This window comes from Thunnus thynnus, chromosome 15 (genome assembly GCF_963924715.1).
Source record: "Thunnus thynnus chromosome 15, fThuThy2.1, whole genome shotgun sequence".
NCBI classification, from domain to species: Eukaryota; Metazoa; Chordata; class Actinopteri; order Scombriformes; family Scombridae; genus Thunnus; species Thunnus thynnus.
Window position 1 is genome coordinate 13,409,608 of NC_089531.1, and position 112,842 is coordinate 13,522,449.

Genomic DNA, 112,842 nt, shown 5'->3' on the forward strand with positions numbered 1-112,842 from the left:
GCTGCATAAGTCCTTCTCTACTGCTAGGAGTTGGCAGACCACTATACCAACATCTGTGATTTATTCATGTTGATATGATTACAAACAGGGAGGGGACATAATTGTAAATGTCAATCATTAAGAGATCTTTCAGTCTCAACAACCAGGATGGAACACAGGATACAACAAACACACATTTTATGACCATCTGATTTTGATATATAGCCCCAACACCAATATGCTGTGCATCAAGACCTAAACACAATAGCTCTCTTTAGCCTCAAATTGCCTATAAGTGGCAGGTTTTGAAGAATGATGGCAGTGTACACAAATTATACAAAAAATATTCCTCTGAAGAAGAGTCTCAGATGGATATATTGATAGTTGCTTGTAATTATTGTCAAATACTGTTTATATACAGTAAATCTCATACATTAATGGAAAATCCTGCAAATATATTGGAGAGTTGCTTGTAATTACTGTCAAATAATGTCTATATAAAGTGATGATTATTAAAATTATGTTTTTGTAAGCTATCATTACATAAATGCATCATTACCAGGAATTTACTGTAAATAGATTGGATAATCACATACAATAAAAGCCTAAAGCTCTCAAGATACCATTAATGGACATTAAAGGAGGGTCATTTGAATGTAATTGTACTTTTGTAATTGTACTCTTTTTGTGTTTTATATTCAGAAATCTGTACTTTGATGAGGCATTCTTAAGGATAAATTGGATAATCCTAGGAATTTACAAAAGAATACTGCATAAAAACAAGCCTTTATTTAAATTAGGTCATTTTAAGGTATTTCTGTAATTTTTTCATTATTTGTGCAGATTTATACTTTTAAACATTTTTTATAACAGTTGAACTGTAAAAATGCAGACAATGTCTATAGTAAATATCTGTATATATATATTTTTAATTCTCTGTAGAATAACTAAAGGTTTTTTTACTGTTATTTGACAGTAACTGTTTGGCAACTTTTGCTGCCAGACTTTTTACCATTTTTTTTTACATTTCTTTATTTTTATTTATTTATTTTTTTTAAATTTGGTTTACATTAAATGTAAAGTTTTGCTGTAAAAAAAACAGAAAGTTGTTAATTTTACATTCAGTAATAGGATGTGTATTTTTTGTATTTTTACATAGAATTCAATGTAATTTAACATTCAAGACCATTAAGTAATTGAATAATCTTGTTTAAAAATCTATAATTTTCCATTATATGAATTTACAGATTACAGCCTTTATCTTACAGTTAAAATCTTTAATAAAAATAATTTACTGTGTTTTATGGCATTTACACTTAATGTAGAAAAAACAACAATTGTAAAATAATGCAGTAAATTTCTGTGAAATAACTTTTTTTTTTTTTTTTTTACAGTGTACGCACATTTTTATTTGGCTATTTATTTCACAGGGACAATTAAAAGCCTAATGTTGATCAATTTCATTATGTGAATTGTGCATGATATTTTTACAAAGCGTGTCTCATCATTTTGTTGTAGCTAGTTGACACTAACCCTAACCCTAAACCCTATTTTTCAGTGACATGTTTGGTAATTTGGGACACAGTTTCATCTCCTCTTTTCAACCCTAACGACATATTTCAAAAGAATATTTTAAACTGATTTCTTCTACATTGAGAGAAAGTTAACCACCTGTTTTAATGTATGCCAGTTATGATAAAAAATACTGAGTGTAACAAATGACATACAGCAGGTACTGGCTATTATTATAGGCCTACTACTATTATATACTTTACCATTATTTTAGTCGCTGCTGACCTGGAGGCTTCGCGTCCTGCATGACTGCGCAACTTGACCCACAGCCGTACCGTTGCTCCGGGACCCGTCTGAGTTTACAGAGGTAGGGGAGGGCACTTCCACCACAGGGAGGAGGAGGAGGGGGAGGAGGAGAGAGGTGAGTGGACGCAGTTATGCCAACAAGCCGATTACTGAAGGCTACCGAGCCTTGTCTGGCAATTTGCGTCCGTCTTCTCATGGTCAAACGGGAGGCGGACACATGCGTCTGAAGCCGAGGGACATCCATGACAGGGAAGTCGTTTTTTAATGGACGGTGAAACTTTTTCTGGATTCATGTTGTGAGAACTGTAAGGGGAAAGTCTTTGTTTCTATTGTAAGACTTGCAATGTGTAGCCTATGTGTTATTCAGTAGAAAGCTTAACTTCTCTAGCTGCTGTTGTATCTCCTGATGATGTTTTGTCTTATATTTTTATATCTAAGTACCTACATGTTATTTTAAAGTCTGTCTAAATTAATTTAAGGATATATATTTGATGTAAAGTAATAGTAGAATCAGACAATAAATGAGAAATGGTATCTGCTGTAAACTTTATTAGTAAGTGAGTTTTACAGTCAGGCCCCAACAAGCTAAATCAAATAGACAATATAGAGCTCTCCTCTTAGCTCAGTCTAAAATGCAAAGTGTAAAAATGACCAGCCCCTCCAGGAGTATGGACGACCAGACAAGCAGCGAGACCCCAGCCCTCAAACCAGAGATACCCAGGTACCGCAGCTGGAGCAGCCTCCGCTTCTCGAGATGGAGAAGTGGTTCCCAGAGGGCGAGCCCCCCCAGCTCCCCTTCCCCGAAAGGAGAGAAGAAGGCCGATGTGACCAAGACACTCTTCTCTCTGGTCAAGACTCACAATGACGACTACACAGCTGACCCCGATGGCCTACTGGACATCCACGGGGATGGCGAAGAAGGTGGCGATGAGACCCCACAGCGTCAGCGGTCCACCTTCTTCCACTTGCGGTTTGGCTCCATGCTGCAGCCCGGGGTCAACAAGTTCTCCCTGCGCATGTTTGGCAGTCATAAAGGCGTTGCCGCTGAGCAGGCCAGGGTCAAATCCTTTGGAGTATGGATCATCCACCCCTACAGTGACTTCAGGTAATGATGAGGTTGGATTAATATCACTTTCTTCTTAATTTCAGTGTGTGGAAAGGTTTAAGCTTATTTATTTCTAATGCAGATGAAGAGAGGACAGTAGTCAGCAACCTTTTCTCAACAAAAGATTCCCCACTTCCAGATCCCTTGAAAGCAGCCAGTTTTTATTCCACAAAAGTGCCAGTGACAGCGCTCAGATCCGATTTTTCCAAGGGCAGACTGCAGAACAGAAGCTGATGTCATGGCTCCTTGCACATGATAAGGAGATGAAGGGATTTGATTAGTGATACAGTATATAGGACAAGATCCTCTGGATTAATGATACCACTGGCGACTCCCTCTCTCTCTCTCTTGTTTATGAGGAGGGAGAACCACATTGATCTTGATCATTAAAGAGATGCAATTTGTTCCATTTGAAAACCATCCAATAATTTCTTGCTCTAGTTTGGCCTCACTGTTTGGAGGATTTGCCAGATCGTTCAGCTTTGTTGCAGTGATGCTCGAGCAATCTGTCTATGCGGTCAGTAATAATAGCTGCCATCGAATTTAAACAATTTTTAAACATCCGGCCTATGCCAGACAGAGAGGATAAATCCATGCACAGGGATTATTGCCCATAAGAATCCGTATAATTCCAATCTTGCTCTATTATGCAATAATACACAGACAGCTGAGGGGGGATTACTGCAGGCCTGCTCTCCTTAAACCTTATGCTCCAACTTCCCTTTAAAATGGATGAGTTTGAGCAGCACATTTTTTCTGCTCAGCATTTCTGTTAAAGGGTTGAGGTCAAACACATGGTTGAATTTACTAAAACAACCAAATTTGTTAAACTCAGAGTCTAATTAATCTTTTTTTTTTTTTTACAATATTTTTAATGTATTTTTGGCTTTTATTCAGAGGTGGACAACAGAAAAGTGACAGGAAATGAGGGTAGAGAAAGGGGGAATAACAAAGACTGGTGTACAAAAAAATTGGGTGGTTGACAAAACAATGTCAACTCAAGAGCCACTTATTCCCTGCCATGTGGTCTTTGTCAAAAGATGGAGTAGATGTTCAAACTTTCCATTATTCTGATCACTTTTAGGGGGAAAAGGGTAACCGACAGGAAAAAATGACAGGTAGTTGTTGACCTTAAAGGACAGGTTTACAATTTTCTGTCTGTCTCAAAAGAATAGTCAGGAGCCCAAATGAACATTTACAGAGGTTTTGCTTGAGGTAATCATTCCTCCTGTTCATACTGACCATTAGATTAACCCTTCCTAACATGCTTTAAATGTAAGTGATGGGAGACAAAATCTACAGTCCTCGTTTTGTGCAAAAATGTGTTCAAAAGTTTATCAGAAGGTAATATGAGGCTTCAGATGTCCAAAATAGTCCAATCAAGTGGATATCTTCCGATTTTCTATATTTTTCTTGTTGTCAACTAATCTCATGTGCAGAGCCAAACCAACAATGAACCCAGTCTACTTACTTACAAGTATTGAGTGTGGATCCAAAGCCTGATATATCATCTCCATTGTGCTGTAGACCTCCGTTGTTGTCCAAAAATGATTAAAAACACACTAGTGAGCCGCACTGCTGCACAGGATGAAATGTTCCTTCATCACAAAGAGTTTGGGCATGTTAGTTTGTTTAGAAACAGCTCCAAAGAGTAATATTAATCACATTTTCAGTCTATGGAGAGTATTTCATGTAAGGCAGACGCTAATGTGCATGCATGGGAATGTGTTTCATTTACAGTGGTTATAACTCATCCTATGTATCACAACCTCTTGATTTGTACTGAAGTTATTTTACAATGTACAATTTAGTACAAGGTTTTGCATACACACACAACACTTAACTAAGTAGATCAATTCATTGTTGGTTTTGCTCTGCACATGAGATTTGTTGACAATATGAAAATATAGAAAGTTGCCAGCCATATCCTTTAAAGTCTCTTACCCACCTGTCCTTTAACAGCAAATATGTCGTATATCTGTCAAAACCTGAATTAAGTTTATTTGAATGTCAGACTTTGAGCACCAGTTCTTAGTTATTTATGACTTTTGTTGCTTTAAAAAGGTAAAAAGAGCGATAAAAAGCCAAACTTAAGTGCTGAAATTACTAATCAATTAACAGCTTAGTGATTAATAGGAAATTCATTGGCAAAAATTATAACAATTAAGTATTTTAAAAAGTTTTTTAAGCAAAACTTAAATTAGTTCCAGTGTCTTAAATGTGAGTAATTTCTGTTTTTCTTAGTTTTATATTATAGTAAATTGAACATTTTTTAGTATTGAACTGTTGGTCGGACAAAGACGTCACTTTTTACCATTTTCTGACTTTTTACCGACCAAACAATCAATTAATTGAAAAAATAAATCAAAATAATTGTTGATAGTCAATAGCTGATTCAACAATGCATTAAAATTCAACATAAACCGCTATCAGTGTCCAACCCTACTCCTGTTCCACTCCTGTGTTATTAATAGCTCGTCTAAAAGGTTTTGATAGAGCAGAAATATATCTGCTTCCCTCTCTCTCACACACACATGTGCATGCTTCACGTCAACAGCTTTAATGCTGTCTAGAGTCTTTGGCGGCGTTATTAGCAGCAAGGAACCACTAATCTGCTGCAACATGAGAGGAGATGATAAGTAGTCATGTAAACCAGACTGTAAACACAGAAGACACGGACAAAAGAGATTGATGGGGGGATAAACATGAATGAGAATGAGGAACTAATCTATCGGTTCCTGTGTCTCTGATCCGACCGGCTAAAGAAGAAGCAGGAGGAGGTCGTTTTCTTACATGTGGGGTTCGAATTGCCATCACTGAACTGCAATTGTAATGAAAAATATTCTGTTTCTGTGCCTCTGTAATGAAAGAGAGGCTGAGAACAGGAGAGAGACCTGATGTGATTGACACTTGATGGAAACAGTCTGTAAGGAAACCCAAAACCTTGTCCCCGCGGCGTATTACGCGACACTGGAGACCTACAGGTAAATTGGTGTATGTATGACATGGAGCAGGACAGTGATGAGTGCAGCGATGTACAGCACAGACGTCTGCACTTCAACACTCTGAAGCAGCAGAGGGCATATCGCAGGCCAGACGTTTCTAGTGATAGTGATGTGTTCTTCTTCTCTGCTTTGTCTTCCTGATAGTAAAGTGGGAGCCTCATAAGGCAAACGCCATACATGTTTAATGAAAGGGGTTCCTCCTGTGACAGGAGCTGTGACAAGAGTAAGGGTCACTCTGAAATGGGTCATTCACCATTCTCCTGATTGGATGACCTCACTTGACTTTAGTAACTGTTTCATAATCTGTCACTTTAATTCAAATCATGCAACTTTCAGAAGTAGACTGACTCATTCATTATGTAAATACATTTTGAACATCTCGATGCACTGATGCACATGAATCACTTTACTTGTGCTCACACTTTCATCTTTGGGTTTAACAACTTGACACTTTTACGCAAATAGTCAAGTCAAGTCAAGATTTATTTAAAGTGCATTATCACACACAAGTGTCTGAACACACTTTACAAAAAGAAAAAGAAAAACAGTGATAACAAAAGCAGGACTAGAAACAATACAAATCAAAATAGATATGAAATAAAGACATTGAGAACAATATGAATAAAACCTACTGGATGCCAAGAGTTAAAAACAAACCAAGAGGAAGGTTACAAGACATTGTAGGAAGAGGAATCAGGTGAGTTTGAAGTCTGGCCTTAAAGGTTTCCAGAGAGAGATTTAAAAGAGCATAAGAAGGGACCACGATGTGAAAATGCTCTGAAACAAGATGATTTTTTTTGTGAATTCTGGAAACAGGCTCATGTTATTTGTATATACACTCACCAGCCACTTCATGACGTACATCTTTGCAATCTAATACAATCCAACACAACAACTGATCCTATACAACATTTATGAAGCTTCTACATTTTCAGTTTTTGTTGACATTTGTCAGAAAGGTGATAATTCTACTCTATGTTTTATTATTGAGGTCGTAGTGGGTGATACTGGTGCACTGGAGTGCATTATATTGAATGATGTTCCTAATATTTTGTCCACTCCATTTACATGCATTAGGGGGGCAAAATATTAGGAACACTTTGACCTTAATAATAAACATAAAGTAGAATTATCACCTTTCTGACAATGTCAACAAAAACTGAAAATGTATAAGCTTTGTAAAAATAAAATTTATGGCAGAGCTGTTGTATTGGATTACATTAGATTGTATAAGTGTACCGTAACCCAAGTGGCCAGTGAGTGTATATGCACATGTATAAACCAAGAGCAGGTATGAACTAGTAAGAAGACACGTTTGCATTACTGTCTGTAAGTTTATTACCTATTTGCTAAGCACACATGTGTAAACATAATCTTCACAATCCACAAACATGCAGACAGTCATTCATTTTTATACTCAGCTTTATGTCAGCCTGTATCTTTTTGTACAGGAAAATTATAATGAATGTACACTTTTGGAGAACTGCACAATTAATCACTGTGCATCAAATACCATCAGTTATCAACTGTCCAGACACACACGCTCCACCTCCTTTATGTACAATAAGAACTAGAGTCAACTCAGTGTCTCACTTCTTGTTTTAAGCAGCTTCATTACTACGCTGACTGTGAACATATTAAGCACTAAAACAAGGGGCAAAAACCTCAACTTGTTAGTTCAGCTGTCAACAGGACTCATATTACTTTATTAATAGGGAGCAAAAAGTTAATTTTTAATGTGCACTTCATACTGCTCAGTGTTCAGAGTTTGTTCACTCTGATCTGTAACCTCCATTTTATATCCTGTCCAGTGATTTCTAGACACTGGGTGTGGAGATATGCAGTTGCATCTCTGTGTAGCAAAAATGGGAAAATGTTTTAGGTTACGTTGCGCAAGTTTAAATTTGCAGAGCTTCAACCTTTGCCGTGACTTTAAAGCCAATCTACTCTTGTTCTGTGCAGGTTTTACTGGGACATTGTGATGCTGCTGTTGATGATGAGTAATCTGGTTATTTTGCCCTGGGGAATCACCTTCTTTGAGGACCAGAACACCACGCCGTGGATCACCTTTAACGTCATGTCTGACACTCTCTTCCTCATGGACCTGGTTTTCAACTTCCGCACGGGCATCCCGGGAGAGGACAGCCACATCATCCTCGACCCCAAAGAGATCCGCATGCATTACCTCCGCTCCTGGTTCCTGGTGGACTTCATCTCATCCATACCTGTTGACTACATCTTTCTTGTTGTCGACCTGGAGTCGCTGCACGACTCGACGGATGTCTACCGTACAGCCCGCGCCCTCCGCATTGTTCGCTTCACCAAGATCCTCAGTTTGCTGCGCCTCCTCCGACTGTCTCGTCTCATACGTTACATTCACCAGTGGGAAGAGGTAAAGGATGAGGACATGTGCTTATAGACAGGATGAGAGAAAAAGAAAGACTTTTTTTTTTAAATTTCCAGTTCTACATTGTTTTTTCTTTACTTTCTCTTTGTCAGATTTTCCATATGACTTATGACCTGGCCAGTGCTGTGGTGCGTATAGTCAACTTGATTGGCATGATGCTGCTGTTGTGCCACTGGGACGGCTGCCTGACCTTCATGGTTCCCATGCTGCAGGACTTTCCTCCAGACTGCTGGGTATCCAAAAATAATATGGTGGTAAGTACAGGTCATCAGTAAATTCTCAAACCTTATAATCAAACCTGGAAATGTATTAAATTTATTTTATGGGTCTTTAATTTTCTTCCTAGGAGGTTTTCTGGAAAGAACTATAATTTGGTACAAATTAAAGGGAAAATAGTTTTTTCTTGAAAGAATGGATCCACTTAAACCCGAGTTAATATTTATTGATTATGTCTTCATAGTTGGAAGTTTTCATATATGTTGAATTGTTCACTTGCCTGTAGACACATTTTACATTTATGCACAGACCAAAAGACTGTCCAGATTATATTAACAATTAATTTGAATTAATTAAAGGAATAGTTTGACATTTTTTGGGAAATGCATTTATTTGCTTTCTTGCTGAGAGTTATGAGATGTGAAGATTGTCATGTACGTGCAGAAAACATGAAGCTACTTCCAGCAGCCGCTTTGCTTAACTTCAGCTGTGTCCAAAGGTAACAAAGTCCATGTAGCAGCACCTCTTAAGTTCACTAAATAACACATTATATCTTATTTGTTTAAACCATACAAAAGCAGAAGTGTAAAAAAAACAACTTGTGGTTTTGAAGGGGTGTATGTGCCAGACTATTTCTTTGCCAGGTGAAGTGACTTCCTGTAATCCTCTTTGGACAAAGCTGTGCATGAATACAAGCACTAAATGGCATGAAGAACACAGAAAAGGCTTTCAAGGCGTTTAAAGCTTCCTCAGGCAACCATATTCAGTCTTTGTGCTACACTTGACGAACCGTAAAGATATAAGTGGTATTGATCTATATTCTAATTCTCATCTAATTGAACATATTATTATAGTTTATTTTCTCTCTAATTAGTACCAAGTTATATAATCCATTCCAGGAAACATCTAGGCAATCATGAGGAAATGACGGACCCATAATATAAAACATAACCGAAAACCTCATTTATGATGCATTCATTTGGCATTTCTTAGCCAATTTTGATTGTAGTCATGTAAAGCACATATTGTGTCCTCTCTTATCTCCCTTTCCTTTTTACTCTGTCGTTCCCAGAATGCTACATGGCACTTACAGTACTCCTACGCCCTGTTTATGGCCATGAGTCACATGCTGTGTATCGGATACGGTGCCCACCCTCCAGAGGGATTGACCGACGTCTGGCTCACCATGATCAGTATGGTTGTGGGGGCCACCTGCTACGCCATGTTCCTCGGTCATGCAACTACCCTGGTCCAGTCCTTAGATGCCTCACATCGGCAGTATCAGGAGAAGGTAATCATCTCTACTCTGACTTAAAAACATTTTGACCTGCAGCTGCAGTTGTTTTGTGGACAATATGTCTCCGGAGCCTCACGTGGACGCTAATGTGATTCAAGCTTTGAGGTTTAATATCACTCCCATGTTTTATATCACAGGCTTGCTTACTTGCTCATACTCTATTTGTGAAAAATGTGCCAAATGTCTGGAGAATATTTGTATTATCTAATGGATTTTGTGCCCCTCACTGTGACCCTTTGCAGGATTTTCACAAGAGAAAGCAGAATGGATGACAGACAAACGGCGAAAGCTTTGTTTTGGATCACTGTTTGCTAATGCCCATTACAAATTAGTTTTTGTAATCCACTTAAAAAGGCCTGTCAAGCAAATAGAATGAATGTGTAATTATTGTACTTAGGAATAATAATAGTTTCTGCAAACACATGGTAGAAAATGTGACTAAATGTCACATCTGACATCAATCCTGTAGAAATTCTATTGTATCCTCATGAAAGTCAAATCACCATGTGGTTTGTACAAATGTTTTTTTTAGTATAAGCAAGTGGAGCAGTACATGTCGTTTCATAAACTGCCGGCGGATGTAAGACAGAGGATCCATGATTATTACGAGCAGCGATTCCAGGGCAAGATGTTCGATGAAGACAGCATCCTCGGAGAGCTCAGTGATCCACTCAAGGAGGTGAGTTTTTTTCATCAACTTCCTGTTTTTTACTTCCTGATTTCTCTCTTATATTGACACATGCCTAAACAGATACAAATGTGGGCCTTGATGATAAGGTTTAAATCAATATAGGGCTGCAACTAATGATTATTTTCATTATGGATTCATCATTGATAAATTGTTTAGTTTATGAAATGCCAGAAAAGAGTGAAAAAATGTCTGTCCCAGGTTCCCACAGTCCAAGGTGACACCTTAAAATGTCTTGTTTTGTCCAACCACTCATCTAAGAACTTAATATATTCAGTTTACAATCATATAAAACAGAGAGAAGTAGCAAATCCATATATTGGAGAGGCTGTAAGTTGTATATATACATTTTTTTTGCAACATTTGCTTGAAAATGGCTAAAACAATTTTCAAAATAGTTGCTAATTATTTTTTATTGTTTCGACTAATCGATTAATCTTATTGTTTCAGCTCTAAAGTCAATATCACAATATTAATAGGATTTTTTTTTTCCAATATTTTGATATATTACGATGTGAAAAATTTATGTTCAATGAAACAAAACCAAAAGCCCAGAAAACACAATAAAGACAGGTCTGATTCCTTGCTGTACATAGTTACATAAACAAAAGGTAATCTACACAAAAGTATTTTCTTATGTTCAACTGAAAGCAGCCTGAATAAACTCTTATAACAATTCCTTTAAGTAAACACATATTCCCATTAACACACCAGCGACAAAGGCACAACCGTCTCTGAATAGTTTGTGTGTGGGGGAGGGAAACGTGATTGTCAGCACAGGACTGAGGTTTCTGAACCAGGAGTCTCTTAAACTCAGATAGACAGAGAAGGGGAGATGGCCAAGGAAGCAGAGGTGGGGGGAATGAGGTAATTGCAGAGATGGCAGGGTCTGGAGAAAAGTCTGAGGGCATCTGGTGGACTGCTTGAGAATGGCAGGTCTGAGGGGCAGGAAAAAGCAGCTACAAAACTCCTCACAGATGGCAAACAAGAACTTAAATAACCAATTTTCTTGGCTTATAATTTGCTGAGAAGTTTTAATTTTAACAACAGAATACAAGTCACTAAATGCACATTCACAAGTCTCTGCCAGTCCATATTAATTAGTAAATTGTATTCATTTCTGCAGTAAAGACAGAACTATCTCAGTGTCACCTTGACTGTTTCTGAATGTCTTCTCTCTTCTCTTTTTCCCCACCAGGAGATCGTCAGCTATAACTGCCGCGGACTAGTAGCCAACATGCCGCTGTTTGCCAACACCGACCCTCATTTTGTGACAGTGATCCTGACCAAGCTGCGTTTTGAAGTCTTCCAACCTGGAGACTTGATTATAAGAGAAGGAACGTTGGGTCGTAAAATGTACTTCATCCAGCATGGTTCTGTCACCATCCTACCACGTGGCAGTAAGGAGATTAAGCTCAGCGACGGAGCATATTTTGGGGGTAAGTAGTTTGTCTCTCTCTCTCTTCAACTTTGAAAAACAGTTTCCCATCAAATCTATATGAGACCCTGTGGTTCACTTTGCAGTTCTTAGTGTCCTAGATTTACTGCTCATCTGTTTATCAGTTTATTATCCACACTACATTGTATGTAGGGCTGCAACAAATGATTATTTTCATTATCGAATCATCTGCCAATAATTTTCACAAATAATAGATTAATAATATAAAATATATGTGATATAAAATATCACAAAGTAGAGAAAATTTCCGAAAGCCCAAAATGATGTCTTTAAACTGCTTGTTTTTTTCAACTAAAAGTCTCAAACCCAAAGATATTCAGTTTAGTTTGGTCGAAGATTAATAATACAAGTGAATTTTTGTCATTTTTTGGTTAAAAAAATAACTGAAATATTTAAAAATAGTTGCCAAATATTTTTATGTAGATCGATGAATCAAGAGATTGTTTTAGCTCATTGGTAATAGTCACATTGCAATACAGTAAACTGTATTTTTTTCTACACACCTTCACACATGAGGCATTTTAAAACATAGTCATGGAGTTTAGCCTGGATTGATGAGTCAACTGTATTGACTACTTATCAAGCTAATTATTGCTATTGTGCTGTTTTCTTTCAAATTGGGCTATTTAAGTTACAGTCGGCATATAATATCTGATGAAATTCTCCTTTTTTTGGGTTATACTGACTCCCTCTTTCCTTGGTTCAGAGATCTGCCTGCTAACCCAAGGACGACGCACAGCCAGCGTGACGGCTGAGACCTACTGTCGCCTTTACTCTCTGAGTGTTGACAGTTTCAACGAGGTCCTGGAGGAGCACCCTCTGATGAGGAGGGCCTTTGAGAGCGTGGCTGTGGACCGACTGGGCAGGGTCGCACGCCGACCCAGTTATCAGCCTCCCTCAGCTGAATGACTTCCACAGTACCTTCAGAAAGACGCTCCTGCCAGGAAGGTGGAGGACATTTGTCATGTTTTGACTGAACTCGACAACATAACAAAGAAACCATCAATATAAATGTTACTGATTGCTGCTGATTATAGTGCTCAGTGATGAATAACCAGACAAAGACCCTCAATTCTATTTAATTACACATTTTTTGCTGCACTTGGTTTAAAATATTGTACCTTCACTCAACTTTATTTTCTTACTTGAATCTTAATAAGCTATATATTTTTCTGGTGGATCTTTTTACACTTTTCATGTTAAATCCGTTGTGTAATTTACGATCTGTATGAACATCAATAAGAAAATAATCACTATTTTCTTGTTTTTTGAGCAACTGACATTTTGGAGGTACATGTGCTTTTTAACCAGAGCAACACCAGCTTTTCCAAATGTAAACACTGCTATCTTTATGACTTGTTTTTCAGTGGCTTGTGCGCTTTCTGAGACTGCAGTTTAATTGTCCGTGTCGTCAGCTCTACAGGATATTGGAAGCACCACAGAGGCACCAGCTGGATGATATATTATAAAGCTTTATGTAGCTCTGATTCAAATGATCCCTCAGATCTGTAGGTTGCATCAAGTCAGAGTTTAATACCAGTGTTATCAGAGGATAAGCTGCAGTGATGTAATAACCCCCAACTCTACAGAGAAAGGTTGTCCAGTTATACATCACTGGTTAAATTGCCACATTTCATTGTAGTCACATTTAGAGTTGTATAATAGAGATAAATAAAATAAATAAACTCACCAATTAAAGAGGTAATCTGAACCTTTGCATCTCAACAATTTAGTATCCCATAATATCAGGTGTTTTTTTTTCCGCACATGAATATAAGTTACTCTCTTTCCTTTTTAAATGCACCTTTTAATTTTCTGCTTCAAATATAGCTGCTTTTGGCTTTAAAAAAAATCAATTTATGAAAACAAACCTTCAATTAGGAGATACAAGTTTGCTGCTGATTTATAATGTAGACAACAAAAACAAAACAAAAACAAAACAACTGCTTCTTGTTGGCTAATAAAACATCATGCATTGTAATTTGTCAAAGTAAGAAAAGCACAGGTGCATCAAATAACATTAATTATGTTTCCAGTGTCCCAGGAAGCCATGTCAGTAAAGAGACAAATGGGATGCAGAGCTCATTGATGTTATTAATTAAACCTGTGCTTTTCCAGTGAGTATGTCAAAATCTGTTGTGAAAAAAAGCCTGTTATAAGAGGGGAGGCCTTAGTCTCTGCTATTTATTTTCTGCTTTAGAATAAGATTTAACACTAAAAGGTTAATAGCTGAATTACACTATAAGAACAAATACTGATATTGATAAGATGTGGAAGAATCTGAATCTATTGGTTACGTTTTGTTATTGTATGTGTGTTGCTAGTATGTATATTATATCGGCCCGTCTCTCTACAGATACTGATTTATATTCACATGCGTCAGTGTACTTTTTAAAAATTTGATGCACAGAAAAGAATCCATCATTTTTAAGAAAATCTCTGTTAACAATTAGCACAATAAGAATTCAATAATGACATGAACAATGCTTATATCCTCTCTGTATCATTACTGATGATGATGATGATGATGATGATGATGTCATGTAAATATAAATATTTCTACCCTCTAAACATTACAAAAATATAAAATATTTATTTTTGCCTATACTGTTGGTTTCAAATATGTTATTTATAACTGCTTATAAGCACACACACGACAGAAATACTAGAAATATAGATTTTTTTTTACTTAGAAGAGATAGTATCACAGTATAAAAATACTAAACTCCTCCACTCAAAATTATACTTATGCAAATGTGCAGAAGTATTCTCAGCAAAATGTTATGTTATATTATATATGAATTATTATTGTGTCTTATTTATTTATTATTTGTTTGATCATTTTACTAACAGATCATTATTGGAGCATTAACATATCAACAATTATATTAGAATTTTAATATTGAAACTGGTTGAGGTGGCGCTAATTGTAACTATTGTATAACAAGTTGAAGAATATAACTATATCATATTTTATCATGTATTTTGGATATAAAGTGTTATTTCTCGTTTTTTAATACTTGTATTTTTAATTTTTATATGGACACAGAACAGATGGGATCTGGAACAATACAGCACAATCAACAAAAGAAAAAAGCACAGTTACAGTTCATAATGCACTTTAAAGGGTTCAGACAGAAAAAAAGAAAACATGTTAAAAGTATATCCGAATAGAGATGATTACATTGGTAAGAGGGACGGTAGTGGGAGGGATCAGGTCCCTCTGGAGCCATAAAAATCTTCCTCTTCATGTTATGTTATGTTAAGTTACGTATAATTGCAGAGAGGGCGGTTCATTGTCAGCATGTTGTGCAACCAAAACTTTAAAAGCCTCCAGCTCACTGCAGTTGTGTTGTTGATGACTATTTCCGCCAGTGTGGTCGCCAGCTTCCGGTCTGTATTTCATAAACTCGGGACATAGCGAAGGTAAGGTCCGCTAACCTGTACTAAACCGTAAAATCCGTAAATTCGTGCTGGAAATGTTTTGAATCCGATAAGAGCTACTAGCTGACATGTCGTCACTTTAACACTTACATGCTTAGATGTGAATTAGCTTCTTCTGTGTTGACATTACAAGGTTAACCGCCAGCTAACTTAGCTTTGCTAGGCTAGCTTTAGCTTTAGCTATGTGAGCATGGAGGTCAGTGCGTACTACTTATAATCACACCCAAGCAATGCAAAAATAATCCAGATTTGTTCGTTGTTAATGGGTTTCTTCACGAGCATGTTCATCTTTAGTCCAACAGCTGGACGGAAAGGATTATAAAAGGCTCGCCGTCTCGTGTGTTAGCTAACTCTGACATAACATCACAGAAGAAGTTACACAAGGTGTCGGTCATCTCTAAATCAGTGTCAAATAACGTTTTGATCAATTTTCATCGCCGTTAACAGAACAGTTAGTTAGACAGTTAGTGTAGTTTGTGTCAGTTATCTTTATTGTGCTTAAATAAAATATATTTGCTGTTTTTTTCTGAAACAGAATCAGTATAACTGCTTTTGTTTTGATGCTTCTTGATGGGATAAAAAAAACTGTTTTGCAGTTATAACCAATAAGTTAACTTAAAGGTTGATTCATTTATTAAAACACTTAAAGGATAAGGTCACAGTTTTTTCATGTTTGTCTTAAAACAACAGTCAGGAGCCCAAATGACCAGTGAAATAAGTTCTTCTTGCCATAATCATTCCTCCTGTTCGTACTAGCCATTAGAAAGTCCCTTCATAATGCACTTATAATGTGAGAGATGGTGGACAAAATCCAAAGTCCTCCTTCTGTGCAAAAATGTAATTAAAAGTTTATACAAAGCTAATATGAAGCTTCAGCTGTCAAAATTTGTCCAATCAATCTTTCAACGGTACAGTCTTTTTAGGGCCAAAGTCCCTCTCTTTGTTACTATTCTGCCACTGCAGCTCAACAGGGAAACACTATCTGAGGAAACACAAAGAGGGAATTTGATGCTATAAAGACTGTAAATGTGGCAGATATCCACTTGATATGATTAACTCCTACTTAAGTTTACTGAAGTTTCACATAAACTTTTAAATTAATGTTTGCACAAAATGACTGTGTGGCCACACTGTGGATTTTGGCCCCCCAACAATTACATTAAAAGCACATTTGAAGGGGATCTTTTAACAGCCAGTATGAACAGGAGGAATGATTACAGCGAGGAAAACCGCTTTCAGTGTCCATATGGACACTTGACTGTTTTAAGACAGACTTGAAAAATTGTGCACCTATCCTTCAATGTATTCTTGACAGATGATAGAGACAGAAAAAAACATGTTAAAGTAGTCAGATGACCTTTTTCCCACCTGTTTAGTTATGGATCATGACTTGTTAAGGTTATGTAAGGAGGTACAAAGAAATCAAGTTTGAGCTGACATTTTCAGCTAGCACTCTTTAGCACTTCAAATATCTTTCAGAGAGGTATTTAGGTGTTGTTTTTTTTTCTATATTAGTGCTGATACCATACATGAGTTTTGGTACTAGTATAAGAATTATACTTTTTTCTGTACCTCATTTGAGAAATATGAATACAAAACACTCTTTTCATGTAATTAAAAAAGCTAAACCTCTCCAAGAACAGCACAACAAAACTAAAATTTTAGTCTAAAATTTGCAAAAATTAGATTTTTTTTAAACTACTTTAAACTATCTGATCAAAGAATAAGTCGGACCAAGAATCTCCATGCCAGGTGTCAGTACTTAACAATTTTTCAACAGTACCCAGCCCTAATTTCTATCAAGAAATTCAGTAATTTCACTGTATTTTTAATTTGGACAATACAAGATATTAAAAAATAATCCCACACCACAATATGATCACAATGTTAGATATAGTTTTGTTTACCTGTGTCATCTCAACGTGTTTTACTGTTCAGTGTTTCCAAATTTAAATGTGATTTGCGTGCATTTCTCGTTAAACTAAAGTAACCCAAACTAACCTGTGCATGCTCCTGTCAGCATTTGATTTGTCATGTTCCTCTATGCAGGAAGGATGCTGTCCCTGTCTCGAGCTGTAGTGAGCGGGGTGGTGCGCGCCCCAGCTGCAGTCACTCAAGGTGGCGTGACTGCTATCACCCGATTCAACAGCACAGCACAGGTACATAGTGTATATTCTGTTAAAACTAAAATAAATCAATTAAATGGTAAAAGTTGTGTTGACATTTTATCTCTTATTTTTCCAGAGTCCTCCTAAGAAAACAACATACGGGCCTCTGGCAGATGAGGACAGAATTTTCACAAACCTTTATGGTCGTCATGAGTGGAGGTAAAGACACTGATATATTTTAATGTGCTCTATAACATCTAAAGCATAATATCTATATGGCTTTAATTGATAACCTTGCATGATACAAGCTGTAAAAGAAAAGGAAAGTAAAGGCTGAGAAAAGCCGGAACTGATAAGAATTAATAGTTATATAAAAATCCAAACACAAAACACAGTCTTCTTCACTAACTCATGATTGTGCTTCAGGCTGAAGGGTGCAATGAAGCGTGGAGACTGGTACAAGACTAAGGAGATCCTTCTTAAAGGAGTCGACTGGATCCTCAATGAGATAAAGGTCTCTGGCCTGCGTGGGAGAGGTGGAGCTGGTTTCCCAACTGGCATGAAGTGGAGCTTCATGAACAAGCCCAGTGACGGCAGGTCAGTGAGGAGTCATTCTGCTAGATTTTTATCAGCCTTTTTGACCTGTTGGAATTTCTGTATTTTCCCAAATTAACTGTAGATTTTTTTAACAGATAACTGCTGGGAAATGATGAATCCAAACTGAAAAGCTATTATGGCAATAACTGACAATTATTGTCAAAGTCAGAGTGTTGATTATTTATTCAAAACACACCAAATCTTACAACTGGCAAAGCTGTAACAGTTAGATGTTTGGTATTTGTACTTGTTATGGTGAATCAATATTGGCCAACTTGCTTGATATGTAATCAATATAAATCAATCCAAATGACAACAGGCACTCTGTGCAGAAAAGATCGAACTTACAGTTACTTCACCTTTTTCTGAAGTTAGTTTTTTTTTATCAACTGCATCCCTACCAGCCACTAAGAATTCAATTTATCATTTCTTGTTGGCACTTCAGGGCAGAAACTTGACTTGTGCTGCTTTAAAACAAGCCAACAGTCAATTAATTTCATTTTAGCAGGATTTATTTGAATTCATTTGGCAGTTAAACCAGCAAATAGTTATTGCTTTTGATCTTCTGAAGTCAAATATTAATATTGGCAAATCAAGATTCAGACTGAAAAGTAAAATTGTTGGACTCACTCGCTGCTATGGCTGCAGTGTGAAAACAAATTACATTTCCTCTACTCAATTTAACCCTGTTCTATTTCCTCCCTTTAGGCCAAAGTATCTGGTGGTGAATGCAGATGAGGGAGAGCCCGGCACCTGTAAGGACAGGGAGATCATGAGGAACGACCCCCACAAGCTGGTGGAGGGCTGCCTGGTCGCCGGGAGGGCCATGGGGGCGCGTGCTGCCTACATCTATATCAGAGGAGAGTTCTACAACGAGTCATCCAACCTGCAGGTGAAAACAGACTAAACTTTTTAGTTAGTAGGAGTCTAAAACAGTGGTTCCCGACTGGTTTAGCCTCTGGGTCCATTCCACCAATCAGTTGATTCAAACCCACCACCTTCCTGTTGAGAGGAGACAGTGTTAACCTCGACTGCACCCTCACAAAATGAAAACTAAAATAACTTAAGTACAACTGAGGTTTAATGCTCAGTAGATGAACAAGAGAGTGCAACTAGGGATTAAAACGAACATTTAAAAGACATTGCAAACATGCAACAGTTACAGCGAATTTAGTCCTATTCAACACTATATTTACACTACTAGGAAAACTATTATTACAGCACAGTGTGTAAACAGGCCTAACACAAAGAGGGCAATACAATAGCTACATAATGCTGAAAACGATAAGGAGGAGAAAAGTTTTCAAGCTACATTTCAAGCCAGGCCAGTAAAATGCATAAATGTTTTTTTTCTTCTTTTTTGTGTTCAAAAATGTTTTATGTAAAACCGAGCTAAATATATTTTGTCAGTTTGGTCAATCTGTTGTGGCGCGAACTTCCTCTCTGTCTTTAGAAAGGCTGCTACAGATATTGACATGCAAGGCGAGGATCACATGACGCTATAAGTCGACATCGATAGGTCACCTTACTTTGTTAAGTTGCATGTTGCACTAACTAGGAAGCGGTAAATGGTTCCTCAAAATGAAAGTGTTGTTCCTTCACTACATTCGTGACATTTTAATTTTTTTTTTTTTTTTTTTTACAAAGTTGACCAAAATGCTTGTGACCTACCAGCCGGAAACCACTGGTCTAAAATAATCAAATAAAATATTACAGTGCCATTTTGGGAAAAAAAGGCAGAAATATTTAAACTCACTAGAAATCACTATACACACACCATAAAATGACTAAATACAGGCATAAGCCGAAGTGCAGAGCGGTCACTGGAGGGATACCCTATAGAGAAAATTGGATTGAATCATTACTTTGTGTAGTTTGTTTGAGTGTGTTGCTTATAAAATTGTTTTTTTTCTCTTTACATGATATACTCAAAACATGACCGAACACCTCATATTTTAATTTTTAATTGAAAACCCCTATTTTTCTCTCATGTGTCTGTCATAGTACTTCCTGTGTAAGCATCATACTTTTACTCTCTGTGTTTAGGTGGCTATCAATGAAGCCTACGCTGCTGGGCTCATTGGAAAGAACGCCTGTGGCTCCGGTTATGACTTTGATGTGTTTGTGATGCGTGGCGCTGGAGCGTACATCTGCGGAGAGGAGACCGCTCTTATCGAGTCCCTGGAGGGAAAGCAGGGGAAGCCCCGCCTGAAGCCCCCATTTCCTGCTGACGTGGGTGGGTTTCAGTGCATCGAATGGTTCACAAATGTGAGCACTTCATGTGGATAAAACATGGAAAAAAAAAAATGTTGATCCTATTTGTCATTAACCTGTATTCCCTACTGCATCGTCACACTGGCCACGTTTTCTTCAACCTGCTAGTAACTGTGATCTGAACACAGTAGACTTCTGCTTGTCACTTTCCAAAAGTAATTCTGAAATGTCTGCATCACTCCTGCTGCTTTCTCAAAGGTGTTTTCGGTTGCCCGACTACTGTTGCCAATGTGGAGACTGTATCCGTGGCGCCCACCATCTGTCGCCGCGGAGGCTCGTGGTTTCTGGGCTTCGGCAGAGAGAGGAACTCTGGCACAAAGCTCTTCAATATCTCTGGCCACGTTAACCACCCCTGCACCGTAGAAGAGGAGATGTCTGTCCCTCTGAAAGACCTCATCGAGAGGCACGCAGGTACATGTGACACAGAAATGTGTGTCATTCTGTAATTAGCCTACTTGAATCAGATTAATTAAATTGTTTAAAATTAGGAAGAGAACATTTTTGAGTTAATAACACCTTAGGTCATTTGGTATATTTCCAATTTGAGTACAGTTCCTTCTCTTGTGGTTTAATAAAACTGTGGGCTTCCCCCTGTAAATAATTTAGGTAATATGGTGGAAAGGGACGACCTAAAGACTTCTATTCATAATTCGTTCATACATGTGTTTTCCTATGCCAAGGAGGTCATAAACTGAAAAGATAAAGACATCTTAATGTAATCATAATCTAAGTGAATGCATAGTTGTCGTTTTTTTAATTAAATGATCATCTGTGTGGCAGGTGGAGTGCGTGGTGGTTGGGATAACCTGCTGGCTGTGATCCCCGGTGGTTCCTCAACACCCCTCATTCCCAAGAGCGTGTGTGAAGATGTGCTGATGGACTTTGACGGCCTCATCCAGGCTCAGACCGGTCTGGGCACAGCCGCTCTTATTGTCATGGACAAATCCGTAAGTTTGTCTGTTCACGCCGTCTCTTATCGTTCATAAAACAACACTATCCAGCATCCGTTACATTGATGGATGCATTGCTTTTGCAGACTGACATTATCAGAGCTATCGCCCGCCTGATTGAGTTTTACAAACACGAGAGCTGCGGCCAGTGCACACCTTGCAGAGAAGGTAAGTGCTTTTTCAGTGTTTTCCTCTAATTTCATGCACCAGTGGCACCAACCGGTTCCACACATTGGATTTCAGTTGTGGTTGCAGTACAGTTTGCAGGCCTAAAAAAAAAAAATCTCCCTTTTCCTCTGTTTGTGCAGGAGTGGACTGGATGAACAACATGATGTGGCGTTTTGTGCGAGGTGACGCACGGTCATCGGAGATCGACATGATTTGGGAGCTCAGTAAGCAGATCGAGGGACACACTATCTGTGCCCTGGGAGACGGTGCTGCATGGCCTGTACAGGTAAACACATGCCAACAGGGTCATTGAAATAATTAAAGGGAAATGACTGTCAGAGATGCACTTTGACAGTTTGTTACGTATAAATCTAAATTTGGTGAAATGGTAATTTTGCAGGCTGTAGTTTGTGGTGCTCTTAAATACTTACTGGCATACTGTTTGTACTACAAACTGTGGTTCTCTAACTTTAATTCAAGCAGGAATAACAAACTATTCCCCTCTGCTCTCTTCCCTCTGTTCTCTCAGGGACTGATCAGGCACTTCAGGCCTGTGATGGAAAGCCGAATTGGTGAATACCAGCAGCAGAAGCAGGCCAGGGCTTAAACAGTTCCATCATCTCCATGGACTTACTCTTCTGCCTCATTTGTCCTTAACCCTTGTGTCTTCACAAATTATTTAAAAAGATAATGTGCCGTCTTATCACCTCATCATTAAGTTTTGCCTTGATGTATCTGCCTTGTCTGAACTCACCAATAAAGTTCTATGAACCTTAAAGTCCTCTTCCACTCAAAAGTGTGTTTTGCTTATAATCACCTCAGTTGGATGGTTGAGCTCATTGTGCAGATTGATGTGTGTACCAAAATCTGAGTTTAAAGTGTGCACCTACTGTGAGGATTGTGACCTGGTCCAGTATTCAACACAGTATTTGTGATATAGAAACTTGCACATACACTGAGAATGGACTTCCCAGTGAGGTAGGAAATATCTTGTGTCCAGCAGTTTTTGAAAGCTTTTTTAGATTCTTAATGAGGGATAAAAAGTAGATTTTAGTAAGAGTGGGATTTTAAGGGGATAATTGAATTTTTCTTTTGTGGAAAAACAGTTAGACACATTATTATTCAAAGACTATTTCATAAACATCTTAAAACACATTTGGAGGGGATCTTTAAATTAGCTTTTACTTTTATTTTGTTGTTTATACGATGGTGGTATTATGGTTATTACATTTTAAGTAGTGTTTTTATGCTTAGAATGAATGTAGAAAAGCCAACACCTAACAATCATATTATTGTTCATATTTATATTAAATGGAAAGTTTAAGTTCCACCGAGTTATCGTTAATATTTAGAGCTTTTATGATAGAAACACTGCAAGCTAAGATGCCACTGTACAAACAATACAATGAACGGTACTGTCCAGACAAAGGGACAAAACAGCGTTGTTCTGTAATCTCGCGTGATCGGCGCGATACTTTCCCGTGTCACGTGATGTGGGCAGAAACGCTCTCCGCGACTTCACCTTAGTGGACGATTCAAACGGTAAGAAACTGATGTATTTTTGAATTGTTTACAAAGACTCAAGTCAAAATTAATCGTAAATCCCTCCACCGACGCTGCCTTGAAGTGCACAAGTACCTAGCGAAACGAAACACAAGGCAACACATATTGTAATATTTTAACATAGACGCGTTGCTTTTAGTTGTAGCGATGCATGTCGACCACTGTCTGTTGCCTCCATCCTTCTGTTAGCTAGGCCTAGCGTTAGCTGTTTTGTCTTTATTTAGTAATTAGTCTGCCCGAAGTATTCAAAACTCCCCCCTATCCCAGGACTTGCATGTATTTTTTGCAGTCTCACTTAGCTTTCAATCAGCCCGATCTCCTACATTAATTAATTTATCTGAGACATCCTGATGCCTCGTAGGCGGGTCAATTTAACGCTAGCACCTCTGCAGCTGTGTAGCTGTGTCTGCTTTAAGGACGGGGGTTAAAATAAAAAAAGATTTGTGTGCATTCATCAGCCTTGTGTTCCTATGTTGCAGCTCCATGTGTGTGGTGGTGTGTGTGTGAAAGCATCAGCATGGAAATGTTGAAGATAGAGAAAGTCGTTGTTGGGAGTGATATGATGTCCACTGCAGCAGAGATCAAGTCTGAGCCCGTCATCACCCCCGTGCAGTCCTGTAAGCACCTAGCTAACATTTATATGCAAAGTTCAGACATGATATGCTGTAATTCTAACAGTCTCATTTTATCACAGAAGACATGATGCGTGCAGTTATATCAATCTACTATTATATTGTATCTTGTTGTATCATCACAAAACTTGCCATCTCTTTGTGATGCAGATCAGCATGAGAGTCTACAGTGTTTTCAATGCTTCATCACCTTCTGTAACTCCAAAGCCAAGGAGAGGCACATGAGGAAGAGTCATCGGGAGCAGTACAAACAGCAGCTGCAGCAGGTAAAATAAATAAGACTACAAAAAAATGCCATGCAGGTTTTATAGTAAAACAAACTCGCCGATGCATCATGCATTTAATATCTGTGAACAGTGAATTAAAACTGCAGCGTTATAATATCTGGATTAGAGGCTGCTAAATGCTGCATTTGTGTGTATAATATTGATATTTGAGTCAGTCAAACCAAATCAGATATGTATTTGCCAGTATTTATTATTAACGTATAACATAAACATTCACCAAGATATGTACTGTGTGGGACATTTTTTACGATGGAAACACTTTTTAGTGTTCTCTGTTGAATAAATTATGTAACACTAATTTTAAATCACCTCAAAAAAATCTGGCATTTCTGTACTGCAATTTCTTCTGATTATTGGTTGGCATAAATGCAGGTACCACTATTTCTGTGATAAGTTGGGGTACAACTGATACTTTGATTTTGATATAACACTAAAGAAATCTGCCTGAATTTTAACTAATCGTTTATACAAAATAAGAATTGCATGAGGCATTCATTCATTGTCAAGAATATGTAATGTTAGGAATCTATCAATACTACAAATCTTATTCATTAATATTGTTTATTGGTATCTATATGTATGTATCAACCTGTATTGGCTGTGTTTGTTTGAGTCTTTTTGTAAATAAATTAATATAATTTAGGGATGGAAATGGAAATGCTTGTACTTAGGAGTAATTTGGTAGCTAAGAAAAATAACCTTTTAATGTGAGATTTTCACCTTTCACAAAAATGTGTGTATAAAGTCTTGCCTTGGGATTTCATTAATTTTAAACACTGTTTTTGCTCATAATACTGCAGACTGATACACTCTTCACATGCTACAAGTGTGACAAGTGCTTCTCCTCCTCTGAGGAGCTCAGCCAGCACCAGGCCTCCCACAGCACAGAGGAGAAGCCCTTCTGCTGCCCTTATTGCCAGCAAAGCTTCTTTACTTTCACTGAGGTAAGAACACAGCAGGTAGCGTACTTTTCTTGGAAACTGATAAAATGATTGTTTCTTGTCCGTGCTGATTGTTCCATCTTTTGCAGTTGACAAAACACAGACGACATCAATGCATAGAGCGACGGTGTCCCTGTAGAGACTGCGGTGCCTTGTTCCCCAGTCCTTCGCGACTTCGCAACCATCGTATCGCAGTGCACCCCCAGCGCCCGATAGTGGCTGAAGACATCAACACCTACCAATGTTGCAAATGTAGTAGTGGTTTCCAGACGGAAGAAGAGCTCTTGCAGCACCAGGAGAAATTTGCTAATAGTCAAAACTGTGACGTTAAGCCGCCAGCCAAAAAACGTGGCCGTAAACCCAAGAACGCAGCTGAGATAGGGATGGTTAACAGCAAGAAGATCAAACAAGAAGAAGCAGAAGAGGAATTTAAAGGATACAGTGATTCTCTGACAGAGGGATACACCCCCAATGAGGCTCAACCGGAGCTCAAGATCCCTTGTCCTGAAGCAAATTGTGACCTCATATTCCCTTCTGTTGCTTCCCTGCGGGTACACAAGAAGGAGAAACATGGGTCTACCTTGCCCCCTCAGAAGGCTCATGCATGCACAGAATGTGATGAAAGCTACGCTCGGCCTGACCAGCTCAAAGCACACATGGCCAGAGCTCACCGCCCTGGATACACCTGCCCTACCTGTGGAAAGAGCTTTGTGCGAGAAAGCGCCTTAAAGGTCCACCAGAATACCCACACTGAGGGAGAGGAGGTGGCAGAAAAAAGATAATATATGTGGAAAAGCCTGCATCTTCATCCTACATCATCCAGTTAAATGATTCTCAGACTTATATTCTGCTTAGTGTGGGAAAAAGATTTTTATGTGAATAATTTAGGGTGAGAGTTTTTGTAAGCAAGGTTATGCCACACAGTATGGAGGTTGTTTTTGGAACACTGTCTTTAAAATTGCTCTTAGAAAGACATCTTACACTTGTGAATAAAACTCTGTAACAGTCTGTACATATTTATGGCCACTATGAGCTCATGTCACAAAGCCCTTTTGCTGTCCATATTACCTCTATTGTACTGGAAATGTTTTATATTCATTGTAGAATAACTAGCTAATTCTCCTGCACGTGGGGGAATGTTTTATATTTAACTGTTGCATTTTATTTTCAGGAAAATAAAAGTGACAATTATGAGGAGAAAAACATAATGAAATCCAAAATCAGATAAATGGGCCAATGTATAGGATTCTGAACTATGGGACTTCAATGATGTAATCTCGGGGTCTAATTTTTCTCTTTTCAAAAATAAATAATTGTTGCATTAAACAGTACTTACATTTCTGTGGTTTTTGTCAGTCACTTTGTGTGTGAATGGATGATTGAGAGGCAAACTGTAAAGCACTTTATCTGCTAATGCGGTGCAGCCCATTAACCAGTACAGCCAGTAGTAGGTGGAGTAGAGACAATTTTCAGTTTGTTTTAACCTTACTGGAAAATTTTAAGTGTTTTCAGAAGTGCAATTAAAACGTTTAATTGTGTATATACTTTTGCTTTCATATAATCATTTTCCAGTGTAACCAGTATTAGGTGGAGTAGAGACAATTTTCAGTTTCTGTATTAACCTTACAAGAAGATTTTAAGAGTTTTCAGAAGTACAATTAGAACATTTAATTGTGTATATACTTTTGTTTTCATGTAATCTTGGAGAGTTTTAACATGTATGGAAGCAAATGAATAGCTGCTATTGCTTGAAAACCTAAAAATAAAATTAATACGTAATGTTTAAATACCATAAGCTTGAAATATTTTTCTCCGAAAACCATATATCTGAATTTATGGGGTTTTGGATTGTTATCATTAGATACGTACAGTACAGGTACGTTTCTAAAAGGTCATTTCACCGATGTACTTAATTTAAGTGTTTTTTAGGGTACATAAATTCAGATAGGAAAATGTCCAATAAAATTAAATTATATATATTTATTCAGTTGCATAAATGTAGGTACCAAAGATAAACAATTAGGGCTTATCTTCATTATTGATTAATCTGTTGATTATTTTCTTGATTAATTGATTAGTTGTTCAGTCTATAAAAAATGGTGAGATGACGTCCTCAAATGACTTTTGGGTACACCAACAGTCCACAACTCAAAGATACTTGGTTTATTGGTAATTAATGTGTCTGAATAATTGATACTTTATATGGTCGTGCCTTGTGTATATTTCTGAAGATTGTTGTCTCATTATTTTGTGTAAATTGTAGGTACACTGAGAGCCATTAAACCGGAGTCAAATTCCTTGTATGCGTAAACATACTTGGCCAATAAAGATGACTCTGATCATAGAAACGAGAAAATATTGCCATTTGAGAAGCTGGAACCAGAGAATTTGGATTTTTTTCTTCTTAAAGAATGACTCCAATTGATTAATCGATAATCAAAATAATTGGCAACTAATCGATTAATCTGCAAATCGTAGCAGTCCTATAAACATTCAAGGTCGAAGTAATTCGCTTACAAGACGTACATAGGCGAAGTCGTCCTGGGCGGCAGAAGTTCGTTTTCCCATGGTGCACCTGTCTTTCCTTTCTATCTCGCGCCTTTGCCTCGAAGGTCCATCTTGCTTCTGTCGTCGTTACCGTCACGGTCTGCCCGCGCGCCGTCGGTGTTGTTGTTGCAGTAAATAATGGCGGCATCGGGAGGCGGATTATCATCTCACGCTACCGTCGCCAGAGCTCGCTTCCCGGGCCGGCCGTGCACGGCTCGCAGCAGGCTGCGGTCGGAGAAACGTACCAGACGCGGAAGGCTGGGCTCTGACGACGGGGAGCTGGCTGCTGGAGGGCCGAGGCCCGTAAACATCGGCCTAGCGTTGAGTGAGGATCCGTCCCTGCTGCGTCTGCTCGGGGTGACGGAGAAGCACAGGCGGCAGCGAGATGCGGGCTTCGACTCCAGCGACAGCGAGGAGGTGAATAAACGAACCACATCATGTCAGCAAGATGGTTAACAAAAACATAACTAGACACTTAAATCCAGTTTGTTGACATTTTAAAGAGATTTGTTTGCATCTAACAAATAGTATTTAAGCTAACGTTAGCGCTAACTTAGCTTGTAAACTGACCCAAAATAGGCATTGTGGCTAGCCGCCTGCCTGCAGCTTTTGCCTCCGATTTCTTCATGGATGAATACTTTCAGTCTGATTGCCTCTGCAGACATTGTTGGTAGTTAAATATCTGTTATGAAATATCACCATATCAACGTTGTTAAGACACAGCAAGACCAGTGTCTGTCCAGCTGAGTTTGTTTGCATGAAAAAAGACGTTACGCGGAAAACTTTGGCGGTATGATAACAGTCGTGGGTGCGTTTTGTTTTTGTGGAAACCATGAAGATGTATGTCTGCTCATTCATTCCCCGACACATTCTGGTGAATGGAAGTTCCCCTTCTTGTGCGGATAGCAACACATATAATCGTGTCGTCGTTAAAACGTCGCGTTTTGCCAACTTTAGTATCTCACTCTCCACGTTGGAGCTGTCAGCTGACTGCTCCGGTGTTTTGAACGTCATCTTAACATGGGATGCAACGGGAAGGGAAACGTTACCCAGACGTTATAATCAGAAAGCTGAATTTTTGCAGCATATAATGAAAAATCAGGCTCAGTTTCTGTCTTGAACCTCATTTGCATAGTCTATGTGTCAAAACGTGAATCACTGTCTACATGTACGTTTGTTTCCCTTTTTTTAAGGCTGAGCTTTTTCGACTTTTTAATTGGACTTTGCTCGATAGATCTAATTCAAAGACAGGTCACGCTTCCCTTGACGATAATGCTTTGCAGCCAAATTTCTTTAGGCAAATTCAAACTGCCTGCACAGGCGTTTGACACAAATAATATACAATTGTTTAGTTTCATTCAGTCTGCAGTTATGATTTGTGGTTTTGCTTGTAATCAAGTCTTGTTAAATGTCACATATGAGGGGGTTTTCTATGCTCTGATGATTAAATCTTCAGTATGAGAGATGTTGGCTAGTTATAATAACACATCACTTTTACAGTTTGTTGTTCAACATTGTTTGAAGCCAAGAAATGCAGTCAAAAAATCAAGGTGTTTAAAATAGTCTGTGTACTGTGGAATTAAACACCTCACGTTACGAGTGATTGCTATTAGAGCTGCAACGATAAGTTGATAAATTGATTACTTGCCAACTATTAAATTAATTGGGAACTATTTTGATAATCATTTTGAGTAATTTTTTAAAGAAAATCTTCTGATTCCAGCTTCTCAAATGTGAATAATTTCTGGTTTCTTTTGTCTTCTATGACAGTAAACAGAATATCTTTAGATTGTGGACTGTTGTGGACATTTTCTGACATCTTATGGGCCAAGCAACTAATCGAGTAATAGAAGAAATAATCATTTTGTTGCAGCACTAATTGCTATTCCATAAGATGAGGATGCTCTGGCCTGAACACAGCTCGCGACAGTTTCTGGTCACTACTGAAATAATTCATAATGAGACATGGGTATTACCCTATAAGTGGAAAGCACCCATATCTCCCACATGCACATGCTCATATTTTAATAATTTCTTCATATAAGTCGTAAGCGTGTTTAATATCATTTACTTCTTAGGTGGTCCCATGGTAACCCAGGTCAGACAGGATGGTGATTATTATAATGCCAAATTGGATCTAATCACATTATTTAATCTCCAGAGCAGGGGCTTTAGTGTGACATCAGTCAGACCTCACTGATGCAATCCCTTTAGAGTGGACTGTAACTGAGTCACATGGCTCATGCTAAAGCTTGTTGTGGGTACTCGGACTGGAGTGCCACACATCAGGTAGTGCCACGCACTCACCTGCTCTGCAGTGCCGCAGAATAGATTTCATTAAAAGAGTTTCATCGCTGTTAAATTTGTGGAGTTGTTATTTTGGACGTAAAGATGGATGTGAGTCATTAGAAATCAGGTTGAAGTGTGCTTTTGATCCACTGTAGTGTGCAGTGTTTGCATCTGAGAAAGGTGCTTGAATTGAAGGGTGCTGGAAGCTGATTGTGTTTCAGAGGTTCCACTTAAACTTTGGCTGTAGTGGAGTTTGAATGATACTTGGTGACATTAAAAATTCACTAGTTTAGAGGAGAATTAGGCTTAATGCACTGTTGTTTTTTTTATTTCATGAAAGCTTAAGTGCTACACCCCTGGCTGATTACAGAGAAAATATTGTAATATATTTGACTAGAAATTAGACACACGCGACAGGATTCACAGGTTAGAAAATCTGCTGAGTTATTTCTTGTAGTTAACGCACAGATTGAAACCAAAATCTGATTCATTTGTTGCCGCTCCTCAGCAGTCTACTGATGCAACACTGGAGTAAGAGTGGAGGGCTGTGGTGGTGCCGACCCATAGTTTCAGTCGGGGCGATACCTCATAATTCAATGTTAAATTTCTCAGAATGAGTTGGATTATTTTTTGAGTCATGAGGAGTAATAATGCTAGCAGTAACTTGTGTGAAGTTTAAGATAAACTGCATAGACATCTGCTGTGCTTCAGTGTGTAACTATGAAGAAGGTGACAGCTTTGTGGCAGTGACACTCACAGCTCACTCAGCATATAATTGTTTCATTGTCTTCATTGTACTTTCACACCTGGAGCCATATTCATAAAGTTCATCAGTGCTGCAAACTGCATTTTTCTAGTTTCCAAGTGGTAGATTGTTTGGATCTGTTGGTGGAATTTAATGGATTCTTATTTAATACTTACCTGGCATCTAAATGCATTTTTAAAGTATCGTATTTTCCCAAAACACTGACATGACGAGGGCCATTACCTGCAGCAGGTGTGAGTAGGTGCTCTGGATACTTGTAACCCCTCACCGACGTAGGAGCTAGTTTTATAGTTAAAATCCTGTGTGTATCACTCTAAAAAATTTGCTTGTTGATGTTAAAACGCCTCACAGCACATCTACGTAAGAGGCTTTTTCAATCCCACTTGCATCTAATGGAACAGCTACAATTATTATCTGTTTTAATCAATACAGAAGTCAACAAAGGTCATGTAATAGCTCATGTTTGCCTTACACTATATGTGCAAAGTCTTAATTTTCTTCTGTTTTAAACGCATAACTACAGTGAGTGTGTATTGGGCTTTAACTAATGATTATTTTCATTATCGATTAATCTGCAGATTATTTTTTTGATATTTGGATTAATCATTTTGTGTATAAATTGTCAGAAAATATTGAAAAATGTCACATTTTCCTTGGTGATGACCTCAAATGTTTTGTTTTGTACAACCAACAGTCCAAAACCCAAAGGTATTCAGTTTACACTAATATAAAATAAAGAAAAGCAGCAAATCTTTACATTGGAGGAGCTTGAACCAAATTACTTTTGGCATTTTTACTTAAGAAATTTGACTTAAATGATTAATGGATTATCGAAATAGTTGCCTGTTAATTTCCGGTGATTGATTCATCAACTTATCATTGCAGCTCTTGTCCATTATAATCACTAAAAGGTTGTACTTTCTGTGTTTTCTCCAGGAAGAAGATTTCACTGGATTTGGGACCACAACAGTTCGTCCACAGAAATCTGCTACTAAGTCGTCGTCACTCAGCCAAGCAAAGCCTCCCCGAGCTTCAGAACATTCTCCAGCAGCAAAACCTCTCATTGGAAAAATTATACCCAAGACCCCAAAACCTGCTCTAATTGGGAAAATTGTACCAAGGGTCCCTAAAGAAGGCCAAGGTGTCAAAGAGAGCCAGGTAAAAGACAAAGAAATACCCAAGGTGGTCATTAAACTGCATGGCAAGCATGTTCCTCTCCCTGCAAATGCCTCAGGTAGACAGAGCAGTACAGACTCAGGCAGCACGCAAAACCAAACAGCCGCTACCTCAGCTAGGGGCACAAAGCAAGATAAGCTGGTGAGCACCCTGACTGCACTCAAGGGCAAAGAAAAAGCTTCCAAGGTCAAAGAACAAGGTGAGGTGTCAGAGGACTCAGAGACAGACCAAGCCCAGCCGCAGAGGTCTGTGAAACCGATGAAGGGTTTTCGACTCGGGCAAACCAGACGCACATCTCCAGCTGTCACACTGTCGTTCACATCGTTTCACAGGCGGCAGAGGAAGAGGATGGGGAAGGACATGGGTGCCTCTCCTGAGGTCGGAGCTGAGGCCGGTGCACAGAGCGGACATGAGGCAGCGATGCCCCTCGAGTGTAAAGCCACAGATTCCTCTGAGAAAAGAACACCCAAAAAATATCAACGCAAATCTTTGTTCGGGCACAGGCGAAAGACACCAAAAACTGTTCCGCTCATTAAAAGTCCTAAAATCGTTCGTAATCGCACTAGGCGTGTTTACTACACGTATGTACCAGAAACCATTCCAGCCACACGGACGCAGGACAGGAATGAGCAGCATCCGCACGGTGAGAATATCGCTCCATCTGAAGGAGAGCCAAGCTCGTTTTCTGAACAAGTCCAACAGAGCTCCAACAACTCCTCCACCCCTGTAATGAGCGCTCGGTCCTCTCGCGTCATCAAAGCCCCTAAGAGGTTCCTGGATGAGGAAATGATTCCCTTCCCAAAGGGTCCTCTGTCAACGTGGCTGAAGAGTCAACAGAGAGAGGACGAAAAACAGAGCGCATCATTTCATGAGTCAGGTTATGACGGCAACTCGTTACAGTCTGACAGCGACTCTGTTTCTATGGCTGACAGCCCATCTGCTCTGAGGTTCACATCGCAGCCCAGTCCGGGCACGAGCCACCTAGATATCTACAAGAACCTCAAGAAGCTGACCTTGAAACTGGCAGAGAAAAAGAGAGGCCAGTTTGACACTCAGGGGGATTATATGCATCTCGGGGATGGTTTGACCTCTCATGTCAGGAAGAGGCGGAGGTCAAAGCTCGTGATGGAGGAGATGGACTCCCCTGGTGTTGTGAGGAAACTAGCCGTGGTGGTGAACGCTGATGTGGAAGCACCATCGCATCTACCGCTAGGAGATACAGGCAAGAAAAGTAAGAATAATGTCTCCTTTTTCTGTAAATATTTGACTTTCTTGCTACTTAATTGTAACTGTGTTTTTATAAATGTCTGTTGTTGATTGGTCAGTAACATTTGCTTCTTTTTAGGGCTTCCATAAACAGTTATTTTCATTATAACTGCCTTATAGTTTTCAATTAATTGATTGGTGGTTTTGTCTATAAAATGTCAGAAAATAGTGAAAAATGCCCTTTATAGTTTGGCACAGCCCAAGTTGACATCTTCACATGTCTTGTTTTGTCTGACCAGCAAACCAAAACTCAAAGACATTCAGTTTAACATCACAGAAGACAAAGAAAATCATTTAAAAAAACTCACATTTGAGAAGCTGGAAGCAGTTTTGGTATTTTTGCTTTAAAAATGGCTAAAACAATTTTCTGTTGATCATCAAATTAATGACTAATTGTTGCAGCTGTACTTCTTTCATAAACACTCCTCTAAAAGTAGGGTTTTCACATCAGCAGAGACTTAATTTATGTAATTTTTAAGACGTTTTATCTTTTTTGTTTAGACAGAATCAGAAAGACATACTTGGGAATACCACAAATCTCAAGGGCTGATTAAAATGAAAGACATTTCTAACTAGGCGCCAAGAGCACTATGAAAAAATTTGAATATCTTGGAAGTTGCAAAGAGATGACCAAAATGAAGTGATTGCTTCACTGTATGGTTCTTATTGGTGTTTTCAGTAGAAACTCCTTCAATTACGAAGCATTTTGTTGTTCGTCGTCTAACTAAAGTTGTTTGATTCATGCTGTCCGGCACATGAAGCAGGAAGCACGGCTGGGGATGTCCGAGAGGCGTTAGAGGTCAGTGGTCCCAGTCATCGAATTGGTCTCAGTGGAGCTAATAAGAGGATGCTCCACCTGCTGAAGAAAGCCAAAGTTCAGCTCATCAAGATCGATCAGCAGAAACAGCTCAAGTTGTCACAGGTAATCAGTCCATGATGCATTGAAAAACCAAGTTACATGCACATTTGATTATTTCATAGTGTTTAAACTAGAAAAAAACAACTCCAAATATGAAAGAAATGTTCCTGAGCCTGATAAATATGAATGCACATTGTAAATAGTTAAGTTGCTATAATTTCACGCATGTATTTCTCCTTGTGGAAAAATAATCCTTAAATAGGGGACCAGTTTGTCTCCTGTTCTGTTTCTGTTTCCTGCCAAAACGTCCCAATTCATAGCTGGAATCAGCCAAAATCATCAACATCTTGTAAACAAATTATTCTGTGGCAAACCTGAGATTTTAAAATGTCTGGCAACTCTGAAAAGGCGACATGACAACACTTGTATTTTTTCTAACGTACTGTATATTGTAACTAACTTTGCTAATTACCTCAGAAGGCATAATGACATCATTATAAAGTAGCATCTCTTATATACAACCTTGGTTTTTTTTTTCTGTGTCTGGATCAATAGTTGGGCTCCAGAGAATCTCATGTGGCAGCAAGTGGAAGGAGGAGGAGGAGGAGAGTTGGCATATCTCCCAAAGATATTAGCCCTCAGGTAATGCTCTGAACTTGTAAATTTTGATTTTTTTTTTTTGTGTTTGTGTGTACATCTGTGTCGCATCTGTTTACTACATTTGTTATAATCATCTCTGGTTTGGTACTTACCTCAGTTACTCATAACAGGCTTGGGAGGAGTTCCTCTGTAACAGCCAGGTTACCTGTTTGTTTATGTGTTTGTTTGCACAGTATTTATGGGGGTTTATGTACAGGGGTGGAGTCATAAGAGTCCATTATAAACACACAAAGCAGTTAGAGGAAGTTACACTGCACTTTAGACTTTAACATGGTAACTGTCTGATACCGATATCATAATTAGAGACTAGATTTCACCCTAATTTTTAATTTATATCCAAATGTTTCGGTGTTTCCGTGTGCAGGAGCAGCCGCTGGGCGGTCCAAGGATCAAGCACGTCTGTCGGGCAGCAGCAGTAGCGTTGGGGCAGCCCCGTGCCATGGTGCCAGACGATATTCCTAGACTCAGCGCGCTGCCTCTTCACGAGCGAGAGGGCATCACCTTTTCCCCTGCAGCAGAAGGTAGAGTCCCTCTGCATGTGTTGTTTTTAAGCAGTAATGCATAAAATAACTCCCCTTTGCTTTACTTAGACCAGGGTAGGCCCCTAAATGTATTAATCACATTGCACAGTTCATGTACAAAGATTTGACTGACTTTTTACATTTTAAACAAGTGTAAGTCAACTTTAAGGCAGTTTTCAGTCAGAATTGAATCCAGTATTTTCCACTTTGTACAACAACCCATATAATTATTGTATAATTGTACTACCATTTCTATTTCATGGTAATTTGCTTGTAAGCTAAATTTAGCTTGCATATGTGTTTGGAAAAGTCAACTGTGTGTTTGTTCTCCTTGTGGATCAACAAAGTAAGACAAATACAAGGAGGAAGGCAGCGGAGTCACGTTTGTGATGACGTGAAGGATACAAACGGAGCCTGCTAACAGATGTGCTTTATGAAACGTATTCAGTGTGCAACAGGTTCCGTGTCTCCCTGCTTATCATGTGATATGAACACAATGACTTACAACACAAAGGAGGGACTCTAACTAAAGCACAAAGAGGACTGAATCGCTGTACTTGCCAGCTGTTGCTTATATATTGTTTGAGTTACTGTGACCAGGATAACCACATCATTCACTCAGTTATTGTCAAGAAAAATAGATCCACTTGGGTTTCTCACCGTGCTCTGGTAGGTTAATTATCTTTCAAGTATTACAGCAGCCTGTTGTTATCCAAAATGTTTCATTAGTGTTGCCCGGACTTAAAAATTTCTGCTTGGCAAGAAGAGCTCTGCTAATTTATTATAATGAAAATACTCACCAGCTAAAATATTTTTTAGAGACTTGCATAGTTAAGCTTCTGCAAACAAACAACCTTTTAAATAAAAGAATCTATGTAGTAAACAAGCACCTTTTTTTTTTTATTAGCTTTGGGCAAAATGAATCAGTTCCTCAGCTGCTGAGCAAAAAAAAGACTGCTTTGTTAGCTCAATGTAGTTGTAACTAAAATATTTGCCAGCAAAATATCTTTTGTCACACACAGATTAGCCACTGCTGTTGGAAAGCTTTACCCAACACTGGTCGAGTGAGCATCACTCAGTATGAGGTGAGGAAGTACTGTTTGACAAATAGACTCACTGCGCTGAAGTTCATCACATCTAGGGAAAACTTGACACAAAGTTATACCATTATTTTAATAATTTAAAATTATGACAAGTAATTTTTTGAAGTATTGGCTCAAGTAGCCAGTCGTTTTGTGCCAGCTGGCATTAAAATACTTCCACTGGAGGACTCGGGAGGTTGTCATTAAATTTCAAATCTATTTCTAGTCGTTTCTAATCCAAAATAAAATAAAAAACAGGTTTTGTAAGGGAGTTTCCACCAGCAATGGATTTGTCACAGATTCATCATGTGTTCGTCCAGTCACCCAACTCTCTCCAAGAATGACTCATAGATTTTCAACACTTCAGGCAGCAATTAGTAACCTGTAACTGTAGAAACCAGGCTTGCTTTTTTTTTTTTTTTTTGGAGACGAGAGCGGTAAAAATCAAGCATACGAGCGCCTCCAATCAATGTTGCCTCAGTTAGATCTGTGACGTCTCCAGCAGTGATTCTAAAAAGTTCTGGCATCCAGAGATGTCGCCCGCACATCACATGTACTTAATATTGTTTGATAATGTTTGTTGTGGCTTTTTTTTTTTTTTTTTACCCATCTTTTCTGCTCTGTGATTACAGACATCGCAGACGATGACGACGACATCGCCGATCAGGGCAGGGCTCAGTGGGTTGCCTCTCAGGAACACATCCAGCGGAGGAGGAGAGGCAGGAGGAAGGGCCACAGGTTCAGAAAAAGGAGCGTACTGAGTCAATACGCAGCCGGGGGTGTTCGGTCCCGGCGCTGTGGACGGTGCAAAGGCTGTTTGATAGAGGAGGACTGCGCAAAGTGTGTCAACTGCCTGGATAAACCCAAGTTCGGGGGGCCCAACACCAAGAGACAGTGTTGCATGTAAGTTAAACCAAACATAATTCAGGTTATTGTTTATTCGGAGACAGGCTGGTTGACAGGCTCATTAGCATTTCAAGCACACAACTGGTGAGTGTTTGACACGTTTTTAGGAAATGTTTGAAAGGCAACATCGACAATTCTTGCTAATTTGTGCAGATGGCCCACAAGAGGAGCTTTCAGTATAACTAAATCAACTTCTCAAATAAATATGAAATCTTAATTTTGTCCTACTTTGTCAGTGAATGTTTACTTTGGCTGTGCTGATATCTGACAAGTGAAGAAATGTCTCAACATTTATTTGCTTTCTTGTCGAGAGTTGGACAAAAAGATTGATGCTACTCTCGGTAGTCGTATGAGTACTACTCACTATACGGTAAATATGAAGCTACAGCCGAGCAGAACAAATCGTTTAGCTTGTGTGTTTGGAAGGAAGTACTGGCATAATTTACACTCTAGACTGATAAAACGAGTTTAGAGCGCTAAAGTGCTTGAGTAAGTGCTGTTTAATTTCTAGATTTAGCTCTTTTTTTTTTGTACGTGAAACATGAAAACACTTTTCATTTCTTTCCAGTAAAACATATCAATCAAAAACAATCCAGTTAATAAAGGCAAGTTGACTCTTACAGTTCAACACATTCATAGATGGGTACATGCGCAGTTAAACAAGAGCATGTCTTAAAAAACATTTTTCTCTTCTTCTGCCATCAGATACAAGAAGTGTGATCGGATTGAAAAGGCAAAGATTCAGCGCATTGTCCGACCGTTGAAAGGTATGTTACCAATTTCATTTGCAGTAATTAATATCTCCGGGTTAACAGGAACAAATTCAATTCATCAGCAACATTCATAATTAAACACAAAGCTCCTTTTTCTCAGTCCAGGCGAGGCGGTTCTCTGCCTCCGCGTCAAGCGGTGACAATGCAGACTGGGGGATTGGAGGGTCGGGCGAGGGATCGTCCTCCATGACGCCAAGAGTCAGGAAACAGTCCCTGCGCAACATCACACCACGCTCCTACAGCAGCCTGCTGAAGTCTGAATCTGAAGATGAAGAAGAATCGGAAGAGGAGAAGACTGATAAACCCACAGTCAAGCCAAATCTAGCTGCAGTTAGCAACCAAGGTAACCGAGGCTCTTTTTTTGTTTTGTTTTTGTGACTCAAACGTCTCAGTTTGTCTTGTCACCGTATTTCTTTCCCAGATAGATTGATTGATTTGAAGGTGACTTGAAGCTAACAGGTGTTCATTTCAGAGTGTTGTTGCTCGTTTGTAGAAGAATTCGACCTACATGAAGGGTTTCCCATAAAATCTCTCTTCAAACACCAAAGATAAAACTCACAAAAGGGAAATATCACAAAATGCCTCAACCAGCTGTAGTTTCAGGAGTTTTAATTTGCGATATGAGACCTATGATGCATGTCATTTAAAGGATAGCTTCACAGTTTTTCAAGTGTCTTAAAACAGTCAAGGACCTGTATGAACACTGAAATAGGTTTTCTTCGCTGTAATCATTCCTCGAAAAATTGTGAACCCGTCCTTTAACGCTCCCTGACAACACCAACGAGGTGTTAGATGACATGATGTTTTATAATTGAGTGATAAAGTCTTATTTTACCTACACTACACTCATCTGTGATTGGTACACCGTGTAACTGACAAACACCTTCTCTAAAATGTAACCAGGTGACATAATAAACATAAGTCTGCTCAAACCTATTCAGTAAATCACCTCAGACACTGTATAATAATTTAATTTTTAAGAAGAAAAGGCATCATTGAAAATGTAAAAAGAGCCCAGTGTCATGAATCTTTTATACAAAAAAAGGCAGTGTTCTCTTTGAAACCCTTCAGTAGATTTCAGAACTGTTGTCTTAGATTTATTTTTGTTCATTTGGAGATCTTCCTACTCAAGATGGTGGATCAGTGCCAGATGACCCTCCCCCAGAGGCGGTGAAACATCGTCGGCCGTTCTCCAGAGGAGCTGGGAGCAGACCCCGAGCTTACAAGGTAATGACATAATGAAGATTTTAGCTCTCGCCTCTCAGTGTATGACCTAATAAAGCCTGGGTGGAATTGTATATTTGGAAAATGGTTATTGCTTATCGGTAGTCTGCTTATTCTCCACATCAGTGATTTTAATTCGAAAAAAAATATACAATAAGCTGTGTTTAATTAATGTGTATCTTAAACAAAAAAATCAGTTTAACTTTAAAGTAATTGTCAGTTTGAGACAACAAACAGCAATAATTATTTCCAAATCATACTTTTCCCAGGTCTGCATCATCTTAACATCTTTTGTAAAATTAAGCCTAATCTTCTGTCTCTGTTTTTAAGTTTCTTCTTCACATTAATCACCTTGCATGTACTTAAACTGTTTCTATAAATTATAGATAAATTAAGATGCGTCCATGGATAAAATGCAGCATGTTTTTTTTTTTTTTTTCATGTGAGTGTGTAGGAGCACAATACCTCTTCAGTTTTCTGTCTTCTTTGGTGTTTTCACGCTTTTGCCTAACTTGTTTTGTGGTCATGAGAACTCTGGCTCAGGTTTTGAAATGTAAACTGTAACTTCATATTTTAACTGGAAGGGAAAACTGAGGACGTGTTATAATTTTACATTTATCTTCCTGGAGTCTCTGCTGGTTTTCAACCTCATGATGATGACAAGACTACAGGAAGTCACTGCACCCGACCAAAACAATTGTTTCAGCATATAACTCTCCATAAAACCCCAATTTGTCATTTTTTTCATCCCGTTTGTCTACAGATTTCATCTAACATCTAAAAAAGCAAATTTAACACAAAATTTTGAACTGGTCCTTCAAATTAGTAACAATCACTGACAAAGTAAAAGATTAACTAGTGATTCTGTGTTCAGTTTTATTCAGAAGAAAAGGCAGCATCCGCTTTAACACCACTGATTTTTTTTTTTCATTTTAATGTTGAGAAGCTGTTTGTTGTGTTATTACTTGACCTTCGATGCAAGCATCATTGTTGGCTGTGACTCTTTGCTTCTGCTTATTCTCACTGGCATGTACATTTGACCTCTTAAAACACAATCTAATCAAGCAAACTTGTGAATTTGGAGCAGTTTGCTTGATCACTATGAAAGTCTTGACATATTTTTCTGTAGGTGCTCATTCACATTATTTTTTGCTTATTTATTTCACCTTGGATTCTGCAATGCTTCAATCATCAGACGTTCTCACATTGACATTTTTTCGTTTGGTAGACGCTTTTGTCCAAAGCGACATACAAATGAGGTACAATGCAAGCAGATCAAGGAGAAGGCTTCGAGATTAAATACCTCGACATTCAGTTCTACGTCTACAGGTGCCATAAGGTTGCAGGTAGTAACACATAAGTGCCTGGTAAATGATTTTTTTTTTCTTCAGCTAGAAAATATTAGATGAGTAAATACTTGAGCAGTGTTTGAAGATAAAAAGGGATTCTGCTGACTGAATCGAGTTTGGTAACTCGCTCCCTACAGAGTTTAAGTAGTCAAGGATAAATGAGAGACAACCACTGCCTGTACAAGGAAGTGAGCAACGTACCCAGACCGGATTGTTCAGATGTTATGAAATGCGAAGAGACACGGCCGAGTGATAGATGTATTATGCTCGGTGGAAGTTATTTGGTCATCAATCATAAATGCCCAGATGTCTTGCAGAGATTATTGGAGAGTGCAAGGCGGAGTTGAGCTGGGTGCTAACATTGTGCTGAACAGAGGGACTGGATGGGATCACCGGGAGTTCAGTTTTTTTGAGAGACTGAGTTGAAAGTTGCTTTCCACCATCAGTTTTGAGATATTATTGAGGCAAGCTAAGAGTTGGGCTTCCTAATTATCCCTGTAAGACTAAGAAAAGTAAATATCTCCATATTTAATAGGGCTGTAGTCTCCTGGTCGATTAGTTAGTCGATATGCTCTCATCCGACCAAATTCAATTTCTTAAGGAGAGAAGTGCTACATTAGTAGCCTTCCAGGATTAATCCATTATTTCCTGCGGCGGGAGGGACAGACTAACAAATTACCTGTATATTAAAAACACCCCCGTTGTTTTCACAACTTCGAACTCGCCCAGCCTAATGGAGACTGCTGGGTCTAACTGTACTCAATGTTTACTGAGCGTTAACTGAACGTACTGACTGTTTACTGAATCAGTGTTTTTCCTGTAATTATAACGAGAACCCCCGCCAGGCCAAAAAAATATGTTTTAAAGCCAAAAATAGAACCAAATATCCATTTAATCGGAAATCAATAGCGTTTGGGAGCCTCTGTGCAGCGCTGTTCCGATATCTGAGTCAACCTCTGTGTCGTTGCCTGGGAAACTCTTGGTAGCGTAGCTCTGTTAAGGAATACGGCATTTCGTAATATGTTTCCGTAGCGAGTGGGGAAAGAGTGATGGGCAGGAAAGTGACGGTGGATGCGAGCGGAGCAGAGGAAAAGGTTAGAAGAAAGTTGTCAGTCCGGCAGTAAATGTACAGACTACAGTGTGTCAGTTAATAAATGCTACAGCTTCTCAAGACCAAGAAAAGTCACGTCTGTTATCCCCCCCCAAGCAACTAATCGATTAGTTGAAGGTTATGTGTGGTTTCAGTCGACCAAGATTTTCTTCGGTTGACTACAGCCCTAATATTTATGTGTAGACACCGCTTCCAAGTGTTGAATTGATCTTCATCTGTTTGTTGGTAGTGCTGGTTTTCTCAAGTTGTCACGCAGACATGCATACACCGGGGGAAAAAAAGGTTTGGGTAACAGGCAAAAATGGCAGAGGTTACAGTGGAAGCACGTGCCACAACCGCTAACCTCAACAACTACGTCAGTGCAGTTTGCTTGATGACCCGACATGTACATCTGTATATGTTAAACCTTTCCGTTCTCGGCATCGTCAGCTTTTGCCTTGATTGCATTCAGATGTATTTCTAGCTGTAGATTTTTCCACAGCAACCGCTACAGTGTAACGGTGCCTCAAGGATGAGAGCTCAGCAGAATGTAAACAGACATGGTTGTGGACAATATACAGTGGAGACCTGCAGTTAAGGAAACGTATACAACATGTTTACATCTATTTGGAGTACATGCTTGTACATAAGTACGCATGCAACTTAGAAAATGCACAAATGTACACACCAAGCGCATGAATACAATTTAAACACAAAAGCTCTGTCAGTGTTTTCATGAGATTTTCACTCCTATGTGGGAGCTGCTCACTCTAAGGAGACTCACAGAGGGAGATTTAAGATTTTTGCCAGTTTCCTAAATTAAACACGTCAGTTTAATCCAAACAAAGACAGAGAAGTCACTGATAACATTACAACGCAGGCTTCTAAAACATATAGCAGGAACTTGCTGCTTACTGCACAAGTATGGATGAAGCTCTCTTATCAAAGTAGCAAATTGAGCGAACAACGCTATGCATCATATTATGAACTCTTTTAGGCACATAAGATATCAGGTGCAACATCTTTTCACACAGTGTCGACCTCATAGTTGCATTTCCAGTTGCCAATTTGCAATTATGGTGACATGTTTATCCATAATTAATGAGAATTCCTTCCACCTTTATCAGCTTTGTTTAATGAAACATGACAAGTTATTTGTTAGTGTTCATAATCAGTTGACAGCAGTTGGATTTCCAAATAAGTGTTTTCAACACAATGATAAAATGGTTACTTAGTTTTGTTTTCATGATTATCCAGCAGCTTTGAGTGCTTGGCTAGTGTGTACATTTCTACCTAAGTGCACCTCTTTGTGTGTCTCTACTGCTACTGAATGCATTCTCTAAATTCTCCTTTACTTCCTCTTATTTCTTATTCTTGGCTAACACATTATTCTCAAAGTCATAGCACTTCTCCTGTTTTCAATCACTTTGGCTGCTGCCGGTCGCCTCCTCTGCATGTCGCTAGTATCAGTGTAGCTTTGGAAACTGTTCTGCTGGTTGGCTTAGGCAGTCCCCTCCTCCACAGGAACAGGAGAACACGGAAGAGACGGAGCCCAGAGAAACTTTCCCTGAATCCAGCCCAACCAGGAGCCCAATGCCGAAGCTGCAGCAGCAGCTACAAATAAAATTACACCGTCTGCCTGATTTTATCCTGCAGTCTGCTCTGTTGTTGCCACAGCAGTCGCCCCAGTGCCTGGATCAATGCGATGCAAAGACGCATCCAAAATTGTCCCAGCCTGTAACACAGCTCGCTATTTCACATTCAGCACATCCCATAACACAATCTCCTCCAGAATTGTCCCTGCCTGTAACGCAACCCGCTTCTCCACTTTCACCACATCCCATAACAGACTCTCCACAGAAATCCCTGCTGTTACGTCTGCACCGTTTGCCGCAGTCTCTGGTGCAGTCAGACTTGCATTTGTACAAATGTGTATCATCATCATCATCATCTCGACAACATCCACAGTCCATACCGCACTCAGCTCTGACTGAGTCAAAGTCGTGTTGTCAGGGACGATCAGTGTCTGAGGTGCAGCACCCAGACGTTTTGACTGAGAGAGCTGACAAAGAAAAAACTGTACACGGAGTGGAGCAAGAGCTCTGTCAGACTGTCGATCCAGACACAGAGTTACAGGAGAACACACACGACAAGCAGGAGGATGAACGAAGGGATCAGCCTGAAGAGAAGGAAGACACCTCTGTAGAAAAGACAGTGCTGCAACACTGTCCAACAACTGACCCACACTGTGTCCTTCGTTCCCAGAGTCCTGCAGAGTGTGCGTCAGTGAACACCCTGACGGGGTTAACTAACGGATTTCCCCAAAAGGGCCTGTTGCAGAACAAGCACAAGATCCGCGTGGATTTCAAGGTGAGTTTTTGTACTATTGTTTTGTGGCATTTTTTATTTTACTACTCTCTAATGCATATGAAATGAATCACATTTTGCTTTTGAGCACTAGCATTACATTTACAACTTAACATTCTGCCTAAAATGGAAAAAAAATGTTTGGAGGGAGAATGTTTGTGTTCATAAGATTCCCTGTACAGCTCTAAAATAAGAGATTATTTGATGGGACACTGGAGTAACATCTGGGGCTTTGATTCACATTTGGCTCTCTTTACTGGAAGTAAAAGCATTTGGTACTGGAAAGAATTTGGTTAATAGGGAAACCTTTTTGCAAGCTTGAAAACATTAACTACATCTTTTGGTGCTATATAAATTCTCTTTATCCTGGTGTTACCTGTCTGGAAATCATTACGAAGTTTCGTGGTTCTGTAAGTTTACTTCAAGTTAGTCAGAGCTGCAACTAATGATTATTTTCATCATAGATGAGTCTGCTGATTGTTTTCTCGATTCATTGTTTAGTCTATAAAATGTTAATAGAAACTGTGAAAAAATGACATTCACAATTTCTCAGATGCCACAGCGATGTTTTTAATTTGCTAGTTTAGTTTGACAAACAGTCCAAAAGCTAAAGATTTTAAATTTATTGTCACATAAGACAAAGAAAAGCAGCAATTTCTCACATTTGAGAAGCTGAAACCAGAGAATATTTGGCCTTTTTGCTTAAAAAATGACTGAAACGATAATTCGATTATCAAAAACATCTATCAGCTCTAAAGTTGGTGAGCTCATGCATCCCCATCTAGCAGAGAAGACACGCTGATCACTGTTTTGCCTTGTGTCTACCAGGAGGACTGTGCCGTCCAGAATGTATGGCTGATGGGCGGCCTCAGCGTCCTTACGTCTGTCCCCACCACACCACAACCGGTCTGTCTGCTCTGCGCCAGTAAAGGACGACACGAGGTAAATCAGCCTCCATGTTCTGTGAAATGATATGTGGTTAAGTTAATATCTCCAGGCCTCATTCTGTGTTTAGTTTTGTGACTAAACTGATCTTCTACTGTCTCCCACCTCCCTCTAGATGATCTACTGCCAGATTTGCTGCGAGCCTTTCCACAGTTTCTGCCTCTCACCTGAGGAGCGCCCCAAGGAGGAGAACAAGGAGAACTGGTGCTGCAGGCGCTGCAAATTCTGTCACGTGTGCGGCCGTAGAAGCAAGAACACGAAGGTGTGCAACAACATTACAGAACATTTGGATCTGCGTCAAACAGTTAAAGGAGTCATATTTTTACAAGTCTTCCCATATTTTATTTTAAATACCAGTGATCCACTTGGAACAATTTTTATTTACAAAGTCATGCTAACTTCTAACATCCTCGCCACTGTCTCCAGATTCAGGTTGGGTACATTTAAAAATGAATTTTAGACATTTGGGGTCGACGTCTGTCCATCTTTTGGGCAGATTACATCAATAAATTACTCTTATTGGCTTTTTACTCAGAAGGCTTTTATTGCACTTATAGTAACACAAATGGTTATTGATTTCTGAATGAATGGATATAGAGGAAACACTAGAAATTGTCTCTGTGGGATATGAACATTTTCTTTTCCATTTTGTTTTGATACACAGATGTCAAATATTGCTTTTCATCCTCATATCTATTTTAAAAACTACATGAAGTTCTGAATCTGTTAAGCTAAAATTTCATTTTTCCTTGTGTCTGAAGATATTGTGCATGAGATATTAGGATCATATTTCCTTTATTTAGATTTTTTTATTATCATATTTCCAAATTTGAGAGATTGAGGTCCTACTCAGATATTTAACTCATTCATTATTCGATAAATAATACACCCCTCTGTTTTTTTTCCTAGCCTGTGTTGCAGTGCATGAGATGCCAAACCGCCTACCATCCTTCCTGCCTGGGACCAACATACCCTAAGCCTATGAACTGCAGCGTGCCCTGGGTAAGTGCTTTAATGAGCCGTCCCAGCATCTTAATAGAAACATTAATAGAAAGACCCTGAAATGCCATGAAATGTGAAAATATTGTTTTTTTTATCTGTTGAACCCTCATAAAAGGAGTAGCATTGCAAGTGAATCTTCTTTGGGATTCATATATTGCGGTTCATATTGTGTAGGTGTGCATGACATGCATTCGGTGCAAAAGCTGCGGTGTAACTCCTGGAAAGAGCTGGGACATGGCCTGGAACCACGAGCAGGATCTCTGTCCTGACTGCACTTCTCTCCACAAGAAAGGTTAGAGCTCTGAGAGACAAACAAGTCCCACAGAATATTTTTTGTTGTCCAGAAGAATGACCTGGACAAGCTTCAAAGTGTTTGACAAGAGGGATCGATCATGTGACTAATATTTTATCTGTATATCACTCAGGTAATTTCTGCACCGTCTGCCACAAGTGCTACGATGAGGGCAACCAACACACGCAGATGATTCACTGTTCAGAGTGTAGCCACTGGGTTCATTACCAATGTGAAGGACTTTCAGGTAAATAACACTCTTGTATTCATAAATGAGATTTCAAAGTGATCCGGTGTTTTCATTCCAACCAGACACATAAACTCTCGCTCAGATTTGCACCTGGTTTAGTGTTTGGTTAGATCAAGACTGTTGACCATCTCAAGCTACACTATATGGAAGCATATTATGATGAGTGGGTCGAGGAAATGAGTCAGATCTGTTTTCTTATTTCATGAAAAGATTGCAACATAAGAGCAAATTATAAAACTTAAGTGTGTTTTTATCTAATTTTTTAAAACTGTGTAAAGTGTCTTTGTGCATATTTTTAAAAGGCCTGCTACAAATAAAATGTATTATTATTTTAACTACATCTTTACTACTTAAAGAGCAGATTATCCCTTTCTGATGCACATTGCTCAACATGATTATATCCTCTAAAACGTATCTGATTCAGCTTTTTCTTCTTTTTTTTTCTGTGTCATTGCAGAGGAGCTGTTTGGGCTACTGTCAAGCCAACCAGAAGAAGTTGTTTTCACCTGCTCACCCTGCAACGAGCACCAGCCTGAACTCGGCAGCTTGAGAGAAGAGCTGCAGAGCAGGCTGATGGACGGTCTGGAGGAGGTGCTCACTGACCTCCTCTCCTCCAACATCACCCAGTACCTCGTCCTCTGTAAAGCGGTGAGTTACGGACTGTGACGGATAATTTAACTTTTGCAGAGAAACACACACTTTTATCATCTAAGTTTCTATTTTTTTGTCAAAATTACTATAATATCTTCAGATGTACTGTAAGTTGTTTTTTTCATCTCTACCTGATCGCTGCATCTTTTTTTAAACTGTCGTATTTGTGTTTCAGTGTCAGGAAACAAACAAGACAGAACTTGTCAGAGAACAGCACCCGGTGTGTGATCTACAGGCCATGGACAAGAAGTTGAAAGGAGGTGGTTACACCTCAATAGTGAGTGTTCTTCTTTATAATCTGTAGCATTTGGTACTTAAACTGTTAATCCTGCAGCACAGGATTATATAGATCTTCCTGTTTTTAATCCTCTGTGTGTGCGTGTAGAAAAGCACAGCCAGTGGTAAATGTAAGACAGCAACTAAATGTCCTCACATTCAGCTGAGAGAAAAGAAATAAACACTTCACTATCTAGTTATTTTTTTAAAAACCTTTTTTTTCCTCTCTCTTCTCGCCCACTCAGAAAGCTTTCCATGCTGATGTCGTCTTTGTGATGAAGAAGTGGGTGAAGGAGGAGGATTTTCTCCCTGAGGATGAGAGGCTGACCAGTCAGGCCAGGGAACACTATGTCAAAGTAAGCTTCCCTCCCCTCCCAGTGTCCCACGCTTTTAGTTTATTTTTAGAGACCCACTTTTCATTGATTCCCGCCTTTTCTGTTTTCATGATCACTTGGTTTGGGAGTGGAGCTGAGTCAGAAGATAAACAGACTATAAAAAGTCTATTTGTTGAGGAAATACGCCTAAGCTGAATTCTCATTTTGGTTTTTTTTCCCTGACAGCTGATGGAGCAGGTTTTCAGTTGGTTTCCTGGACACCGTCTAAAAAAGTGGAGCTCGTTCTCTGAAGAATTCCCAAGGTAAATTTAACCCTGGACTAGAGCTGCAACTATTAGTCGATTTAGAAAATTAATCGCCAACTATTTTTATAGTCAATTAATCATTTTGAGTCATTTTTTTAAGAGAAATGCCAAACTTTTCTAGTTTCTGTTTCTTAAATGTTAATATTTTCTGGTTTCTTTAACCCTCTATCATAGTAAACTGAATATTGTGGGCATTTGGTTCAGGAAACGAGGATCATCATTTTTCGCATTTTCTGACAACAACCAATTGATTAATCAGTAATTAAAATAATTGTTAGTTGAAGCCCTACCCTGCACCAGCAGTTCATTTTAGTGCAACAACACCATCACCAAGTACAGTAAACTGCATCATTTCCCTTGTATAAATGCATTAATCCTCCACTATGTACAGTATATGTGGCAATTATATTAGTGTTAACGCTAGAGAACTGCAATTTGAATCATTTATAGAGAATAAAAGTGTCACCCAGGACATCTCTGGCCCTCCCCTCTGTTTGACTGTGCCTATACTTCTTTCTTCAGTGGCATGCTCCCTGAAGCTGTCCTTCCACCATCTAAGGAGCACAGCTATGCACAGTGGCTGAAGAGGACATACCAGCTCAAGGAGTCCAGGGGCCCACAAGCGGGGAAAACTGACTCTCTGTTATCTTCAGTCGCTACTCTCCAGTCTGGTGCATCACACAGCCTCCCTCTCCATTCGCATGGTATGGAAACTATTGTAGCCTGTTCTCTATCATGTGTGCTGAGGAATGTGATCGTAGTCGCAACAGTTGGACCCAGAAATACGGTTCATTTCTAAGCAGGGAAACGTCACATCCTCACAATTTTGTATAAGATTCGATCTCTCATGTTTAAAATCTGTATCTGTGCCTTTTATCTCCCTCACAGGTGTAACGAGTGATCTGGAAACCACCAAGACTGAGGATGCGAGGCAGTGTGCACTGTGCCAACAATGTGGAGACTCAGCTCCTAGTGTTAGTTCAACTGCCTTAATGTGTTCTCACTGCATTTCAGATTAAAAGTCAAATACTTGAATACAGAAACAGAATGAATTATGTCTGCAGACGCTACAACTGTTCTCATGTTCTAGTTTGACTAAATGTTTTCTTATAATATAAAAATGCCTTCAATCAACTGCCCATTAACTGAATAATTGTTTGGTGTTTTTTTTTATCTCGATAGGATGCAGGACGGCTGTTGTACTTGGGACAGAATGAATGGGCTCATGTTAACTGCTGCCTTTGGTCTGCAGAGGTTTATGAAGAGAATAGTGCTCTTCTGCAAGTGCACAGTGCAGTCTCAAGGGGGCGCCACCTGGTAAGGAAAGCAGTGAAGTCATTATTATGAAGCAGATAGTAGAGATAGTAATCACGTTAAGTTGATCTACATTATAATTTGTTACAGCTGGAAGTGTTGTAGGATGTCAAACAAGGATTACGATATAAATCAAAGTTAATTAATATGACTGTTTTTTGTCCTTCATTCTCCAGCGTTGTGATCGTTGTGGGCAGTCTGGAGCCACTGTGGGCTGCTGTCTTGCCACCTGCCAGAGTAATTTCCACTTCATGTGTGCTCGAGCCCAAAACTGCGTGTTCCAGCAGGACAGGAAGATGTACTGCTACAAGCACAGGGACCTTGTTAGTGCAAAGGTGTGGACACAGTTTTCCCTCTAGCTTCTCTTTACTTTTGAGTTTAATTATGGTTATAAATTATAGTTCAGAGGTAAATTAATTTCTCATTCAGTTTCCACATGGATTTCTCACACCTGCTGGTTTTTCTGTGTAGTGTTAATTTATGCTTTACTGAACCCTTTCAGATGGTGTCTGGGAAAGGGTTTGAAGTCCCTCGGCGGGTATACGTGGACTTCGAAGGGATCAATCTCAGGAGAAAGTTCCTCACAGGCCTTGAGCCAGAATCCATAAACATGACCATTGGTAAGAATATCTGGGAGCTACTTGACTCTGTAATGCAGGTTATGTGTCGTCATGAGGAGATGAAATATCTGCTTTATATCAGACTCTACCCAGTGTGCTGAAACCCACAATCTGTCCTTACTTTTCCAGGCTCCCTGCAGATTCAGAAACTTGGAGTGTTAACAGAACTCTCGTCAAATGGGAGGATGTTATATCCTGTTGGATATCAGTAAGTGAATGTTTACTGGCTGCACCAGTCATGGAGATAATTACCATCTGTCATGTTTTCTCTTTTTTTATTGTACGTAAGTCTTATGTTCTACTTGTTTAAAATTGTCATTCAGGTTTATTTGTCGAATTTAAAATAAAATACTTTAAAATACATTGACATCGCCTTCCCTTTATTATCTAGATGTTCTCGTTTGTACTGGAGCACAGTGGATCCCCGCAGGCGCTGTAAGTATACCTGTAAGGTGACAGAAGCGAGCACACCTCTCCCTGGTGAGGAACAAGATCCAAGGTGGGACCAAGAAGAGAATCACACCATAGTCCACAGTCCCAACCACCACAGAGGTGAGCAAGCAGTTACATGTCACTCTTTTTTATATGTCTCTCTGACTGTTGTTCACTTATTTAAGCATTCAGAAATGTTAATAACTTTATATTTTACACATTTTCTTCTTTGCCAGATGTGGAGTCCCCAGAATGTTTAAGTGCTTCATCCAGCCCAGTTAAGTCCACTACCCCGTCACCCAACTCTAAACAGCACAATATACCTGGTTCCAAAAGTCCTGGTGGCTACACACAGACCAGGAGACCAGCAGGAGGATCCTCTCGACCTCTACCATCACCAGGTAAATAGTTTAATGTGTCGCATCTTAGCATATTCTTGAACCTGAGAAATTGTTGCCTTTGTCTCACTCTTTGTTATGTGATGCTTTTTAGGGTCCACCCTTCCCAAATCACGTCACATTCTCACATTGCGGGACCTGGAGGACACCCGTCGGCCTCGGAGGCTGTCATCAAGGAGCCGCCGCAGCTCCTCCCCGACTGACAGCGACCCATCTGTATCAATGACGCTCCGCTCTGGTGGTACCATCCACTCCAGGTGCGCTCTGTTCAGTTCCCCTCCAAGATCGTCAAACTTGGGATCAGCCTCGCCTCCTCTGTCACGGCAAAACTCAGCATCACCAGTCTGGAGCTCCCCACCTAGATCTAACTCCAGCATCTCTGCAGGGCTTTCACCTCGACAAGGAGCCATCACTCACTCCCCTAGAGGGAGGCAAAACTTTAAAATAACCACTCCATTCTCTGCTGAGGTTCCCCAAGACTTCCTAGCATCATCTGAGGCAGAAGATGCAGCAGTGGCCACGACCAATGGGATCTCACTAGCACCTGATAACCTTGAGGAGGAAGTAGCCCACTTGATGTCCCAGGAACTGCCCTACACCGTGTTTGACACTGACACGGAGGTAGCAGTGGCCTCCATGCTGAATGCCAAGCTTGAGTTTGATGAGACATTGCTCACTGAGAATGTGGTACTTCACTGCGGAGCACAGGGTGGGCGGGGGGAGGTGGAAGGTGTAGTGCAAGATGTGGAAATGCAGGAGGATATTCAGGAGAAAGACTCTGAAGGTGAAGACTCTAGCCATTATTTTAAATTTTCACGTACGGTGGTCTGTGAGGCAGCTAGCAGCTCAGACACCTCAGCTCTGCCGTCAGCACAGTCAATCTCACAGTTAGACGGGGCGGACGGCGGGTCAGAGAGTGATGAAAGCGAGGAGATTGATGATGAGGCACAAGAAACAGAAAGTGAAGAGTCTATAATTCATACCAACCATAATACACCTACTAAACAGCTGACAGTTGCTCTAAAGAGGCTGGAATCTATTTACACTGTGCCAAAGTCAACAGTTGAACAAGGTACAATTGAGGAAGAGTTTCAGGAAAATTCATCGCCATCTGCTGTTTTTGAAGCCTTTGACTCAAACAATGACATGTCACTTCAAGAAGAAGAGGTTCTGATGAGCTCTGAAATGCCAACATCTCAAAACGAGGTGTTTTTGGATTCGTCTACAGGACATTTTGTTTCTGCTGAAGATGGCGCTTTAGTGTACCCGAATAACAAAAAAGTCGAAGATAAAGAGGACACTTGTTCATCAGCTGACTCAGTAGAAGGTTATAAAGATGACTTGAATGACCCGGACTACTCTCCAGAACCTAAAACCAAAAAATCTCCCACAGCGCAGATGAAAACCATCGTTATGAAGCAAAAACGTCCCGCATCGAACCTCAAACGTGTGTCGCCTAAACCGTGTCTTCAACAGCAGCACAAACTCAAATTGTTGTTGCCAGCACGAACGACAGAGACTGTAAATAATGCGTCTGTTTCCGCTGCTGCTTCCACTTTTTGTGCAATTCCACACACAGCCACCTCCCCCCTTGTGATCAATGGTTTGAACGCTGTACCTGTTCAACCTGCCGCCGCACGGGGCAAACCCATCGCCATCCGCTTGGACAGTTCGAGACTTGGAAGTCAGCAGCAGGTGGTGGTTCAGAGTCAGGCCGCAGCCGCTAACACAGCCCCGCCCCCAGCTCCTGCCCATCAGGTTCTGCTGGTCAACCGTCAAGGTCAGATCCTGATCAAAGACCCGGTATCAAACACTTATCAGTCACTCAGTACAGATTCACCTACCTACAATAAAATAAGCCAGATTGCCAAGATTCTCCACAGTGGTAACGCCTTACAGCGCTCCGTCCCTCGTGTGATAGTAAGGCCTCGCACCAGCGACTCGGCCACAAACGTCCCTTCTGCTGGTAACCACACGGCAACATCCGAGAGAAAAATCATTGTCAGAGTGGTGCCTGTGAAACGCAGCGGCACTCCCACTTCCTCAACTACTGTCAATGTGCAGAGTGTTCCTGAAGCAACTTTTTCCAACATTGAAGAAACCACGGCTCAAGCTATCATCGACAGAGCAATGGCTACCCACCGCGATGCACCAAAGACGAAACCCAACATCCTCAGTAGCGCCCGACAGCCAAAGGCCAGACATCGAAGATCATCCCTACTTCAGGACAAGGAAAGCCCAGATCAGTCAACAGTCGCACATTCAGAGTCCCCCAGTGGTGTCCTCAGTGTGCCGGTCGGCAGCCTGCAGCCAACATCTGCTTCATCACGCTCGCAGGTGCGCGTCAAGAGAGTGTCGTCAGTCTCTGAAAGGCCATCCAGGAAGAAATCCAAGATGGACTTCTTGAGGGATCCCTCGAGTGAGCTGGATGAAGTTAATGATTCCAGGTATTCAATTATTTGAGTCTTATTCCAAAAAAAAGATTTTTTTCCTCCCACAATGGTTTACAAGAAATTATACAACTACACAAACTAGCAAAGGTGCAGGTGTACATGGCCTAAAAATAACTGCAATTCCTATGTAGGTTACTACCTGGGATTAACCATTTTGAGAGCTACTAATGATTATTCTCGTTATTGGTTTGGCTGTAATATGATAAACTACACTTACGTTTTTGAATTTTCTCCAGGACATTACTTTTATCTTTCGTACTGTCTTGCATAATTTTAAACCTTAACAAAACATAAAAAGTTCACCTGTCCATTGTCATCGCTAACATTCTTGGTACGTTTACTCAGCCAGTCTATCTATTGGTGTGTGTAATGTTGCAGACTTTCTCGTCTAGCTGCACATCTCATGTATTTTTAAGATGTGCACCAACCCAGCAAACAGACTGAGGAGTAAGTACTGCTAGAGAGGCAGGGGAGTCCTGTAAACCACTGCACTGCAATACCAACAAAGCCCGAAGAGGAAGGAAGGGTGTTTTAATATTGATGTGTTAATATATAAACTTTGGCAATCCTTATGATTTTAACAGCAGCAGCACTTTAGTTTGTAAGGCATATTTTGTCTCTGGCATCAGTTTAAGTCACCAAAATGTTTACAGTGTCTTGTTTTCTTCCTACAGATCGAGTGGTGTGAGAATTAAAGCTCCAACAATGAAGGATGTTCTTGATCTTGACCAGGAGAAAATGTCTGAGCCTGAGCCAGAGCTGCTGAGGATTACTGCTCCACCACCTCCTGCACACTCCAGGTTAGCTCATCTTAACTCTTATTTATGTGCCTTATTATTATGTCAAAAAGTAGCATGGTGGAGTATGGTTACTAGTGCATTTTTAAAAACATAAAACCATTTATCTCCAATTTTGATGATTTAAAATTTTCAGATTTAGGATTACATGTTCCTTAATTGGTCTAGAAGATTCTGCTACTTCTTAAGCCAAATAAACTATTTAAAAACTCATTGGATTACCTGAAAAATGCATTTTCACAAAACTAAAAATAAGACGTTTTTTCCAAGCTCATGAAAAGTTGATGTTTTGGACATGCATGGTGTTCACAGGAGACACAGAATAGAGATAAAGAAAATTCATATGATCTCTTAAAGAAGACAAATCTGAGTTTATATGTAGTGGTATTGTTAGTACCTGCCAGTAACTGAAAATGTACCATTCTCAATTTGGACATGTCTAAAATAAAAACGTATTTTACCTCCGAGGTGCTGTAGCACTCACATTAATATTTATGTATATGTATTTGTTCTTCCTTCCTGCTCAGGCATTCTCAGGCGGAGTCTCCACCCTCATGCCCACAAACCAACAGTTACATTCAAGGTAAAACACACATGTGGGTCAGTGCTCGCCATGGAGACCTCTCTGAATGGGGCCCATATTCAGGTTTGTCACTGAACAGAAAACTCTTATTTTTTCACATTTTCTTCTCATCAAATCTGTCATTATAAAAAATTTACAAAAGCTTCTCAGAGACTGTTATTTAAACCATTTGTACTGTTTGTTTTGTTTTTTTTAGACGACATCTTAATTTTGCTTGTCAAATTCTACATTATTATATAGTTGTTTAATTAAAGATAAGTGCACTTGGTATACACAATTTTTCAGTAAAAACTACTTAAATTCTACAGGTTTTAGCTCAGACGATGATATGCATGTACCAAGACACAAGAAGAGGACGTACATGAACCAGCCTCACCTGCGCTTTGAAATCACCAGCGACGACGGCTTCAGTGTCAAGGCTAACAGTATAGAGGGTAGGAGCCGCTATTTCACTTGTTTGCATTATGCTACTAACATTACTGTTTTACAGACATTTATTTGTCCAAAAATGACTTATATGAAGAGTTAACGTTAAAACACTGACTATATATTTACAAATTAATAATCCTTTATTATTCTATCATGTGCTCTGAACATGTTAAACATGCTGAGTCTGAGGTGCTTTTTGTGTTTAAGTCACTCTTTGGGACTCTGTATTTCTTAGTGAAAACACAACAATCAAGAAGATCAACTAAATGTTTAAAATTGTGGAGCTCTCTCACCGTGCCTGTCTCTTTCCTCCCCTCAGTTGCTTGGCGTGCAGTGATCGAAGGTGTCCTCGAGGCTCGGGCGGGCTTCCATCTGAAGCAGCTGCCTCTTGGTGGGATGAGGGGCCCGCGGGTGCTCGGTGTCGTCCATGACGCTGTCATCTTCCTGCTGGAGCAGCTGCAGGGTGCTGCGAACTGCAAGCGCCACCGCTTCCGCTTCCACCGCTGTGACGACATTGAGGAAGAACTTCCCCTCAACCCAAGCGGCTGCGCTCGTAGTGAAGTCTATTCACGGTACAGTCGCGTTAATTTTGATTACAACTCTTACGGTTTTTAAAAACCTTTAAGCATCAATGAAATAGAATTTAAATTAATTGTATTTTTTTCCCTCTAATTAGGAAAGCAACTTTTGATATGTTCAACTTCCTGGCATCACAGCACAGAGATCTTCCGGATATCGTAGGCCCCTTTGATGAAGAGGAGGATGAATTCCCACTGAAATCTTCCAGGTTAGGGCATTAAAGTATTTTAACCCCCTGCACACCACACAATACATTGATCTAAGGTTTCTAAAAGGAAATAATTTAGCAGATGTCAAGTCCATGCTAACATTATCTTTTCTTTTGTCTAACTCTAACAGGCGAGCCACCAGCAGCGAGCTTCCCATGGCGATGAGATTCAGACACTTGGAGAAAATCTCCAAAGAAGCAGTAGGCGTTTACAGGTAATGGAAAACAAAAAATATATAGAAGTGAGATGTTTTATTAACTTTTTTACACTCATAAATTTACCCATTTCCTGTTCTGTAATCCTCTTAGATCTCAAATTCATGGGCGAGGCCTTTTCTGCAAGAGGAACATCGACGCCGGGGAAATGGTGATCGAGTACGCCGGCACTGTCATTCGCGCCGTCCTGACTGATAAGCGGGAGAAATATTATGACAGCAAAGTTAGTAAACATAATATACATTACTGTTCTCAGAAGTCATCATCATGACAGCCAGAAAGTCTACCTCATTATTTAACATTTTCATTCCTGTTGAAAGCCTTCTTCAGCTGTTTCTGGTCGCCTTTGAGCTTATCTGTTAAAATGTGAATAACTGTATATTCTTTTTCCTTTCATTTTATATTTATCTAAAATCTAATTTGAAGCTTGACATGCCAGTTTGTTTCTAAAGAAGTTTGGAAGGAGGAAAAAAGGGCAAATATACAAAAAAAAAAAAAAGAAACTGACCTAACAGTGATTCGGCTCGTTTCTGGCAAAAAACAAACCAACACAAGTTGTAGTTGAGCTACTGAATGTGCTTGAAATGTGAAAGCAGTGACTCACCGTGTTGTTCAAATCTTCTCCGTCAGGGCATCGGATGCTACATGTTCCGCATCGACGACTTCGACGTGGTGGACGCGACCATGCAAGGCAACGCGGCCCGTTTCATCAACCACTCTTGCGAGCCCAACTGCTACTCCCGCGTCATCAACGTGGACGGCCGCAAGCACATCGTCATCTTCGCCCTGAGGAAGATCTACCGCGGCGAGGAGCTGACCTATGACTACAAGTTCCCCATCGAGGACGAGAACAGCAAGCTGCACTGCAACTGCGGGACGAGACGCTGCCGTCGCTTCCTGAATTAATTCCTCGCGCACACACCACCACTACCGATAGCCATCGTGTTCGACGCACTTGAATTCAGGAGTTGAATGAAATTATAAAGGCGACCGCTGCGTGTGTGTGTGTGTGTGTTTTTGTGGTTGCTGACACATACAGACCTGATCTACTGAAAGTTTGTTGGAATCATAATTTATTGACTGGTCGAGGGCAGCGTGCATTTTGTTTTCATTTCTGTCCTCTGAACTGCTGTTAACAGTCACAGAAACCAGATTAGAGCCATAAGTCAAATCTCGGGATGAAGACTATTTATGTTATTTCAGACTGCTGGATTGTTGCTCTGTTACCGAGTGCGGTTTAATTAACGAAACTGCACCTTTTTTTTTTTTTTTTTTTGGATTTGTGTACTGTTTTAAGACATCTCATATACCACCACACACACTTTTGGTTTTTAAAGCCTCTGCTGGAACTGGGACTACACAACAATTACCAGCTTCAAATGGTGCAAACTAAAATAAGCAGATTGCAGTAATTACTTATTATTATTATTATTCTGCTGGTGACAGAGTGTCTTTGTAAATAAAAGGTCCCAGAGAAGGACGAGGAGAATTTGTTCAGCACCTTACTTTGACACAAACCTTCTCTGTATGCAGCAAACAGGACAAATTTTATATATCGGCACAAATTAAACACTCAAGACGCCTCTTGTACATTGTAGTGCAGCTACATTTTAACACCACTGGATACCACAGGTTTTTGTGAGCAGGGATTCTGATATTTTCCTGTTCTTACTTTTTATAAAGGTGCTGGTGACATTTACCCCAAGAGGTAGTTTTAATATAGTCACCCAAAACCTTTTCCCTCCCTCTCCCCCCCCACACACATTCAGTCAGTTTTTATTTCTAAACGGCAGAGATGCTGTGAACTAAACGCTTTTATCTGGCAATTACAGTCTGTTGTTTGTTTATTTGTGTATGTTTGTGTGTTTAAAGGTCTATAAGGGAGAGTTCCTTGTTGCAGAGTTCACAGTGAATATAGTGATGATGCTCTGCACAGTCCCTTATAAGCCTTTTTTTTCTTTTTTGCATTTTTTTGTATATTTGAACAATAAATGTATATTCAAGAAGCTGATGGAAATAAATGTGTTTGAGCTTTTAACTTTCTATTTGTAAGTGAAGGCTGAGTAACAGAACTGAAGCTGATCCTAAGTTAATTTTTTCTTGCAGTTGTTTTGCACCCTCTTCCGCCTCTTGTTTTTTTTTTTGTTTTGTTTTGTTTTGTTTTTGTCTCACAGGTGTACTACCTCAAGGCATTATGAAGCAAGATTTAATTTAATTACACAACACATTTGGTGAAAAGCTGTTTTCTCATTTTCTTGTTCAATCATATAAAAAGTGCAAATCATTACATCTTGATGGTCAAATGAATAACACCAATACTCTGACATATTATGCCTGCAATTATTTCATAAGAATAGGTAGCCACTGTTTTTTTTTTTTTCTTTGTTGTTTTGTGTGTTTTGTGCTCAGTTGCTCCTGTGTGCAACCACACCCTCGTAACGGACGTAGATACGATCCTAGTGTTTAGGTTATGGTTTGACTTGGTCTCAACTCAAGTCCTGAATGCCGTTGATGTATGTTTTGGGCTGTTTTTTTTTTTTGTTTTTTTAGGATTATTGAATTTGACATGCTAAAGCTTTGTTACTTTATCGGCTCACAATGGATCTGTGCCTGTATATAGTTGTATAAAGAATTTCTAAACCTGTTAAATATTTTTTTACCTACCTTTTTTTTTTTTTTTTTAATTTATGTTCCAATAAAAATTTGACATGTTCCAAATTTCCTTTCCTTTTTTTTTCTCAATCAATATGTTTAGCATTCAGTAAATATTACAGTAAATTAAATAAATGAAAATATCACTTGTGCTTCTTAAGTGAATGTCCATGCAGTACATTATAAATATGTAAAATTTGTGATGACGGAAGGTCTGGTCAGCCTGGTTGTCTAAGGAGGGTTATCTTAAGTTACTGTAGGTTGGTCATTCTGATGCTACACATATAGATCAATTATCAATTAGATAGATCAAAATATAAACATAAAACAAAAATTGGAACCATACGTCCATTGTTTTTTTGGTGTACTATATGATATCATTGCCCTTCAGGAGATAAAAACATTCTGGACATTATTTGATATATCTTTACAGATGTGTGCTCGTATTTGTTCTGCATTTTTGGAACAGTCTTATCAGGTTTTCTATGGATTTCTGTTAAACCTGTTCCTGCAGCCTGCTGAGTTGAGACCAGCGACACCTGCAAACTGCTATCAGATATATCCACAGTTAAAATAACGTTTCTGTATTGCTGAACAAATATTCACACTGTTGAAAACGTGACATCCGTCTCATGAGTCTAAAACTGGTCTTCCTCACTGAAGATGTTGACGTTTATGTTCCTAATTTGCATCTGCACATATATAGGCTGCGCTGGATTAAAATTACATAACTGCCGTTGCATAACAGTCAAATCAGGAACAGTGTTCAATCAGGAGTGCCCTAGGGCGTTTTATCCCTTTATTTTCTATACCACTCAAGGTCATGCTGTTGCCTTCAGCCATGTGGCTCTTTCCCAGAACAGAGTATCACCTTTTATCTTACTGACCTTGAGAAACTCTGGAACGTAAAGGGCAGGATGGATATATATAAGGAGTTACAGTCTGGGTTTTCTCTGACATTCAGATGAGCATCATCATGAAGGCTCTGGTATTCCTGGCTTTGCTTGGAGCAGCATGTAAGAGATAAACCAAATCTTGTCATATATAGTAATTTTAATTCGACCATAACCATACAGTTTTAAAAACATATCAGCTGCTACAGCCACCTACATATTGTGTGTATATTTTCCTTCAAGGCAAAGATTAAGTATTTCTAGGTTTTCCATATTGCATACCATCCCTTATATACCGTTGCAGTTGCTGCAGCCAAGGATGATAAGATTGTCGGAGGGTATGAGTGTCCCAGGCACTCTGTTCCCTACCAGGTGTCTCTGAACGCTGGCTACCACTTCTGCGGAGGCTCCCTCATCTCCAGCCTGTGGGTGGTGTCTGCCGCTCACTGCTATAAGTCGTAAGTACAGGAAGGAACATTTTGAATGGCCGCTTTATAGTCAAACCTCTCATTACAGCCACCTTCATATCCTCTGCAAATTGTGTTGGGATTGGAATTATATATATATATATATATATATATATATATATATATATATATATTTTGGCCCTCTGGCCTCACTATGTGTGTAGGAGTACAGCTATGCAACGAGATAAACAGATTTCCAATAAAGGTTGAAGTAGTTGGCCTTTAAGTCTTTACTGGAAGCAGTTGTGAAACAGAGGAAACGGTCTTGGATATAACAAAAAATTCAACTGAGGTGATTGCATTCAGAAAATGGTGAGATACCATAAACAAGTTAGACCAAAGGTAATGTTAAAATGACTTCACACAGAAAGGACACTACTGTAGATTCAAAAAAGTACGGAGAAAAAAGTATCACCAATGAGAGGCCACCATTTGGTCCCCATAGAAAGTACAACACAGTAATTAATCTAGTAAACACACAGAGTCCTCTAGAGTATAAGCAAGAAGGTTAAATGAATAAATTTGCAGTAAATTCACAGTGGTAGCAACACATTAGCCTCAGACGACTAGTATAATTTAAAAACTAAATTACAAGTCACAAAAACAATCACAAAATAGCTGTAATTATAAGAGGGCAACAAGGACATTTTTGGAGTCGATAATGTTTGTCAGTGTAACATGTCATGTGCAACTGCTATAGGGGGACTGTTGTGGTTTCTACTGTGGTAGCAACAGAATATTTGACTGAAACCAACTGCTGGTTGCTGAATAACTGACTGAAACATGAGTGTAAACATACATTTTTAGAATTTGAGGAATTAAACTAAAACAGAAAAGGCAGCTTAAAATCCCTAAACTGCTGCTTTTGGCCACTTATCTCTCAATAGTACCCAACAAGGGCTGCCACTAATTATTTTCATTATCAATTAATCTGGAGATTGTTCTATAAAATGCCAGAAAATTACGATTACGGTTGTTTCCCAAAGCCCAAGACGTCCTAAAATGTCTTGTTTTTATCCAGAACACAAACATTCTACTATCAACTAAGACTAAATAAAACAGAAAATGTTCATATTTAAGAAGCTGAAGGGAGAGAACTTTTGCATTTATTCTTTAAAAAATTACTCAAAGTTATTAATCGATTATCGAAATAGTTGTTGATTAATTTTTCTGTTGTTCAACTAATCAATTAATCGCAGCTCCAGAAATTACACAACCTTTCTATTACAAATAAAAAAAATATTCACAATAAATAAAACGCACCCTTGATAAATTTAATAAACTTACAGTTAAATGTTTGCTGATGTTGACTACTAGATTGCTTTAATCTTCTCACTTGTGGCCACATGTTGCAGGCTTACTTTAAATAAATATGATAATTTTGTAGAAATATCATATCATCATATCATACAAACAGATAGTTGAATTCAACATTTTTAAGAAAGCAGTGTTTTTAAATTAACTTTCTTACCATGACCAGTCGTATCCAGGTCCGTCTTGGTGAGCACAACATCGCTGTGAATGAAGGCACCGAGCAGTGGATTGACTCTGCCAAGCTGATCAAGCACCCGCAGTACAACAGCTACAACCTGGACAACGACATCATGCTGATCAAGCTGAGCCGCCCCGCCGCCCTCAACAGCTACGTCCAGACTGTGTCCCTGCCCTCTCGCTGCCCTGTGGCCGACGAGAACTGCCTGGTGTCCGGATGGGGCAACACGTTTGCCAACGGCAGTAAGTTGAGCCCGAAAGCTGAGAGGAAGAAAGAGAGGAGAGAGTTATAATGGTCTCAAATTTTCTACAAGTTCAGAAACTTTACTGAAAAAAGAAATCCAGCTTCATTTGGTGGAACAGCCTAACCCCACACTGTGGATGTGAATGAGTCTTGGGCATATTTTCTATGATTTTATGTATTTTTCATACATAATTCATTCATTCATTCGTTTGAAAGGGATCTTTTAACAGCCAGTATGCACAGGAGGAATTATTACAACCTCTTTCAGTGTTCATATCAGCAACTGACTGTTGTTTTAAGACACACTTGAAAAATTATGAACCTATTCTTTAAGTCTAATTACATGTATTGCATGAGACCAAAAGAGGGATCAAGATCCAGACAGTCAGCATGACCTCTTCTGCCTTGGTCTACCAACAATTAAATATTTAGTAATTTACACAACAAGCAAACTGCAGGACATTGTTTGAAATGTTTAGCTCTTCTTTCAGTGACTCAGGCATAGTTGCAACAAGTATTAGAGTCTTTATAATGTGTGAATTGAAATGTCAAAATACATTAAACATACAAAACATAAAGTATACAAAATTCCCTTAAAACAAGTACACACTCGACACAGGAGAAACGCAGTTTTTATTTTATACAAGACAAGAGATCCACTGATATTTAACAAATACTCCAAGAAAGGATGGTATTGTTTTAGTCTCAAGCTTTCAGTTTTACTTCAAAACCATCATCAGGAGCAGTTTGGTGTCAGGAAACAACAGCATATATCAGCATCCAAAGCTCTAAACATCATGTAAACAACTTAAGTTCCTTAGAAGCTTTTAGGAAGGTTTATATCTACTGATGAAAAAAGTTTAAGTTTTTTTATTGTATATAGTATATTTCAAGCACGCACCATATGGATTTGCAGCTCCAGATTGCTTAGATTATTTCAGAGTAGAAAGAGATTTATTGTATTATTGATTAATATGTTATTTTATAGATTAATCATTTAATTGTTAATCCATAAAATACCAGAAAATTGTTAAAAAAAAAAAAGCCCCTCATAACTTTCAAGGACCCCATGTGACATCCTTATATTGCTTGTTTCGTTTGACCAATAGTCCAAAACCCAACTGTATTCAATTTATAGTGACATAAAAACAGAGAAAACAGCAACTTCGTACATTGGAGAAACTGGAATGTGCAAACATTTGCAATTTTGCTTGATAAATAACTTAAACTATTAATTTATTAACCGTCAATGGACTAATAATCCATTAATCAAGTCATCACTACATTACTCATTTAACACTGATGCTCATCAGCTGAACACAGCATGTATTTAAGTTCAATGTTATACTGTTTCCTCCTTGCTCCTCAGACAACTACCCCGACAGGCTGCAGTGTCTGAGGCAGCCCATCATCGACGACAGAATCTGCAGGAACGCCTACCCCCACCTCTTCACCGACAACATGGTTTGCTCCGGATTCATGCACGGAGGAGCCAGCAGCTGCCAAGTGAGTTGGACTGAACCACTGTGAATACACAGGGAGTCAGGTGGTGCATGAGTGTGCATCTTGTCCCAGCAGTATACAGACTGTCTGACTCAGTGATATCCAGCAAACATCAAGTATACTTGCTTCTTAAACGCCCTCTGAACATGGTTTTCTGCTTTACACCTCACTTGATTGAAATTTAGTCTATACAGGTTAGAAAAAGAGGTCTGGTAAAACTAAAACTGGGAGAGTGCTAAAAGAGCAAATCATACATCGATATAAAATAGTAATAATTTTATTTCTCTTAGTAACAAACTAAGAATAAACTGATTAATCAATAATCACCTAAGAATGCCATGATATATTAATTATAAGCATGCTATGCTCATGTGATCACTAAGTAAACTACCTGTATAGAAAATATTTGTCTAAATAGTGGTTTTATAATGCCACATAGGTGGTTTTAGTATGATCATATTTCTGAGAAGGATATACCACCCAATTCTACTCATAAAACGCAAAAAATTTGTCAACCTTCAGAGATTTTGCCTCACTATTTACAGCTGATGGTAGCGATCACAGTAACATCTTTGGGTGTATCAAGAAGTCATTTTGGGCAATGTTACAAATCCACGAGCAGGACTTTATGCTCTATGGCAGTTTTAGATTTGAGATTGTAAATCTATGCGCACCTACAGGATGAAGGTATGATATTTAATTCACTGGATTAAACAAAAATCTATCTAGTAATTTTTATCTATAAAAGGTTTCTCATTTTTTCCCCCCCAAAAAATGTAATATAAAATAATACATTAATATTGTGGTACATCATGAAATAAACATTTTATCTATATAAACCCCTCCTATTTTTGTGCGTAGGCGTTTTTCACATTTTAACATGTTAGAATAGAGAAAGCACAGATGTAAATAATACAATTATTGATGGCTGAGGTCCATTTAGCTGCTTCACATTGAGGATCTTGGTATTGTTCATGCTGACTCATTGTCAAACTTACATATCTTACTGGGAGACTTGAATAAAACAGAGCTTTTCCCACTGTGACAAGTCAAATGTTTGCTGTGATAAAGCCTATTAACAAGCTAATGCTAAGATCTTTTTTCCCTCATTAATATAAAAAATTGGAGGAAGGAGCTCCAAAATCTAATCAGATAATTTGTTCTGTAGGGGGAATACATGAATCTATATTTATATTTTGAGTGACTGTCTCACTGTGATCATAAAATGTAAAATATACTGACTCTGACCACTGTTGTTCCTCCTCTGTCTGTGTGTGCAGGGAGACTCTGGTGGTCCTCTGGTGTGTAATGGTCAGCTGCAGGGAGTGGTGTCCTGGGGTTATGACTGCGCCATGAAAGGACACCCCAGCGTCTATGCCCGAGTGTGCCGCTACAACAGCTGGATCAGTGCTGTCATGCGCAACAACTAAATACACACACACACAGCTGTCACACATACATCCAAGTGCGAGCAGACATTACGCCACCATACTCGGACACTCAGAGTTTATTTGGGACAACCTTTGTATTATTGTTCATCACTCATATACATCTCATAAATAACATCTCTATGCAATAATCTGCAAGCAACAAACAGTTGGATAAATGAATGAAATCATACTTAAGCATCCAAATGCATTTTTTTCTGTATTAAGGTTCACAGTTGTTGGCAAAACAATATTAACATGCTGTTAATTGATATTACTGCTTAGTGTTTCTGTGTCTGGTGTATCACTCAGTGTTTTTCCCATCTTAAGGCCACTGCTGTCTTGAAATTCACGACGAATTACAAGCAAAAGGCAAATCTAAAATGGCAAAACATCTATGTATAGTATTGAATTTGTACTTACTGTTGTACACATGCATCTCTATGAAATGCCCTTTGCACTGGGGTTACTGTGGGCACTGGAGTGATATGGGAGACAAGCAAACTCGAGTAAATAAGCAGTAAGGCATAACTGCATTTGACTTGTCTGGATTCTTTGCATGCATTCCTCAGATGGCGCTTTGTAAACTTCGCTGTTTCTTGTTTGCTGAGGCAACCTAAACAGAGAGATAGAGAGACAGAGACGGAGAAAACAGAGGTTAAAGTCGTACAGTAATGGGAAACAGGGAAGCAGTCAGACTCAGAGAATTTAGGGAAAATACAGTAAATGCAAATATTACAGTATAGATTTAGTTTTAATCATTGTCTTTATGGTAATAACTGACACGAGATGGATCAAACCATTCAGTGAAACTTTGATGCATTTTGATGATTTGAAATTGATTCATCATTAAATAAAATGACTCAGAATAACTGTGTACTGATTTGCAGGAGATAAATAGGACCAAACCATGCCAGGAAAATGCCAGCATGCAAGCATCTACATTTATTAACTAATTTAATTTTAGTTTTTTAATATATACATATATTTGTCATCCCTCTTTATGTAAACATTTGATAAGGTAGAGGATATAAAAAAACAGTGTCAGTACAGAGGTTAGAGAGGGAGCTGCAAATCACTCTTCTAATCAATGTGTGCATACTTTCCTTTTTATTTCAAATATGTCATTTCATTAAAAAAAATGGAAAAAGTCTGTTTGGTTAAGTCTATTTACAGTCTGTAATGTAATGTCACTGCACTGCTAGCTCTTTGTCTTTTTCAATCAAGTAATGTTGTCCTCCAGACTAAAAAGCATCTGCGACCTATTGCTTTGTACTCATGCCCATAAAGCACTTCTTGAATATGGGAGGAAGCGTCTTTAAAGCTAAAACAGGGTGTTAAGTTCCTCTTAAAAGTGACACTATATAAATTTTTAAAGATGAAATAACACACTCATGTTTTTAGAAATAAAAGGTTGTAGTCATAAGCAATAAAACACAACCATGCCCAGTTCAATACACTCTGGAATAGTCGCCTTAAATAGTCTGGCATGACCAATAATTTACTGACAGACATTTTTAGTTCATTTAGCTTACAGTGGCTGAAGTTAGCAAACCTGAGATAGATATTGCTGCATAACAGAAATTGCTGAGTCATTTCACTGACTTTATGAATCCTGCAGCACTACGTTATCCCATCAATATCACTTGTGGCTATGAGGATCAGTTTAATATTAATATCAGCTAACACATATGCACTGTAGCTAATGGTATCAATAACCCACCTGACCAGCAATCCTATCCAGGTCTCTCTGGCCCTGAGGGGTAAGTCTGCGTCCGCTGTAAGTACATTAAAACATAAAACATTGATTACTTATTCAAATCAGGGCAACACAGTCTCAATATCAGCATCCCCCCTCCCTCTCCCTCATACCCATTGGGGTCCTTCTCCACCATCTTGAGGCCCTCCAGAGCTTGGAGGACCTTTCTTGCCACATTCCTAGACCCAACGCTGAAGTGGGCCGGGCAAACGCCATTCCTCTGACGGCCTCCGTAGATCTTGATCATAGAGCCAACGCCCACCCCTCCTCGCAGGTACAGGTGACGGGCTGTGGACGCTGGTGGAGACGTACAAACAGTATATATGTTGCAATATGTCCTTTAATCAAACATCAGAAATGTTCTTGACTTGCTCACCCAACAGACATGAAATCACACATTCCAACTTATCAAATGTTTGACAACCCCTCGCCACCCGCCACAGCCTCTTATACTATTGTGTGGTTTCCATGCCTGAGTAGATAACATACAGCAGCTGAGAGGACTGCGTGCAAATGCGTCCATTGTATATGTTATGGCAGGTTGGGAAAACCTCATAGAGATTACACAACTGTTTGTGTATGATCGTATATCACACTGCTTGTTAAAATAAGGTCCAGAGAGCACCAGGAGTCCTTGAGATAATACAGGGGTCTCCAGGAAAATGTGTTTCACTCATATTTTCATTTGTGCAATTTAGTATAAAATCACATGTAACAACAAAATCCTCACCTGGGATTTTTGGGACCAAATTTTAAAAAAGTGGTCCAGTCTAATTGTCATCAAAATGGGGGTCTTTGACACAGAAATGTTCGGGATACCCACTTGTAGTGCACTAATACAATATAGTTTTGGCATGAAGGAAATGATAAAATGTTTCATTTCACTAAGCTGGGGTGGTAGCAATTATTTTAATTGCTGACTATTTGAATAAATATTTGTTTTGATTAATCAACTAATTGTTTAGGGGGAAAAAAGTAAAAAAAAATAAGGCCAGATGTCCAAGATGTTGTCCTCCAGTTGCTTATTTTATCTGAGCACCAGTTAAAGTAAAAAAGAAAACTGAAGGGAAACAGTTTGAGAGAGTAAAAAATATGCAAATCCTTACAATAGAGAAGCCAGAATCTAACATGTTTATCATTTGCTTAATTATTTTTAGTGATTTATCAACTGTTAAAATTGTTGTAAATTTATGTTCTGCCGACTGTAATAGATTAATTATTGTTTCAATAATATGGGAAACATTTCCAGTATGACCCACCTGCTCTGGTGTAAAACCAGTTGTCGTCGCAGGGAGCCAGCTCCTTGTGCCTGGCAAGCTTCACGGTGTCAACCCATTCTGGGACTTTCAGTTTGCCAGACCTGAAAAATCAATTATCAGTTGATGTGATGAATCAACTGACTAGACTGTTTCCTAAAACAACATATGGCACGGGGAAATTGGATTTATTCAAAACATATGTGTTACGTAATATGTATTTATTAATGTATTTAAATAAGGCAGTTTGAGTGCCGATGTCTGTTGAAATGGTTGAAACCAACATGTGACAATACATGGAGAGGCGTCCTCATATGAATAAGTACAGACAATGTAAATAATGATCATGAAATTGTGAAATAATCCAATATTTTAGAAAATATGCTGATTACCCTTAAATACACAATATCAATGTTTTTGCAGGTCATTTTTTTTATTTCATTCCAGCCAGCAGTTTTTATTTCATAATAAGTAATAAAATAAAAATAAATGTGCCCTCTTTCCAAAGTCTGTTTTTATTTAAAAATGCCGTTCTTCTCAATGTGACTCTCTGTTAAAGAATAGATACATTTGATTGTATTTAATTTTACAATTATTTATTTCATAATATCTTGTTTGTTCATTGATTTAATTTTGGGTTTCCATATCTACATGTTGAATTCAGTGACCCTCTTGAACATTATGGTCATTTTTACAGTCTCTTATAACTAACTTGTAACTTTCTGTGATAAAATTCTTAATTTACTGCGCAAACAACTGTTTCACAATTTTGGCGCAATGTTAACAGAGCCAGAATGAGTGAACATTCAGACAAAATACATTTGTTTGTATGTATTCATAAAATTATTTATTTCATAATGCCTTATTTATTCATTAATTGTGAAAAACATGAACTCAAGACAATCATGTTGTTGAGTTTTATATGGCATTACAGTATTAGTGTGGCACTAAAAAGACTGTAACGTTGAAAGATATCTACTCGATTTGACTCATTTGGGTGGCTGAGGCGTCATATCAGCTTCAAATAAACTTTTAAATACATTTTTGCACAAAAGGAAGACTGTAGAGTTTGCATTGTAAGTGCATTATGAAGGGATCCTCTTCACAGGGCTGCAACTAAAGTTTATTTTCATTACCAATTAATCTGTCGATTATTTTCTCGATTGCTTGTTCTATAAAATGTAAGAAAATGGTGAAAAATGTCAATCACCATTTCCCAATTTCCTTTTGTCCAACAGTCCACAACCCAAAGATATTCTGTTTACTGTCATAAAGGACTAAAGAAACCAGAAAATATTCACATTTGAGAAACTCAAATCAGAGAATTTTGACTTTTTTTTTTTAATGATTCAAAATGATGAATGGATTATCAAAATAGTTGGTAATTAATTTAACAGATGGCAGCTACTCCTTTAATTGATTAATCATTGCAGCTCTAAATGATGATGGCAAAAAAAAAACCATTTCATTGTTCATTTGGGTGTCTGCTTGTTGTTTTAAGACAGTCTTGAAATATTGTGAATTGTTAAAGCTGTGGTTCTCAAACTTTTTCACATCAAGGACCCCTAAACTGACAAACTAGAGCACGAAACTCCATCTAATACAATTCTTGCTTTTAGATGTTTTATTACAGAAAGTGTATGAAACCCATGACCAAAATAGTCACACATTATGTCACTGTGTTACATATAGATGGAATTATAGAAATATATAATCATATATATGAAAATAAATGACTCCCCTTTTTGCTGGTGACCCCTAGGAGGCCCCTCAGTGACCCCACTTTGAGAACCACCACTGCTTTAAAGTCTCTCAGGTCTGCTTAAAAACATGGAATTCCCCTTCACCTTATTATAAATGAGGAAAATAAAGACCTTCAGCTTCAACTAAATAAAAATACATTGTATTTTCTCACTGTTATTTACATGCGCCATCATGGTGTGTGATTGACAGGTGGATATCAGCCAGTCATGCAGTATGTAGGCTGTTCTTTTTTCTTTTCTTTTTTTTTTTAAGCCTAACTTACTTTTTGAGGAAAGCTGACAGCGCCCTGACAAAGTCCTGTTCGTTGACATCTTTCACCGTGACACTGGGCATCTGAAAAGCGAGTTGAAGTCAAAGGTGAGCTTAAAAAAAATCACAATTAAAAGCGTCTTTAATTAGAGCCAGAGATGCACCGCGCGCCGCAGCCGTTAGAACTCTATGCTAACGTTAGCTACTAACCCAGCTAGCTACACTAACTGACAGCAGTTGAGTTGTAACGGCTCTGGCAGTTACCCGTACACACAGCCCCTTATATTATCCATTAATAATAAATATATTATATGTCATATACCTTTGCAAAAGCCGGCAGCCAGGCGCTTTGGGATGGAGTTTGTTTGGTCCCAGTGGCTAATGCGGAGAAGCAGCAGAGGCAAGGATGCTGAGCAGGGAGGGAGGGAAGGAGACTGCCCTCATTTGGGAAGGATGATACTGTAGCCTGAATTAACCTCGCCAGCTTGAAATTCCTGCTTAACTCAGCCCTTAAACTAAAGTGACTCAAACGTTAACGGTAATATTCCTATTTTCTAATTAACCATGCGGTTTATCTGCCTCACATATGTGTCAAATTGATGTTTAAAGTGTGATTTTTTTTTTTTTCACTTTGGATGCTGAGTGTTAGCGATACCCGCTGAAACCCACCAGAGGGTAGTGTTGTTGTGGTTAGTTTTTTTCATATCTCTGGCCCCATTTCTCTGTTTTATCAGACTCAAAAGGCTTTTCAAGAAGTGTGGTGCAGTCAGCAGCAGACGAGGAGAAAGAAGACAAACAGTGGAGATTTGGTAACGTTAACCCTTTAGTAGTTTATTGTTTTTTGTTGTTTTCTTTTAACCCGGCAGGCAGCATTAACTGTCTGAGTCAACATGTTGCTTTGATTTGCAGAATAGAGATTTGCACACTGGGTTTATAAAAATGTGCTTATTTATAGCTTAAAAGAAATTCAGAGATGAATGTACATTATGATAGAACTCAGATCACACTTTTCATAAAATGTAATCGCTTTCTTTCATCATCATGTGGTGACTGTTTGCTGCAGTGGCAACGTAACCTCACTTATAATATGCCATCTAACATTCAGGCTGGTGTCCAGGCCTGTGTTTTGCCAAGGTGACTGCTGCCCTTGGACGACAAAGCAATACGCAGCGAGTATCAGTATTTTATTAATAAAGGCTTTCATTCCTGGCATTAAGAGAGACTACAGAAAAAGCTTCCTAGCCAAGGTGACAAGGTATTCAGAACATTTCTACAAAGATTTTAACCTGCCGTGACCCTCCTTGCCTTTCCTCTGTCTTCACATCTGTTTAAGTAATGGAATGTAAAAAAACAATTACGCTTGAATTATCCCACAGTTTCATTTATACCACATCCTCTGCTTACCTGTCACAAAGTCTGCTGGCAACCTTTAAACCAAATTGAAATTCAACACAACCACAAAATGTGTGCACTAGCAGTAAATATAAAAACCTCTCAGGTTTACTGTATCTATGTTAGTGACTCTGCTTTAAAGGCACTAAAGCAACTGTCTGACATGCCATGCAGGTTAAATCCTACAAGAGCTGCAACTAATGGTTTGGGTTTTTTTTTACTGTTGTTTAGTCTGTAGATTATCAGTCATTTGCAGTATATAATGTAAAAAATAATATCAAATGTCAATTACAAGTTTAAGAGATCAAGGAATGAATAATTCTGATGTATAGCAAATAGACTCCCAAAGTATATATTTAATAGCGATGTGAAAAACAGAAAACAAGCATTTTTAAAGATGTGACCAACAAATGTTGAGTATTTTAACCAGATTAACTGACTGAAGTGATTCATTTTCAGAAATACATTTTTAATTTTCTGTTAATGTCCTGATGAATGGATGAGCAAATTTCTTTTAGCATTAAAAAATGATCTAAAAATATAAACTGAGCCAAATCCAATGTGTGTATATCTTAACTGCATGCTAGGTAAAACAAAACGGACAGGAAGATGCTTTGAGAGCTGATGCAATTACAGTATTGGTAGCTGATTAATTGATTAGTAAATCACCAAAAAATTAACTTGTGAGAACTTTGATAATTGATTCATTATATTGGTCATTTATCAAGTAAAAGTACCAAACATTTCCTAGTTACAGCTTCTCAAATGGGAGGAGTTGCTGCTTTGTAGCTCCATTTTGAATCCCATTTGATTTTTGATTGTTAAGACTATAAAGGCATTTTGTAACATGTGATGGGATTTTATCATAATTTTGACATTTTTTTTGACTGAATGATGAATTAAAAAAATAATTAAACTAATAATTTCTTGCAGAACTATTTACATTGTAACTTGTCTCCAAAGCATTGCTTAATTTTCACTTGTTTAGTTATGAGTAGCAGTAGTAGTTTTACATTATAAAATGCTGAAAATATAGTGAATCCCTGTAGTTTTAATTATTTCTTCCCCTTGCCCCCAAAAAGTCATGTATTTCTTTTCTTGTATGTCGGCTAACATCATATGCGGATTACCACCAGTGTGTGAAACATTGCATCTAAAGCCAAGGTAGATGAATGTGTGTTTACAAATGTGCAGACATGTTCATACGCACACACACACACACACACACACACACACAGAGCAGCCCTGTGCTCTCTCTGTCAGCCCGTCTAAGCTTCTTCCCCTCCCCCCCTCTCAACATCTCTCTCCCCTTTTTTGTCCCCCTCGCCCTCTCCTTTTCCCTCCCGCTCGCTCTCTCTCCTGCCTGTTAGCACTATTTCGAGAGAGAGAGAGAGAGGCAGAGACACACAGATGCGCAGTTAGAGAGAGAGAGAGGGAGAGAGAGGGGAGGGGAAAGCAGACAGGATTTAGAGTTCAAGTGCACGTGCAGAAAATAGGCTGAATAGAGGAGAGACGGAGCAGAAAGGAAACCAGGAAAAGGAACGGCAGGGGCGGGAGACAAAGCACACAGTAGCTCTTTCTCTTCTTCTTTCTTCCTCTCTATTTTCTCCTCACAGAAAGAGAAGGTATTAGCCTTGGTCTGAAGGGGTGAAAAAATGAAAAGCACAAAATTCGAATACCGTGAGTGTAAAAAAAAAAAAAAAAAAAAAAAAAAATGTATTCCTATTCCTGCCCCCTCCTCTTTCCTCTCCCCACCGACACACTCCTCCTCTATCCCTCCCTCTTGGATATTTCCCCAGTCTCTCTCTCTCTCTCTCTCTCTCTCTCTCTCTCTCTCTCTTTCTCTCTCTTTCTCTCTGGCTCTCCTTTCTCTCCCCTCCCACCTCTTCACATACACACATGCACACACCCCGGACTCCTTCCCACTCCTTCCCCTCACGCGCGCTTACTATCCACTTTCACTGGAGACCGACCGCAACGAGCTCGGTTTTTTACCTTCTTTTTCTTTTGCTGCCATTCTTTGCCTTTTGGTTATTCCCTCATATACGGAGGCAACACCACACAGACGCTTCACCCCTACTATGCGTGGCGCCCCTGAAAAACGCAGGCCGTGGATTGTCCCTGCGTTAGACTGCATGCCACAAACCTCTTGTCCTTTTCCTGTAAACAGTTTTTTTTTCCTATTCTTCTGCAGTTTTTTTAAACAATTTGAACTCCTGTTAAGAAACCCTTTTTTTAAAAAAATCTGTATTCTGAAGTGGGAGCTGAGGGTGAAGAAAAGGAAAAAGAGTGTCCGATGAATGGACAGATGAAGGGGACAGAGGAAAAGAATGAGGGGAAAATGGAGAGCATGGTCTGCGGGAGAAAGCGAGAAAGACAGAGAAAGAGAGAGAGAGAGAGAGAGGTAGGAGAAAGAGTACCGGCACTGGCAAGAAAAAACGGGAGGGGGAAGAGAGAAGAAGGGGGACCAGTAGGGGATAGACTTAGGAAGGAGGGACGGCTGGATAGGAATTGGCAAAATCGCGGGAAAAAGGAGAAAAAACAAAACTCCAGAATCGCAAGAAACTGGACTTCTCTCCAAACTCACGCTCGCACTCTCTGGTCGCCTTTGATTTTTGTTTTTTGACATGATTTTTCATCACTTCTCCGGCCACCCTCTCATTCATCTGTGAGTATACTGTATGTACATGTCCTTTTTGCTTTTCCATACATGCATCCTCCCTTTCGTTTTTTTTTTTCTTCTTTTAAGCATTCTCCTCTCCCCCGCCTTGCCTTCATATCGCCCACTTGATTTTTCAACTCTCCTCTTTTTTTTTTTTTTTCTTGTTTGAAAAATGTGTTCCCTAGGTTGCTAATCCCCCCATCCTGTTCATCTATCCCATCTCGCGCTCCACCTCTCTCTCTCTCTCTCTCTCTCTTTCACTGTCTTTCTCTCTTTTCTCCTTCGGCTCCTCTTTATCATGGGTTATCTCTGTTCTCTTTGCCTCTCCTTGAAGGATTACCTCTGCTCACATTTAGATGAGGGCTTTAGAAAGGGATCACTGAGCGCACCCAGTTTTAGGGGGCCCATACATGGGAGGCTAGCACATGAAGGAGGCAGGGTGTGTGCATTTGTGTGTATCTGTATCTGTCTGTATTAGTCATGTGTATCTGTGAGTCTGTGCATGTGTGTGTGTGTGTGTGTGTGTGTTAGTATGTTGGGGTGTGTGATTTAGAGTTAGCCGGCAGTGGCGGCTGGTCACTCCTGCTTACGCATGCGTGGATTTGCACAATCACGTTTCATATTCAAGGAATGATTGTGCGACGTTGTTAGTTATAAAACGCGCAGAAATGAACGGCGAGTCGTTAAAATGAGGTGAAAAAGAGAGGTGAAAATGCTGTAAGTACTGCAGGGTTTCTTCTTCTTCTCCATTTTTTTTTTTACTCCTCCCATGCTTCAACCCCCTTTTTCTATCCCATCTTCCATCCGTTCATCCGGGTATCCCCAATCTATCTGTCGGTCCGCCCGTAAAGACAAAAACCTACAGTCCAAGATGTGGTTCGGTATCAACAAAAGATGAGGGTGGATTTATTCCAGGGCCTAAGCTAAGTAACAAACTGGAGTCAGTTTCAACAAGTTTTCTCCTTTTTATAACCTACGCATTTGGTCAAGATTACTTTTTTTTGATGGGGTGAAGTTACAGGTACTGTAAAGATGGAGGCTTTTGTACAAATGATTGCGTAAATGTTGCATATCTGTGATGTCGACAGTAGTGGATAATAATGCGTTATTGTACTGTAAGTACAGTAGGAATAACGCTGGGCAGCAGGCGGAGGCATAGGATACATAACACAAGTCTGCTATCGTCCATTTGTGGTCTATCCGCTTTAGCCTCCATGGAATATACCTTTTTCTCCCGCAGTATCAGCCTCAGATATCTCCTGGCATCTCTTTCCTTTCCCTTTTTTCCTTCTCCTGTGTTTTATATATGCCTACTCTGTTTTTTTATTTACATATCCTCCTGTTATCTCTGCCCACATTTTCTCTATCACTCGCCACAGTTTGTTATCTGTATCCAAGATTGCTCACTGGTATCGTTTCGAGGAGAGCGCATATATATGTGTGTTTTCCTCTGCTGTCGACAATTTTTATTGGTGTACAAGTGTGTGTTACTTGAAACGATAAGCCCTGAAACACCTTTTTGATTGTTTGCGCTAGTTTCTGGCATCTGCCCGGTTTTAAATCTGTTCTTTATGAATGGAGCGAGGTTATTTAAGTTATACGAGGACACGCTTGTCAAAAAAAAAGTTTTGATTAAAAAGGGGGCACCTCTGAGGACATTTAAAAAAAAATACATACTGTAGATATGGTTAAAAAAGAGAACCTAATTGTATAGTCAAGGCCGTTAGATAACAGTTACTGGCCTAGTTTTCTAATAACGTGCAGTGTCGAAATGTGTGCTGAATTCATTTACATTCAGTCATTTGATAATACACAATGATATGACATTTATGGGCAGACAGCATCACTGCATTCTGTGATAAGCCAAGGGGGGAGGACGCTTTTGTTTAGTGGCGTCGCGGGCTCGACCTTTCTGTGACCTCCACTGTAGCTTTCAAGAAAATGAAGGGGAAATTCTTTCATGTCAAAATTTTGCGGGAATCCATCGTCTGGGATTTTCAGCTAAAGACACAAGAAGGTTAAAGAGAGATAATACCCCACCCCCCCCTCCCCTCCCAGAGCTCTCAACTTGCTCTTATTTGTTTTCAAATTTGACTTTTACTCTACCAAACCTGCCTAGCACATTTGATTCCACTCCTGAGGGGATTTGATGGTAATGCCAGTGTAGTGGGACCCCCAGGTTATGAAATATTACTCAGACAGACCTGGTGTTATGTAATCTTACATAACTGAGGCGGCAGCTCAGCAGGCTCGTGATCAGGGGCTCTGGAGGAGAAGCTATATGGGTCTGCTTATGGTATGAACTCACTGGCAGGGTCAACACACTCCTGAATACCTGGCCCTTAAAGGGGAAGAGGCCCTGGTTGCTTAAAGATACTGCAGTATCCACACATATGGACTTGAGTGCCTGACACCTAAAGTCTGAGGAAGTAGAACAACGTCACCTATAGCAGAAACAGTTTGCTGCAGGCTGTTTGTGTCTTTAGTAATTTTATGTACATTTCTGTGTAATTAGGCAAAACTAATCTAATCCTATTTAAGCTACAGACTAACTCTTATGTCCTAAATTAACTTCACTCATCTCTGATTCAATTCAAACTCGAATCTAATTATTGGTTTGCATCAGAAGTGTACACCCTTTTAAGATTAGTCTATCCAAAACTTGCTTATATCTTCACACAATATGTTACAAATATTAAAGGCACTACAGTCCAGCGCCATTCCCATGATTCTCCACCAGCTCCAGTTCTTCTGTGAATCTCGTGTGTTTCTCATTCATAATTGATGACATTCAACCGCAGCATACATTAATGGATCGAACAGACCTCAGGAATTCCCATGCAAGTTGCCATTGTGTATAGCAGGTTTGAATTTGTGCTGCTGAATTTGTGTTTCCCTAGCTGGAAACTGACAAACCGACTAGTGCTCGTACTGGAGCCAAACAGCCCTGGTGTGAAATACGGATAGGACAATGAAACGACTGGAAGACTCAGAAGTGCTGCATTTAGGGATTTAGGTTGAAAAAGATCTTAAAGTAACAATAGAAACAATTTTATATGTATACTGTCTGATATTGTTATATGTATATCACCATTTTCACTCATTTAATTGAAGTAATCACAAGGTTGAATATACAGTAAAGGTACTGTGAATTAAAGTGAAGAAGAAGGCTGGATCCAGGCTAGCTTAACAGACAAAAATCATGTTTCTAATGATAAAACAAATAATGTAGTATATATTTTTCTGTTTTCCAGATTCAGCCTTTGAGACAACCACAGCTTTTTCATTGAAGACAGGATTTTTTATCAGGTAAGAATATATTTTCAGTACATTTCTTTTATTTAAAAAGAATCCAGAATAAGCAGCGTATCCTGCACCTTTCTTTTTGTCCCAAAAGATTTAGCCTACGTATAGTTTTATGTAAAATCGAGTGCTTTACTGACCAGATTTTTTGCTTAATGGCACTCAGCAGTCAGGAACACTTGGTCAGCCATTTTAGTCTGTGGCCCGATCGAAACGTCGATGCACCATCAGAATAATTGAGTTACTCTTCCCTGAGTCATTCTGTCGTGATTAACCTCACAGATATGTGCTAACTGTGGGCCGACGTGAAAGCAGCAAGCAGACAATCTTTCATTTTGCTAGCACGCCCGTTTGAGTCAGTTTGCTGTAACACTGTTGGCTGTGACTTATCTTAGTAAGCAACAAGTGGAAGGGTCATCTGTTGGTCACGTCCCGATTATCAGATGTTGTTGAAAAGTGAGAGAGTTTGGGTATAAAGAGCGGCCTGTGGTCTAGCCTTGAAGCTAGCTTTGGAGATGCCTCACATTACATTTTCGTCTTTGTGCTGATGTCACCCCCATGCCCCCGGTCCAGCAGCAGGAGAATAAGAGCTACATTCTGCCTCCGTGACACAATAGAGCCCTTCTTGCCCTGATATTCTCACAATGTGTTTTTGCAGGGCCCTGTGCACACACATGCACACACATTCTTCCCTGGCGGCACAGACCGTTGATTCAGAGCTGGTGGAGCTGCGTACTTCACCTGATATTTCAATTCTTGTAGAAGGTGTTTGCTCAGAGATTTGTAGCAGTTTGCTCCCACTTTCAAGAAGCATGTTACAAATAAGCTGCGGTTCCTTTATTTCCAGATTCATTCGCAAGCAGACACTCAAAATCGGATATGTTAATGCTTTCTCTATAGTAATATCAGCAGCATGTGTGCACGTCTGATAGTTGAGCTGATATTTTTCATTGGTGTAGCACGCTCAGTGACGGAGAAGCCATGTAAGCCACTGCAGTACAGTATGGTGGTGTGGCATGGGTTAACGTCTGAGGACCGGAGGAATGTGTCCGGGTCGACGGGGAGAATTCCTCAGTCCTGCGCGACTAGGTCACTGCACTGACAAGAGTCTGCCACCTATTTTAGCATGCGCACTGCCGCCCTGCGCCTCCGTCTCATTGCTCTCCTCTATCTCTCTCTCTAATGCTCTCTGCCTGTCTTTCTCTCTCTCTCTCACCCCTCTTTTTCCTCGTGTCTGGCTCCAAGTCTATCTTTCTTTCTCTCCTTCCTCTCTCTCTCTCTCTCTCTCTCTCTCTCGTTTTCCACCATTTCATCTTTTGTTCTTCCTGCTCGCTCTTTGTCTGTCTCTGTCTCTCTCTTGTGTCTCTTTTAGTTAATCTGTCTGTCTGTCTTTCAGTCACGCCGTCTATTTTGCTGTCCTACTTTGCCTCGTGCTTTTCTCACTGTTCGTTCTGTCTTTTATTTGTCCCCGTGCACTTTCTGTTCCTGTTTTTCTTCTTCAAATATTCATGCCTTTAGGTATTTATACTCTAAACGTCATTATTCTGTCGTTGTCTGGTTTATCCGTTCTGCAACCCTTCACCTTCCTCTCTTTTTTTTTTTTGTGTCAAGTCTGTCTTGCTCTTTTTCTGTGGCACATTGCCGCAGATGCTTTCAAGAGGACATGGCGGGCGGGAGTGCAGGGGAGTGAGACAAAAAAGATGTAGACATATACATTCTCTGTATTCTTGTGAACACGGCACTGGCAAGCTTGTTATTAATGCAGTGCAGTAGCATGCGTATGGTGCCTGGTGGTGCTGGTCATGTATGATTTATACAGTGTGTTCCCACACAGAGGCAGAGGGGCTTCAGACCAGCTATCTGTATCCCTGAGTGAAGGAGTTTGTAGAGTCTCACCTCTTCATTGGCTGACAGCGGGGGTGACAGACAGACCCCCAGGTACGGGAGCGTTTCCACTGATGGCAGATGTGGTGATTTGACACACTCTGAACCTGGCGCACATGCTCACTGAACAGAAGCACATTTCTCTCTTTCGCACAGATGTAGACTGCACAGTTTTATACCTCAAGACATTTGATGGGTGGGTTTTTTTAGACATTTTAGAGACTAAACCATGATTAGATGAATTAAAAAAAGTAATCAACAGATTAATAGATAATAAGCCCTGATACATATACATATAATCATTTTTTAGCATACTTTTCTGTCATAGACCAGCGTACCAAACCATCTGAACTATTCTCGCATGTTAAAATATTTAATACCCATCTTGTAGTTTGTTTAGGCTAAAGCTGTCTATCTGAATTATGAAGTGAAGACTTTAATTCCATAAAATATGTATTCAACATTTCAGGCATGTTCAGACACCGACTGTGACGAAGTGATTGCACAATACATTAAGATTATGTGTCAGCTGTGTGCGAGATACTGACTAAACAATTTCAGATAACCAAAATTTCCAAATTCGATTCGGATTTTGAACGAAGCTCCTCAAATGCCGTTTAATTTAGCTCCGGGAGTCTGTGCGTGCGTGTCTGTGTCGGCCGGGCCCGCCACCAAGCACCTAAAGCCCTGGCAGTTTCAGACAGTGAGGGGAGGTGAGACGTGAGTAATAGCAGTGACTGATGATGTCACAGACAGCATCGCGCCGCTTCAGCTGCCCCCCTGACCCGGCTTTAGGATGGCGGCAGCAGTGCACAAGCACCCGTGGGTAACACACGCCAAAGCACATTAGAGGCACGGAGATGGAGAGAGGCGGGGATGGAACACACAGAACACAGCTCAGGGGGACACAGAGAGAGAGAGAGAGAGAGACAGACAGACAGAGAGACAGACAGAGAGGGGGGAGGTTGTCAGATTAAAAAAAGAGAGAGAGGAAGAAAAGCTGAGAGACATGGCGATGTTTGCTTCTCCATGCTTTTTTTTTTTTTAGCAGACTGTCTGGTTGGAGTTGATGTTCTACATCACTGCCTCAGGTATCTCTCACTGTCTCTCTCTCTGTCTGTCTGTCTGTCTGTCTGTCTGTCTCTCTCTCTCTTCAGCTATCTCTGTGGGGTTTTACTTCCTCTATCGGATAAGCCAAAATGGAAAATGAGTCTTCGCATGAAACAAAGCCAACTTATAATTAGTGCAGAAACAATCAGTTGATTATTTAATGAAACAATAATGTTTGAAAGTCATTTATTAGGGAAACATGTTAAACGTTTGCTGATTTCAACTTCGCACATATGAAGTCTTTTCTTTTTAGTTTTGTACAGTTGAGCAGACGAAGTAAGCAATTTGAAAATGTCAAGTTAGGTTTGTGATAAATAATCATTAGTCATTTGGATCTTTTTCTTTTTCTCTCATGTTCCTTTTCTCACACATAACAGATTACACACACACACACATTTTTATCTGCAGCCTCCGTCTCTCTCTCTCTCTCTCTCTGCCTCCCTCTTTATCTCGTTTGTATCCATGGTCACTGTCTCTCAACTTTACTCACTGTGCGAAAATTGCCAAAGGTGAAAATGATAGTGTGAGTTCAACAAGAGTGAAATGAGCGACAGTGATGTGGTTGAAGGACTGCTGAGCTCACCGCTTCAGACATTATTTCCCGTACTGAAGTCTGATAGATTGACTCAGAAGGCAGCTGTCGCAGGCTGCAACTCCTCTCACCCAGTCCCTCCTTTGCTCCACTGGGTCCGTTGGGTTCTGCAAAGTATGCAATTTATGATGATTCATATGAAGCGTTGTACCATTTATGTAGCACAGAGACACACTAAAAGACAATACAACGTATGATCTATAATCTGACTGCTTTGATGTATATAAACTGAGAGAAATTTCTCACTGTCTAATACAGTCATGGCTAAACTGTAAACCCACATTATATGCTAGCTAAAATGATTAGTTTATTATTCATTAGTAAAATGAAAATTTGAAAATTAGCCTGCAACAACTTTGATAATCCACTAAAATGCCAAACATTCTCTGTCCCAGTGTGAATATTTGCTGGTTTTCTATGATAGTAAAATGAATTACTTTGGATTTTGGAAAGTAAATCAGACAAAACATGCAACCTTGATTTGCAGGAAAATGTAATCGACAGTTTTCTTACATTTTTGAGACCAAAACGACCAATCAGCCGTAGCTTATTAATCACAGTTATAGCTGTGATGATTATAATAATGAGTTCAATTGTCATCGTTGATCCGTTTTTAATGATAGGGGATTATAGCCAAAATGTGAATTAAGTGAAGTTTTAATTGTGAGAGCTAAATTTCCAACATAAAATTTCAACTGGTTATTTGGACATCCTTTACTCATTTTTGTAATATTTTTGTTGCATGTATAAGTTATCATTATAACTTCCTGCCAAACCTAATTTTCCAACAGAATAGGAAAAATTAACAGCTTTTACTGAACACATTAGACTCTTAGCTGATTATACTGTAAAAGATTTAATGAAACCCAATTAGATCATAGTTTACAAGGTCAAACATATGTAGCTGGATGTGAAATTTAACCTGATGCTCTCTAAATACTTACAGTATGAAGCTAACATTAACCGCCAATAAAATCTGTCTCATAGTATTCAATGCTATTCATGCTTCTCCTTGAAGGGGAATCCATGGCTATATGTAGTCTCTCCAATTAAACAATATCCCTTACAGCGTACAGTATTTTCTCTAAGGCATCATAGATACGGCACTCAAAGCTAACTGAGGTATGTATCATTGAAATCCATCTCAAGAGCTGAGGAACCTTGAGCTGGTAGCGGAGAGTGCCCGTTCACAAGCACTCAGCGCCCATGTGTTTGTTTTCGCCACTATCACTTCAAAGTCTCATTCAGTACCGACTCCCAAAATGGCTCTTGATGCTTTGATCTCACAGCCGAGAGATGAGCAGATACACAAAGCTAAGCAATCCTGTTAGCAATTTCAAGGCGATACTCCGAGTGAAAGAATCTCAATTTTTTTTTTTTTTTTTTTTTTCCCAGCATAGGCAGAAATCACTGCTCTGGTATGATATACTGTATCTCACCAATAAATAGACCTGATGTTGATGAATGCAACTGAGATAATGACTGTGCTGCTTATACAATAATGTTGCAAACACTGTAAACCTACATAAATATCTAAAGAGTTTAAAAAAGTAAAAGAGAATTACATCGATACAGCTCAAAATAATATTCTCAACAATAGAAATAAGATACTTGATCAAATCCCTGGTGATTTTTCCATCACAGCCTAGATAAACATACAGTTGACTGGTGTATCACATTTCAGTAGAGGACCTTACATGTGCTGTTGCATGGAAAACAGCTTTCCTCAGACATGAAGATTGAAGGCTAGTAGCCTCCAAATCCACCCAAGAATTAGAGTTTTTTATGAGTGCAAACCAGAATTAACATTGCCAAAGATTGTTTAGTAGTAGTGTAAATGATGTTTGAACCAGAATTTTTGAACCTTGGTATTTTGTAAATCTTGCAGAAATTGGACATTAGAAGTCAAACCCTCCAATCTGAATGTATTCGGTATTTACTGGTTTAGCTGTAAATGTCAAGCTCCAACTGGGAGTTTTAAGTTGAAAGGTCAGAATTAAATCCTAGCTAGCCCGAGATTTCTAATCTTATCATGCTCGGGGAGAAGGAAAATGTGTTATTTAGGAAGGGAATGGGAGTAAAAGGGTCAAAGTTCACTTTGACTACAGCTGCCGTGTGCTGACAGTAGCAGATGTCGCCCCTGTGAGATGTGAGATCAAGGTTTGTTTATTTACAGCCATGACTGTCTCACCACAGTCATTGCCAGATTAGTGTTTGACAAAAAAAAAGTGAAACAGTGTCATAATGGTCATATTAAAATACTGTAATAAACGTTTAATGGTAATGATGGTTATATTTATAATGATTATTGTCACATTTAGCTGCATGAAACATTACAAGCATGAAAAAGTGTCGAAAGAGTGGATGTATAAAAAAGATTAAAATTCAGACGTCACTTTCGGCACACCTTTTAAAGGGATATTTGTAAAAAAAAAAAAAACCAACAACAACAGAAAAGTAACTTTTTTTATCCAGGAAAGGGTCTCACTGAAATTAAAAACAAAGATATGATGAAAAAGAAGCACTATCTGGTCTCATTTCACTGCTGCCGTCCACTAAAACAGAACCCGACCATTGATGCAGGAATGCCGGGCTTCTCTCCAGCGCACCGCTGCTCTCATGTCTCTCTGTTTTCTCTCTACCTCGCTTAACCATCCATTTTAACCGTCAATGACCTCAAAGCGCTGAGGTTTTGGCTGTAGAAATGAGTGGTCTTTCCCAAGTGTACAGTTAGTCGCTGTGCTGCTGGTAACACATCACCCCTCCAACCCACCACCACCCCTCCTCCTCCTCCTCCTTCCCCTCCTCCTCCTCCTCCTCCTCCTCTGTGGTGCATCACCCCACTCACTCGCTTTCAATCTCTCCTTCTCTCTCCTTCACTCCCTGGCTTAATATTGATCTGAATTCATTTGTTTCCTATTGATCTGCCACTCCACCCTCTGCCGCATTGAACAAACACAAGGACACACACCATGCGCACACAGACCTCGTGCACGCACCCGTACAGATGCAGCACATGCGCCGTGTGTCGCACAAGCCTCACATATGTGCGTGCGCACACACACACACATATATACGCAGAGAAAAAAGGCTAAAACCATTGATTCACAAACCTGTTATATGTTAACAGCATTGAACGTTAACACACACACACACACACACACACACCAGCCCTGCAGATATCTGCAATCACACACTCTTCATCTGAGAGATTTCAGAGGCTGAAAACATAAAGGTTTGGAGAGGTCTCAGCTCAAGCATCAGACAAGCTATACAAAGGAACCTGGATTCCATATTGATCCAACACCTCAGGAGTGAGAGGAAAACACAGGCAGTCTAGGGCTGGCACCGGCAGGCGACACAATTACAGCTGCAGTTCATTTCTCAGGTTTGCTGAATTGTAAATGCAACAAATGAGAGGAATTCAGTGAGGGGGCATTTGTTCAGAGAAGTATGTGAGCCAAGGCGTAATTTCTGGCTCTAATTCTCTATTTCAGCAAGACGTCAGAAGGAAATGATCAAATTAAGTCACTCGAGTTTGATAATCTTTCCAAAAACTGCATTGTAATAAATATAGAAGGTAAAAGGCATGAGAAAAAACATAAAACAGTCACACTTAAAAAGAAATAAAAAGTGATTTATGATCATGAGCACTGAGTATATTTAAAGGGGAAAAGCTGCTGTTATTCCATATTTTTCTTACAATCATAAAATCCCATGAAAACATAAAAACCAACAACATCCCAATATCTTTATTTAGAGACACATGTACTGAAGAAAATGGGTCACAAATGCTACTTAAAAGCTAAATAATTTTATAAAACAGCTGGGCACTGAAGTTTTTTGTAAACATTACTCAAACAAGAGTAAATAGTGCATTTATTGGGGACTATTTTTAACCGTGGATGAATATGTGCTATTTACAGCAGCAGGATAGTGTATGTGCGATCGATTCAAAGTAAATTACAGCGCCCATTTTCATCATAATGAAGGAACATGTCAGCCAGTGCAATGTTGTCTCACTGATGTGTTTTTAATTTTAATAGTTATTAAATAACAATGAAAAAGAAGATTAAGCCATATTAGACTTTAGCTACACTGGCAATATTTGTTAATAGGATTAATTCATACTTGGTTTTGGTCTTTTTTTCGTAGATAAAAGTATAGTCTATCCTTTAAGGTTCATTGTTTAATTCAATATTTGAATGATGGGGCTGCCATCTTCTGTAAGCTGTGACAGGTTGACCGGCCTTTACTGTGGCCCCTCCAAATTTTTGGTTGGTGGCATCAAGTTGCCATGACACCAGACTGTTTGTCCTGCCCTCTGACCTCATTTCAGGACACGCTGTGCTCAGTCAGACTGCATCTCCAGCAGCGGCTTGAGTTCAAAGGGCTGGGGGAAAAAAGAGGCGAAGGGGAGAGGCTGTGTTTCCTCTTGGTAATATTGGATAAGATGCACCACAGGCTGGACTCGCTTTCCTTAAGTGCATGCAGACAGGAGCAAACATATATATATATATATATATATGTATATATATATATATATATATATATATACACGTTCACATGTGGAAATTAATGAGCGCACACCAACACAAAGCCGTACATCTCCATCTCTGTTGTCTTTCATTGTGTTGGAGTGTCATAATGATTGCATTTGTTTGGCTCACTGCTGTTTAATTTATGATGTTGGATTGTATATTCCAGCGTTATTAATGTATTATTCATCACCATTGTCTTTAACCGTCTCTGCTGTACATGTATTTCTGTACCCTAACCCTCCCATTCATGCTTTGTTAATGGCAGAGTATTCATTCTCACCATTATCTCCCACTTTGTTAATCCATTTCATACTCTGCACTAGATGTTTGATGCTTCCTCCATCATAAATGCTTCTGTTTCTATTCATTTCTTTGTTCCGCTGAGTGCTTCATCTCTAATCAGGGATTGGTCCATTATGATTTAATGATATCGTAGTATTCTTTCATGATTGAGTCTTGGGTGTTTTTATTGCTAAAAATGGCAGTACAAGACTATAGGGCCCTGGACAAAAACCCAAAAAGGGTTGTGTCTGGGTGGCTGACTATTTATTTACTTATTCCAACTTCATGGCTCAGTGTGTTTATTGATGTTTCCCTTCCTATCCTGTGGTATGCTAATAATCTGCATGATGCTCTGCTGATTTCAGGAACGCAATGGTCAACTAAAGAAGATCCCCAAGTGAGAAGAGAGAGCCATGGGAAAAACCTCAAACTAGATTCCGGTTGTGAGGTAAATGCTTTGGCAACATCTGTTTCTTCCCGTTTATACAAACAAAGACTCTTTGAATCCAACTGAAATGAAAGAGAGAGAGCAAACAGCTCAACACAGAGGAGACAGAGAAAGATCAGAGCCAGTGATGGAGAACGTCAGCTTCAAATACACAGTGAGGACAACATTTCCACGTCTCTCAGCTTTTCTTTCTTCTCCCTCTGACAGTCTTTCTCTCTCTCTTCCAGTCTCATTTATTTTTACTCTTATCATTGAAGCGTATTGAAGCAAAATTGTTATATCGCTCCCTAACATAAACAGACTTTTAGCTATCATACAATCAAACCTGCTGAAAGAAAACTAAATCGGAGAGACATCATGTACAGACGGGTGACAAATTAAAGGAGAAACCATCATAAAGTGTCTTAGTAAGTTGGGCCACCATGTGCAACCAGAATAGCTTCAATGTGCCTCGGCATTTATTCTACAGTCTCTGATCTCTACTGGAGGGATGAACATCATTCTTCCAAAAGATATTCCCTCATTTGGTGTTTTGATGATGGTGGTGGAGAGCGCTGTCTAACACGTCAGTCCAAAATTTCTCATAGGTGTTCAACTGGGTTGAGATCTGGTGACTGTGAAGGCCATAGCATATGATTCACATCATTTTCATACTCATCAAACCATTCAGTGACCCCTCGTGGCCTGTGAATTGGGGCATTGTCATCCTAGAAGAGACCACTCCCATCAGGATAGAAACGTTTCATCATAGGATAAAGGTGATCACTCAGAACAACTTTGTATTGATTTGCAGTGACCCTTCCCTCTAAGGGGACAAGTGGACGCAAACCATGCCAGCAAAATGCCCCCCAAAGCATAACAGAGCCACCGGATCCCTTCACTGTAAGGGTCAAGCATTCAGGCCTCTACTGTAGTCTTGGTGAACGCCACACATGCACATTTGTCAAGAATATGGTGAAGGATGACTCATCTGACTATATCACTTTTTTCCACATCCCTGTAGACCAGTGCCTATGGTTTTTGCACCACTGAACTCTTATTCATCTTTGTAATGAGGGGTTTATGCACTGCAACCCTACTATAATATCCCTCTCTATGTAATTGTCGATCAAATGTGTGCGGTCGACCACAATTTCCGACCCTATTTACTGACAACTTTCCCATAGATCTAAATGCAGATGTCACTTTAGTCACTGTTCCTATTGAAACACCAGCCAGCTGAGCAGTCTTGACTGAAGCTCCTGCATGAACCCTCTTCAACACTGAACTCTCTTTCAAAGTCACTTAGATCTTTTCCTCTTGCCATTTCATACAAAATTAGAATCAACTGGGCCTGCTCAGCATTTTATACAAGCCACAGAGCATGATTGGATGTTAATTGTTTAATTGTACCATGCAGTGCACCTGTGTGGAAGCATCTGCATTCGTTATGTTTCTCCACTCATTTATTCAAGGTTTTTCCTTTAATTTGTCACCCGTCTGTGTATGTTATTCAATATAATTGCATATGGGACATCACATAACTGCTTGCGTGATTATTCTCTTTCTTTCTCTTTGACAAGCACACACACTACCAAGAAAAAAAATGAGAGTATATTAGCCAAAATAAGCTGCCTCCCATCATTTGTCACCCACAGAGTCAAACCAGCAATAAGAAAACCAATTCAAAATGGTTCATATTATTTAAAATAATTACATATTGAACCCATATAACAGCCTTCCTTCATTATGGAGGAAGAACATTAAATTGTTAGTGCACTTTTTTTTTTTTTAAGCTTATACGCACTGTGTGGATTGTATACAGCACACATTTGTGAACACGCACAAACAGTCACACACACGTTATCCTACTTATCGTGCTTTCTCTGCCTCTCCTACTCACACACACATATACACAGACCATGCACACATACACACACACACACACACACATACTGGCCCACACAACCCAATAGCCATTGACAACAGTGCCCTAGCAACCATTGGGCATCATGCCAAGCCACTGAGGTTGCCTGGTAGTGTGTTCCCATGGTAACGTTTTCTGCCATGGTAAATAAGGTACGAGGAGACTGAAAAAAGGATGTTTGGGAGAAATTGCACTACAGAATCTCATTCTATCTTGAGAGAGCTAATAATTTATGGTTTGCGAGTAGTATATACTTATCCTGGCCCTGCACTTAGTTGTCATCTGACTGAGGAGAAGCGTTAGCATCACAGGTTTGAGTCCTCACCACACGGGGTCAGATCTAGTTTTGAGGGAGACAGCAGAGAGGCACGTAATCTTTGTCTTTCTCCACATTCTCCAAACAGTCACATGACTTCTTTCTTGTATAAATATTCTTGAGGAAGTAATGAAATGGTGACATTTTGGTGACCTTTTCTGAGAGTATTTGACAAATACATTTATTTATTAATTTCTATGTTTATCTATTTGTTTGTCTCTGCATTTTTTTTGTTTTTGTTTTTCTTATCAAATAGTCACTAGCCCTATTTTTTATTTCCTTTTGATTTAAATTAGATATTAATGGAAGTATATTTATTACAAAACAATACACTTCAGTTCACTTTAACAGAGAACGTGCCATTCTGTAAAATCAAGCAGTCCCTGGCCCTGAGTTTGAGAACCGCTGTCTGAGCCCAGCATTCCTGTTGAGCTGGCACTTGCCAGACGAATCATAGCTGCGGTTAACAGTTTATTTGCTGTCACTGGGCAGATTTCGCTACTCCATGCCCCTACATTGTTTGGGTGGTGCCGTAGTCTCTCTGCGTCACTTCTCAAAGAGGATGAGTGGTGGAGAAGTCACCTGAAATCTTTGTTTTGTCCGTGGCGACATTTATAAAGAAAAACTGCTTCTTTAATTCTCTCCAGTTAGTCAATCATTCAGTTAGAGTTTCTTTGTTTTTCTGGTCACGTTCTCATGGAAAAGCCCATGAGGTCTTTGCCCTCTGTCTGCCCACTGTTGTTTACAAATTTAGTGTATTTTATATGCATGTTTCAACATGGAAGAACAGAATACTTGTTTTAATATCAACATCTAAAGATAAAAGACCAAAATCTTGAAAATCAGAGTCACAATCATGAGGTGAAAAGAAGAAGAAAAAATGCAGATGTGTTTTACAATGATTTAAGCTTTCCTAAGTGTATTATTGAAATTCCATACCTAGTTTTTTCTTACTGTAATTACTGTAATAACTGTATTACTTGAATATGTTTATTATAAATTATGTCCCTTAACTGTCAGTCAATAGATGAATCAAAATCTCTGCCTCCAGTTTTCAGACAAAACCCTAAAACTTATGAGATTGATTTTTCCTCAAATTAAAGACTGTAATTATTTTTGCAGTAATGACTGAGAAACAATATTTTATCACTCAGTATTGTCTCAGCTGTTGTTAGGCAAGATTAACACATGATGTTCACATGTGTGATAATCCACATCCCCGGAGTCATTATTGGATGTGATAACGATTTAAATTAAATTAACAAATTAAATTAATGCAAAATTTAATTTGAGAAGTTTACATGAATGTTGTATTACAAGGACTGTTTAAAAACTGGCTGTAATTAGCTTTTTGGGGAAATTAGCCCCTTGTAATTGACTAGCAACAGGGCATTTTTGTTTAACTTTATATAAAATACATATATTTAGGCATAAAAAATCTTAGTATCAAAGTTTTTTTTCAGTATTTTCTTGCAATACTAATCCTTCTTCTTGTAGCTGTCTTGGTTTTTGGCTCTTGGTTCAGTAATGGTATTTTTGTTGCTCTTTTTTTAGCTTATATTTTCTTGCTACATTGATGATTGTTAAATGCAAAGTTATAATTTGGACACAAATAAATTGTTGTAATAAGTGGAAAACATCAGTAAAACACCTTATACTGAGTTAGTAACTAATGTTTGACTTTGGCTACATGCTTTCATTAGATGCTAAACGACTTGAGAGGTTTGGGATGAAATGTCACACTAGTAAAATATCTTTTAGTTATTAGTATTACACCCAGTTTCCAATGAGTTTTAGGTCTGTTTTGGTGATTTTAGGCGTATCCAGATATGTACTTTGGTTCAACATGATTAATTTGTTTTTGCTCACTCAAGAGGGCGAACTGTAATCCTCACAAAGCTTCATCTGACCCGACACCAGCCGGGGTTCGGGTTTATACGTCACCCTTGCCTCCGGTGCAGGGGCTTCCCACCAGAATCACATTGGCACACAAACACACCCAGGCAGATTGGCAAAGAGCTGGCATTGGCACAACCATGCCGCATTCATGCGTGAGCTGACTGCGAATGAGACGGTGAGAGAGGTTTAAAAAGGGGAGGAGTGGAATGAAGGGGATGAAGGGGGGAGACTTAGTTGGTATGAACAGAGAGATTGTCTAAGAAAAAAAAAGTTGTAAAAGATTTTGAGGCCTGAAATGTTCAGTGATGAAGGACAAATAAGAGGTACTTAGAGAGGCGGGGGGATGGCCAAAGAAAGAAAATGAAGAGTAGGCGGAGGGTGGGCTTTTAGCATGGCAGAGGGCAGCGGAGAGAGGAGAGGTGAATGGGTTTGCATTTGGAAGCTGTCCAATTAAAAAAAAAAAACAATCTATGTCTCTATTAAGCATATGGAGCTGCCGTACCTTTAGAAGTTAACACTTACTTGGCTCGTCTTTCATTTAATAATAGTTAATTATTGAGTTTTTAGTACAATTACAAGCTGAGGCTGATTATAACTGGCTTTTATCCCTCTAATGTAATTGAACAAGTCCCAACGCAGCCGTTCATCACCTTAAACACATTTACTTGTGCTATGCAGTATGTATTTATATGTACTTATTTTCCTGACAGACAAGTGAGTGAGATGTCTTTTGGGGAATTAGGGATATACCACTCTCAGCGTTGTGTGTTTGAATCCAGCTTTGTGAGTGAGGCCAGAGTCCTCTAAGACTTTAAGGTAGTATTTTTGGTGCATTGACCAATCTGAATAGGAGGCCTAGCAACTCAACTGTGCAGCAGCTATCGAGTAATCAATGAGTCCTTGAGGCACACAGGAGGAGTGTCAAAACACAGCCATTGACTGCTAACAACAGCCAATTTGCTGCTTTTGCAGGAGATCACCTCAGCTAGATGTCGAATGTGTGGGTGCGCCCCATTATTTATGAAGTATAATGAGGGAGATTGACTGGATAGTGCTGTTACTCCAAATTGTCATCCAATTACTCAACCATTAGATCCTATTTGTTACACTGAAAGCTGTCTCACTATACACCAATTTCTGCATTTCCCTGAATGTACGTCGTTAAAGAGTGCAAATCAGCGTGTCCTGTTTTAATGTGTCAAGGTATCTGACACCATTCCTGAGATTCTGAAAAAAGTAAACAAACACACGAGCAAACATTAACTGGACACAATCTGAATAAGATGCTAAATTTATAAGTCATTACTGTCTGAAAAGCGTCAGTCACTGAAGTCACATCATGCTCACATTCATTCTTTCATTCATTAATGCACTCACTCACATTTCCGTGGCTATTAGGAGGTACGTCCGTTTCAACAGGCGCCACTAACTGGCCTCCTCTCTGCAGCTCCGCTAAACTCGTTAAGGGGCTTCACATGTGTGACACTGTTTGCCCTTGTTAATATAAAGACTGGAGAGCAGTGATGCGTTGCTCACTGGTGCCACTATTATGTTAGGTAACACTGGATGATAATCCTCCTCCTCCATGTGGTCAGTTTTGGGAACACGTGGGTTTTCGAAGAATATTTTTACCTTTATTTTACAGTGACAGCGGAGGGAAATGAGAGGGGGACAACATGCAGTAAGAATATAGTTTTAAAGTCTCAGTATGCCTCAAACAAATTAGGTTTTACAGTGTGTCCTCATACATATATATTTTCCAAATGACCACATTACAGTCGAGCAAAAAGGCTGAAGTCATAGAGTGGGATAAGACACGATGAATTGTACAAATGGGGATAATGGTCAGTCGTTCCTCAGATAATTCATAGCGTTGAGCTCGACTGTACAATCAAAAAGTGACAGAAGTTGTTGTGTGAAGTATTAAAAAAAAGAGTATAAGAGAGAGAAGTTTAAACCCTGCCTACGTTCACACCTCCACACACTTAGCCAGTTGTTGTGTGAAGTAGGCATGATGGTCAGATAAACTGTTTTGGAAAACTTGTTGGACACAGCTCCCACCTCTTAATCCGCCAAATATTTTATTTGAAGCATAAGCAAGAAAAAGGCAAGGCAAGTTTATTTTTGTAGCACCTTTCAACAACAAGTTGATATATAAAAAAGACATAATGACAAGATACAGTATAAAAGGAACGCAAGGCAATATAAAAATTTAAAAAGAGCACAAAAACATGAACTAGAATTGAAAAGTGCAGTCACAGTGCAGTGAGAGATATGAATGAATAGTTCAAATTTAATTTAAGTTTTAAGCCTTGATTTTGAAGAACTGAGAGTGGGAGCAGACCTCAGGTTTTTGGGAGTTTGCTCCAGATATGTGGTGCAAAGGCATATTGAGGCCCTTGTTGTGGTAACATGGTGGCACCTTAATTAAATGAAATATTTATAATTTTTGAACTGCAGTACTGAGAGATGTTCTAAACTTGAGCATTGAGTCATCATTAAATTATTAAACTTGATATATTATTGTTTTAACAGATACTTTAATACCTTCAAAATGGCTGGATGTCGTCTAAAATAAGCATAAACATATGATATAATGTTTTGAAACAATTAATCGACTGCAGAAAAATTAATCAGCAATTTTACAATCGACAATCGATTAATAGTTTAGGTCATTTTTCAAACATAAATGCCAAACATTTTCTGTTCCACTTTCTCCAATTGTAGGATTTTCTACTTTTCTTTTTCTTGTATGATAGTAAACTAGATATTTTTGGGGTTTTAAACAGAAATGTTAAGACAAAACAAACAATCTGAAGACGTCACCTTGGACTTTGGTAAGATAGTGATAGATAAGAGATAGATATATCTCTCTACCATAAACAAAGTGAGGTTCCTTTAAGCTTGAGATGTGATATCTAATATCCTCAGCAGGAATCCACCTTTGGTTGAGTGAAACAAAAACAGAAGAGGAGTATTTCGACTTTAACCTCAGAATGACAATGAAGTGCTCAGCAGTGCTGAATCGAGTCTTTGACGATATGGAAGATTCCACCAGCTCCACTTGCAGAAGTAGGTCAGGCAGACGCCTACAGTAAGCAACTGCAGGTTAAGTGCTTGTCTTTGTATTCAGAGACAGTGAAGGTCTGCCTTGGCCTCTAGTGGGAGGGGGGGCTGGTGGTCTATGTTCTGTGTATACCCACAAGAGGGAGACAAGTCCACAAAAATGCATGAAGTTCAGTTAGTTAGTCTCAGCTATTATTCCTTCACATACAACAACATCACAGTATTAAATCTTGCAACTTTCTCTTATATTTTTCCAACATGTTTTATTTTATTTCTGTGATGATTTTTTTTGGTGGTGGTGGTGGGGGGGATATATATATTAAGTTGAATGATTGTGTTAATCTGAAAGACAGCTTCACGATGATGAATTTATGATGAGATAATGAATGAAATAAGACAGAAGGGAGGGACGGATGACAGACAGAAGTAGAAAAAGACTCTGCGTAGAAGACGAGGAGGCTCCAGCGCTGACCCTGCTCCAGTGCTCTGCAGTGTGAGGTAGTTGGTTGTATGGTTTCGCATAATAAACAGCCTGGAGATAACTGTACAACCTTCTAGCTTTCCTTGCGGTGTCACCCAGACTTCACATGAATGCCGTCGCCCCCTATCCGTCGTGAAGTGGTAAGTACGAAGAGTGACACTTAAAAAGGACAGACAGTTCAAACTGACTGACTTTTTATAGAACGTGAATACAGGTACTATACATATTTGTTTTTCAATATTAAACATGACAAAGTAATGACAGACAGGATGTTTTTAGGGTGGTCCTAATTTTATTGAGGTGTACTTCAGTATATTCCCTTTTTGTGTGCAATTCATATATTTGAAACATATTTTACTTTTTTAAGGTCTGCTTTTCTAAAGGTCTTGTGGTTTTGCAGTGAAGGGCAAAAGAGATGCACACAGACAGTCACAGTCGTTGAGATGACATCTATTATCAAATCTAAAGTAGTTTAACATTTTTCCCCTCAGCCAATTCAATTTAATTATAATGACACGAAAACAAGGGACAAAACTGTTCCTGTACTGACTTTAAATCTAATACATCTGAAATACTAATCAGGTTTTCCTGTCGAGGTTCAGCTAATCCAGACGTCAATATACCCACCTTGCTCTGCAGTGCTCTTTGATTTGTTATTTGGTGCAGTCCGATGGGGTAAAGAGCCAGCTATCAATAGCGGTTTGTTTCTGTGTTTTCTTTAGCATTCTGTGCACAAAACACAGAACATCTCTTTATACAACATCAGGCAATAAAACTTTAAAACAGAAAACAAAAAGCTTCAGAGAGATAATTTGAGAAAATCTCACTCTGGGTGACAGGTTATTTTTGTTGTCTGTAAAGTAAGAAGTGTTCATATTATTCATCAGGTTTGAAAATATATTGAATCTGCAGCATCTTTCAGCCTGGGCTTGATCATTTTATTACATATTGCACAAATATGAAGCGTTTTAAGGCTAAATGTTTTGTTTAATTTTGAACGCAGTTCTCGGCATGAACATAAACATCTTCAAAGTTAACTCCTCTTTGTAGTCATGGGAGATAATGACAGTGTGCCCCAGACGTGAGTATCAGTATGTCCTTAAGAACAGGCTGTATGTGAACTTGCTTGCCGCCTCCGCCTCCTTCTTCTTCTGCCTCCCCCCCCCCCACCCCCACCTTCCCTCCCCCTCTCGCTACCCCCCCCCCACCCCCCTCTGTCCCCCCAGTGTGTCTGGCTAGTGGCTCAGACACTCAGTATCCGCATTGCGTTGCAGTGCTCCAGTGAGGAGGGGAAAAAAAGAGCATATATCAGCAATCTCTGCCGAGCACTGCTCTTTTCTGTACGCACACAAAGAAACGACTCCCCGGCTTGTTCCAACTCAGGAGGAAATACAACCAACACAATAGAGTCGCCTGCCACCCGCTATTTTTTGAAATGTGTCCGCTTCCTGCATTTGTTTAAACATTTAAACTGACAGCTCTATTTTCTTTTTAAATCCAGATTAATTTATTGTATTGTATTCCATTGTAACACTCCACACCTGAAGGAACTTGTTTTTTTAAATTAGAATTAATGCAACTTTTATTAAAACAACAATTAAAAAAAAAAAAATCCCACTGACATAACGTGTAATTTTGGGAGTTTTTCTTTTAAAGGTGCAAAGTTCAGCTATGTGATCCTGTGGCTCACTCATCGCTAACATATGAATGTGGATATTTGGGAATTCTTGCAACAAAGGCGAATAGATTGATATGTGATGAGTTGTGCAGATAGAAGACAGTTTGTGTTAATGAAATATGGAGGAAGAGCAGTAGTGTTGTGGTCAGAGCGGCTGGGAGTTTAATCACCTTTGGGCTTGCTGTGGCTTTGATCCTCACGCTGTGTAAAATCCACAGCCTCCGTCTGTGAGCTCCCGCCACCGCCTCTTCCCCCCTTGTTCCCTCCCTTCCTCTCGCTGTATCACACACACACACACACACACACACACACTCCCTCTCTCACAGATGCACATCAGTGCACGAGGACAAGCACGCACTAACACACAAACACGTCGACTCTCTCTCTCCTCCAGATGCAGGAGCACATGCGGCGCAGGTTCGAACACACTCACACAAACAAACACAGAGTAACAGACACCCACGGAGAGAAACGGCGTCGTGTGAACGTAGACTGCAAGATGAGCGAGACGGGACGTCACGCCTGCAAAAAATGTTGGGGGTTAGAGAGAGAGAAAGAGAGTGAGAGAGAGAGAGAGAGAGCAGGAGAGACGAGGAGGGAAGGATGAAAATGAGGGGAAGGGCTGAGACAGAGCAGGGGGAGGCGGGGACCGAGTGATAGAGAGTGTTCAAGCAAGAGAAGAAGAAAGAGCGATAGCTGGAGATACTGCATGCTTGCATAAGTGTCTGTGAGTGTGTGTGTGTGTGTGTGTGTGTGTGATGTATGTAGGTGACACAGATTTATGAAAGGAGGGGGTCATAGGTGGAGGCGCTGTTGGTGGTTGTTGGGGGTTGGGGGAAGTGGTGGTGTTGGTACAGCACCAGATAATGGAATCAATGCAATTGTCTGTGTGTGTTTCACTCTTTGTGTGTGTGTGTGTATGTGTGTGTGTGTGTGTGTGTGTGTGTTTAGCCTACCTGCCTCATAGACATTGCCTGTTCGGACTCTAATCGCCTGGAGAATTAGTGATGTGACTTGGCAGAGGGAAACGGGCACAAAACAGAGCCAGGGACAGCGCCTGAGAGAGAGGGATAGAAGAAGAGGAGAGACAAAAAGAGGAGAGAGCGAGAGATGGAGGGGTAGCGAGAGGGAAATAGTGTCGGGCAGCTTTTCTGTTCGCCGCCGCGTACAGCGCTCAGAGAAAAGGAAGACTGTGACGATGGGGCAGGATAGGTTTTATCAAGCGTTATTTTCTTTTACCACTGGATTAATTGTTGCTTTTTTTTCTCTCTCTCTCAGGGGGGAAAACGGATCAATAACTCATCGTAAGAGTACGTCGCGTTGTGTGTGTGTGTGTGCGCGTGTGCCTGTTTTATGTACATGCACTTGTTTTATGCATGTGCACACTGACATGCAAATGCTTGTGTGTGTTCATGTAAGGAACACCGGGCAAAGGCAAAAATGGTGAGTTCAGAACGACTTAAGCGGGCCGGCTAACAAATCGAGACAAGCATTTCGACTGACCTCGTCCACCCGCCATCTTCCCTCATTTGTGTCCACCTTCATGTTCATTCTTTCTGACAGAGGTTATTTTTCACATTCGAAATATTTCACTTCACGCTTCCCTCCAGCCTCTTGTTTTCATCCTCCGGTCTTTGTCTCTCGTGCTTTTGAGAGCAGCAGAGGAGCTCATGAAACTGGGACAGAGGAAAATATCTCAAAGCACAGAGACAAAGAGGAAACAGAGCAGGCGGTCTAATTTTTCTCACACAGGCAGCAAAAGGCTCCATGTTCTTATGCGCTTTTTTGTGGAGTCGCATGTCCGTCCGCGTGTGTGTGTATGTGTGTGTGTGTGTGTGCACCTGGCCACAGACATATTTTGTAAGTTAGGGACATGCTCTGGATTCTTGGCAGTCTATAAAGCTGCTGTCTGCGCAGACTTAACATGCGGGGCGAACGGAGCTTTTCAGCTGTGTACCAGTTGTTTGAACTCTGGCTCATATTCTTCATGTGGCATCTGCAGTGTCAGGCTTGTGTGACATTTATTTTGTCTGGGGAAGAGTAAATCAGCGTTGCTCCCTCAAGGCTAAACATCTTTGTCATGGGGGAGTGATTGCATAATCCTATGAGATCACAAGGCCTGTAGGAAATATAAGACGACAGTGTTGTCTGCGGCTCCAGGCACAGCTGTCTGTGGATGTTTCATGCATGTGCACAAGCGAGAGTGGAGCGTGTGTGTGTGTGTCTATGAACTGTGTATCTGCTCTGTCGGAGCTTATACAGGACAGGCGGCTGAATGTTCATCCCGTATGCAAATCCCGATTTATACATTAAATTTGAAGATTTTCCTTTTGCGCATGTGTGTCTGTCTTCAGATGCTTTGTCTATCTGTCTGCCAGCAGGGGGCATTTTGTTTGAACGCCTTTGCTGCACAGACCTGCACTGAATATCAGGCGCTGGTTATGTCAGGAGGAAAGAGACCGAAAGGGCCCTGAAAATTGAAATGCGGACTAATAACGTTACGAGAAAAAGACAGTTACACGTCGAACAATTGACTCTACGATTGTTTTTCTCTTTCTGTTGCAGAGGTGTGATCCGGTCCAGTTTGTGCAGACGTGTCAAGACGGAAACGTATGATGTCGGACTGCAACGGCATCGGTAACAAACAACGGTAACCATTCGATATGACAAATAAACTGTCTCTCGTTTTAGAGTATATTCTCGTTATAGTATAAGATGTTCTGACTGAAATGTTATTTATGTGCAAGTTTTATATAAAAAATAAAAATAAATGTCATACATACATGTAAAGAACTCAGTATATGTCAGTGAAGTATATTTTTTCATGTTAAAATTGACGATTTCCAGTAATATTAAAGACATCATGTTGAATTGTACCTGTGGACGAGGTTGACTGTCAGTCTGTCGGCGTGCTTCATTGTCCCTGAGACCCTTAACCTGTGATGATATGAAAGGTCACAGGTGAGGTCCTTGGGAACAAAGGTGCACGCAGCTGCATCTTACAAAGCCATGACGTCTAAAGACAAGAAAGACAGTCACAAATACAAAAATGTTTTAGCCTCAGATCAGAATGAATCTGCAGAGCCGTCGTAGAAAAAAACAGGATCTGACTGCATGAACTCATCTGGAGAGAATTCACCAAACTTTCCAGACATCATGGAAAACCCTAGAAGAGACAGTGCGGCTCGCTGGAGGGGGCAGTACCTTTTGGCCGGCTTTGTGCACTGAACACAAACACGGTTCAATAAAAAAAAGACAGCTAAGGGTCGTGACCCCGATAAATGATTCACACAGGAAAATCTGGAAATGACAACATTCAAGACCTGCTAATAGTTCATTTTATAAGCCAAGTTTCTTCACCTTGATGTTTAATTATTTAGAGGAATTTTAAAGTCCATCATAGCAATTAAAAACATTTATAAGCGTGAGACTATGATGAAAATATGTTAGTGAGAAATAAAAGTGCATTTTTTAGCATTTTATGGATGAATTTATTGTGTTTTTTCTGGATTTATTTTATTGATTAACTGAAAATATGACAATAAAATTTGCTTTTTAAGAAATGGTGAAACTTTGTTGTTTTTTGTTTGTGTTTAATACCATGAAAAAGAATATTGAGATTAGTGTGTGTGTGTGTGTGTTTGTGTGTGTGTGTCTGCCTGGCTATGCATACTTTTCACTGGACATGAATTAAGTTATTGAATTAAATACTAAAAAGTCAATGCAGTAAAACATCTTTAGCTTGTTCTAGGCCTTCAGTTCAGCAGCCTAACATACATTTTTGGCCACTCGTTCAGGATTTCAACGTAAGATAATGATCAACATGTGATATTAAGGTTCCCCCACGCTCCCTGTCATCCTATCTCACATGTTTGCAATGCCTTTAACAAACCATCAGAGCTGGTAGGTGAATAAATGAAAGTGACGCTCACCCTGACATGCAGCCAGGGCGGCTCAGTGTTCCCTGGCTCTCAGCCCTCCATGTGTTTGTGCATCCCAGGACAGTTGACATTGATTGTGCAGGAGACAGACTGAGACACATTAGTACCCAGCTCGCTCCTGCCGCTGAAAAACACATTAACTGGCTGCATTGGGAGCCCTGTCTGGTAACCATGGCAAAGCACACAGGGAGGGAGGGAGGGAGGGAAGGAGGAGGAGGGGGGCGGCGGGTTGAGACGGGGCAGCGGGTTCAGCGTGCAGTCTCAGGGGTTGTCTTTCTCAAACGCTCCTTTCCTTTCCTCCGGCCACGTCTGTCATTTTCTCTCAGACTCTCCCGGCCTCTTTTGAACTGACAGCTTCTCTCTCTCTCTCTCTCTCTCTCTCTCTCCTCTCTCCCTCTCTCTCTCTCTCTCTCTCTCTCTCTCTCTCTCTCTCTCTCTCTCTCTCTCTCTCTCTCTCTCTTTCTCTCCTCGCACACACATTCAAACACAATTTGCATATTTCTTTCTCTCCTCTTGCATTCTTCTTATTGATGCTGACCTCATCACTCTCGCCCTTACCTCATACTCCACCCCCTTATCCAACGACCCTCTGCAACATAATCTCTCTCTCTGTCTGTCTGTCTCTCTCTCTCTCTCTCTCTCTCTCTCTCTCTCTCTCTCTCTCTCTCTCTCTGTCTAATTTGCCTTTTTTGTGGCCTTTTTTCCCTCCTCACGTCCTTTCTTCCTTCGTCAATATGGTTCCCCTCTGTGGAGAGGCACAGTAAAGACAAGAGGGAGCTGAGACAATGTGAGTAAATCCAACTAAAACTGATACTGACAAACCACGTGTGAAACAGGACGGGTGAGCCGATGATTTCTGCACAGTCACACTCATAATGTTGGCGTATATAATGTTTTTTTTCATTAGTTTTTTTCATTAAAGTTAGTGAGCTGTAATATGAATCTGTTGTACTTCTGCTGCTGTGATACTTTAATTTATCAAGGATCAATTAAGTCTAAGTCAATCACAAACTCTTATTAGGTCTATTTTATGTGGGATGATTGATGTTCTTCTCAGGGAAATTTTCTAACTTTGTGCTTCCCTTTGATGTTACTTTATACTTCCACTCAACTGCATTTCAGAGGGAAATATTGTACTTTCTACTCCACTACACTTATTTGACAGCTTTAGTTACTTTTCAGATGAAGATTTGACACAATGGATAACATAACAAGCTTTTAAAATACAACACATAGTTAAAGATGAAACCAGTGGTTTCCCACCTTTTTTGGCTTGTGACGTCTTACAAAAAGCAGTGTGTAGTCGGGGTCACATTTCAGATGTCTATGAGTTGTTAACAGCTCCACCAAATAGTGATTTTTCCCTCCAAACTTCTCACAATAAATGTTCAAATGATCCGATATTTCAACAAAAATCAAAGATTAGAGAAGAAGTCCAAAAACTGAAAACAGATTTGTGTATCAAAACTTTGTTTTTTCTTCTTTCCTCTCCCATAATCATCTAATGACTCCTCAAATTTATCTGGTGACCCTTTGGAGAGGCCCGACCCCTAGGTTTGGAACCACTAGACTAAACTAGCTAACTGTATATAAAGTAGTTGAAACTAGCTCCACCTCCAGCAGCTACAACAGTAACATGCTGCTTGCACATTGATGCTTCAGTATTAATAATCTAATGATGTCATATATAATAATATATCAGTCAGAGGGACCAAACTAGTACTTTTACTTTAATATTTATGTACTATTACTTAAGTAGGATTTTTCATGCAGGACTTTACCTTGTAACATAAAAAAGCTGTTTATGCACTGATTCATCAAATCCTCTCAGGCCTACTGCAGATGTTATATTTTACCACAGCTGTACACAAAATGTGCCATTTGTTAGGCCATTTCATGATAATGTAATCCAACTATAATGTCAGGTATTACTAGAGCGTTATCGAGTTGCTTTTGGGGAGTGTTGTTGTCAAGACAGTGCAGTCATTATGGGCATCTGTAAGATTTGGATTTAAGGTTTATGAGCGTATTTGGTTGAATATCTTTTTGGGTAAAGTGTCATTGCAGATGTGGGTATTAAAAGTGATGTTACCTCGAAGCAGACAACTCGACACAGAATCGACCTTTGCGCCACAACAAAAATCATGTGACCAACCCAAACGAGGCCTCCTTACGTCACACTGATATCAGAGAGGTGTGGCACTGGTTTTGGTAATTGTAACTTATCTTCTTTGTGAACGGAATGAATATTTTAAGTCATAGATGTACTAGTAAACATGTTATTATTTCTACAGCAAAAGGAAAATTACTCCACATGGGAGTATACCACCATCAAATTTTATCTTGTCTTTCTTGTCTATCTTGTCAAAATTTGAAATTGATAACAAATGTGAATTCTGTAAAAATGAAGAACAAACAACTAAACATCTATTTCATGAATGTCAGTACTCATCAGGATTCTGGAAAAAAAAAAAAAAAGAGGATTATTTTGACACTCAAACCAACTATTCAATTAAAGTGGAAGCCAGCGATATAAATACTGCACTATGAAAACAAAACCAGAAAGTTCAACGGACTGTCAATTTATTAATTTTACTGGGCAAATTTCATATCCATAAATCCAAATTCTCATTTTCAATTTTCATGATTGAATTTAGAAAGTATTTTGAGTCTATCCAACTTATAAACAATATATATATGAAAGAAACTTGATTTTATTGGCTAGCTTTTCTATTAAGTTATTTTTATTTATTTTATTACTTTTACTCCTTGTCCTGTTATCATGTTGTTATAATGTATCAACCAATTGAAAGTGAAATCATGCCTGTTATGTTATCTTTATTTAATTATGATGCCTAAGTGTTTTCTGTTATTGTCTTAATGTCACATGTTGTTACTGCATTGAATTATAATCTGACGTTTCATCTCGGTGTCAGATTTAATTCAACCATACAAGTGTAAAACCAATAGTTGCCCAGCAGATGTCGCCATTTTGACTATCAAATGCTTCTAAACAGTGAACCATTTTCGATGCAAATGTTTTATGTTTATTCAGTGCCTCAGAAAGCTGTATTCTACCTTCACTAGCTGCCATATATGTGAACAGTCACTGCTTTGAGAGTCTGATGAAGAAATGCGGAGACGGTTATTGAGGCGGAACCGAAACTCTGTTGTTGTCGTTTCCGCCGGAGTCTCTTAAAACGTGAAGCCCGGAAGCGGTAGCAAATTTAAACCGCCATCACAGCAACAACAGACGCGGACTCACCTCGAAGCTTTCAGCGTATGGGGCTGTGATATCAGTCAATATTTTGTGGAAAATTACGCTAAAATCTCCCAGAGGATATTTTAAAGGTAGGATACGGACTCCGTTGGTTGAACTATTTTATCAGCTTTTCTCGTCCAGCTACTCTTTCCGTCGCCGTCCATTTTGCAGCTGACTATTACCTGGAAAACAATCTGCTGCACGATCACACTGATTGTTTATGGCCCCCAAACCGAATAAATTTACTGCTCTTCAGTTCAGTTGAGAAAGCATGAGATTTCATTAAATTTTTATATGTATTTTTTAAGAGTCTTGCTTGCAGCAATGTTAATTGTGCACGTTATTGCCAGCTTCATATTGTTATAATAATAAATATTTATTAATAAATTATGTTTATTACTATGTAATAATCAGGGATGCCCCAAAACCCGGTTCTGAATTGGAACCGGTTCTAACGTTTTAAGAACCTGGGATATTTTCCAGGTCGGGTATTTTATCGGTACTTTTGCACGTTTTGGTGTAACTTTATGGTCCAGCTGCAGGCAGCTTCTTCTCTGCAGATGTTTTTCATTTGGCTAAAGGCCATTTCATACTTTCCGCGTCTGCGTGGCTGTGTGACGTAAATGTCGTCATCCGCCCATGTCCGAGAGGTGCCGCGCGGCCCCTTTGGTGACATCCGCGTACAGCCCAAAATTTGTGACCACGCAGACTATACGCATAGCAAACGCGTCAACTGCGCATGTGTTAGGGTGACCATTTTTTCAAACCCCCAAATTGGGACCCTTACGCCACAGATATACTTACGAGAGGACACGTACACGGGCAGCTGAGGACATCACTGACGCGTAGTAGTTCTGTTTATGCTACTCTCTGTAGTCCACTTGAAGGACGCGTTCCACACATGCAGTAGATGAGCATCTACAGGAGACAGAGTAGTGGCAAATTAGAGGTACGCGAATGTCTCGAAATTTACATCACGCCGACCCTTGCATATTCGTAGAGTGCAAAGTATAATTTCGGCTTTAAGTGTACCGCACTTTCAGCCATGCACACATGTATGTGCTTATGCATGCACCATAGGTGTTTTCATCAGGATGGGGGATCATTTTAGCACTTAGCACACCTACTGAGCGCACCTTTCAACACCATGGACAGCGCCTCAGGAGACGAAAAATTATGTTTTGCCTCCCAAAATCCACCAAGGTATTTGTCAGTGTGTGTTAGAAAATCAAACTTTAGATTACATGTGCCCCTTTCACACATGCAGTCTATCCCTGAAATGTTCAAGAACATTTCCTGCATGGAGTCATGTGTGAATGGGAGCAGGGATCAATATTCAGGGAAATCTGTACAGCCAATTTCCCACCTCAAGACTGAGTATCATTTCAGGGAAAATGCCAGTACGGCTGTGTGAATGAAAGCAGTGACATTGCAGGGACACTTTCACGTGGAGTGAGCGAACCAGACTCTGTTGATGTCGTAGGCCTATTTGAATTCGCAATTCGTTTACAGTTGCCGTGCCAATGCTTTCGCGGGTGATTTGTCTTATAAACTTGTTGAATATTAAATATTAAATAGACAAAAACAGCTCCTCGCCCACCACATTCCTGAAAATAATAAGAGACGTCTTCCACCGCGCTCACGTACATCCAGCCTTGCCCCGTCTTTTTCTGTTGAGTTTTATGGCGGTTTTCATCCATAAGTGTTGCATGACCGCCATCTGCTGTCCGTCCCTTGCCCCATCTATTCTGGCATTGCCATGGCATGTGTGAAAAGGTGCAAGATGAAAAGGTTTTCCCAGTAATTTACCTGGAACTATGTGTGAAAGAGGCTTTGCATAACCTGGGTTCTCTGAGTGAAGAGAACAGGACTGCCTAGTGTCTACTATATGTATGTACTGTACTGTATTCCTGTCAATGATGGGGAGTAGTTAAAGTATAACTGCACCCCTAGGTCTGAGCCTAACCCCAGCCACTGCACAATTTTAAAATGCTAAAAAGTGGGCAAGGGGCTGAGAGGGGGGTGGGAGGGGTGAGGGTGAGTGTGGCTGTGTGAGGCAGGAGGGCAGGAATTGCTCAGTGACATAATAATAATGAGAGGAAGACGACATTTAAATGAGCCAGAAGTCATTTTGCATTTCGCCTTGCAGCTCTTCAACTCTCCAGCTGTCTGTTCCTGCAGTTATCAGCTGGTAAAATCTTGTTTTAAAACGTTAAATCACAGTGTAACTGTAACTGGAGCCATTACTGGACCTGTCTGTCTGCCTGCAGCTCTGCTCTGCTGGTGCTCCAGCAGCGAACCTGTCCACTAAACCTGTCCGCTGCTGAAGTGGACAGGTTCAATTTCGGTGGAGCTGCTCCGTAGCTGGTTAACATGGGCACCTGAACCCACTGTCACAGTTAGAGCCAATCAGAGGCAGAGTGGGGACAGGTCTTTGCAGAACATTCTGTTGCCATCCTAGGAAACAAAAACTTCCCGCATGGACCCCTTGCAGATGTCCACGTGCAGCCCAAAATTTGTGACCACATGGACTGTACGCACCTACTGCGCATGTGCTAGAAAAGCAGGAACAGTAATGCCTGTCCTGTCTACTGTATATATGTACTGTGTTCCTGTTCTCATTAAGCTGTCAATTTTCTTTTTCAACTTTTTCTTGTTCATCAACATACAGGAATTTCTCAGCTGCATTCAGACTGAAAACAGCCCTGTGTGAAACAATACAAGTGTCTGTGTTGATGTGGGTGTGTTGTATAAAGTGCTGGTGAGACAGTGAAATACAATCCAGCAAATCCGGTTGGAGTAAAAATATGATAGCGTTAAAATTGCAATTTAAAAGTAATTCATTATTTAATATTTTAATAGGCAATAAAAAGATGAATTATAAAAAGAATTTACAAATTAAATATCGACCCATAAATAAACAGTTCAAATTATAAGGGAATTTACAAAAATATAAAACAGTCAATAAATACATAATTCAAAAATGCATAAATGATTTCCTAAATAAATATTGGAATTTCAAATATCTAATTGAAAATGCAGTTTAAAAAGAGAAATGAGTTACTAAATGTGCAAATTGACTTAAGAATTCAGGTTTTAATCAGGTATTTAAAACTCTTTCCCCTTTGAATTTCCATTTCCCCGCTGCTTTTCCTATTTGATTTGCTAAGCCTTTTAGCTTCTCCTTTCATACTTTCTGTTTAGCCTTTCTGTGACACTTTGGGCCTAGCGCTGGTAAAACAACGGAAATCAGTCTTCCCCAGAAGCCCCCCCCCCCTCCTCCTCCTCCTGTGAGGGGCTCCTGCTTTCATAGTAAATGCTCTGTTGTGTACAGATAGTACACAGATAGTAGTAAAGTCACATTATGTCCATGGTTTGATTGTTTGTAGTGCTATATGGGGGTTTTATCACATGAAACAATGAAAATAAACTAAATTTCTTCATTTTATGAATCAAATATAAAAGGTGGAGATTAATGTTAGGTAAAACACTTGGAGAACACAAACAGTCACCTGTAAAGTGTGCTGAATGTTGTAAAAATACTTCGGCTACTAGATTTCACAGTATAATTTTATATAGCATTAAGTAAAGGCCAGATGACTAACACATCCAAGTGTGAAGCACATGCACCCTACACCAGTTTGACTCAGGTCTTGTTTGTCTGTCACTGGCCTGTGTGGTAAGATTTAGCATTTTTTTTCACATGCAACCATGTCACCTTTGTGTTCAAGTCTATGACACAAACTGTGAAGTTGTGCTAATGAGTTTTCTTCTTGCTGGGCCAGAGGTGCTGACAGGTGGCACCCTGGAAGCTTCCTCAGGGAAGAGCTCTACAGGCCCAGGAAGGAAAACCTAATGAGCCTTCCTTAGGTGTTTGACAGAGTTTGGTGTGATATTTAGCGTTAGTCCTCCTGTGTCCATAGCACAAAGTCTAATACCTTCAATTGAATTTCAATCAGCTCAAGAAGTAGAGGTTGCTGTCCCTGTCCATACATGCCCTCTAGATGGTGCTTTGTTTGTGTCCTGAAGCCCACTCTCTGTCAGACCCTCTGCCACAGGTGAACCTCAGGAGTGGAGCTGCAACGATTAGTCGATTTAATCAATTTTGGTTGTAATCTATTAAATTAATCACCAGCTATTTCAATTATCGATAAATTGTTTGGATTCCAGCTCCTCAAATGTTAATATATTTTCTGGTTTCTTTGGTCATCATGACAATAATCTGAGTATCTTTGGGTTGTGGACTAGTAACTAGTAAGTCCTCACATTGGACAAGCTAGAACTAGAGAAAGTTTGCCAAGTATGTTTAAAACAACTTATCAAAATAGTCTGGTTACTTTTCTACTTTTGGATTTGCTAAATTAATTGATTGACCAATCGTTTCAGCTCTACTTTCTTGTACATATTGATTTTTAATAAAAATGAATAATGCTTTTCCATGTGTAATTGTACAGGTGCAGACCCAACTGAAGCAGTCCAAGCTGAAGGCAGCACAATGGAAAAAGAAATGAAAATGGCTGAGAAAGAAGAAGAAGATGCTGCGAGTAAGGGAGAGTCCAGTGTAGATATGTCCAACAACAGTCCAACTAAAAGAGGAACGGGGAGGCCAAAAGGTTCTAAGAAGTTGCAGGTTTGTGTTACAGATGTAAACCTAATGGAGCTGGTTTCAGGCATTTCAAATGGAGAGTCCACAACGCCCCCAAGGGGAAGAGGGCGTCCAAAACTCTCAACACACACAGTACAGCAAGGATCAGGAGACGACCAGGCTGATAATTCAGTGCAAACTGGTAGGGGTCAAGAAAGCCCGAAAGGGTCAGGGTCCAAGAAACTGGCCAGTAATGAAGACCATTCTCCTAGGAAAAGAGGCAGGCCATTAGGGTCTCTGAACAAAAGCACCCTTGAAAAGGCTGCTGCCGCAGATTTACCAAATGGTGGTTCTGATACACCAAAAAGGGGAAGGGGTCGTCCTAAAGGATCCATGAAGCGCAAGTCAGAAACCGTTACAAGTGGTGCAGAGGATGAAGGCAGTTCTGCAACACCTAGGAAAAGGGGTCGACCGAAGGGCTCTCCCAATAAGAGACCCCGGCTTGAGAGAGAGGTGAACAGTGAAGGGGAGGAGCAGGATGTGTCAAATGGTATCTCAAAGACGCCTCGGAGAGGGAGAGGAAGGCCAAGAAAAAGTATTAAACATGAGAGCAAGCATCAACAAAAACAGGTTTCAGGTGGCTCACAGCCAACTAAGAGAGGTAGAGGTCGACCAAAAGGCTCTTTAAACAAGAAACCCACTGCATATAAGGTGCAAGGTAAGGTAGGACGCCCACGGAGAGAACTTGTTCCGATTGAAAGAACAGAATCAGTCATCCCCATAAAAAGAGGTAAGCGTGGGCGACCAAGAAAACAACCAGCTAAAAGGGGAAGGCCAAGGAAGTACCCTTTGCCGTCACCAGAAGAGCTGAAAAAGCCCAAAGTATGGAAGCCACTGGGAAGGCCGAGGAAATATGCACGTGTTGATCCTCCGGAGGGAGCCCCACCAGCCCCTCGCCGAAGCCGTGGTCGGCCTCGCAAGTCCGAGTCTAAGAAAGGTGCTCACTTACGCAAAAGTTTGCCTACCAGTCCATCCTCACCACGCACCCCAAGTGATGGACCCCCAAGGAAAAGGGGTCGTCCCCGAATTATTGTAAAAAGTGAGGATGGCACAACACGGAAAAGGGGGCGCCCTAAAGGTTCAGTCAACAAAAATAAAGCCAGAAATGAAACGCAACTCGACAGCACACCCCCCAACCATTCAAAAGCTGATGATTCATCTGCTGTTGGGGTGAAATATGAGGAAGAGTCAGTTGTAGAGGAAGTGGCGCATGATGTAGAGACAGTGCCAATCCAGGACGGAGGTAATACTGAAGAAACACTCATCGATCAGGATGGAAATTTTCAAGTTAGTAACCAGGCTTGACTTTTAGTTGCTGTTTAAAACCTAGAATACAATCTTGTCAATGAAAGACATGTTTTTAACATTTTTTCAGTTGGGTAGGCTAGATATTCAGCAGCTCTTTTTTTCCTGACTAACTTTATTTCTGCCATCATCTGCGTAAGCCGACATAAAGTCTTTTATTAGAACTGGCACGTAGGTTAGTATTATAGACTTGATTGTTCCAGTTTAGTTCTCAAATGTAGTCAGGGTCCAAAATTAACACCCATGTCAAATGCGGGGTAAATTTTGGGTTTGGCAGAAAAATAAATTGGGATCACCGGCCAGGTGGCCCGTAAATAATTTTAAATCACAGCATAGTTCCAGGTTTACATCGCTGTGTCTTTTTTGTGCTTCATTGTTTCCCCTATATGCTTTCAACAGCGGCGCCGCACCGCTGCTAAATGATGAACGCCACAGCTGAAATTTCATATTGTAGCCTACGTAATAATCCGGTGAACGCAAACTACACGCACTTTGTCCGTTTCAAGCTTAGAGGAGCTTGTGGGGAGAGAATGTCAGTTTTGCTTCTTTGTCTCTCCTCTTCCTCTGTCTGTGCCTATTTGCACAAGGGCGGGACTGACACATACATACACACACACACACACATAAACACACAGCAGACAGGATGAAACGGACTTTAGGTTTCACTTTACTTGAGACGACTATAACTGCTCACTGCCGTAGGTGCAACAAAATCCAGCATTAGGAGAGACGGTACGAGCAATTTATTTTCTTTGTTGAGGCATTTCAGTCTTTGACATTTATTACAGTTACAGCTATCTGGGCCTCTGTGGCCTTTCTGGTGTCAAAAACTCCTGGTAAATTAATATGCACATGACTCTATGGACGTAAGGAACAAATCTATGGTAGTTTTAAGTTATTCCACTGCTAATGTGCGCAATATGAGTCCTGGCGTTGTGGGCTCTGCGCGCATACAACAGCACCGCTGCTTAAAAAAAAGTCACACCTAATTTTAAGGATGATAGTGAGCAGGGTTTTGAGAACAGGAGTGACACAGACATGGTGTAGGAGCATAGGATATGAGTTAGGTAAAGACAAAGTTTGTACTCATTATGTACTGTACATTGGGTTCGGTTTATGCTCCTGTGTTCATATTTCTGTAAAGTGTGTGTTGCACTGGAAAAGTATGAGCTAAAGTGCTAAAGTAATGCATTGATGGTGTTGATTTTTTTAAATTGAAAGAGCTCAGAATAAAAGTTGTAAATCCAATGTAATCTATTGATAATTGTCTCTTTGAAGTGATGCTGAGTTTGCATACTAAAAACTTAAGGTAATTATTTTTAGTCAAATAATGCATGGTGCAGCTTTATGGCCGGTAAAAATATCTTTGGCTGGTTAAATTGTCTCAGTTTACCTGCCATTGGTAGATGAGCCAAAATTTAATTTTGGACCCTGAATGTAGTGTTTGTCAGTTTTACTGTGACACAATGTGAGTCACGTCCCTCAGTTGCTGGGGACTGCACTTGACTTGGAAGGGGGGGGGGGGCTTCAAACTAATGTTGGGAGATTTTTTTTAATTTTTTTTTTTTTTATTAAGAGAAGGTACTCCTGAGCCTCCCTTCACTGCTATTTGTGTTTTTATGTTTTTTGGCATTTTTTGCCTTTTTAACGGAGAGCTGATAGTGGAGAAGCAGACAGGAAATTAGGACAGAGAGAGAGAGAGAGAGAGAGGGGTATGACATGCAAGAGAGGTCCCAAGCCAGAGTTGAACCGGGGACATTGCGGTTACGTGGCGTGCACTGTAACCATTTGGCTACAAGGGTGATCTGGAGACATTTAAAAACAAAAAGAGTGAAGCTAGAGAGAGAAGAGAAGCCCTGATGTCACGTCCTGGCTCACCGCTGTTCCAGTAGTGTCTGTAACTCAATCCAATCTCTCATTTAGCATTTATTTCATCTGTCTTTCTAAAAATAATTAAGCATGTTCCTGCGTTCTGCTTTCCACGTTTTTAAACTAATTGGACTCCACTACAGCACTTAATATTACAGGTTGAAACCTGCTTTTAAAAGTCAAACAACATTTAACTTTTTAGCATTGGGAAAAAAAACTACAGTAGTGCAAGTACTTGCGTCATCATAACTTGATTTTGTCCATATCAGTAATGTTTTCGATGTTTTAGCTGTAGTCTCTGCTGCCTAAAGCTGTTTGATCCTCTCTGTCCAGCTGTTACTACAGACAAGTCTGAACTAGCCACGGCCCCTTGACTCAACCGTGGACTCATGGATTTTTTTATCGTTTCCGTTATTACAAATGTCAATGTGATGTTGACTGAGGTTTTCTTACTTCTGGAAAAGAACTTTGAAGTTCGCTTCTGCTCTCTACTGAGTGTCTGATGAGTTTGGGGGCTTGGGAGATAAAATAATGTCTAAATTATGTCATGATGTTTTTATAATCTCTCTCAATGCCATTTCACAGTTGATCAATATTTCATATTTGATTTGCCGTAATTGCCAAAGCTTTGAATGTACCGTTTATTAGTTTTTTTTTTCTCTGGTCTCTCAACTTTCTGTTACGTGCATTCCTCGACAGAACGTAAGCTCTGTGTCTAAACGCCTTCCCACCTCTCACCGTCGCCCTGAAGGTTTCTTCCTCCATGTGTGCTTTTTAAGTTTTTACTGTTATTTCTCTTTAAATTTTTACATATAGCTGTGAAGCCTTATTTTTTTTATACTGTCATAAGATTAAATTCAAGTGATTGGTTTGATTTCACAAAAATTAATTTACTCGTTTTTGAGTACGTTGTGTATAAAAAAAAAAAAGAAAAAAAAATGTGACTTGATTTTTTTTTTCTTTGGCTATTGCTCCATTACTTGTATGTCATTATTACTGATATTAACCCCTTTATGGTCGTGGTTGTGTTTTCAACAAGAAGCCAATAATTTGTGAGATATGGTCTTGAAATAAAATGTCGATCTTGCCGTTTTATTTTTCACGTTGTGGTGTGATGTTTGATAAGAATGAAGAGGTTTCCTATGTTGCCCCTTTCTATTCCTATTTGTTTTACTTTATTTCATTATTTGTTTACATAACTTAATGTTAGTTGTAGGAATATAAACAGACAGTTATTATCTGTTTATTTTTATGTAGTGTTTGAGGGTAGCAGCCCCAACTTCACCAGCCCTGTTCAATGATGTGAGTGATACTCTGTGTACCTGAGTCAAGCTAAAGATAAGATTGTCTTTGTTGTGAAAGATGAATCACACCCAACTATAAAACTGACACACGCCACAGTCCATGAAGAAAAGAAAAACATCTGTGTAAAATACCTTTTACAGGGAGAATTTGCATATTTGTTACGGTTATGACCATGAAAAAGGGGAGTTGCATTGAACTTGTAGCTATAATGTACCATCATGATAAGTTCTTGCTTGTTAATTAAGCAGACACCAATTATAAAGGTCAACACTTGCTGCAAAAAGGAAACATTTGTTGGAATGTGTAAAATTGGGAGTGTCTGTGATTCTTTTATGACCTGAAAAATATTGTTGAGCATACAGTCTAAAATGTTAAATGTTTTGCTGTTTCAAAAATGTTGCTTTTGCCTTTTTTTAAATTTTATTTTTTTATTTTATTATTATTGACTTGTGTATGGATTTATAGCAGAAAAATCAATGTGGGATCAGTTCCATCCAGTTTACATTTGTGTATATTAGAGCTGCAACAGATAGTTGGTTAATCAATTAATTTAAATTAATAGTAAACTAATTTGATAATTGATTAATCATTTGGTGTAACTTTTTTTAACTTGTCAAATGTGAATATTTTCTGGTTTCTTTAGTCTTCATTGACAGTAGAACGAATATCTGGGTTATAGACAAAACGACATCTGAGGAGGGCTTTGGGAAACTGATCGACATTTTTCACAATTTTGACATTTTATAGATCAAACGACTAATTGATTAATCAAAACAATAGTTGGAAGATTAATTGATGATGAAAATCATTAGTTGCAGCCCCTGTGTATGTAGGATTTCCCCATAAAGAAGTAAAAATTAACCACATGTTCTGTAATACTATCTGTATTTTCAGAAATAAAAAAATAAAAAACACTCACAGCCTTGAATGTTCTGAAAAGAAAACACTCAACTATTTTTCAGAAAGGTGAAGTAATTTGAGCAGGAAAGTTCATGACAAAAAAGTCAAGGTCCACTTAAATTTTTCCAGAGCTTTTGACAACTCACAATGACAAAAAAAATGAGAATTGAGCTGTTTCCATGGCAACCGAGCATACATACCATATGCTGAGGGGAACCTTAAGATGTGGTTGAATACTCCATATATGTGGATCTTGAGTTAAGAAAGGGGTTTTGTCAAAGGTGAGGTAAAGATTCAGGCTTAAAAGTAACAGAAGGACATCCTACCTTGCACAGTCCAAACAGTTTGATGAATGGATCAAACGTGAGGTGTTTTATATGTTGGGGTTGAGGGCAATGAGGTGGTAGACAGGGTAGCTATAGGGAAAGTTTAGGCAGGGATAGTGTAGATGT

At 39.6% G+C, this 112,842-nt stretch overlaps 7 protein-coding genes and 2 long non-coding RNA genes across 16 annotated transcripts; 7 read left to right on the plus strand and 2 right to left on the minus strand.

The window, feature by feature from the left end:
* The first annotated feature begins 1,777 nt into the window (after nt 1–1,777).
* hcn3 (hyperpolarization activated cyclic nucleotide-gated potassium channel 3) lies at nt 1,778–14,579 on the plus strand. 2 transcript variants are annotated; one of them, XM_067612732.1, is made up of 8 exons: nt 1,778–2,102; nt 2,453–2,902; nt 7,870–8,299; nt 8,407–8,568; nt 9,603–9,821; nt 10,360–10,506; nt 11,714–11,954; nt 12,681–14,579. In XM_067612732.1, the coding sequence occupies exons 2-8, from the start codon at nt 2,466–2,468 to the stop codon at nt 12,881–12,883; spliced, it is 1,839 nt and encodes a 612-aa protein (XP_067468833.1). In that variant the 5' UTR covers nt 1,778–2,102; nt 2,453–2,465; the 3' UTR covers nt 12,884–14,579. The 2 variants fall into 2 exon arrangements, with proteins under 2 accessions (XP_067468833.1, XP_067468832.1); XM_067612731.1 differs by lacking the exon at nt 1,778–2,102 and having other exon boundaries at nt 2,111–2,902.
* Nucleotides 14,580–15,274: 695 nt separating this feature from the next.
* Nucleotides 15,275–22,297, plus strand: ndufv1 (NADH:ubiquinone oxidoreductase core subunit V1). The gene is made up of 11 exons (XM_067612738.1): nt 15,275–15,400; nt 17,468–17,577; nt 17,663–17,745; nt 17,953–18,123; nt 18,832–19,015; nt 20,170–20,359; nt 20,596–20,808; nt 21,178–21,344; nt 21,434–21,515; nt 21,656–21,801; nt 22,045–22,297. Exons 2-11 carry the CDS (start codon nt 17,473–17,475, stop codon nt 22,120–22,122), a joined length of 1,419 nt encoding a protein of 472 aa, XP_067468839.1. The 5' UTR covers nt 15,275–15,400; nt 17,468–17,472; the 3' UTR covers nt 22,123–22,297.
* Nucleotides 22,298–22,961: 664 nt separating this feature from the next.
* Nucleotides 22,962–26,269, plus strand: LOC137198786 (oocyte zinc finger protein XlCOF22-like). Of its 2 annotated transcripts, none has more exons than XM_067612739.1 (5): nt 22,962–23,057; nt 23,558–23,695; nt 23,861–23,976; nt 24,798–24,941; nt 25,028–26,269. In XM_067612739.1, the coding sequence occupies exons 2-5, from the start codon at nt 23,596–23,598 to the stop codon at nt 25,718–25,720; spliced, it is 1,053 nt and encodes a 350-aa protein (XP_067468840.1). In that variant the 5' UTR covers nt 22,962–23,057; nt 23,558–23,595; the 3' UTR covers nt 25,721–26,269. The 2 variants fall into 2 exon arrangements, with proteins under 2 accessions (XP_067468840.1, XP_067468841.1); XM_067612740.1 differs by lacking the exon at nt 22,962–23,057 and adding an exon at nt 23,072–23,173.
* A 1,267-nt stretch (nt 26,270–27,536) lies between these two features.
* On the plus strand, nt 27,537–58,183 carry kmt2ba (lysine (K)-specific methyltransferase 2Ba). 4 transcript variants are annotated; one of them, XM_067612733.1, is made up of 36 exons: nt 27,537–27,902; nt 31,477–32,947; nt 33,744–33,904; nt 34,397–34,483; nt 34,866–35,022; nt 36,737–37,007; nt 37,716–37,777; nt 37,884–38,126; nt 38,901–39,010; nt 42,971–43,816; nt 44,642–44,755; nt 44,874–45,020; nt 45,668–45,760; nt 45,935–46,052; nt 46,186–46,299; nt 46,760–46,950; nt 47,129–47,230; nt 47,475–47,585; nt 47,790–47,866; nt 48,392–48,573; nt 48,758–48,843; nt 49,052–49,186; nt 49,360–49,518; nt 49,686–49,803; nt 49,933–50,011; nt 50,195–50,355; nt 50,472–50,636; nt 50,728–53,080; nt 53,761–53,886; nt 54,411–54,529; nt 54,775–54,900; nt 55,215–55,467; nt 55,572–55,682; nt 55,814–55,897; nt 55,992–56,121; nt 56,529–58,183. In XM_067612733.1, exons 1-36 carry the CDS (start codon nt 27,624–27,626, stop codon nt 56,802–56,804), a joined length of 9,417 nt encoding a protein of 3,138 aa, XP_067468834.1. In that variant the 5' UTR covers nt 27,537–27,623; the 3' UTR covers nt 56,805–58,183. The 4 variants fall into 4 exon arrangements, with proteins under 4 accessions (XP_067468834.1, XP_067468837.1, XP_067468838.1 ...); XM_067612736.1 differs by having other exon boundaries at nt 54,411–54,466; XM_067612737.1 differs by having other exon boundaries at nt 43,712–43,816.
* A 791-nt stretch (nt 58,184–58,974) lies between these two features.
* Nucleotides 58,975–64,578, plus strand: LOC137198787 (trypsin-like). Its single transcript, XM_067612741.1, has 5 exons — nt 58,975–59,566; nt 59,748–59,901; nt 61,391–61,644; nt 63,015–63,151; nt 64,429–64,578. Exons 1-5 carry the CDS (start codon nt 59,515–59,517, stop codon nt 64,576–64,578), a joined length of 747 nt encoding a protein of 248 aa, XP_067468842.1. The 5' UTR covers nt 58,975–59,514.
* Nucleotides 59,586–61,514, minus strand: LOC137198791 (uncharacterized). The gene is made up of 2 exons (XR_010931679.1): nt 61,382–61,514; nt 59,586–59,892 (listed from the first exon to the last, which is right to left on the minus strand). It is a non-coding gene; the product is annotated as an uncharacterized lncRNA (long non-coding RNA).
* Nucleotides 61,573–70,131, minus strand: LOC137198788 (small ribosomal subunit protein eS19). Of its 2 annotated transcripts, XM_067612743.1 has the most exons (8): nt 69,926–70,131; nt 69,617–69,687; nt 67,594–67,694; nt 66,448–66,631; nt 66,299–66,353; nt 64,999–65,191; nt 64,391–64,574; nt 61,573–61,662 (listed from the first exon to the last, which is right to left on the minus strand). In XM_067612743.1, the coding sequence occupies exons 2-6, from the start codon at nt 69,685–69,687 to the stop codon at nt 65,144–65,146; spliced, it is 459 nt and encodes a 152-aa protein (XP_067468844.1). In that variant the 5' UTR covers nt 69,926–70,131; the 3' UTR covers nt 61,573–61,662; nt 64,391–64,574; nt 64,999–65,143. The 2 variants fall into 2 exon arrangements, with proteins under 2 accessions (XP_067468844.1, XP_067468843.1); XM_067612742.1 differs by having other exon boundaries at nt 64,391–65,191.
* LOC137198790 (uncharacterized) lies at nt 69,622–97,995 on the plus strand. Of its 2 annotated transcripts, XR_010931678.1 has the most exons (6): nt 69,622–69,711; nt 70,338–70,412; nt 76,912–76,966; nt 78,795–78,898; nt 85,735–85,817; nt 97,729–97,995. It is a non-coding gene; the product is annotated as an uncharacterized lncRNA (long non-coding RNA). The 2 variants fall into 2 exon arrangements; XR_010931677.1 differs by lacking the exon at nt 78,795–78,898 and having other exon boundaries at nt 97,729–97,989.
* A 4,293-nt stretch (nt 97,996–102,288) lies between these two features.
* On the plus strand, nt 102,289–112,404 carry si:ch211-288g17.3 (chromosomal protein D1). The gene is made up of 3 exons (XM_067612744.1): nt 102,289–102,455; nt 106,821–108,298; nt 110,519–112,404. The coding sequence occupies exons 2-3, from the start codon at nt 106,862–106,864 to the stop codon at nt 110,543–110,545; spliced, it is 1,464 nt and encodes a 487-aa protein (XP_067468845.1). The 5' UTR covers nt 102,289–102,455; nt 106,821–106,861; the 3' UTR covers nt 110,546–112,404.
* Nucleotides 112,405–112,842: the final 438 nt, after the last annotated feature.

Bases quoted from the DNA above. Each gene is read 5' to 3' on its own strand.
- hcn3 (XM_067612731.1), top strand. From the start codon at position 2,430: ATGCAAAGTGTAAAAATGACCAGCCCCTCCAGGAGTATGGACGACCAG. The intron at 8,569-9,602 runs GTAAGTACAGGT...TGTCGTTCCCAG, and splicing joins TATCCAAAAATAATATGGTG to AATGCTACATGGCACTTACA. The intron at 10,507-11,713 runs GTGAGTTTTTTT...TTTCCCCACCAG, and splicing joins TCAGTGATCCACTCAAGGAG to GAGATCGTCAGCTATAACTG.
- ndufv1 (XM_067612738.1), top strand. From the start codon at position 17,473: ATGCTGTCCCTGTCTCGAGCTGTAGTGAGCGGGGTGGTGCGCGCCCCA. The intron at 17,746-17,952 runs GTAAAGACACTG...ATTGTGCTTCAG, and splicing joins TATGGTCGTCATGAGTGGAG to GCTGAAGGGTGCAATGAAGC. The intron at 19,016-20,169 runs GTGAAAACAGAC...CTCTGTGTTTAG, and splicing joins ACGAGTCATCCAACCTGCAG to GTGGCTATCAATGAAGCCTA.
- LOC137198786 (XM_067612739.1), top strand. From the start codon at position 23,596: ATGGAAATGTTGAAGATAGAGAAAGTCGTTGTTGGGAGTGATATGATG. The intron at 23,696-23,860 runs GTAAGCACCTAG...TTTGTGATGCAG, and splicing joins CATCACCCCCGTGCAGTCCT to ATCAGCATGAGAGTCTACAG. The intron at 23,977-24,797 runs GTAAAATAAATA...ATAATACTGCAG, and splicing joins ACAAACAGCAGCTGCAGCAG to ACTGATACACTCTTCACATG.
- kmt2ba (XM_067612733.1), top strand. From the start codon at position 27,624: ATGGCGGCATCGGGAGGCGGATTATCATCTCACGCTACCGTCGCCAGA. The intron at 43,817-44,641 runs GTGAGTTTTTGT...TGTGTCTACCAG, and splicing joins AGATCCGCGTGGATTTCAAG to GAGGACTGTGCCGTCCAGAA. The intron at 55,468-55,571 runs GTACAGTCGCGT...CCCTCTAATTAG, and splicing joins CGTAGTGAAGTCTATTCACG to GAAAGCAACTTTTGATATGT.
- LOC137198787 (XM_067612741.1), top strand. From the start codon at position 59,515: ATGAGCATCATCATGAAGGCTCTGGTATTCCTGGCTTTGCTTGGAGCA. The intron at 59,902-61,390 runs GTAAGTACAGGA...TACCATGACCAG, and splicing joins GCCGCTCACTGCTATAAGTC to TCGTATCCAGGTCCGTCTTG. The intron at 61,645-63,014 runs GTAAGTTGAGCC...CTTGCTCCTCAG, and splicing joins CAACACGTTTGCCAACGGCA to ACAACTACCCCGACAGGCTG.
- LOC137198788 (XM_067612743.1), bottom strand. From the start codon at position 69,687: ATGCCCAGTGTCACGGTGAAAGATGTCAACGAACAGGACTTTGTCAGG. The intron at 67,695-69,616 runs GTAAGTTAGGCT...TTGATTTTTCAG, and splicing joins CTGTCAGCTTTCCTCAAAAA to GTCTGGCAAACTGAAAGTCC. The intron at 66,632-67,593 runs GTGGGTCATACT...CGTCTCCACCAG, and splicing joins CTGGTTTTACACCAGAGCAG to CGTCCACAGCCCGTCACCTG.
- si:ch211-288g17.3 (XM_067612744.1), top strand. From the start codon at position 106,862: ATGGAAAAAGAAATGAAAATGGCTGAGAAAGAAGAAGAAGATGCTGCG. The intron at 108,299-110,518 runs GTTAGTAACCAG...CTCTCTGTCCAG, and splicing joins ATCAGGATGGAAATTTTCAA to CTGTTACTACAGACAAGTCT.